Source organism: Stigmatopora nigra, chromosome 11 (genome assembly GCF_051989575.1).
Source record: "Stigmatopora nigra isolate UIUO_SnigA chromosome 11, RoL_Snig_1.1, whole genome shotgun sequence".
NCBI classification, from domain to species: domain Eukaryota; kingdom Metazoa; phylum Chordata; class Actinopteri; order Syngnathiformes; family Syngnathidae; genus Stigmatopora; species Stigmatopora nigra.
This window is the reverse complement of record NC_135518.1, coordinates 4,946,766-5,090,944: the sequence shown is the minus strand read 5'-3', so window position 1 is coordinate 5,090,944 and position 144,179 is coordinate 4,946,766. Positions and strand designations below refer to the sequence as shown.

Here is a 144,179-nt window from a genome sequence, read left to right as displayed (position 1 = left end):
AAATAAAAGGCATATAATCTATAAACAGTCTAAATTAGATTTTTTTTAGGAGAAAGCCCTACAAAAGGTTAATAATATAATGAATTTTATAAATGTGTATATGTGAACACTTACTGAACCATCTGACGCGCTGGCACCAACTTTGTCACCGGTGCTATTCCAACACACTTCAAAGATCCCACCGGTACCTCTGTAGCTATGCACCAAGGCCCCGCTCTGTAACAACATATTACTTGAAAAGAACAGCCAAGAAAGAGGACCATCATGTCCAAGGACAAACGGACGTGGCCAAGACTTACCGTCGTGTTCCAAATGTGCACACACTTGTCAAAGGAGCCACTGGCGAGATGCTTGCCGTCCGGGCTAAAGGCCACGCTGTAGACGGGCTCCTGGTGCTTGGTCAACGTATGGATGCAGACCCCTCGTTCGACGTCCCACAGCCGTACCGTCGAGTCGAATGAAGCGCTACAAAGGTGGGAAAGATACACCCAAGATTAATTAGACCAAAAGTACTTATTTGATACATTTTGTGGGGCTTGTCAATAGCCATAAAATGTTGTTCTCTGAATGAGTCTTGTGTCAGTTAGCCAGATTAGCCTGCCCACTTTTGGTCGTGGTTATTAATATCAGAAGTGGGTAGAAAAGCATTACTTCAAAATTATTACACTTGAGGTAAAGTAGCCCTCCAAAATTTGGAGTGAAGTACAAGCAAAAAAAGTATTCACTGAGAATACTCAAGTAATCAAGTAAATAAAACCAAATGTCCTTTAACATTGAACAATTATAATGTGTCGCAGAGTTTGATGTACACTTATTAAGGTTGTGCATAGTTTAATCTTTTAGGAGAAAATGGTGGACAGAAGTGTGTATTGGGGGGAAAGGTGAAAAGTAAGCACAGATTTAAAAAAAACAACCACCTGCTCACAATGACTGATTATACATATTTTCAAATAATGGAATTGTTTTTTTCCCCAGCATGTCAGCTATATGAACAATTTATGCTATTTTCTTTAACCCTGTGATGTTGTTTTCGCAAAGAAACAGACTGCAATATTTTACTTTTCAGAATGTTTGTGGGTGTGGTCTTCTTTCACACCCTATTTAATGATTTATTTACAAAAAGAAGATTGGAATATTATAGATAAATCTCTTATATGAAAAAAAATCAATCATTTTTTTTCTCTTCATCTTCTTTTCATAAAAGTCCTTTCTCACCTGGCAAGCATGATGTTGGAGTTGGGATTGCTGGTGCCGGGCCCAGTCGGACTCCATTTAATTGTGTAGATTTCTTTACTATGCGCCTGGAGGTCGTGGACGCACGATTCTTGTTTCATACTCCAGATCTGGAACGGCACAGACATAAATTCCCTCGTTGTCTTCAAAACTTGAGGCTTTTCTCACCTTTAAGGTCATGTCGTCCGAGCATGAGGCGAGCAGCATTCCCGAAGGATCCCACTTAATGGCATTAACTTCGTTCTATCAAGCAAGAAAAGAAAAAAACGGGACAGAGTTCATTACAATATGGCTCCCTTAGGAATATTACGAAGCGGTTTATGGCGCGGATGATCTTACCGTGTGACCCTGGAAAGTCTTGAGTGGCCGGTCGCTGCCGAGGCGACACACGTGGATGCACATGTCAGTGCTGCACGAGGCAAATGTGGTGTTGTTCTGCCAGTCCACATCTAGAGCCGGAGCTATTGGAATCAACAAGGTGCTCATTAAAAAGGGCTCCTCGTGTCTTTTAGTACTATTTCACATGGATGATTGAACACAATTTACCTGAGTGGAAGGGGAACTGCTGTTTGGCTTCTCCTGTGTGCGCATCCCAAATGATTGTCGTCTGGGAAAAAAAAAATCACAGACAATCAAGGCAATGCATCATAAATCTATGTAAATATAACTATTTTCATATGTTGTTCTATTGTATTTTAAATGGTTTCAATAGGTCTAAAGTTTAAATAGTCCGAAATGTAAATATAAACGAGTCATTCTACTTTTACTCTCCTATAATGTTAATCTTTAATAGGCAAAGTTGATTAAAATAAATTATGAAATAAAATAAGAAAAAGAACCCCTAGAAGTTCATTCTACAGGGCGAGAAATGTATCAAAGTAACAATGACTTAGAGATCAGTGTCTTTTTGAAGTATATAATATTAAAAACATAAACTGCACTGACACTTTATGGATAATAAAGACACCCTGCATTTTGGAAATGTTACGTTTTCCCTGGTTCTGATTAAGTTCTTGGCCCCGGGGAGGCAGTGTGGCGAGTCATAGAAAAAGGAGAAAAGGAGAGTGGTGAAAGGTTTGTTGCTATATTTTTTTTAGGGGCGGCATAGTAATGGCATAGGCCTGTTTTTGTGGTTTCATTTGTTGTCTTTGAATGATACTGAGATTTTTGTGTGGAAATATTTATAGTTTGGAAAGTTCCCTCTAAATTTATAATAAAAATTTTATTTTCATTGCTGAACACCGACATTCCCCTTAAATTTTGTTAGATCTATGATCTCAATGTAATAATTGCACAAGCCTAATTTAGACTGTCATAAAATGAAAAAGGTGGATGATAAACTAAGTTAAGACACCTTTTAGTCAGAAAACTGTCATATTTTTGTGACATCAGTCAAAAAAAATAGTAAATTCAGGTACATTTTCACCACAATTTCAACTTTCTTTTGAGTAAAGAGTTTCTCAGCTTTAACTGTATTTGCTATTAGGGATAAGTCTTATATACAGTAAGTGTACCTCTTAAGGGAAAAAAACTATGTATCACAGCCATAATTAGTAAATACCTTATCTACACCAGCACTGAGAATGGAGTTCCCCTTCTTGTTCCACTTGAGTGCAAATATTGGCCCCTTGTGCTGTCCCAAGGTGCTTGCCAGATTTCCTAATGTATCAAGGCAATTCCATGAGACTTCATTTCAAACAACAACTCCATTACATTCACTCCTTGGCAGCTATTGGCAGCGATAAGATCAATTTGCCCCGTTCAAAATGGGTCAAACGTACATCGCCTTCAATGGCAGAACCTACCGTCCTTCGTCCATATCCTGGCGAAGCCGTCGTATGACCCCGTTGCTAGGAGCGTCCCATCACTCTGTCAGGTATCGAAAATAAAGAAGTTAATACAAATGTCTGTTTTGAAAGAAAAGGAGAACAAGTGTGTGCAGGGAACTTACATTCCAATCTAATGACGTGACATCTTTGTTGCTGGGGACGTCCTGCCCACCTTCTCGAATACAGTGGCGCAGCACCAGCTGGGTGGAGTTGGAGTTGTTATTCTCGTTGAGGTTCCAGATTCTGGCAGTGGAGTCCCCCGAACTGAACACAGTACAAAGACCAATTTGTGTTTTCAGGGGAAAACAGCCCAGACTCTGAGTTCCACATCATTTGGTGTAAACAGTGTTAGAAAATGGTGCCCAATGAAGCGTTCGCTTATCTGATTTTTACTATTCGGGTCAGTTTGGTCACACACTTTGGCACGCAAGTTTGCAGCTTACCCGGAGGCCAGTAGATCACTGACAGGGTTCCAGGCACAGATGAAGACTTCCGACTCATGACCTCGCAGCACCGTGGCTTTGCTGGCGGGGATCTCCACGTCCACATCCATGTCCATCGACTCGCAATGGTTATCTAAGGGGGAGGAGTATGCATCCACATATGAAATTACAGGCACCTGGCATAGATTTATTTTGAATTCAACACAAGATTTTCATGAAAATATGAAAGACTTAGCCTTTAACCAAGGGGAGTGTTACAGTCAAACCTCATTTCTCTCTCAACTTCCTCTTGCTGACATCTTGAAATTAAATCTCCACAAGTGCATGTTGACACACAAACATCCTCTCTCTGTCTCACAATCCACCTGATCCAAATCTCTCAGGTTTCACAAGCACATCAAGCTGCAAAGCGCAAACTATAGCACATTGTGCAAGGATCGTATTATTCACCACTGTTCTTCCTTTGACGCAGTAAGGCGGAAGATATCAATGCATCTAGGGGTAATTGATTTTTTAAAAAAAAGAAAAACATTTTGCTATTTTTATTTTCATTTTGATGTTTTGATTTGACTAATTCTTTCCCTCCAGCCGCAAATCAATCTTCAATGAAAATTCTTGAATTCCTAATTTCAAACATGCCATGAAAGGACATCATATGATTATAAATTATTACAGTGCATCCTTCATTGCATTATAAGCCAAGTGGGCTGCCCGGCATATCTTGCCCCACATCAAGTTAAAAAAGAGCAACAAAATTCAGCATGCATACTGTATATTCAAACTGTCTTGTGATACATTTTAAAGTGCCCAAACATGCACCATGTCATCGAAACTTGCCTTCTTGTAAGACTCTAATTCAGGTATTGTTAATAAATTGCTTAAAAAAACTGAGAAGTCAGCATTTCAAAGCTCCAGTAAAGTGACCATTTTTCATCCTCATCTATATATTACTATTAAAAATGGTGAGCCACTGATGGCTTTTCTACTACCAGGCTTTGCAGGTTTTCTGGGGGAAACTCTGTTTATATGTTAAGTTTTGTAACTTTTGCCTTTGTTGTACAGAAATCGTATCATAAATATATTTTTGGTCATTGACTAACTGAATCAACCATAGACTCAACCATGTGTAATAAAGTCAATCATTGTACTGGTCTATCTATTATGGGTTTTTTTAATCTGAATGTGTCATAAAAAAAAATATATACAATGTAAATATCTCCTGTTAACTCAGAGATCAATAATCATCCACTCAATCTCGACTGGAGGGGACTGGTCCTGCCAAACCTCAGCCAAATCCAAATGGATTAAATGTCTATTGTTGCAGCCAGTGAGTTAATCTAAAAACTAACAGTAAAGATGTTAGAACAATGGGAAAGTCGATCCCTTTCCTTCATTTGATTGATTTTACTAGTAATATGACAAATTTACATTGTGGTTAGTAGAAAATCTGTAACTATATCCAAAATAAATAAACCCTAAATTTTTCAGGACCTTACACGTACTCAAATTGTGTGTGCCGTTCTCCTCCCCGTTGACTGTGGCGTCTCCGTTCTTTGGCGCGATGGATTGGTTGCCGGAAGTGGAGGCCGCCATGGGGCAGCCGGCCTGCTGCTGGGACAGTTTGTCGCGGAAGGCCTGCTGCCGCGTCTGCACCACATCTGGCATCACGGCGTCGATGAGCGACAGCGACTCGATTGGCCGCCCGTCAAACACCGTTCCATCCTGTGAGTGAGACTCATTCTGTAAATATCTTGTAAAAACGCAGACGGAAGCTATGGCAAATGTCATCTTACTTCATTGATGCTAATCTCTGCCTCAACATATTGGAGCCCTTTCTGCAGGATGGAGATTAGGGCTGCAGGGGGCACTAGTGTTCCATTGATGTTGGATTGGCTGATATGGCTCTCAATGCCAAAGGTGAACGCTGAGTGGGAGAAACCTGAAAACAAGACCATACATTTATTAGCTACATTAGTTTGTGAGACCCAATTACATAAAAATGACACATGCACATCATCAAAACTATGCATATGTCCAAAGTATCTAATAGGTTATTTTAGGCTTTTGTCATTAAGGCTCAAGGGGTTTCTTTCCCCCACATTTATTGGTGTTGGGCTACACCAAACCTGATAAGGATTTGTGTTGCGTGTAATAAAAGTTTTAAAAGGCGCCTCCCACGCGAGATGAACCTTAATTGGCTAGGAGCCAAAGTGCACTGCAGTGAAGTCCTACTAAGACTCTTCTCACTTAACCTTAGTGATTGATAACAGATTTACTTCTTCAATAGGCTTCTCATTTCAGGATTTGAGATTTTATTGTAATAGTGTTTATATAACAGGCAAAACACAGGATAAAAGGGGGTAAGGATTATCCCAAAATATATTGGAAATGACATTTATTGCAATGGTTGAAGCACTCTTCTTATTGAGACACCTGTGTATCAGCCCACTGGGCACTCAAGACAAGCTAGTCGACACTTTGAAGAGTAGACACACCTTCGTTGCAAACGTCAGCCACAGTGAACTGATGTGCCAAACTAAACTAACCTCAGGCCCACATTCTATGCAGGAATGAAATGCATACTGACATTTCAAAACAACCATTTCATAATATGACAGCTTTCAATGAAGTATTGAAGCATTTACTGACATTTGAAATAGTCAATCAAATTCACTCCCGAGTCATTATGTGACCCAACATTCACAATGTAGCATCAAGCTATACAGTGCTCAACATTGACTTTTACGGGTGAGAATGATAGGTTCCAGCACTCCCTGCAACCTTTGTTAGGCTAAGCATTGCGAAAGATGAATGAATGAACTTCTAACATGGTTCTCAATGGTTGAGATGAGATTTTCGCATTTTAAAATTTGATGGTTAACCTCATGAAGTTATCGTTTTGATTCCGTTTACAATTTCTGTATTATCTAATTTTAAGATCAATCATTTGTCTCCATCCAGGTAAACTCAGATTACTACCACTTTCAGTCAAAATTAACTAAATACTTAAATAATAGAGGAAAAAAAAAACTCGTTCCGAATGTCAAACGAGTCATGACAAATTAAGAAACAAAACAGGCATATGGTACATGCATTACAGCTCCCTATGACAACAGAAACACAATTGCACACCTAGCACCCCCCTTTACTATTTCCACCGACCTATAGTCTACCTAAGCCTGCTAAAAACCTCAACAAGCTCTGTGGGAATTTTGACAACTATTATCTGCAAATGGAGAAGTCCATCCCCCACCAAAAAACCCTCCGGGTGAATTCTAACTTTTCTTAACCGCAAATGGTTCATCTTGTCCATGCTACATAGTCATTGTTTGCTTTCTACAATAGTTTCCAGTACAGTAAATTGAAACACAGATGGCTTGAGAATGGCATTGCATTTTAAGTGTTTAGGTCAATTGAACGGGGCAAAGATTAGTGCCATTACCCGATATTGAGGAATAAAATCCTATTTTGGATGCTAGTCAATTCATTAAAAAAATGAAATATTATTTGCCGGTGTGCTTTAATGTTCTTAAGTGCAGTTGTCCCCCACCTGACATATTGAGAAAATAGCCTTGACTTTTTTCCATTTATGTAGCCTTTTTTTTTGTTGACTGCTTATTTATGCCCAAACGTAACCCATGAACAATTTGAAACTGTTACGTTTGAAAAAATGTAACCTGTATTCATGTTACATACATATGTTGTACACTACACGTGTAATATGTTCGTTCACACAATCTAATAGTTTGTTATCCTCTGTATTTTCTGACTGAAAGGCAACATTATGTAGTATAATAATGGAGTATGATTCTTCATGACGAAATGATTATCTGGGAACCAAAAGGGGACAGCATGTGCTCATAAATATTTTGATTTTGATTGTAGTACCATCATTGCCTTACATATTGCTCCTTTGAAATTAGATAATAGGTGATGACAGCCATTCCAATTAAAATAAACTTTAAGATCTGGCATGGACATAATTTTTCATGTTTTGGGTCAAGTAGGCCAGAATAATTGTTAGTTTACTTTAAATGTATCAACTCCAGCTTTTACAGACCAACCTGATTCTTGGAGGTATCTGTAGACCAAGAAGTTCACCTCGTCACTGGTAATACTCATTTTAGCCCAGAGAAACAGCCGAGGTCTTTTGGAAGGCTCGGCTCACTCCTGGAGGCACATACGGAAAAAAAGAAAGACTTAATATTCCATCTCAGTACTCTCATCATTGCAAACAAAGCTTTTTGACTAAAACCAAGAAATGTCAACCGCCTACCAGGTTCTCTATACAGTTGTACCTCAACTTAATAAAAATTCAGGTTATGAAATGTCTCAATGAGGAAAATTCTGTATTCAGATGTGAAACAAATTCAAGTCACAAAATACAACAAAAAATAAAATAAAAATCAGGCATACCCGAAACATACCATATTGGCATGCAAAGGCAGCAGGATCAAAATGTAGTTGAGGTTTATTGACGTAATGTGCAATTTAGCCCAGGCTAAACCGATATTGTTTTGCAAAATGAATACCTAAATACGTTCCTATCTAAACGTGCTCCAACTTTCACGTCAGGTCCTTTCCTCTACTATATTTAAGTGGCGTGCATGTCAGTATGAAATGAAAAAAAACTATCATAATTCAAAATTGCAAGTTTACGTGCGTGTGTACCTGTTTGCACTCGCCCTTCCACTCCAATGAAAAATGTCTTGCATTTTTCATTTTGATTTGCTTTTGAATAAAGAATTCTATTTTTTGTCTCACATATTTGTACAAAATTGGTATTCGTTTATCATTTTTTTTAAGCGTTTAGGGGATATAATTGGGAAGTTAGGAACAGATTTATATGTAAACTGCGGTTCTACTTAAATTAATTCAAGTTAAGAAACCACTTCTAGAATGAATTTTGTAAGTAGAGGTACAACTTTACATTTCTTGCCCGAGCCTGACATGTTCAGTTTCCTGTTCAGAACTAAACCAGACATTGTGGCCTGGTAAATTATACAGCAACATACATGTTGTCTTGTCCACCATGGTTAAAACATTGCTACAAAGTATAAAAAGCATAATGGCAGTTCCACATGTCTAAGCTCTCAGCACTGGACTGCATTGTATTTCTGGCACCAAGCTTTGCATGTTTGGATACAGAAAGATAAGATAACAGGGCTAATTGTCCGAACTTGTACAAAAACGAGTCAGGAGCATTGGTTAGTTTTCTTCTTGAGAAAAGAGAACACAAAGAGGAATCAATGTTGCATCACGTATGAGGCATAAGTTTGGATGTCCAAGTTGAATTGCTAAGAGCATTTGTGGCCACTCCAATTCCCCTTTGGTAACATAGCAACTAGAGCGATGGAGGAAAATACAGACAACAGTGTTGTCCCAATTACCAAAGAGCGCACAGCCGGAGGGCGTGAACAAGTTTCTCAAAAGGAATTATTCACTCTTTCACCTTGCTATAATCTTTGTTAGGGGAATTCACCTTTAATGTACCACAACTGAGGCTCAGTAATTAAACTAACATTCTTAATTTATGCAGGCACAATGTGTTTTGTTCTGCTGACTCCCAGTGGGGCAAAGTGTGCGATTAAAAGGAAGCACCTGATTATAAATGTCCAGAAAATCACAAAAGAAGAAAAGCATAAGAAACTCCAACAGCATTTCGAAGACATTATTACCACACCTTCACTTCCCATAGACTCATATTAACCAAAATTCATTCCAAATGCAAGATGTCTCTCTCTACTCCCCTCTGCATAAAAACAAAAACACTTGTAAGCCTTAGCCACCGTGTCCTGATTTGACCACGCAGCCCCATTAGCTTACACTTGAGGCAGAAAGCTGCATGAAAGCCCAGTCACAACAACGGCGAAAACAACAACAAAACGGAACATTTCATTCCCGGGAAGCCTCGAGAGCTCGAGCCGAGCTAGAGATGGGGGAAGGGCATCAGCATCAATCAGAGGGCTATGATATGTTCCATTGCTACCTGGGCCACCACATCTGACAAAAAGCGTGAAGGTTTATCCACGTTAAACTGATGAGTGGACTATGAAAGGCTCTTTACTTAGCTTGTCAGTACTGATAACATTTGAACTTGAGGGAGGAAAGAACAGGATGGAAACAGTCTATGACGGTGGGGGCGGGGATCGGAGATAAAAATCTGTTTCCACAGGTTTAACCCTTTATATAGTGCCCATTCAACTCATTGGCTTCTATTGATGGCGCTACATGCAAGATGTTGATTGCGAAAGGCTAGCAGCACTGCAAACCTCTCCCAGGCAACATGGATTGAATATCTAGTGCCGTCAGTGGTGATGAAATTTGTGTGTATTCATGCCATGCTTCCTAGTTTCAATTAATCTATATTTGTCCATGGCAAGCAATGTCTTACTGTTATTTTTTTTTTTTTATAAACTTGTGCATATATTCTTTTATTTAGTAATGTTTTTTTAATTTACTAAACCAAATGAAGAAATTAAATCATTTATTATTTTTCATTATATAAATATATTTATATTTAAAACAACCTTAGAGTATAATTGAAGGCCACAGTATATTTCTGTTTTTATTTATTTCAATTATATTTTTAAGTTAGCGTTTTATAATTTATCAACAGCGATTAAAATTTAAAATAACTTGAATTTGGGTGTAGATGGAGGTCTGCTCTCACTGTTCCTCTAAGAGGTTTATTAATATATGATTTATTAATTAATAAAAACATTAATACAAATGATGAAATTTAAAATGTTAAAGAATTACCAAAATTGTGATGTTCATATATGTGGACGCCAAGTCTTTATTCATTTTAAATGGGCCACAATAGTCACTTGTTTTACAAAGGATTAAATGTGATCCTTTCAAGCAATAGTTAGTTAGCAGCTTATAAAATTATCATAAGCACTATGACGGTCCTTTGTGTGCATCTGACACATATGTGCTAAAGAATAAATGATACACAGAAAGCACTGTTGGTGAAACAGTCACCACCTACAACCATCTTTTTTTAAACAAGCAACTCTTCACTCACATACCTTTGAGTGAGTAACCTTGTAGTCATGGGAACACTAATGTCTAGTCTGCCACACTGGACTCAAGTTCAAAGTCACACCAAACACCACTTGTGCTGTGTGTGAAAGAAACATACCATTCTAGCGATAATACTTACCCCTGTTGTGTATGTTTCCACTACAACAGACTGATAAAAAAAAGAATAATAATTAGTGGTACTCCTGCTTACGAATGGCTCTATTTACGAGATATTCAAGTTACGAAAAAGGCTCGGTGGGAAAATTTTGTTTCAAGATATAAAACGCAAAATATTTTTTTTTTTAAAAATCCAACATCCCCCGGATCGTAAAAGCTGTTCCTGTATTTAATTCTGAAATTGGCATGATAGACCTGCTCTCCAGTTGGCTATCTCCCAACACTTCACTGGTCTCCCATTGACTGTCTCCTAACTCTGCCCTCTTACCGACTAGAAGAATAAATAAATATATTATTCTCTACTTGTGTGTTTCCCGTATGTATATTTCGCAGTAGTAGATGGGTCACCAATCGTCTGACTGTTCATTACAAACGGTGACACCATATCTGATGCTAATTATATGGTTGGTTATGCAAAATAGGATTGCAATGTTTTGAATAGTCTAAAATGAACAGCCTAATTATTATTTGAGACTTTCGCAAAAAAAATTCAAAAGTAAGACAATCACACTGTTGTTTTCCAGCGCAGTCATCCAAAATCAACATAAGCGACCACAGACTCCCAAGCAATGTTGAACTCACTTGTGATTGTACATATTGCTCAGAACCAGAATTAAAAGTATAAATCGTGCCATTCCACAGAAATAGCTATGATTGCAAAACTAAAATTACCACACAAAGTAGCATACCTAGCAAAAAATGAAACAACTGGAACAGTAACTGAAGAAATAATTAGCATAAAACATGGACTTTGAAAGGTATTTATAGCTGATGTGCCGCAATGCATGCTAGGAGGCATGAGGCCCAACCACTAAACTTTCTCTTGCCAAATGAATCTTCTTAAAGCAATGAAGCTCTGCAGCCAATTTGTTTGCAAGTGGTTTTAAAGTTTTGCGGTGATTCATTTGCTCTACGGCCCCGTCAAGTGGTCTTGAAACCCAAGAGGTCAGTGTTGAGCAATCTATGGAGATTTCTTCAAGGAAAATATTTTTTCGTGTGGCACTACAGTAGTACCTCGACATACGAGCACCCCGACATAAGAGCATTTCGAGATACGAGTAAAATTTCGAGCAAATTATTATTATTTTTTTAGTGTCTGCATCGTAATCCAAGTTCATTTAAATTTGTTTATGTTATGAAACGAGCGTGCAAAGAACACCACTTGTAAAATGTAATTATTCAGGCTAAGATGAATATCAGCAATACGGGAGGCTATGTGCAAAGGGAACAAAAATATAGCAAAGCAGCAGAGGCACTGCTGTTTGAAGACCAACAAAATAACATCATGGTGAAGACATCTGCAGCCGTTTCAAAATAGGACCAGCTTCCTTTGGGGAATGAGGATAATTTAGTCAAATAATAAAACAGCAATGAATAAAATCACAGCATTGAGTGGGTGAGCACTTTGAATTTTAAGCAAAACTGCTGTTTCCCATCCCCCACACCCCCTGCCTCTACAGTATATTAATTATGTGCAGAACGAAGAGGTGTTAGAATATGGTGCAATGTTAACATTTCGCGAAATTGAGTTGTATGCAAAGACATCTTTGGCATTAAACCCAGTGAGCGCCGGCAGTGCTGCATTTACGTCGGTCTAAAAATAGACACAATAAGCTACTTGGTAGCTTTAAGGCCCATTTATCTTTTGGTGTGCGTACAGTAATGGATTCAAGCATTCATATGTCAGAATGAAGGTTTGTAACTACACGACATTAAGCATCACTTAAAAATCCCAGAAAAGATCATTCAACGGGATAAATAACAGGATGTTGATTTGGCTGTGGAAAACAAAAAGCAGCCATCTCCATCCAGCAAATGCGGGTGTGTGAAAAGAATGCCGCTGAAAAGCAGCCTGGCGGGGACCCCATTTTCTCGTGAACAGTCACCTCCTGACAGATGTGCAAACAAGACCTGGAAACAGCAGCCATTTTCTCTTGAACTGCTCTGCTGAGTAAAACCCGCCTTTGAAGCTTCTGGTTGGGCTGCAGTCTTGAGAGGGGGAGGGGCGGGCTAGGCTGGGAAGTGTGGGGGAGGGGAACCAGAAGCAAGAGAGGAATTGGTGGAATGGGGGTAGGGTGATAAATAATGATCCTAAAACCAGGTAATCACAACAACAATTTGTGCACTTCATGCTGTGTTTTCCCCTCTGACATACAGCAGGAAAACACAGGGGGGAACTGATAACACTGAGGACCACTGGATTTATATCCAAAGACAGGCGGAAAAACACTGCACTATTTCAGGGAAATGACTTTTAAAGGGAAAAAAATAGTTTCCGCCAAAGCTCGCTTTGCCAATTTCTCTGTTGCACGGCTGTCTCTGTCGAAGTCAGTCAGCGGCGGCAATGTAGGTCAGCAAATTACCCGCTGGTTAACATTCCTTTAAGTCATGACGGCTAAGGAAATTACCTGCTGATGAGCAATTGCAAAGCTACAAACGAGAGGGCTTTCTCAGGCACAAAGACGTGAGACAACCCTGACCTAAAGCGACTTAAAGCGGGTTCAGCATGAAACGGGACATTGCGGTTATAAGCCTTAACACGCGATGGTCATCGTTATGACGATGCAAAGCAGTTTTCCCCAAACATAAGCACTGTCTCTTTTGCCGCTGTTGTGTATCTGAATTGTATCTGCTGTGTACATGCTCAAGAAATGGGGGATGGTGACAAACAAGGAGTTGCATAGTTTGCTGACAGGTCTTGCTTGATAAAGTAGTAGCTGCATTGCCATTAGCCCTACCTAGTAACTGACAAAACTGAAATTTTTGTGGTGAAATGGAAATTCCTGAATGTTGCTGAAAAAAAACAACCTAATAGGCCATCCAAAGACATTTTCCATTGGGCTGGTTGGGCATGGAGGAGGCAAACTTTTGGCAGCCAAGTAAACATACACGTAACACTTAAAATGATGTTACGTTTGGTGAAATATTGATCCAACGACATTTGCCTTCAACCACTTTTCATCATTTAAAATGCACAAAACATTTATTGTCGAGCTGAGCGCTGGCAAGACTCGTAAACAGGTTGATAATAAATAGCAAGTTTCTTCTTTTGATTTGCACTGTAGCTTTCTTGGAAAAACGATGCAAAGAGGCAAAGAATGAAGCCCCCCTCAGAAAAACTCAAGAAACAAAGTGTTGGAACGCTATGACTTTGTTGAAAGCACATGAATGGGGAACTCGCCGCCAGCCCGAGCGGTTCCGCCCTAGTCCCGGAAAAAGTACCCAGAAAGGGGGCTTTTAGTTAGAAGGTCATGCCCAAACACTACAGGTGGCCGCCTAAAGCGCACCATTTTCAGCTCGGGCTTCATGGAGACGGAGGTCCTCTGAGGGTATCAATGGTAAGCCAGCATAATTACCCAATGGGAGACCAACTATCCAGGCAATTTAAAGAAATACCAGATGCTACAAAAGGATGTTTGAATTTTCCAGATTTTGCATTTCATAACTTGGAATTTATTTTGTTCCCTAAGACAACATTTTCCCAGTGAGGCCTTTACCCAACCTGAATATTTTTTAGCAGTTTATTGACATAAACAGATGTCCAATCCATTTGAATCATGAAGGTTGGTGTTGCTGCCAGCCTCTCTTTGTTGAAATGGATTGGACATCCAGGAAATAGCAGCCAATGGGTAATCAAGAACTCATCCGAAAGTTAACAGTCTGTGCTTCAAACAACCACTCAGATTCGCAGTGTTTTTTTGCTTATTACACTGCTGGGAAACAAAGTCGCTCATAAGCAATTATTAAGCAGCTACGAACATATAATAGCTTGCTCTAATGAATAATATGCCTTTAGGTGAGGATATAAAATGGCCACAGCAACATTTTTCTTTAAAAAACCAAACCAAAGCGACAGGAAGTTACTGGGCAAATTGAATTCGGAAGGCGGTCTGCAGTGCTGAACACCAGTGCTTCTCCAGATGAGTTTTACATGGTGCAGTGCCATCAAGTAAGAAGTCATTATAGTTGGCTCATTTCAACAGCAGTATTCCAGAGTGCCTGCCTTTAAATTGCCTCCAATCTGACTCGTGTCTATACGGCTGTTTTCCTTTCACAACAATCCTGTGAGATGTACCTTATAAGGTCTTAATACCATAAAGTCAGACAGCTACATCATTTCAGACTCAAAGGGGAGGATGAAACGCATAAAATATGTTTTGACATTGAACAAATGGCCCCAAGGGATTAATCGGCAGCAAGTCGTCATTTATAGTGTTCTAACTCATTACCGACCAAATATAAGTGAGGTACAGAGGTACCTCTAGAAGGTCGAATGCTATACCCATTAATTCTAATAACAAATTAGCATTTATAAAAGACGTGCACGCTTTCTTACACATCTAATTTGAATGATTGTTACACAAGTACAAAATGAAATCAACCAGTAATGCAATTTGGAAGTAAACAAACAAACATGCTACCTGGTTGACAAAGATAGAGAAGCTAAACAATTCAGGGTTTGCTAATGAGAGCTGGCTAACATTTCAAGTGTACATTGCGATGTTTTTTTTCTTAGATTCGAAAAAACTGTGTGACAGACGTCTAATTCATTCAAAGTGGGAGGGTAAAAATGGATTTGGACATGTACTTCTGATAAACTCATAAATTCACTGCATGAAAAGTGCCACACTATTGGATGTCTCTCATGGACAAAAATACTAATAAAAGAGTTGAGTTCCATCACTATTCGGAAAATAAGTTTAACAAAGCTCCAGCTGAGAATTCAAAGCACCTGAAATGAAAATGACTGAAATGCACTGAGGTCATGCAATATGCTTGTTTGATTTCAAAGAGTTTAATAACTCGTTTGGAATATTTTGATTTTCAAGGTATAGTACAAAATGAAGATGAAACTATTTATTTCAGGAGATGCCATGGACGTTCTTCCCGATTCAAAGCTTATCCTATTTTTTGCAAAATAGCCGACTACACATGCTGTTGGGAGCAAGCATAGATAGGCTTTATGTATACAACAGCGTGGGGGTGGGTGGCAAAGAATATATTTTGCGTGTGGAGGAGATTGCGGAACACAGAGAGAGCCTTAGTGCAGCAAACATACAAAACATAAACCGCCAGCCTTAATGGCTCGTAACAATAAAAGTCAGATATCTTTTTCAATATCATAACTGTGATTTCTCCCGGGAATGCACCAAAATGAACATGATTAGCCAAAAAACTAAAACACCAAAAATTGAGTAATTCCTTCATTTTTTGGTGTATTTAATAACCTGTCATTTGTGCACTGTATGAATGTGTTGACATATTATAATCAAGTCATATTTAAAAATAAAATTTAACCACACTTGACTAATAGCAATATACAACCATATAAGCAGAGTTCTATCTACGCTTTTACTCTTTAACACAGATACAAATTTCCAATATCCAAAATGAAAGGAAAACTATTTATTTGATCATCAAATTTTTGTGAGAGCCTAAATTCTGTTTTGGAAATGTCACTGTCATAGAACGAATCTGATCTGATCCATTAGTCGCATATGTTTTCAGTATTATGGTGTTGACCGGCTGCTGTAAATCAAACATGTCCACTTAGTGGGTCTACATTTAGAAACTAATGACAGTAACAGATCATCATATAACAAAGCATTTATTTACTTATATACAAAAAAATTGATTTATCTTTTACTTGTTACATTAAATTGTGCATTATTTTTAATGGTCCAATAAAAGAGAGGCATATGTGGGCCGGAAGTAATAAAAGTAACAGGACATCCGAACTAGTATCCTGTAGGAAAATGCAGTTTTCACATCATGAATAAAGTAGAATTTAGGAAGAAGGGAAAAATACACTTAGGACTGCTGTCAATAGCAGTAAATGTATTAACAAAATGTCCATAGAATGCCAAATCTGCCCAAATTTTTAATTTTAAATAATACTGCAAGCAATGGTGGTTCAGAATCTCAACAAGTCTCGCAGCCATTTACAGAAAATGCTTTAGTATAAATGGGTCTATCGCAAAAACGTTTTCAGTCTATGACAAAACAGTAGTTACTTGCGGCCATGTCTTTTGTCAGTACAGTGCATTTATATTCCCGAGTGCACATCAAAAAGAAAAATCACGTCCTTGAGGTGGCAAGTCATCAACACAAAAGCTTGCTGCCAGCATCATGAGAACTCCACAAATAAGCTGTAAACACAGCGACATGCACAGCAGTGTGGGCAATACAAATGTTGCTATGGCAACCTCAAGATCTAGCTTCTCTGTCAACAGCTGCTCATGCCACCCCGAGCAGCCCCCACACTGTTCGCGCTTCCCTTCCATTCGACTCTGGGGTCAAACCAAAATACTCATCTTCATTCCCAGCCACGGCTTTTCTCGTATTTGTCCAGCATGATGCTAATACTACACCCACATTAGTGTGTGTGACAAATGCAGCAGACCCTTCTAATTCCTGCTTGCAAAAAATATAAAATCTTGTCTTCCGATCAATAATTCCAATGGGATTTATGAGAAAAATGAGTCAATGAAGCACATTTAAAAACCAGTACATTTGTGAAAAACATTCAGGGTAGATTTATGCTTAACATTCATTCATCTTCTGAACCACTTATCCTCACAAGAGTCACAGGGGGTGCTGGAATCTATCCCAGCTAACCACGGGCTACAGTTGGAGGACACCCTAAATCGGTGGGCAGCCAATGGCCTGGCACAAGGAGACCGAGAACCATTCACGTAGAGTATTCAACCAGGCTACATTGCATGTTTGTGGGATGTGGGAGTAAGACAAAGTGCTTAGAGAAAACCCACGCAAGCCCAGGGCAAACATGCAAATTCCACATTGTGAGGACCAACTTGAAATCGAACCTCCGACCCCAGACTTGTAATGCCAATGTGCTAACCACTCGTCTGACGGGCCAGCCTTGTGCTAAATGTCACTTTTAAAAAATGCTAATCACTTCAGGCAAATGACTGTGGCGAAAGAATCAAATATTATATTTAGACAAACAAAAGGAAAAAGGTTTGGCTAGGCTTTGGGAAAACGAAATTCTAACAATATTTATGTTTAGCCTTATAGTTGAAGACACCTGAAGTGTAACAGCCATTGAGCCAGTGTAATGACTGAACTGCCTGATGACAACAACCAGGCTGCCAAGATTGAAGTGTACTCTTGAAAATTGTAAACCTTTTTCAAAATTAAAAAGCATTGTAAATATTTAATTTGGTTGTTGCTCAGGTTGAGCATTTGCATTTTCTCTGCTCACACAACATTCTATCATGATAATACTGCCTGTCTGCTACAGACAGAAATATTGTGATCTTTGTCACAACTGGAACTTCATTTACTTGTCTTTGTCACTTAAATTAAAATAAACGAGAGCAAACAGTAGAAGGCTTAACAAAAAGTGGATTGTTTTCAAAGATTCTTGGTGACAAAGGTCGGTTGAAAATTAAAAGCCAGGTCTTGCTATCAATGCAGTCATGAGTTTGTGTAAGTATTTATCAATAATACAATGAAAATGAATGGAATGCAAATATTAAGTTTGGGTGTTGGTTGTACACTGAGAATTTACAGGTTACAGGCTACCGCAGTGCATCAATAAAAAAAGACGAGTCCTGTTTTGCAAAGCGAAATTATGTGGTTGGGATTATTACACAACACAATGATTAGTTTTGTGTGTTTAACTTTACTTTCAATGTTAGCTGGAAGTGGTAATAAATAGCTTAAAACCTACTAGACCTCAATTTTATCAAATTGTTCATAATCTTGTGCTTTTGTGTAATTCACGGCAAAAATCAGTTTTTCTCCTTATAGAACTTAATTTGATTTTTTTTATACAGTCATGTAGCTTAACTGAGATGCTGCAGTTTAAAAATGTCAAACCCAATTTGGCTTGCATTTCCACAGCGGGGTGGGTAGGACAAGAGTGTGACATCACAGCAGCTAACCGCGCCAACAAATTCAACAAAGAAACTGGGTAAACAAAGGGTAACAATGGAAGACATCCAACATTTTTGGCCATTTCCTTTTGGCGTGAGGCTATTTATAACAACAAGCTGATAAGCTTGGTTAGTCATTATGTTGTTGTTCCATTTCTGTTGTCGATAGGTGACCAATCCATTTTGACTGGAAGAGTTTCCAGTGACCATGCAAGGTCAGCCACACCCAGTCAAAATGGATTTGACATTCATTGTCATTAGTGACACCGACCGATATACTATATATCATATACATATACACACATACATATACATATATTTATACACACACCTTATTTTCTGAACTGCTTTATCCTCACAAAAGTCGCGTGGGGTGTTGGAGCCTATCCCAGCTGAATTCTGACCATTGGCAGGGGACACCCTAAATTGGTGGCCAGCCAATCGCAGGGCACAAGGAGACGAACAACCATCCATGCTCACACTCACCTAGGGAAAACATGCAAACTGCACACAGGTGGACCGACCTGGATTTGAACCCAGGTCTCCCACTGTGAGGCTAACGCGTTAACCACCTCGTCCACTGGGCTGCCCACTACTCTTGTTTTAATAAGCAAATAGAAGTGCGCTAATATTTAACAAAAGGTCACTTATAATAACTAAAAAAACGAATTAAAATTTCATTTATTAAGGTCACAGAATAGATCTATTCTAGGGCGGAAAGCAGGAATATAAATTCAGTTTTTCCCTACGAAACTAGAAAAGCCTGGCGATTGAGAAGCACACCAAGTTTTAGGTAAAAAATATATACATATATATATATATATATAGAAAAACAGGATTTTCTCTCGTATTACCGGACAAAATTAAAATATATGTTCTTTTAGTCTGGCAACTCTGTAGGCTAATAAAACAAGGGAAACCCTAAAATTGATGCACTGAAGTTGTGAGTCAACTCTTACATTCCCTACTCAAATGGTGAGAACGAATGCGAGTGTTCAAGCCATTTTGCAAGGGTGAAAGAAAAGGTAATAAAAAAAAATGCATGATCTCTCTGAGCTTGCATGGGTATTCTCTGGGGGCACTGGTTTCCTCCCACATGGTTGAACACTAAATTGCCCCTACATATGACTGAGCCTGAATGGTTGTCCGCCTCCTTGTGCCCTGCGATTGGCTGGTGTCGCCGACCTGGTGCCCAAAGTCAGCTGGGATATGCTACAGCACCTCCCGCAACCTTTGTGCCATGTTTTGACAGTTCATTGACATTGATAAACCTCCACTCTGTTAGGCATCCAGAGATTGTGATTATTGAGGTCTCCATTAATGGACCTTAGTTCCACTCTATAAAATGAGGGTACGTTTGTTGCATTGCAGAAGCCTTTTAAGCTTCAGAACAGTTGTGGAAAGAAAGAGAAACTGTCTTATTCTCTTTGACATTAAAAAAATCCAAAAGAAAAACAGGAAAACAACCGTCGGAGACTTTTGCCTCATGCAAGGTTATCTGACCTTGGTTCTTTGTTCACAAGGGAAAGTAACAATGGCTACAAAACGCTGTCCATTTTATTAATTACTATGACATTCCATAGAAGATCTTTGAGAATTCAGGGCTGGTTTGTGAATGAGACGCTCTGTTCCAGTTTATTATGGGCCTCTGTTGTAAGCAGTACTATAACCACTGTTACAGCACCAAGTCAAGTCATTCAGTCACTTCACTCATAGTAACATATATGAAGGCCAGTCTCTAATCAGGTCTAAAATGGAATTATTCAACATTAATCCTCCAGGTCTCCTTTACCATTTAAAGCCGACTCCATTCCATTGAAAGGCAGCAGGTGACAAATAATCACACAAGTAATGATCATCTATGATCTGAGAAGTGTCAAATTCCATGCAGAGGTTCTACAGTCATCTGCTGGAAATCATTTGTGCTCTTGGTTCACTTATAGAAGGTGTACATACACCATTTGGATGGAAAAATTGCATCTTAGGAGCAAACAAACATAAGGCACAATTTTCAGTACTGACAATTACCCTAGAGAAATTTAGAGTTCTTTTTAAATAAAGAAGAAAAGAAGGGTTCAAATTGCATAATGATAAAAAAAATACTTTTATGAACTTTTTCATCTCCAGTGCATTCATGGACATCTTTGATCCCAAATCTTGATGCTAAATTAAAACGTTTTAAAATGGATGGCGTCCAATCCATTTGAACTGGGTGGGTAGCAAAGAATGAACGAATGTTCACTTGCTGCCAATGAGTTAGGTAGGAAGATGCAAAAATATCCTCCATTAATACCAAGAGAAGTGGGAACATCAGGCTTAGTCACAAATATGATCAAATTTGTGATACCAGGCTCACAATAAGGATTATTTTACAATATATGGATACAACAATAATGAATATCTTAGTCAGGAAACATTCTACAAATTAAATTGACCACTACCAATAACCAACTGTTAACAAAACAAGCTATTTTCAACGCTCTGCTGTGAATTGAAATCAGTTTGTCACCATTATACGTCCAATTGATTTGAACTGGGAGTGAGGCAGGGAATGGACATTAAATTACTTGCTGCCATCCCTCCCACTTCGAGCATATCGGACGCCTATGGTAATCCACTGAGATAATTTTGGTTATTTCCTGTTGATTTTTGGTCACTTTGTTGATTTTCGGGCAAGCACTGGTCACATATCAAGAGGTGACCCAGGAATTTCCCCAAATAAATACCCAGTGACTGAAAATCAACAGGAAGTGACCTGTATATGATCGCAAATCCAGAAAGACTGCCTTTGACTGGGAGAGGGGGAAAAGAATTGGACATCAATTGCTATTAGTGGCAGTCACTAAGTTAAAGGAGACACTAATGTAGTGAAAATATATTGCAATATCAACATCTTGTCAAAACCTAAATCAAAAATAATGTGAAATCAATTTCACCTCAAGATGGCAATTTTTCTGATGATTTACATACTTTTGACACCCGAGTTTGTAAATACTAGGACTGCATTAAGGACTAGGAATAACTTTTTTCTTAGATAAGAAATTTTACAAATAAATGACAATTTCAGCAGTAACCTAATGCCCTTGAGGAGAAATTCTTATAGGTTAAAATGCAAGGAACCTGGAGCACAGTTTTTTAAATCTAACAAACAAGACAATAATGCAACAGAAATAATTTAATGTGTGGCTGCATATATCAAATAATTAGTTATCATAATTTAATGAAACTTCCATTACAGAAATTCTTCTTTTTTTTTCTTTGCAAAGTTCCTCATAAAAAAATATGCATCTCTCCATCCCACCACAATGGCCAACAAACAAATATGGGCAAATGATGTCAAAACTTTAGACTCTCTATTATAGCATGCCCACCAAATTCAAGCAGAATTTGTTAACAAGAAAAATGGTGCCAACTAGCCTCACAAACCTGTACTCATCAGCATTAACAGCAACTCCTCGGCATTCTAGGACTCCATTTAACTCCTGCATCTCAACACACCAAGAATGCAAATTTTCTTAATATCTTGCATAGCTTTTCATCGCCTAACTGGTTCAATTATCACTTTCTTAATACACATTTTGGCAACTACTTCTGTAGCCATAAATAAACTCTCTAGCACTGAAACCTACACAAACCCTGTCCTTGGGCCACTTCTCTTGGGCACTCTCGTTCTATTGTCGTCAGGTAGTTGTTAAAACCAGCGATATAACCCAAAATGTCTTCGCAGCGGCATTGACAGCATGAGTAAGCTTTGTTTTTTAACAACACACACAAATTTTAAACACAATACTGACTTAGTGATTTGAAAAGACTAGAAGGAAAAAAATAGTTTTAGAAACTGTTGGATGAGTTCACTGCAGTATTTATCGCCAATGATTTCACAGGAACAATCAAAGAGAGAGTCCAGTAACCAAGTGGTGCCCGTCGATTGGCTGGCATTGCCGATCCCGTGCCTGCTGTCCATAGTTAGCTGGCAGAGGCTCCACCATCCCCATGACACTTGTGCGAATAAGCAATATGGAAAATGAAAAAAAATGGGATACGAGAGTTGAAGCTATTATTTTCTTAACTGTGATTTTCACTATGAATGCCACTAAAAGGTGAGGCCTGTTCGAGTAAGTGACAATGATATCAGGGAATGAGTGTGATGATTTTTGGCATTATTGAACTTCCTAACACAGTCACATGATGTTTCATATCAGATCTTGAGTATATTTGAGCACACCAACTAAATTGGGTAGTGTAGACCTGGCGCCCATATTTCATTTTGGGTCATGAATGCCACATTTACCATTACTATTTGGTATACAAGTATCACCTTCATGACTCAAAATATTATATTTTATATATATAAATATATACACTTATACATATATATACATACATACAACTATGGGCAGTAGGCACGAGAACACCAAAATTATTTCCCCAATGTTCACATCGCAGCATATGCTTTACTATTCTAATTAGTGGTCAATGTTCGAAAGACATATCTGTTCCTTCAGTGAGAACTTTAGTCTCTCTCTCTTGCTCTCTCTCTGCCAACAACAACTTCTTAAGGCTGCCTTGCGTGACATAAACAGCAGTGACAGGAGCTCATTAAGTGATACATTGATCTTGGACACGTGTGCCACAATTACATGCTGTCTCAGCTGACTCCCAACTCACCCAATGACTACACTGAGTTTCTTATAAAGGGTTAAAAGGGCTGTCATTAACTGAAATATTAAAGGCATGTTATACTTACCAAAAACAAAAAAACTTTAAAATGCGTCACAAAAGCTAACACCTGTTGCTTGGTCTTGTTCCTAAATTATTTATCAGAGGAGTGAGTGATACACAATAACAAAACTGAAGAGCTGACTGCAGTAAAATGGCAGAAATTAATTTGCCAAAAGTGAGCAAACAGGCTTCTTCTCCAATGAAGCTTTACAAGCATCAAGTTCTAACTTAACAGGCTTTCTGAAATACACTTTTTTATTTTATTTTTTTAAAGAATTGTACCTGAGCATTTGTATTGATTGGTGGAAGATATATCAAACTAACCATATATGGACATTCTAGGATTCCAACCATAATTTACATTATTGACAAAAATACCATCTAAATCTCATTAATGATTGTCAGTTTACATTTGCTGGAATGCAGAAGCCAAATCCAAATTGTTTAGCTATGCACTATAAAGCCAGCATCACATTCTTCCACAACTTCAACCGCTTCTTGCTGCAACTTTTCATTTCCATTTCTTCGACTCTAAGTAATAGAAGAGTCCAAAAGTATAAACAACCAAACTAAGCCCGGAATAAACGTAAATAAATATTCTGGCCTTGATGTGTCCAGTACTTGTAAGGACGTTATTTCTGAGTAACCGCTGAGTCTGACAGTTGGCTAGAAGCCCATGTGGACTGCATGTCCCCGTTGGAGGGAGAGATGAGTAACCCCCCCCCCCCCAATGGCCTATCATAAGTAAATATTACAATAAAAATATTTGTACAGCTTGATACAGACATTGCAGCAGCGAAAGGCTATCTCTGGTTTTCTCTGGGACTTCCTTGCCCTACTTTGACACAGGATATAGAATTGTTTTCAACATGCGGTCCTTTCAAACCAATCAGTGAATTTGCTATTCCCTTGTAGGTGAATAGGCTGAGACCCCTAACAGATTGAAATGGCTTCACCAACAATGAGCGATTATAATCTTAGGGTCTAAAGTTTGTTTTTAGACTAAAGTGTTTCATTCAAATAAGGTAGAAACAAAGGTAGATGACATTTGAATAACTGTATAATGTATAAGTGAGTCTAAAATAAAATAATTGCAATGAATTGTGATTTTGAAGAAATTACACAACAACAAAAACATGACAAACTGAAGGACCCCTCCATGAGGCGCATTAATGACATTCAATGTACACACTATCAAAGTTAGTCAAAGGCAACATTAGAGTAGTTCCAAGCCAGTCGTAAAACGCCATTGTACTTTTAATGGCTGGCACTAAAACCATTCCTTAAAATGACCCCAATTAAGGGTTCATGGCAAATGCTCAACTTTGGTGAGAAAGCTTGCCAACAAGTTGGTAAAGTAGATGACTTTAGATGAGAGTCACACCATTTCTGTTGTTGTTATTTAATAATGGCTTTGATTGGTATTTAGAATGGTTAACATCGGTCAAAGTAGTTCAAATGTTACCTATCCATTAAATTTGAAGTATTTGGCTTAGTCATGATATTGCTTGCTCTTAGAAGGCACTAAGTTAACTAATTCTTCATGTGCTCAATTTTATAACTTTGAAACAAGGATCACGATAAGATCAGTTTTACATTAAATAAGAGGATTTGTATGGCTCCAATGAGACGTACTGGTCCGATTAAGAGTTTATACATAGAAATCCCACATAGCTGTGTTTATTTTGTTTCAACTGCCACCAGTGGTGTTTACACCCCGTCATTTGGGAGTTGTAACCTTAGATGTATTATACAGTAACATGAACACTTTGTTGAAAACTGAGAAGCAACCTATAGTACAGTTGAAAGGCCCTCCCCTCCCCCACTCCAGTGCTTGCCAAATCTGCATGGCAATATAAATATTTATCATATTTCAAAATGAGACAAAACCAGTTTAAAGTAGCAACAGATTAGATTAGTTAATGTTTAAGCTTTGTGCTTTTGCAGCTACAGTACTTTTTGGGATATTGTGGAAACAATTTAAAAACTTAAAACTTGTTTTTGTGGTTAAAGAGGGCATCAGAAGGAAGTGTAAACATCCGCACGTGTAAGTAGTAAGAAGTTTTAAAAAAGCAAATAGGGGAATTAAAGGTGGAAAATTAGGGAAATGAAAGGGAGACAGGGAGGAATTTCAACACACGTGTGGAGTCAGTCGATGGGGGATATGAGCCGGTAACCATACATAAGACATTGAGCGCCATAGGCACTCGTTTCTTCATAACAACAACAATAACAAGAAATATGAACTTGCGTTATTTTTTATTTAGCAACTTGAAAGCGTACCTTTTGAAATTACCAGAGTGAACTCGTGGTGTCCACCGCCGCCGCCTCTTCCTCTTCCAAAAGGAGATTCTCCAACTTCAAGCTAGCGACGACTTTCCTCCCATTTTACTCAGCGTCATATTTCAAATTCCGACCGCCGGTGTCTTTTTTTCTCGGGGCGGGGGTCCGGGGGGTCAATTTGGCTCCGTCTCCGGTGTTGCTGTTGGGGGAGGGGGAGAAAATAATAATAATAAAAGCCGAGTTTGCGCGTCGCCGCAGCGGGCTACTACGGAGGAGTTCGCCGTTCACTGAGGACGGCGGGGAGGCGAAAAGAGACAGCAGCAAGCAGGCGCTCAACGCCAGTGGTTGAGAGACATTCAAATACAACGTGAGAGAGAAAGAGAGAGAGGGGGAGAGAGAGAGTAGGAGCGAGGAGATGGGGGATGGGAACTTGCTTCCAACTGACCTTAAACCTGAATATTCAAAGCTCGTATACGTAGCGAATATGAGTACTCATTCACTACGTCTTCCATTTTGTGTCACGTATCTCACACGGCAGCCATGTTTGTCCATCCTGGGCTTTTATCAAACAAGCCCAAAAAGCTTCCAATGCGGCACCTTACCGAAACCACAAAGACACTCGTGTTTCCGCGGGTGTCGTCATTAAATTCACACTCGGTTGTCCACGGTCGTAAAATAGACTTCTAGTCTAAAATGACAGCGTTTACATTGGTGGAGTCTAATGCTAGAGTGTCACAGTGGAGCATGTTAGCAGCAGGCCTCGAGGCGAAGTTCCCCTCCCCCACTCGCGAGGCTTCTCTTTTTCGCCTGCCTGGTCAACCCGCTGCTTGATTAATTCTCCTTTCGCCTTGCCCAGTCATTCAGATTTGGAAAGTAAATAACAAGTTGACATCATTACGGCTCTACACTAGTGTGACACATTCTTTTCCTCACCGTAATGGTCACAATAAGTGCGCAAAATTTTGCTTTGTATTCCATATCGAGGAGATAAGGCAGACGAATATTTTTGTGGTCGAAAAATAACCGATTATTTATTTTAGATTAGGCAACTCATCTGCTCATACAAAATTCACACACGTTTCAGGTGTAAATTTGTATTGGAATGAAAAATGATTCTAAGATAAACTGGGTCATGAATATCAACTACGTAGTTGTTTGCAAATGGTTGATTTTTTTATTTGAGGATAATTAACAGTTTATATCAAGGGCAACAACATCTGAAAACCTTTACCATTTGTTTTTTAAGGCACATTAAAAATAAAGTTAAAGCAAATGTTTACTCGTTTAACCTTTTAGTTTAACCTTTTCTGATTTTTAAATTCAGTATATTAGTAAATAAGGTTATCTGTACACCCTCCAATGGTCAATCTGACAATGGATCAATTGGTGAATAATTGTTTATTGAAAAATCCTGTTATTTGACGTCACTTGGATATTTTGTGATTATTTTGAATCACAAGTGAACATTTGTAATATGGACACTAAATTGATTATTAATAGCATTTTTCTCCAATTAAATTGTATTAAATATGATGTTTACATGGCCTGATGGGCAATTTAACCTTTTTTCCATCACATTATTAATACTTTTAAAATTTACAAACACATTCTAGTTTGAAATATGATTTCTGATGTTATAATTTTACGTCATTGCACTGTTTTACATATTTACACACATGTATAGCGTTACAACATACTATTAGAATTTTTCTAATTAAAAATTCCTGAATTGAATTTTCACCCTCCGCTGTGCTACGACCATTAGAATTTTTTCCAAAAACTAAATTAATCATTTTCCTGACATTTACTTCACCGCTGCTACCTCATCTTATATCATCATGTTGTTTTGACCCTCGCTTTTCAAACCCATCAACCTTTTTACTCAACCCGCATGCACGACTGCTTAAAATCCACACATTTACCAGAGAACTCACTCGAGTCACACGTCCCCACCCGAGAACATTCACAGTGCGCTTTTATCTGGTGGTTTACGGTAATAGCACTTCCTGCCAGAGTCTGGGCTGACCTCCTAACAAAGAACAGGTTCAATGTGGCTCCCATCCCCCATTGAGGGGGAAGCTGATGAAGGTCACATGACCTCTCTAGACGGCACTGAGGAGCAATGGGGATACATATGACTGGGGGAAGGGCACAGCTAGACAGTTGTGGAGCTATTAGGAAGGCGTGGGGGAAAATCCAGCATGGGGATATCTCTTCCTCATTCAGCCCATTGACATATTGAAATGAGTTGCCTCTATTTCGAGCTCAGGCCTAGTGGAGATTCGGCGTGTGTGTACGCCATTTGTCAGAGAGTGAGCAGAGTGATCTTTGTGTACACAATGTACTACAGCTCCCTTCCCCCCGCTGCTCCCATCTCCAGCGGCTAGACATGGTTTCTGTGGCGCACTGTTATGTCATAAGGCGCGCACACACTCGTTTTTCGACACAAAGCCAAGCCGAGAGTAGGAAAATGGCCAGATTATTTTGCGAAAGGAAACGAAATGGGGAAGTCTGTGGCAAAACAAAAAAAAATGTGTGCGTTATATAACAAGCGATATCGAAGGCAGCTCATTAGCATTGTTTTTGTTCAAGGGTGGGGAAGGTGTGGCGTGGTTCAGTTTAGTACATGGCATGATTCGATGGGAGCCAATGAGTTCAAGGGGTATACAGTAATCCCTCGAATATTGCGGTTAATATAGACCAAAAATGGCCATGATAATCGAAAAATGTCAAAATAGGGTCACCCCTATGATGACAAAAAATAAATTCAGTGCTGAGTTCTAGTAGCAAGAATGGCTTCTGCTTACGAGTTTCAGCCTGGATTTTCACATTTTTATGAATTAAAAAAGAGCACATAATAATAATAATTAATAGCGGGCCGACCCGGCGGATGAGTGATTTTGTGGCGACCTCACAGTGGGAGACCTAGGTCTAAAACCAGGTCGGTTCACCTGTGTGGAGTTTGCATGTTCTCCCCGGGCCTGTGTGGGTTTTCTCTGGGTAATCCGGTTTCCTCCCACATTCTAAAGACATGCAAGGTAGGCTGATTGGACACTCTAAATTGCACCTAGGCATGAGTGTGAGCGTTCTTTGGATATAGGCCAATACAATATTATGTGCACATTTGCCACCAGCTATCTTTCAGATACATCATTATATAATGCAAATCAATTTGGACATTTTGTGGTTGGAACATTTCAGGCATTTGAACAGAATCTCTACTCATTGAACAAGGTTTTGTTTAAAGCAACCCTACTGAAATGTATTAGGATACCATGTTTTTGTAATATCACAGCTCACCAGATATTAGGGTCATGCGTTAAGTCAGAATTTGCACTACTCCTAGTAACACAAATAGAGAATATTTTTGCATATTCCATGTTAATTCATTGGCTGTCTTGGGTGGTGCTATACGTATGTCCAATCCATTTGAAGTGGAGGGCTTGCAGTGAATAAACATTCATTCATTTGAATGTTTATCTTTATTATCTCTAGGCTGATGAATCGTTGAGGGAGCAAGCTGGACTGGCGTAACCTAGTTTTGCATTCATCTTTTAAAATTTTCCTATAAATACAGTATTTACTGTTAGCAAATCGTAACCGATTATCAAATCTCATCTATTTTCAAAGGTGACAACATGAGTATGAAATCCCTTTGCTATTTTAGTGAAATCAGATTCAGGACCTTGATCATAACATTAAACAAACACAAAGGAATCTTCTATGTACTGTATAAATGCCTAGCATGCATTGTGCAAATAGTCACTGGAAGATGGGAAAGCATAAGAACAAATGATATAGTACGTATATATTCATATTTGTATGTGAAATGAATACCCATTTTGCATTTCACATCTGATTCAATTGTATAAGTGTTCCTATTGAAATGTCTAGCGCATTTCAGTGGGCGTATGCACTGCAGCAAAGGGATTAAATGAAAGCACATGATGTTGCCACCATGTGATATTGTATTGTGCTTTCAGCTGCCTGCTTTTATGTTCGCTCAAATAAATACACACACACACTCACATATATATATATATAAAGATATATATATATATATATATATATATATATATATATATATATATATATATATATATATATATATATATATATATATATATATATATATATATATATATATATATATATATATATATATATATATATATATATATATATATATATATATATATATATATATATATATATATATATATATATATATATATATACCATATACATATATACCATATACCATATACCATATACATATATACATGTGTGCATACATATGTGTATATATAAATATACATATGTATGTATATTGTTTTTGGGAATCTGTCTATATTTGAACTACTCTATACACCCCACCTTAAATAATATTAGGCCATTTTTTTAACATTAATGTATAAAGTATGTTTTTGTTACCATGACAACCCTTTTGTTTTAGGATGCCCCATTCTTTCCCCACCGTAATCATATTCCTTTGACAGTGGAAGAAGGGGAGGGGCAGTCTTGGCAAGAAGGCGGGAAATAGCTGACAGATGTCAGAGATTCCAGAGTAGAGGACAGAGGTCAAGGGTTGGTGACCTGGCCATACAAGGGTCTCCCTCCATGCCCTCTGCTCTACAATGGTAACCAATGACTTTACAATGTTTTCTTCTTACAGTCACTTAGAAGCAGCACTGGGTCGGAAATCCCCCTCAGGCGGCTGCTATTTTCATCTCCTAGGAGCCTTGTCTTTATTTACCTTTAAATCTTCATTACGGCCAAAGCTAAACGTTTGAATGAAAGAATATACAGCTTAAAACCAGAAGCAAAGGCAAGAATATAGAGCAAAGAATTGGGAGTTATTTTGTCTGCTAACAAAATACATGATCTGCCATAAATAATTAGTATCATTAAATTATTTACTGCCATTGACGCCAACAGTTGTCCAATTTTTTTTTTTAACTCTAAGATTTTCTTACTGAAATTGCACTTTAGTATAAGGAAATAATATTAATTCATTCATTTTCTGAACAGCTTACACCCTACCCAGTGAGGACCAACCTTAGATTGAGCTCTTGACGGAGAACTGTGAGGCCAAATGTTAACCACTCAACCACCACGCCACCAGGTAATACTACATTCATTAAATTAAAAAGTAAACTATCTGGCAACAACACATTGACAGAGGAAACTGTATTCCAGTTTATTATTATGAACTATGGGAAAAAATACAAAGGTTCAATAATGACTAAAAACAGAAGTATAACATTTAAATTATAACTTCATGTGGAAAATGAATTTCTCCAGCACTTTTATTGACGGTGATAGATGTCTATGTATTTTGAATATGAGTTCTCAATGAAAGTTAAAATAGATTGTATTTCCTTTTTTTGGATGTATAATGAATCCCAATTTAAAAGAATGTTTTCTATCAAGAGGCTCAAAAGAGAGAATTTTTAATTTTTTTAAAGTCAACGTCTCTCAGCATTTGGTTACAGTTGTTGATTCATTTGTTATACCATTAATTGTTCATTTGTTGCTCAATATTTTTTTCATTATTCAAACCAATTAGTTATGATACAAATGCATCGAGGTCAGCCCTAATAATCATGAAAAAAATGTTTGTATAAGTGTGACAAACAACCTAATGAGCTTCATGTCTTCCATAGAGAATTACTGCCATTTAATCGCACATAGTGCAATAGTACAGAACAGCAGCTCTGTGGCTTATTTTAATATGAAATTGCGGGTTATGTGGACTTAAAATTCCCCTTTTAAGAGGACTAATGAACACTGATTACAACTATGTAATCCACATGCCTTCTCCTAAAAAGGTAAAACTGGAAGTCATTCAAAACATTTATTTTTGGGATTTATTCCCAGCTCAAGCCTCTCTCATTTCTCTTCTCGAGGGTCCACGTTACATCGATCATCACAGAGGCGTCTCCATGGAGACCATTGTGTGAGTCATAACCTCGGCAATGCTTCTACGGTGTATTCAGTGAATAATTAAATCCCACGATGACATCTTGATCCATCAAATCACTCTTTTGTCTCATGGTTAATAGAGCTAAGTTCAATCAGTTGTACAGAAATGAGGTTACAGCAATCCAATGTCCCCCTTTTCCCCACATATTGAGATTTAAAGGAAGGCATACTGTTTGATATAGCGAGGAGTGACACTGTAAATAGAGAGGGGGATGGGCATAAGGGCACCATAGTGCTGTGTAATGGGGCTCCGCTTAGCCAGACAACAAGCGTATCATTGTGACACGTCACTCAAACGCAATCGTCCGACACTGACCTCAAGGTTAGCCCGATAAACGGCCGGTATGACTGTAGTCATGGAGGACACAGCTGTACATGTACATGAATTAAAATGTCTCTGGAATGCAAAAAAAACAAGGTTCACAATAATAACTATGACTCATGTTAGCCTTGGGGTAAATTCCTTAAAATACGTGGAAGATTCATCCAATAGTGGAAGACAACTCATTTTCAGGGGTGTCTATATTGTAGATATGGTTTCCTTTCAATGCCTATTGTGTGTAAAAGTCATATTTTTCTTATTGTATTTTTATGTGGGAATTTTTTTATTGTGTTTGATTGCAAAATTCAATTATAAACAACAGGAAAATGAAAAAAATAAGAATCCCTGTTTTATTTTTTTGTGCTTTCTTTGAATTATAAAACAAAATAGAAGAAAAACAGTAATTTTTTATATTTTCTCGCATGTATTTTTTTAGGCTGCCTAAGGGAGGGCTCTCAAGCTAACTCACTTCATTCATTTACATGGTGAGGACAGTATTAAAATGACCAGGCCTCCACGGATCTGAATTAAATTTGGAAAGTAAATTGTAGGGATCTATATGGATTGATCTTTGGACACTATTTTTTTTTTTTGTCTTAGAGTGAACTAATCAATAGCAGACTTATTGTTGCCTAGTGGTTCCAAATTTACTACATTGTTGTGTGTGCTTTTCGTGTATGTGCCAATGTGCATTTAGTTAGAAATATTTTTAGATTAAAATATAATTTTTTTAAAGAGGGCGTGGTATGATTACTGACTGTAGTCTTCACTGAAACCAGATGTATTAATTTAGAAATGAATCAAACTGACAGATTAGCAAACATCTGCTTTTGCCTTAGAATAAAATGATTCATTTATATAGTTACTATGTAACACTCATAGTCCAACTATTTGGTTGTAATTCACATTGTCAAATAAAATATAAACCCAAGACTAATATTACACTAGATATCATGATTTATATATGAATCAATTATTTGAATAACTGCAAAACTAATCTGTGATTCATTTAAATAATCTACTGCATAATGTACTATACAGGGAAAGTGTTTCTCAGATTCTGTACCAATCAAAAATGTTAACCAATTCCCTATCATTAACATTTATGGATATCCAAACTATTTGGATTGGGTAAGCCAACCATTATTATTTGGTGTAAAGCACTCCATCAATTGCAGATAGTGAGTTAACTAAAACCATGAACTATCATGACTTTAGGGGACCTCAAAAAAATTCACATCTCACCCTTGGACATGGAGTTAGACATACGTGCTCTAAATATTCTGAATTGTTTTGAAAAATTCTATGATGAGGTAGAAATGATGTGATTAAGAAAAATGAGTACTAAAACAGAAAAACAGTAAGAAACCTGATGTAAATAATACATGCCTTTTATTTTTCTATAGATGTGTTTTTCTTAAAAAAAAAAAAACAATGCTTCGTTTCTATTGTTGTGTTCTAATGCCGGATTATCCCCTGGTAAACACATTGTGTGCGTGTGTGCGCGTGGAAGTGTGAGAGACTAGTGTATTTTTTCTGTGATCACAGTGTCATCTAGCGGCCACATACTGCACTGCACCTATTTTTTTTTTCAAAAGTCGGAATATAGGTGTAATCCTTTTAAATGGGATTTACTAAATTATATGGGTTCAGTTATAATTTGTCAGTGATTTATTCATTCAAATGGGGGTTGATGGACCCTACCCCAACTGACTCCGAGCCTTATTTTTCTTGATATTTGCATTACTTTAAATTATTTGGGTTATTTTTTTAGTTCTAGGGTTAAAGTTTTTGTTATTTTTTAAAACTAAATAAAGATAACTATTGAAAGAATCTCTAATCAAACTAATTTGTTCGAATTTGGATGACAAAATACACACCAAACCAGAATTAGGATTCAATCTTGAACCTCTGAACCACAAGTCCACTGTACTACTAGAAGCCAAAATGTTTTTCCCCGGTTACTCGGGTTTCCCACCAGATTGCAAAAACACATGTAAGGTTCACTGAAAACTCTAAATTGTCCATAGGTGTAAATGTGAATGTAAACCACTAGGCCACCACCATGCTGCCAAATATATTTCACCTCATATACAATACAGGCCATAACATTTGTCCCTGGGGAACCGTGAACCACAAGTGGAGCGTCACTATGTCAACCCAAGGCCCACTGTAGCTTTCCCACTAAAATGTGGATGTTTTCTTTGTCTTTATAACAAGCTAATGAGCACACCATTTCACAACGTCACATTGTCCATCCATACAGAAAAAAAGGAAAGAACAACAAGTGTATTTTTCCCAGTCTTGTGCACAAGAAAGATGAATAGAAAAAAAAATAGTGAATGGACAAAAGAGCAGCTGTCCGGGAAGAGCCAATATTTGGATACTTTCAGGATACATCCTCCAACTCACGGTTCACTTGAAAGGATAGCAAAACGCAGCTTTCGGAAACACGAAGGAGCGAAAAAAGGAGAGCAAATAGACTAAATCAGCAGTTCTGTGTTTAAAATGGAGCTGTATTCTGCAAGTCTAATGCTTGCTCAATGATGTTATTCTCTTAGTAAAAGCCATGTTGTAAATAATCAGTCTGGTAAATTGATAGCTTCCACATTTGCACCATTTATGGGAGATTCTCAGAGGTTAAACCTGACCTTTTTACAGGAAACAGGCCTGCCTTCATAAAATCTTGATTAAATGTACAGTAGGGTGGCTATGATTATAATCAACATATTTTACTTTACTGTACAGGCCATGTTTTGACAGACTTTTATGGGTTTTCTTTATTTTTGTGACTTTTAGATAGTAGATTCTCAACTATCAAAACTATGAATGAACTTATATTGAATTATGTACTTAGTAAAAAATAGTACTAACTGAAAACATGTTTTGTACTAAATTTCTTGCTTTATTTATGTGGTTGGACCATCATTTTTATGGCTTTTAATGAGATGTGGCGAAATTGTGGACCTGTATATTTTATGGGCGGGTGAATAGTTAGCAGGTTTTGTTATTTATCTATTTAAAAGTTTAGTTTGAATTTGATCTATTCTAAAAAAAGAAAAATATATTTTTTACTTCAAAATTTTATATTTTTCTTTTAATTAAAAGACTCATAATAAGAAAATCACACTACTTTTAATGTATTTTTAATTAATTTATTCTATGTATTTATTCCTTTTTAATTTAAAAAAATGAAACATAAAATGCATTTTCTACTTCACGGGCACAAAAAAAAGAACATTTACTATTGCTTTGTAAGATCTAAGAACTACTTTAGCCTAAGAAAATTGGACAAATAACAAATGATAACAGCCAAAGGCAAAACAGCACTGTAATTATTTTAAACTTTGACAGAAAGGGGAATAACCCATAAATCCACACCCTTGAGAAGAAGTCTCGTGTGTGACTTTGCCTGATTTGGCCTGTGATGAAAGCTCGTAGTTGAAGTTATCATCACTTTCGATGTTATCAGGAACATTAATGTCAGAAATAGATTTTTTCAATTCAATGTCAACATCTTTTCAGCCTCAAGCGTCTTCCTCACAATCACTTTTCCTCAAAAGATAGGAAGCCAAAAACCTCTTTAATGCAATCAAGCGCGTGAAAGTCTTTGAACTCATGCAAGCATCAGCCTGTTCTATTGCTGCAAGTGCATCTTGGGAGATTAGTTACATCAACATGTTTACAGGTAGCCTGCAAGATTGTAAGATTAAGATGGGAAAGAAAATAGTGTGATTTCGGTTATCAACCATAATGCATTTCATCAGCAGAAAGCAAACCGAAAATCCTTCAAAAAGAGTTTGATTTTCAATTTTTTTTAGTCACTCCTGGTAAACTCTTTAAAAAAACATAAATATAAACAAGTAGCACATACTGTGCATCAAAATACAAATACACTATATCACACAGGTGTCAAAGTGGCAGCCCAGGGGCCAAATCTGGCCCGCCGCGTCATTTTGTGTGGCCCGAGAAAGTAAATCATGAGTGCCGACTTTCTGTTTTAGGATCAAATTAAAATGATAGATATAGCTGTATATTATATTTCCTTATGTTGACGTTAATGTGGCCCATTGCCTTATCATAATTGGAACCCCATTAGCTTAATGGTAATGTACAGTAGAAGACGCTGTCAAATTAACTCTTTCATTGCCATAGATATCCAATCAGGCTCTTTTTGATTTGTCTACTTTGATTTTAGATTTAAAAAAGAAACAAGTTTGACACAAATAGACGTCCAATTCATTTGAAATGCAAGGGTGGCATTAAATATGCATTCAATGCCAGCCGTCTAATGCCGTCAATGGCAATCAAAGAATGTCTATTCACACACATTGCCCTGAAAAGAAACCTATTAAACAATGATATATTTAATATGTTCTTTGTATGATGATTCATATAGACAAATTATATCAACAAAGCTATATATGTGTATTGGTGTCTCTATGACTGCTACTATCTGCACTCTTATTTTCTATTAAAGTATGTGAATGTATATTACAAAAATAATCTGGGAAAAAAACAAATTTATTTACTTTGACATGATAGATAATTAAAATGTTCAACTACTCCAAAATTCATTATGTTTAACAAATTACCAATTTTAAAAATCAGGATAAAACAACAACAATCAACCTCGGAAGATATTTAAAAAAAAAAAGTTATTTTCTTGGGGCCAAATTGGCCAACCAGCACCAAGAGGACCGCACACAGACAACGTGCGCCATAAACCCCCCTGAACACACATGGCTGTAATAAGGCAACAAATTAAGCCATTATACTGCTTTTAAGGTACACAGACTTCCGTGTTTAAATGATTTTAAGAGTCGTGAGGGCTTTTCATTCTCCAAAGTTCCACTGTTTGTCTCGGACCACCTTGAAAAAAGACGACTATGTCTCGTATTTTTTATTATTTTTAAATTTCTGCATGAGTGTTCGGAAAAACAGAAGTGTTAATTCACATCAAATCTATTCTGAAACTGAAGGAGTAGCCTTATTTCACTTGGGGGGAAAAAAGCTTACATCTATGTTTTTCTGTTCTTAATCCTAAATGCGCAGGGCATTTATTGAAATACTATAACATTAAAAATACAAAAGCATGATAAGAAAAAAAAAATAAGACCGGTATTCAATGACTTAACTATAGTCCATTTATTTAATTTTTTGTTCATTTTAATTCTGACAAATCAAAAAGAAATCACCAAACAGGCCTGTACTGAAATTAATAAGAAGTCACTTGTAACTGCCTAAAATCAACAAGAAATGATCAGATGGCAAGAGGAAGGGACCTAGAAATGCCCTCAAATCAACAAGAAGTGACCAAAAAATGCACCATAATTAAGAAGTAACATGAAATGCACCAAAAACTACTAGTTTGTGAGGCCATATCATTAAGAAATGACTTAAAATGTCCCCAAATCAATGGAAAGTGACTCAGAAATGCACAAAAACCAACATGAAACTACCCAGAAATTTACCTACAGACGTTAAGCAACAACCTTTAAAGCATTTACACATAATTTCACTATAAACTGGTAATTTCAACGTTTTTTAAGCACAAAAAAGCTAATTTCCCACTGAACATATTATTTAGTTTTAACCAATCTGCTACCGTGTTTACATGAAACATCTCATATGGCTTCGCAAATTGAGCTCAAGTTAAGCATTGCTGCCATCTACTGGCAGTTCTGCGAATGCAAAATTGTTTCCTAAAATTATTTTCTTTTGAATCGGAAGAAGAAATATTACTTCAATCCTTCAATTCTAGTCAACCTTTCTTGTCAAAATGCATTATGCAAACATCTATTGCAGTTAATGCCATATTTAATGATGGTGTTTCCATATAAAAGCTCATTTAGGAAGTTCTTTTCTCGTAAAATTCCAAAATAAAGACTTCTAATAAATTAGTCGGCATTTTTCCGACACGGGCTCTCCAATCCCGAGGCTAGGAATCGGTGCCAGGTGTTGGGAGTCCATCTTGAGGAATTTTAATCGGCGGGGATGATTTTTAATAGTTTTCCATGCGCCATTGGAAAACACATTAAGAGGATGAGGGGGCTTCCCTGTAATGTTGGTAAAGCTGATTGAGGGCATCCATATGTGAGTGAAGGCCTTTATTTTGCTATGTTAATGTCAACAGTAGATGGCAGTAAGGCTCACCTGTTGTGCTTTGTCAAATAATGAATGCATCATAATGGAAAAATGGAAAAATACAGAGTTAGGGTCTCTTAACATTGGATTTTTCAGGGGGAAAATGGGATGAGATTGTCATTTTAATGGGATAATGTCAAAAAATGAGCTGGAGTTGAGAAGTACAATATATTCAGCCAGTTGTATTATGGTCGACTAGTTTATAGTTGAACATAAAAATCTGGATTTTCATTTCTAAGTAATGTCCAAGTTCAGTCTACAGCTTTATTGTCATCATAGATTGGGTTCCCTCGTAACACCATTTACTTGCTATATTATAGATTTCCTCCTTGGATTACAACTATATCCTTGTAAATAGATTGGCTTTATAATTTGGGGTTGTAATATATAGCAATGCTACCTTGTCATAAATGACTGAAGACGTAATATTGCAACTCTTGAATTATGTTTTATTTCTTCACCTGCACTTTTGTAAAAACTAAAAATGAGTGTTACCATCATATGGCGGGGATATAACTATTTCAAACTTCTTAATTATTCACCATATAATAACTTATTTGTCATGTTACTCTAAAAAAAGAAAATATTTTTTGAAAACATTAAAACAGAGGTATTTTACAACCATTTCCACCTGGATCCAATGAGCAACTAATCAGCAAGCTGTCCAGGAGCTTGATCACCATCCTGATTATATGATTCAGGTGTGTTGGTAGAGGGAAACATGGAAAACAGATTGGATGGGAGCTCTTGTGGACTGGAGTTTTTAGTCATTAACAATATTTATTCTCATACTTTTATCGCAGGGCACAAGGAGACAATCAACCATTCACGGTCACAATCAGAATCTAGGGGTGATTTAGAGTGTCCAATCAGTCTACCATGCATGTTTTTGAATATAAGAGGGAACTGGAGTACCCAGAGAAAACCCATGCAGGCCCGGGGAGAACATGGATTTGAACCCAGGACCCCCGAGCTGAGTCCTATGCACTAACCAATCAATCCTTTGTTTTTATGAAAATATAACTTACTGTAAAGATGTCTACATTTTAGCATTTTAGCCCATACAGTATTAAATGACTTCTCCTGCAAGTAAAAAATGGATCCATTAGAAATCCTGCTTCATTGTTTATGTGCCATAAAAATAAAACACTCCTTACCTGCCATTAACAGCGATAAAGGTCTGATCTCTATAGACAAATAGATTGGACGTCTTTGTCCGTCAATGGCATCCTGAATTCCTGTTTTTCCTGAAAGCCAAACAAAAACAAACCAAAACCCGAACTCCAAAACAAAAACACTCGCAACAAGTCGTAGTCCACCTGCTTATCCGACCAATGAGATGACAAGGAGCTGTCTTAGACCCCGCCCCCCTTCCCCATCTCCACTCCTGTTCTTCCTTCCCTCCCCAGCGTGTAAATTGAAGTTTCTCTTTTTAGTTTCCCGGCTGTGCGCTTCACCCCTTCAGTACTGCGCGAATTGCGAGCGCAGCGGAGCAACCATCGGATCGGCAAGCAGCATGTTCCCCGGGAGGATGCGGGCGTGCGCGGCCCTGTGTGTATGGATTACGGCGCTGGCAAGCACGCGGAGCGGCGGCGTGGGCGCCAGGAGGCAGGACGACTCCCTGGCGACGACGGCGGCAGCGGCCACGAGCGTCTACCGAGCCCGGTGCGCCTCGCGATGCCTCAGCCTGCACATCACGCGCATCTCTGCCTTCTTCAAGCACTCGCAGGTACGCAAAGTTGTTTTTCATTCAGATGCCAATCAAGCCGTACAAATGAATTAAAATGTCTTTCCGCAGCAATAGCACTACTTGTAGTATCTCTAGAGAACAAAAGTGACAATATTTGATTATTATTTGGGTACTCCATCCTCATTTGAGTGAAGCTGATTCGGGGGGAATGAAAACACCAACGATTGGTCGCCAGTTTTTCTATTTTTCACAAATTATATTTTGTCATATTTAGATGCACTTTTCTTGGAAATTATTTGGAAGTGAGAATTCTGAGGATAAAGTCAGCACTTTGACTACAAGTTTTTTTTTTCTTTAAAGTTGTGGGAATTCTGGGTATAAAAACCCAGTTTAAAAGTGAGAATCCTGCCCCCCTCTACTTCATTGGCTCAAATACTCTTCAGTAACAATTCTATTAGAACTTATGAAGAAAGTTTTGACACATTTCTAAATAATTTTACATACATTTTGTCCACATTTCTCTGATAAATACTGAATTTACCAAGAACAAAAAAACCCAATATCCATACCTTTTGTATGGGCTTTTTGGCAGTACTTTTTTCAAGTATAATACAACTAACTTCTATTGAAAAATTGAAAATATACTGTTTTTTTTCTCTTTCTGAATACACTTATAAAGGGGCTTCAAGTACTGATTTACATATTTTGCGGTTGGACCTGGTGTCTATTACTAAATATAGACGGAATGATAAAGTGGCGACCATTCTTACTTCAAATTAGGTGTTCTAAACTCATTTACTGCCATTGACAGAAATAAACGTCCAATAAATTTGAATGGGGTAGGGGTGGAGAAAGATCTTTGCAAATGATGCTTACTTGATGAGAAGCAAAATTGGCAACTAATGGCACTAAATATTCAATTCTTTCGGACTGGAAAGGGCGAATGAAGAAGAAACACAAAAATTCCGAGCAGAGTCCTCCCAGTTTAAATGAACTGAACCTCAATAATTGCCAGTATAATGCAGACAATGGGTTTTGTGTATTTGTCAATTGCTCAAGATGTTTAAAGACATTGATGTCCTCTTTTTTTTGCCTTGTTACAGTAACTTTTTTCTTTCATTCTATTTTTCCAAAGGTTTTTGCAGCAATAAAAAAAAATCATTTCCAATTTTCTGTAGTTATTCTGATAAAAAAAGACAGTTAACTCTAATGATTTTTATCGCTCTCAAAAGATGACTATCCCAATGATTACCTCTCCAAATAATCAAATTCAAATATTTACAAATATCTGTATTCACTTTGGAAAACAGTGACACCTAGTTACATACTATTACATAACATTCAAAATATACTAGTTTTCTCATCGTAAAGTTTTTCTATGTATATAAATATACACATATATACATACATATATGCATATGTACATACACATATGCATATGTACATACATATATGCATTCATATATACATACATATATGCATATATATATACACACATACATATATATAGAGAGAGAACAATAAAAGCAAATGAGTCGATGCATCGCAATAATAATCGATGGTTAGTCGACTGTTATAATAATCCTTTGTGGCAGCCCTATTGGCAACTCACAGTGGGAAACTTTCTCTTCAAGCATAATTCAACGGCTGCTTGTCCTACTTTATTTCTATCTACACCAATGATGCTTTTTCTGAAATAACCAAAAACTAATCACATATATTCATAAGGGCGATGCTGTCACTAGCATGCGTCCCCCGCTGTGGGACAGCGCCATTAAGTAGCCACGTTGTGCGCATGAGTCACTGCAAGGTGTCACAAGTTGTTTTTCGCACTCCGGCGGAACCGCCGGACGAAAGAAGCCACTGCTTTTTCTTCGGCTGTCTATGGGCCGGCTCGGCCACATTAGCATTTGCAAAGCCCCCGCCGAAACCCGCCTTTTGTCGAGAAAGCGTCGCCAGACCCGTGCACATTTATAACGAGGTCCGATTAATCAAAAGGTCACTTCTTTTGTTTCGGTGCCACTTTTAAAGAGCTAATTGGTCAAGTCTCAGTACGTCTAAATGCGAGATCATATAGTGCATATTGAGGGATAGTCATTTAAATAATGAGTAGCAAGAACTAAACATCAATCAATAGGACATGTTTTATATTAATGCGAGAATTGGCAAGAAATCGCAAGAATTTCTTAGTAGGATTGTCCAAGTATTTTTACAATGGCTGCTCTGGGTTCACAAAGTTAGAACATTAACTCAGCCACCAGCTGGCTCGACGTTCTAATGGCTGATGGAGAATCTTCCCTCGGTGCACTGCAAATATTCGAAAGTGGAACCTCTCGGGTCGCCTGACGGCTGTTCCAGGATGCTGGGCCGCTTTCAATTTGAAAATGGGGTCAATCTGTTCACATCCTTAAATTGTAACTTATGTGCGAGACCTTGATTTACATGTTTGTTTCAGATGCAAGCTAACTTTCAGGCATTTTTTTTTTCCGCGAGCAGAAACCTGCAACGTTCCAACAAAAGCAAAGGCTTCCTGCAACCACATCAAATTGAAATATGAGTAGCAATTTGTGAATTCGACCAAAACCTATTAAACATAATTGTGAAATGAATTAAGGACCCTCATCTCAGAAAGTTTTATTTCAATATTAGCAATCAAAAGTTTTCTTTGGCTTGCTTTGGGACGCTTGAAGAGACAAATGTGTTTTTCATTCGCTTCATGTTCATTTATCTTAATATACGAGAAATTATTTGACATTGAAATTAGAAATGTTGGAGTGTAGTAACAAAATTGAAGCAGCACTTAACTAGCAATTACATCTGACAGCCTCTAGAGGGATTGTGTGTATTTTACCAAAACTTGTTTAATCAAATATGAGTAAATGCCTACTTCAGAAACTTTCACTTCAAAGATTATCCAAAACATTAGTTTGACTTATTGTACACAGACAAAAAAATAATGAAATAACATAAATTAATACTTAAGTTGCTTGTTTCCGAACTACTTTAACTATTTGTACAAAGCAGTATATTACCTCGATCAGCAGATTTGTGGAGCAACTTTCCATGTATTTTTATTCATTTAATAGGAAAACATTAAATTCCCATTAGTCCCAAAGTTTTTCACGATTCATATCAAAAAGAAAATTAATTCATCTGGCACAAACATCAAATGTAAAAATACAGCCATAGACATCCAACCAGTCAAAATTGGATGTCTATTACCATCAATGACATTGAAACATGACCATTCACTGTCAACACTACCCAGTTCAAACAGATTGGAAATTTATCACCATTAAGCAGCAAATCCCTTCAAGTGAACATATTGTATTTTACACCCAACATGATTTGTGGCACTTGTGGTCCAAACTCAAAGTCCAAGGAATGATAAAATTCTGCGCCATTTAGAATATGCAGATACCATGGGCTCCTCTAAAAATAGAATGAACGCAAGGGTTGATAATATGCAACACCCTCCTTTCATGTGGAAATGTGTCTGTTGCGTGTTGCTGAGGGTCTGGTCAGCTGCAAAAAACACATGGCACTTGCCCCCTTTTGCCCCCAGTAAATAGCAGCAAATGTTGCTCATTGGAGTTCCACCAAAGTCTTTCGAGTGCCTAATTAGCGTTAATCGTGCTAAGCTCTCCGCTTTATCGGATTGAGATATTTAACATGATCTGTTTTTCACTCTCTGAATCATCTTCACTTGGAACATTGAGCACTTGCAGATGTCAGTGAAGACCCCATTTTTTTCCTAGTGTGGTAAACTGAATCTTTGTTTTAAATGTCAGAATCAAGTCTCAAGTATAGTTTGTACATGGCTTGCCAGAGTTGTAGACGCGCGAGTGATGTCATAGCGGTCACAAGAGGCAGATTTATGGATGCGCCTCCCTGAATTAGGGGAGTTTGTCACCCCCCGGAATATTCAGCGGAGAGGCAACACCCAAATGTTCTGTAAATATTAGAGAAGCGTTTGAGAGCAAGCGCTTATGTGGGCTTTCTGAAAATATCAGTCTTGTAGCCAATAATTTATGTGGGGAGTAAAAATTTCAAACAAGGTGGGTCCAAAGTAGCTCTTCAAGTGGCACTCTCAATTAAATGTTTTCTATCTTGAAGGGAAAGAAAGAAAGAACTGTTAGCTCTTGTTTACATAGAATAATATACTAATATACAATTAAGACTAGTTTTGTGTATAACAACAACATTCGTAGACTTTAAAGAACCAATTGGAGAATATGTAACATCAGAGAATTGAAACCAAAGGTAGTTTGATCGATCATCTATTCGATCTGGAATTTGGACCACAGTATTTTTCCAAGTTTGAAAAATAATCAATAAAATGTGAAAGGATCTCAATGACATTTTTTCTTAAGCTACTTTGGTTGGGCCACAGGATGAACTGATTAAATTCAGATCAAGGCTTGGATCTGCATGATGGAAAATGCTTTTAATTTTTTTTTTTTAGAATTGTCATTTCCTCAAACTCATGTATTGTCAGGTCATTTATTTATTTATTTACTTTGTTTTGGTTCAAGAAGAAATTACTGAACTTCTTGTGTTTTGGGCACACAATGTGGATTCTGAGCTTTAAAAGGACAGATGTTGCTCAAAAAGTTGGGATGGAATTTATGTCATTGACAACCATGGGCATCAAATTGATTTAAACTGGGAGAACTGTGATTGGGCATCTTTCAGTCTAAACAATTTTGACTACGTAAGGCGAATGAATGAAAACTGCATTCTGCTACCGAGTCAAAATGGACTGGACTACTTTGCACTTGCCAATATCAGTTTTGTGAGCACTTGTTTAGTTTTTTAAAGAAAATACTTTATTATCTAAGCATTCTTAGAGTTTCAAAAAAGAAAATGATATCAAGGCATAGATTACAGACTCCCAGCTTTGAAATAGCAAAACTCGAAAATAAATTAATCTAATTTATGCGGATTGCATATCGATGGATGAGTTTTCTAATAATATGCTCACATTTCTTGTCATAACAAAGAGATATTGTTCTTATCCTTTTTTCCACTTTAGTTGACTGTACTTTAAAAGCCCTCAAATCTTAAATGTTTGCACCCTTTATTTAGGTGCAGCATATGTGTCCTCAAGTATGTTATTTTGGTGTAGCCTAAGGACCCCTGTAAAGAATACAAAGGGAACCTTGGACCCTTTGAAGTCATTTTCTCCTTCCTGCAAAGAATCTGAAGACCAACACCTTCTAAACCTTAGTCCCCCTATTCAAATAAAGACCTTCCGATGTAAACCGAGCCATTCAATCCATACGGACAGGCCGCAGGGAACAACAAAAGCCAAGGATTTCTCAAAAGACACCCCCTTAAAGAGGTTTTGTCCATGTTCCTCAGTTGTCTAGACAATGCAACACGCCCTTAGCCACCTGTTCTGATGTCTCAGTTGACAAACGCCACCGTTTTCCCGTTTGCACGGAACAAAAGCAGTAGGTTTCACCGTTACCCCGCCTCCTTCTCCTTGACCCCCAAATCACAGCGAAGGATATCTGGAAAACATTCGGGGTCCTTGACAGTCGTAACGGCTGCGTAATGTTCGTACGGCGGAAGAATGTCACGGTGAGTCAGGGCGATGGAGTCCTGACCTATAATTATTCCCCCTCGTTTCCTGACACGGTAGGGTCAGGCTCCGGACAGCTGGGGCAACATCCTGCCGAGCTTCTCCGCTGTCACAGAACCAAATTTGACCCCACAGATGCGACGCCGTCCATGTTTTATGGATGGATGAGGGAAGCCATTAGATAGAAGAAAAAAAAAACAGGATTGATGATTTTGGCAGTGGTGTTGAAGCACGACTGTCTTAATTAATCGCCTCAATGCTGTTTGCCTGCAGTCTCCACGTCAAGTTCTTATTTACGGGTTGCCACCAAAAGAGGATTGAACCCACGTGTATCGATCATTCTTCATAAGTTAGTGACGACCCCAGCGATTTAATCATCTCCTACCATGCGGAATGATGTAGTAGTGAGGAATAATTCACTTTTTAATCAACACTTGGCCAAACGGAATGTTCTATTAGCCACAGCAGGAACAAGGAGCAGCTGAAGCGTGCCCTAGCCAAGCTGGTACTTATTTTTACCCCATGAAAGGGAGATTTTTCATCTCCTCATGGCTTTGACTCATACATTTTTCATTCTTATCAGCAGTTTGGAAAGAAAGAGATTCTCCGGAGACATGCTTGTACAATCGCAAATTCCTTTGAAGCCATTTGACCAGTAGCCTTGACTCTAAAAGCTCAGCGCTTACTGGCACTGGATGTCAAATTAAAACCCTTTAATGATAAGTTCCCTCCAAAGGGCTCATGGGATCTTTTTTTCTTCTTCTGGATTACATTGTGGGAAATGGCTTTGAACTTGACATTGAACTTTAACAGACCTTGTGCCTGCCGACCCTCTCGAGTCTGGCGGAATCCCACAGCCTCAGTGCTACAACCTCCATTTCAGGCTATTAACCAGAATGAAAGTCCTTTATGAGCACAGTTTGCCATTTTTCATTCCGTTTTTTATGGTTTATTCCTGAAGATAAGGCTACTGGGTTTAGAGCAGTTGAATTTTATTTGATCAATAGAACCAATGACCTTGTGTTTGTTACATGGCGAGAGGATGATAGCCTCACTTATCTGGACAAGCTATTGTTCTCAATGCATTGCTTTAGAACAAAATCTACTGTGGCTGCAAAAAAGTTGAATGAGGTGCCATTTGGCGTCAGGTGTTTGATTTACAGTTGTAGCCTTGAGGCACTAATGTTAAAAGAAACATTTTTCTTCAACTATTAGCATGCTCCTCATAAATCTCAGTGCAATCGCTGATAGAAATAATAATAATTTCCTCAGCCCAAACAGGTACTTTTTATACCGACTTCTTGTACCCATTAGACAAGCTGGAGCAAAAACAAATGGTCCGAATCTAGATAGTATGAATCTGTTGTTGCATTTGTCCCCATATCTATACCTCATTTATTGCTTTATTGACTGCTAAACTGACAACAGTGAGATGAATTGTATCAAAAAAACTTGTAAAATGCGTTTCATGCATAGAGCATAATAGACATGAACTCAACACTGGTTAATACTCAATTGACGAGTATTAAGGTTAGGGCTAGGTCTTATTATACTCTAAGTATGAAACACATTTTCCAAGTTCCTTTGATACAATTCATCTCACTGTTGTGAGTATTGTTGTGCTTAAGATCACACAATCCAAGAAAATCACTTCAATTAAGTTGGAATTCTGAAAATATACACTGGTCTCATGACCAAAACCGGTCATTAGAGTTACAAAATTTTAGGGCACTGATTTCTGATTTCAAAATCCAAATTCCGTGTAGAGCGATGCTCATTTTGGTTTTAAGAGATTTATTTATTAAACGCATTAGTCGCTGGCATTAGACGTGCGATCAATTCAGATTGGATGTCTAATGCTCTTAAAAGGCAGAAAGTGAGTTACTGTAAATCTTAGTAGAAATTATCTTTTGTTTTATACTGGCTGGCGGATGCGAAACCTGCAAATTAAAAGAGAGTAAATATCACGAGATGAGAGCGAGGAATCAACATCCCCATGTGTGACCTAAAACCCTGTGTGCTCTCAATCTGCTCCCATCGATTCAATGTATGCATCTACAAATCCTCTTACAGTGCCTGTTTATCATCTAACGAGTTTAAAAACATGTTTTCCATTTCATTATTTTCTTTCTTTCATGTGCTACAGCAGCTGGCCGTTATAGCCTTATTTACAGACGCAATACAAATGCAATTAAGCCTTTGTGGGGCACTCATTTAAATACTATGAATTTAAATAAAACACAATTTACAATGTTATTGGATGCCATAACCAGACTGTATTTTTCAGGGAAATACTCCAAAATCATTAGTTTTGCAGAAATGCACAAAAATGGCAAATAATCAAGAGAAAATGAACTTGGGAATGACAAAAAAATCTATGAAAAGTGACCCAGAAATGCCCCAAAATCAACTAGTGACCCAAAAATTCCCCCTAAAAACCCCAAAACATGAAGTTACCTGGAATTGGGATCCTCAAATTAGAATTTTCTAACATATTTATTATTAATAAAGTATTACTTTAAGTGTTTATGAAAAAGTGTTAAAAAATAAAATGCAGAAAATAAGAATTTTTGATTTCCGTATTTTCTGGACTATAAGTTGCACCAGTCAGAAAATGCATAATTAAGAAGGAAAAAAACATATAAGTCGCACTGGAGTATAAGTTGCATTTTTCGGGGGGGGGGGGAATTTATTTGATGAAATCCAACACCAAAAACACTAAAGTACTCTAACGTTACTTGACTGACATGCTAATGTCAGTAACAACATAACATATTAAGAGTTATTGAGATAACTATAAAGAACATGCTAACAAGTTTACCAAACTATCAGTTTCACTCCAAATCACTAAATCCAATGAAATCTACATCCTCGGTCTCACTTTTAAACAACTCGCCCAACTCGGGCGATAGATAATTTCACATATAAGTCGCACCAGAGTATAAATCGCACCAAATTATGAAGAAAAATAGCGATTTATAATTTGAAAAATAGGGTAATCTTTTTTTTCCCAAGTCTGTTGATTGTCACTTACCACATAAACAGTTAAGCTTAGTGACAGCATCATTCCTCGCAGTGATGGAAGTCAGGAATTGACCCGCCGCCTCACCCTTCAACGCACGGCACAACATGTGGGCCCCCTCCATTGCGAGCATGAGGTGGCCCTCCTAGCGCAATTAGGAAGAAACGGTCGGTATCTGCGGCCCTCGCAGGCACGCTGACATCAGTTCCCGCCTCAATGACCTCGGGGACGTCTGTTGAGAGATCAAACGGCTAGTCAGAAGAGCTGAGTTTGCCACATAGGGCTGAAACTGACCAGAGGCTCACCCTACGGGGGCCTGGATTGCTGACCCCACTTTCCTGGTTGAGTTACACACTTAAAGTGCCTCTTTTGTGTGTGCTGCATGGGAGTCAATCAGAAAAAGCAGGCCATGCCCCTATTTAGATGTCAGAGGGCTTTGTCTTGAGAAAACAAATATCTTTTCTGGTGTAAAAGGGAAATTCTTACCAAAATTGACTTTCTTTATATAAGAAAGTTATCTCTAGGGCTCTAAAAATGAATGGATGTTGGATTCTAGTCTCAAAATACTTGGAAAAAAACAGTGCTTTTCTGATTTATTTTCTAAATATACATATGATAATAAATTACTCAATGCTTCATTTGCATTTTGTATTCAAATATGATTTAATCACAGGAAGGAAATTGCAAATCTATACAACTGTTAGCAATATTTCATTAGTTTCTTTAGCCACTGCTATGAAAGAGGATCATATGTATAACAGGGTGGAATGTGGTTGAATGGGTCTTACTAACAAGATTAACTCATTATTTCATCCCAGATAACCACAGGCAATAGGTGGCGTACACCCTGAATTGGTTGCCAGCCAATTGCAGGGCACAACAAGACTAAAAACCATGCGCACACACAATTATATCTAGGAACAATTTGGAGTGCATGTTTTGGCATGTGGGAGAAAAGCGGTGTGAAAACCCACGTAGGCAAGGGGTAAACATGCAAACTTCACATAGGAAGGCCACCAAGAACTAAAACCTCAATCTCAGAAATAATTACACTGCAAGGCTGATTATTTTATCAAAATATGAATAATGAAAGGAGTTGATATGAACTTTCTCTGGCCAAATTTATTTTAATACTGTCTTATAATTATATATGCAGCCTATGTAATGCAATTCACTGCTTTCTTCTTCTACCATGATAAAAAGTTATGGAAACAGAATTTCATGCATGTGATACACAAATGATAATTCATATTTAAATAACATTATTGGCTGTCTTTCAAGATTGCCAGGATAAAAATCAGTGGATATTTAGGTCAAGGCCCTATTTTAATGTAAAAAATATAAAAAATGATTAATTAAAATATGAAAAATGTGTGTATTTTTAACTCTTTGTTTAAAACAAAAAAAGACAATTAAAAAATGAACACATTTTTACACTTTTCATGCAAATTAACCAAAAATTTGAAGAAGTGAACCATTTTGAGGTCAACAGCATCTCAAAACAATTCACGATCAAAATAATCAAACACTCATTTGACAAACAACTAATAATTAATAAGTCGATTAATCATGGCTGCCCTAGCTGAACTACAATTTGGCCCACCTCCTTGTAAATTGAAGTTATAATATGTCTAGAAACTAAGCATTTTTCGAATGATTGCTGTCAACTCTTCCAGTTCAAACGGATTGGATGTCTAAGGCTGTCAATGGCAGTAAATGAGTATGTATGGGGTCCGTCTTCTTAAAGAATGTGTTAATTATAACCCACCATATTTTGAGTAGATTTTAATCTTTTAATAAGTCCATGCGGTGTGATGACAGGTGCTACTTTTCTCCACAGAACAACGGATCCTTGGTGTGGTGCCAGAATCACAAGCAGTGCTCCAAGGTAATGCAGTTCTACTTCAGTCCTGAACACCACGCGTGCATGCCTCATTATCTTGTAGGATAATACAACATAAAGTGCAGGAGTCACGGCAAGACTAGTTTAATCACGCCCGCAGGAATCACTCCCAGACACTTTGACGCAAAACCATCCAAATCTTCGTCTTTCAGACACCAAATGATTCCGAAGAATTTACGTCGGGTTTTTCGGATTCTTGTTATTGGGAATGTGGATAAGAATGCATTGTACTGACCCTCCCCTCCCCCGCGGGCCATGTTTGTGTTTCTTACCCCGGTCCCTAAGAAGTCTGATATAAAGCTGCTGCTGACAGCTCGTTTGGAAAGATGGCGCTGACAAGCCCGTCTAGATATGTTGACAGGGCCCTCGGAGATGTTTCAAGTGAGAGTATTAGGAGAGCCATGCCAGCTCAGCAGGGTCTAACTTTGCAAATGTGAACAATGCCTATTAGAGCTGTCAGACACACTCATCTTTTCACACAGCGTGAAAGCAGAATTCAATGCTGTTGGGCCAGAGTGGATTCAAAACAAAACAAGTTTGCTGAGAAGCGTTTTGTCTTACTGGACGCTTTGGCTAGGGTATGTGTGTAAAAATATATGCAGTGAAAACATTGGAACAGAACATCTTTTGACATGTTATTACAAAAATGTACATGTCACAAATCAATTTTCTATGCTGCTTATCTTCATTAGGGTGACATGAAAGATGGAACCTAGCTACAAGAAGGCCACATTTAGATGTTTTGACACGTTTTTGTAATAAAATAAGTGAATGAAAATAATAGTTAGGTTCACAGGAATTTAGAAACTATTACTATTGTGGCTCCAGAACCCCCATGACCCTAATGAGGATAAAGCAAGTCAGAAAATGAGATGAGATTTAACTATACTTAAACGTATAGTCTAAAAAGGCAATTCAGTGCAATGGCAGAAAGCTGGGATACATTTTTTACATTTACATATGTTTTGGGGGATTTTGTAACTTGGAACGTGTTTTCATATATTGGAATGGTCATTTGCAAATTATAGTGCTTCGTAACCTGAAAATGTCGTTTTTAGAGGCATTCGTAAGTAGAGGTACCTCTGTATTGACTTTAAGATGTTTCTAATGTATTTGCAACCATATAAGTAGACAGTTAAAATATGTCTACTTTTTATACTTGCTTCTGAAGAACTGTTTTAACTTGGTAGGTGTGGTTGTGGGGTCAATAAAAGCCTAGCAGCCCGCAGGGTTTGTAAAGCACTTGGAGAAACCCTGGAGTTATTGTATGAATTTGAAATAGGAAAAAAATGAAAAACTGTATGGCATTATATGGGAAGAATATATAGTCTGGATACAGCAAAATCAAATTGAAATTGCTTTAATTGTTTTCATTTTATTGATAATTATCATCGCATGTAATAAAAATGCTTCATATTTTCATCCAATATTTTAAAAAATATATGTTATAGAACAATAGTCACATAAATCTAGGACTTTTAAAAGTAATACTATGTTTTTTTAACAGGCTTACCATCCATTTGGTCAAGGCATTTCTTGTATCTTCACACAGTTAATAGAGTCTTTTGATGTGAAAGAATCGCTACATTCCACTGCCTCGTGCTTGAGTGGAACTTTCACAAACACACTCCAAAAAAAGTGCTATTTTTTGTCCATCAAAAATGTTCCCAAAGTCTTATGTTCTTATAAAAAACAACAAAATCACTAGATTGTATTTTTTGGGGTTAAGAAATGATGATAAATTCTTGAACAAATAAACTGATCGTTTTGCGTTGTCACATTATACGCACAGTGTGGTAGACCCGATGTCATAGAGTATATGCCGTATGATTCAATTTTCCTGAAACAAATTTCTCTCAAACCCCAATGGCGTCTCGCCAAAGCGTACATGCTGAGCAACTCAATAAATGACGTTAATTAGCTGCCAATGCAGGAAAAGGCACAGCTGGTGACAGTGTTAATCACTGTCAGTCTGTTGGAGTACTTCCTTGCAAAGAATTACCTGAGTAGGCAAAAGTACTCACTCTTCTAAAGAACTGGAGAAAAAAAACTGTACAGTGGTACCTTGAGATATGAGCTTAATGCGTTTCGGGACTGAGCTCGTATGTCGATTTCCTCGTTACTCAAATTAACGTTTTCCATAGAAATGAACTAACACCAAAAATAGGATATTGGAGTGGAAAAACATTATTTGTTCTAATTTGCCATCTATTAACAAAGTAATAAATAACTACAGGTTTAATGGTACTGAAATGTGTTTAATAGTACTAAAATTAGACAGATTTCGCAGAGGCGAGAGAGAAACTTTTTGCATGGCAACGTGCTCGTAGCATAACATAAACAAATTTAAATTAACTTTGATTACGATACAAACTAGAAGATAAATATTTATATATAAATATACTATTATAAATATAAATATACTCAAGATAAATATTTGCTCGAAACCTTACTCGTATCCCAAATTGCTCGTATGACTGGGCACTCGTATGTCGATGTATTACTGTACTTGCAAGTGTAAATGTTCCCAGCACTGTGACTCCATTGCGCATTACCAAAATGTGTGGGGATGCTGTAGATTTTCACTTATTTCCTATTAATTTTGTTGCATGTTTGGGTCACTTTCTTTCACATCACATCCTCCTAGCTGTAAAGGATCTAAGTGTTTATCTTTGTTGGGCAGGGAATGACTTAAATGTTGATTTCTGGGCCACTTCGAGTTGATTTTGGGTCACCTCCTATTGGTCTTAGGACACTGTGGGGAGTTTAATGTGCCATTGGAAATGAATGGGGCCCTTGAGATTGTATGGGAACATTTTTAGATTGGTGGAATTGTATGTTTTTGTAAAATATGCTTAATGATATTCATATAACTTAACCTGGCAAAACATCCCCACAATAAAGAAAAGTAAGTTGACAGCTTCTTTAACACATATATTGGTCTTTTATGGCTTCAGGTCCTACTGTGACCCTTCGAGTACTTTTAAGCTGACAATGTAGCCAACTGCCGTTCTTTGCTTTCCATTCTGGTGGCCAATATCGACTCTTGGCACTCATTCTTTCGGCAGTTTTCTTTTTGAAAGGACATTATGTTTTTTGTGAGCTGAGATTGTCGAGAACGCCACAACATCGAAATGCTTTTCACGGCTTTGTGCGAAGCTCTTAACCGGCTGCATTCTACAAACGTTTTTTCGGCTTTTTCAGTACCGTTGACGACGATTAATTCTAATAAGGTGGCTCTTTTCATGCTTATGCTGTGGATTGAATTTATCACTAACAGATGACAAAGCCATTTGAATAAGGCAGATTGTTCATTCTCTGCCAGACCCTCACGCCTCAATTGGACATCTATTGCCATCAATGGCAGCCAATCAGTTCATTGTCTTAACCCGTTATGGGACACTCAAAGTTCTGTACAATATGACGATATATGTCGCCAAAATTATGAAAATACTTCATATCGTCAATTCACATTGTCATCACATGTCTATCAGCATGATTCCCATAAATAGACTTGTTCCGGCGATGCAAATTTTGCAAATGGCGCCCGTTTTGTGTGGGTTGTGTTGCTTCATTAATGGGATTCTTTATGCAATAATGCTGCCACCACAAGATGTCCTTATCTCTAGTGAATAGTTAGCCAGTTGGCCCTTCCTCTCACCTATGCATAAGTAATACATACAAAACAATTGAAAATAACAACAGGTACTCCACACAAAACATAGGCAACACTATTTTATATCAATATATATATTTTTAATGATATTATGCTAACTCACATCGATTCAGGGTGTCCACCGCCTCTGGCCCGGAGTCAGCTGAGATAGGCTTCAGAACCCCCTGCGAACATAATGAGGATAAAGCGGTTTAGAAAATGAGATGAGATGCTAACTAAATATACAGCAGTCTTAAAAGTAAAAACAATTAGTCACAGCTTTTAGTAAAATATTTGACTTCTTTCCATTGGCTAATGTATGTATGCTACAGTGCGGCATCTGGATAGTTTTAGGTTGCAGCACTATTAGATATATTCAATAATTGTGTTGTTGAATGTCAATTCAAAAAGGTTAGTGGAGGAAAAAAGCTGTCAGAATATTTAATTATTTACTAAATTTTTAATGTATTTTACTGTATTGTGACATACGGATATTGTGATGTAAAGTGGCTGATATCATCATGGGAGATTTTTTCTGTATTACACTGCACTAGGCACTTAAAGTTGAACAAATGTCACTATTAGAATTCATCCTTTTTCATTAAACCAAATGAAAATGTCGTCCAATGGACCACCACATTGTCTTCCCAGTCCAGACATCTCTAAGAGGTGTCGATACCGGAAATGCGGGCTGACACGGCATGGTGAAAGCAGCGTCTGGCTTTGAGTGGACCAAAAGGTGCTTTGAAGTTCATTTCAACCCCCACTTTATCACACCTTTGCAGCGCGTCGCAAGATATACGAGCTGACCACACAAACGTCTCATAAAATAGAGCTGACACACTTTCCGAGCTGCGAGGGACGCTTTCTTTTTAATCGCTGCTATGTCCCTTAGTTAAGAATAATTGAAGTCTTTGCTCCTCGCAGACTCTCAATGGGGAAGTTCAAGCTATTTATTTTGGCGTGAGAACTCGTGGGGGTTGGGAGGATGGTGGGCTTTGAGAGACCCGTTTTGAATGAGACAGTAGCATTCCTCAGACTGTTGTTCGCTTTTTTAAGCGCTCCCAAAGATGTTCTCACGGCAGTTTGCAGGAAATGCCAAAAAATGCTATACACTACCTCATGAACAAACCTGAAAATGAGTGAACCCCAGGGGTTTTATTGTAGGGATGGTTTGCAATGCTTTTTCATCACACCACTTGACAATCTTCCAGCTCAGACCATTCCAAAGCTCTGAAAAAGGCTGAAAAATGTTAGTTTTTTGTCTTAAATCTTTCTTTACATGAAACCCAAATGTATTTGAAATAAAAGAAAATAAGTAAATTCCCAAAACTATACTTGTACTGCAGTTTTTGGTGCCCAAATTCAAATAATTAAAGGCATACAAACGTTATCAGTCAGATGTACAATGCCGCCAATATTTGTTTTTACTTACCTTTTCTATATATTTACAATCGCCCCATTCATTCAATTTCACCTGCAAAAAATATCCATTGATGGTCATTTTTTTTAATATACATATAAAAACTAACAGGAAGAGTACCCAAAAATCAACAACGTCATACATTAATGCCCCACAAGCAACAGAAAGCGACCCAAAATTAAAATGAAAAGACTGAAAAATGCTCTAAAATGAACCCAAAGTTGTCCAAAACCCTGGAGCTGACACCAGAATGCCCCAAAATGTGCAGGAAGTGACTTCCAAGTACCCTAAAATTACCAAGAAAGTGTAATATAATTGCCTGCTATTGACAAAAATACCTGGATTAGAGTGCTTACCTTTCTGTGCCCTTGATGGTGTATACGTCAAATATTTAGGGACGAATGAACCAATCTCTATTCCAATTGAAATAACAAAGAAATTATCTGAAAATACCCTAAAATTAATAAGAAGTGACAGCAAATCGACATTGAAAAGCAAAGCACTCCCACTCAATTTAACACATAAGTTATACAAATTCAAAAGGAAGGCTTTAAGACATACATAAGGTCTTCCTTTTCATCACCAGCCTTTTGGTAGAAAATGGAACATGTGACAAATAGACAATGTCCTCTGTGGACTATAAACAAAATGCAAAATACCGGCAAGGTAAAGTCATCATCCCACAATCCAAGGTTAGATGTTTTAATTCTCTCCGTAGCGACTCTATAACCCAGAGACGCCAGTCTCGCCGGCAAAACAGCATGTCGCCATATTCTTATGAAAATGTCGAATATATTCTTTATATAAGACAAATACAGCTTTGGCGACCTTGACTTCCTCATGAAAAGAAAAGGAAGCAGAAGCGGAGGTGCACTTATAAAGATATACATGACTTTGGAGCAGAATTCTAATGCTTTTGGCCAAGAGCTTTAAATTAAAAACAGGTAGAATCTGCTCACTATAATGTTTAAATGCCACTGACGACAATAAATATCCCATCCATTTCAACTTGGAACATTCTCTCCTCTTCAGTCCAAATAGATTGGATTTATATCAATAAAACTTGGATATTTTTCTTTTTCCTGTCCACATTTTTGGACCACTGCACACTTTACACACTTTGACAAATTCACACCGTTGCACCTTTAAAACAATAAAAGTCTTAGCAGACAGGCTTTCTTTGGATTTGACACATAACATTCTCAATTATGACAAGAACAGATTGTTCTTCAGACAAAAAAATGACAAAACATTTTCAAATTTCATAATACTACTTTAACAAAGTGTAATTCACACATGAAAACATTCAGAAAATCAAGCCACGCTAAAGTGATCAGCCAGTTTTTGACAATTTGACAAAAAAAAATCCAGATAATTTACAATAGCCCTTTCATTTTCAATAGCATATTCGACTCACAAAAACTTTTGTTTCATTCATTTTCATTTAAGACCTGCGAAAAATTAAAATAATGGTCTTTTTGACGAAGAAAGATTCCTAATGAGTCACAAAAGTGCTAATATTTGTTTAAACAAGGGGTAATGGAGGGTGAGTCATCAGGATTTTGCAAAACGGTGCCGTTTTTTTTTAAATCATAACTAAGTGACTTTCAAAAATATGATTATAGAAAAGTTAGTGGTTGTGTGAAAAAATAGTACCAACACCTGTAAGACTGCCTAAAAGCTTACCAGCAATTAAATCATCTATTTTCCTTTTCATGGGTAACTGGAATAGTCACCAACCAATCACAGTACGCCTACTATAGATAACCAGTCACTCTCACATAAATAAAATACACTTAAAGATCATAAAGAAATGTGGATGATTATGGAGTTTGATATTCAACTTGGTGGCCTGCTGACCTCCATTTTGGTGGTCTCCAAGCAGTTAAGGCTAGACAATAGTGGATAGAAAACATTTTAGCCAAGAGAGTAAATTAGCATGACAAAAGGGGACCCCTTGCTTCGCCCGACGCCACATGTGATGTTGACCGCGATGACTTTTTGAGTCACTCGAGTTTTTAAAAGGCAGATGGAGGAGAGAGGTCACTGTGTCTTTGTTCAAATTATTAGGCAGCTCCTGACTCACATTTGCGCCACTCCTCGGTGGCCGTGGGTGGACAGGCACCCCCTCCCCGGCCCTCCACATACACATACACACATGCAGGCAGGGGAGCTAGTGGCCTTTGTCCCTTCTATTTGACTGGGCGCTCTTCATGAAGTGAAGAGACTAATGAGCAAGTACGTAGCTATTCACGGGGAGCCACTGTACCACATTTGTCAGGATTGTTACTGCACAGTGGCCACTCAAGACCCTTGAGTGTGATAATGTTTGCCAACAAATATTGACTCCAAGCCTTGAATGAAGCTCCAGCTCTCATCTGTGCAATTTAGGTTGCATGTTCAAGTGAGTCAAGCAGACTATTTTCTTTTCAAGTTGCATAATTGCATACGTGGCAAATGCCTGCAGAAATGTAAGTGGACAGAATCAGATATGATAAGTTCAAATTTTGGAGAAAAATGTATTCGACATGAGCTTAGTTATGCATACCCCTAAAAAAATGATATGGTTAAAAGAAAACTGAAACGGGGAGTACAGTCTTCCCTCAATTACCGCGACTTCACTTATCACAAATTCATTACTTCGCAATTTTTTTCTACTGTTAATTATGTTTTAAAATTCACAAAAATGTGAAAATTCACGCTGAAGTGCAAGCCACTCTTGACATTAGGACTCAATACTGAAGAAAAAGGTAGATATAATAGGGGTGACCCTACTTCGCAATGTTTCGATTATCGTGGTCATGTCCGGTCTACGTTAACCGTGTAACCACGATATTTGAGGGATTACTGTATTAACATTTTTAGGCAAATTTACATGCAGCCAACCTTTGGGTTATTTTTGAATGGGCTAATTGCATAATTTCCTTATCTTCCCAACCCTGAACTTTAAGCAAAATCTGGCTAACCCGTTACTTTCTACTCTCAATTAAATAAAATACATAATATTCAACTAACCTTCACTCCCTCAAATCATTCTAATTTGCCATTCACTCGCAACAATGACTCCCTTTACTTTTTTTTTTCTATTCGTATAGTATCTTTCATGGCCAGATATTCATCACTGAGGTATTAAAAAAAAAACCCAAATAGAACATATTCAGGTTTTGAATTTTTTTAAATGGTCTTGCATACATGGAGGTTACTGCCACAGTCATTAATGTAAAAGGCTTATTCACTGTCGTAAAAATGGAACATGGTGCCACAATTTGTGCTAATGGCTCTGCACCATGCGAGACCCCCAAAGCTCACATTATTTTTCTTTAACTTACCAGCTTGTTCAAGATATAGGATCCTGTCTGATATGCTCTGACCTTAGCTATTAAGCAATAAAGGAAGGATCAGTTCCGCTACACTGTTTTAGACAGCAGCAATGTGGCTATCAGATGTATTTTCTTTGGATCAACAAAGCCTGCTCCTTGACCAACTGGCACTGCAGACACAAATTGTGTAATGTTTCCCCATTTCGTATCTCAGCACTGAAAAAACACAATTCATTTGGATAGACATCTTTTCTGCTGAGCTACAAGGCAACGTCGTGATAAGACAGGGGTGTCCATTTTTTTTTTCCTTCCAAGGAGGCTTTTAGAAAAATAAATTGAGGGCCAACCAGCGTACACTGCATTTTTTTGGGATGTGGGAGGAAACCGGAGTACCCGGTGAAAACCCACGAAAGCCCAGGGAAACTCCACACAGGAAAGTCTGGACTTGGAATCAAAACCTCAGAACTTTGAGGCCAACACTCATCCAACGGGCTGCCTATATGTAATTTTATGAATGTAAAACTAAATACAGACATTTTTCCACATCAATTTCAATGTGGAAAAGAATGTAAACTGATTTCTGAAGTTTCTTCTGTGGGCCACAGTCAATAAGAGTTTCACAATTTGCTGTGGGCCAATAAGAAAACAAAACAAAAAAACAGGCAAGGGGACACAATTTAGACACCCTTGTAGAAGATCACTTTTATAAAAATGCATTAGTATAGATTTACTGGCTAAAAAAAGTAGATTTTATCAAAAATATATGCTCATGGGATTACAAGCATAGGAATTAGTAGTATACTAATAATTCATTGAATACTTTATTTGAAAAATCTGGGAAAAAATGCCTGGGTGACAAAAGCGGATAGTCATTATTTCTGAATATGGCTCTGCACTTGTAGTTGGAATCCAGCCTTCCATTCATTTATGTTAGTTTAAGTGTGTGTGTGTGTGTGTGTGTGTGTGTGTGTGTTAGTCCAAGTGTAGGTGGGTGGGCAGAAGAGTGTAAAGTAAGGCTGGTCAGTCTCAGCAGGAAGGAGCTGATCTGGACATGGTTGTTAAGTTTCACTGGCTAAAGGGGGGGTCGCTTCATTGGTTGCTATCTGTGGAGCTCATTATTCACATGGTGGGTGGCAGAAAGTGGAAACCCCCAATGGCAAGAAGAAAAAATGCAAAGATGAGGCCACAGGAGACGAGGTGAAAAGGCTGCAAATCACACATCTAAAAGTGGACCAAAACAACATGCCCAGGGAATTCATCAAGCGTCAGATAACCCTCATATTTTCCATGTCTAAAGGGATTTAATTCTCTTGTGGGATTATTACAACGAAAGCTGTGCTAAAATCCTCTTTTGGACCTGTCGCCTAGACAATCTGCTGTCATCCCAGTGTTTATTCATCATCCGAGGATGAATCCCTACACTCTCAAAACTCATATTCCCCACTCCAGCTTCTCATTTCGCCGTGGCGATTCCTCTTCAATAACAAAAAAAAGATGATCCAGCTGCTGGGTTTGTTCAAAGCAAAGCGGCGACGTGGACGGTCACGTTCGCCGTAGGGAAGATTATTGTAGAGCATAAAGATCTTACGGCTGATGTGCTTAGCAGATGGGGGCTCATCCATTTTAGCCCAGCTGCTGCATCAACGAGTCCAGTGTGTGCGGATGAGATGCTTTCAAGGATCATGGAAAACCACAATATGTGTGTGTGTGTTAACTCATTGGTTGCCATTGTTGGTGTTAGTGGTCAGTCAAGTCCTATAATTTGTCTCATTCCATGTTTGTGATGTGAATCGAAATGGATTTATTACCGTATTTTCACGACTATAAGGTGCACCCTCAATGAATGACATTTTTCCATATATAAGGTGCACTGCACTATAAGGCGCACTGGATTATAAGGTGCACTGTCTATTTTGGAGAAAATTTAAGACTTTTAAGTGCGCCTTATAGTCGTGAAAATACGGTAATTGCTATTGACTTCCAGGTATGAAGCACTCACTACACAGTCACCTCTAGAGCCAGCCATTGTTGATGTTTTGGATTTTTTTGTATGAAATCTTGCAGTGGGGGAGGAGCTATATGATGGAAGATGTTGTAAACTAAGATGGCATCTGCATATTTAACAGTATTGTTTCAGTTAAGGCGTTTGTGTTTTTTAATATCAGACAGTGGTGGTTTTTCGTTTTTGGTTTTCTGTTTTTTCCATATATAAGGCGCACTGGATTATAAGGCGCACTGTCTATTTTGGAGAAAATTTAAGACTTTTAAGTGCGCCTTATAGTCGTGAAAATACGGTACTAGTAGATGTCCAATTAATTTGCAATGAATCCATTTCATGAGTTAAGAACTTAAAAATGGACACCTGTTTTCAGTATTAACTAACAGCCCTTGTTTTTCACTGTTTTAATTTCATAACACTGCTTCAAACCCTTAATTTGCAATCCCAGTTTAAAACCCTAATTTGAAAACGCCTACACTAGTTTGAAAACCTAATTTGGAACCCAAACCAAAGTCTGTGACCCTAATTTGAAACACTAACCATAGTTGGACACCTTGTCAGCCTGTTCTTGTCAAAATGGATTTAAAAGTCTAGCCGCTGTCAACGGCTGTCAATAAATTCATGTTTAAATGTAACAAGGTAAGGTATGATTCAGCAACTCATTTATTTAGGAGTAATTTTACAGAAGATGGAAAAGTTATTTAACATTTTCAGGATGATAGTTTGCGGTAAATTTACAATTTAAGCAATGAACATAGTCAATTACAGACATTTTATGAAGGGCCTCATTGACAGCAAACACTTTAATTAGGCCTAATTATTGCTGTGTGTAGCCGAGCTGAAAATGAAACACTCTCGCCATTTTTAGCCTACAGAACACATTGTGCGCTCCAACAATATGAGCAGCCACTTGTGCCAGGAGGTGTACTAGGGAGGACAAGTAGGATTAGTGGATTCCAAGTGTTTCTTGCGACATGAATAAACAAATGGAGATAGTGATGGAATGTGTCTGCAGCGTGGGATTAGACCAACCCCGACCCTCGTTATTCGTGCGTCTTCTTACGTGCCGCTTCCCAGATTGAAGCCTCGGGCCTCGTTTTGTCTAGGATGATGGAAGGCAGGTTGACAGTTTGTCTATTTCGTCTTATCCCGCTGGGGAACGCCGCAACGGGTCGTGTTTCAAACTGGCATCTGTTTTTACGCATGCCAACATATTGCAATTTATCTGGACTTTGGATTGTCACGGGAGATCTCCTGGGTAATGATGCATTGGCTTGGAAGTGTACCCACTCTATAAACATTTTATAAAATCATATTTCCATCCATCCATCTCTTTGGTATACTGCTTAAAGTATTTAGGGTTGCAGGGAGCTGGAGACTATCCCAGATGGACTGGTCGCCAGTCAATCAAATGAGATATTAAGAGTAGGAACCATACACATCATCAAAACGTGAGAACTATATGTTGAGATTTGTTAGAGAGATTTATGAAACAATATATATATATATATATATATATATATATATATATATATATATATATATATATATATATATATATATATATATATATATATATATATATATATATATATATATATATATATATTGTTTCATAAATCTCTCTAACTCTCTATATCTATATCTATATCTATATCTATATCTATATCTATATCTATATCTATATCTATATCTATATCTATATATATATATATATATATATATATATATATATATATATATATATATATATATATATATATATATCTATATATATCTATATATATATATATATATATATATATATATATATATATATCTATATATATATCTATATATATATCTATATATATATATCTATATATATCTATATATATCTATATATATATCTATATATATATATATCTATATATATATATCTATATATATATCTATATATATATATATATCTATATATATCTATATATATATCTATATATATATCTATATATATATATCTATATATATATCTATATCTATATCTATATCTATATCTATATCTATATCTATATCTATATCTATATCTATATATATATATATATATATATATATATATATATATATATATATATATATATATATATATATATATATATATATATATATATATATATATATATATATATATATATATATATATATATATATATATATATATATATATATATATATATATATATATATATATATATATATATATATTTATATATGTATGTATATATTGCTCATGGCAATTTAATGTTTGTGTTCATTTTTATTATTATTTAATTTAAAATTGGTGGTAAAATTACATCAGGTAAACGACCTCAATGCCCCCCACAGACACACTAATTCTACTTTTTATTGTAGTTTAAGAGATCAATCAATCCATGTGCTGTAATTGACACCTGGGCACAACTTTGAGACCAACGTATCAGGGAATTAGACAGACTGGGGTTGTTAAATGACCTCCTCTTTCCTAATTTGATCATCATTAAAAGGATTTGTTTTGGAAAAAGAAGCTATGGGAGCCTGATTGTCACTAGTTTAAATTTTAATTGCCTTGCCACAGAGGGCATAGACAACAAAGACAACGAGGCAGAAAGTGAGAAGGAGAAGAAGAAAAAGAAGAGTTGGATAATGAATTATATATTCAGCCCGCAATCAGAGATGACTGCTTTATTTATTAGAAAGAAAGCCCACACAGCTCAGTCCAAGGCCAGTTTGTTTGCCACTTAACTCATTGGCTAAGTTTGCTACAAAAACAAAGCTTTTATAAATTGCAACTGAAATGATAATAATTGACGTCTAAATGAAATCCAAATTCCAATGATACCAAGATCATTATTCTCTGGAATTAAAACTGGAAAACTATTCAGACAAGAAGTGTCAGCTTTTCCGTCTCCTAGTGAACACAAATGTAGGGATAAACATTTTCTACTATCAGGTTAAAACAATTATATCTTAGTTTTTTTTCATGGTCTATTGGTGCCAAATAACATTGGAAATTTGGAATCTGCATTTTTCAGTAAAGTTGACTCTAAGTGAAATAGATATTTTGCATGAATTAATTAATAATAAAAAATAAAAATACATTTAAAATAAAAAAATACCTAAAAATAAAAATAATTAAATTACATTAAAAAGAAAATAAATAAATAAAAAATATTTAATCACGCTGGCGTGATTATAGGGTTTGGAGGCTTGAAAAACAAAAACATTAAATAATGAAGATTATTCCTCTGTTTTTGGACAAGAAATCACTTCTGATTTCGAGAACGTAGCCACGCTCACTTGTGCTAGTGAATGAAAATCTACACATACCTAAAATTGGCTGCCATCCAAGGTGTAGATGTCCAATCCCAATGAAGTAGGAGACAGCAACTAAAAACAAATGCACTATTAATACACAAATGCACTATTAACAAATGCACTATTAATACACAAATGCACTATTAACAAATGCACTATTAATAAACCAATTTAAATGTGCCACAAAGTTGGACGTCTATAAATACTTATAAATAAATACTTCCCTACTCTGAAGTTTCACACACTCACCTCCCGGGCGGCTCGCATTACCGCCATCTCACGTTGTTATCATCGGCCGGCCGCCGTAACGAGATCTCTCCTTATCCGCTCGGTCCGAGCTCGGTTTACATTTCGTTGACAATTTGACTCGATGGTCAGATCGTCGATAAGAAGGCCACCGGGGTCTTTGGCGTCGGAACGCCAAAGCGCCCTGTCAGATCTTCCCTCAGCGTGTGATTTATGCTTTCTGTAACACAGCGATGTTGGGTGCATGGGAGAATGAGAGAGAGATAAAAACTATCTCTGAGGACGAGCCATTTGTTGCGACTGTCAAAAGCGGCGGCGATAATGAACTGGCTCCGTCCACACAGAGTACCAAATAAATGCGTCACTGTCATGGCGACCACTGAGGATTGAGCAGATGGCAAACAGGACACACTGAATGGACATAATTGCCATTACGCCTCTAGGAAGTCAACATGGAAGGAAAAGTGAACAGCTTCCTCTTTCATCTCAAGAGTTTTACAAGGTTTTAGAGTAGATTCGGCATAGCCATTCAGGCAGAAGAGTGCTAGATTCAAAGTCTTCAGTACTGGATGATGGCGTCTTTGTTCTAGTCAGAGCAGCAGAGTACAGCAAAGTGGATGCCAACAGCCACACAAAGCAGGTTCACTCATTATATGCCATTGACTGTGAAAGATGTCCAATCCATTTTGATGGATTGGCTGTCTGGAGCGGTCAATGGTACTGAAGCATGAGCATTAGAAGCCAGTCTTCCCAGTTTAAATGAATTGAATGTTAGCCAGGTGGATTGAGTGGTTAACGCGTCAGGGTTCTGGGGTACTGGGCTCAAAACCAGGTCGGTCCACCTGTGTGGAGTTTGCATGTTCTGCGTGGGTTTTTTCCGGGTACTCTGGATTCCTCCCACATTCCAAAAACATGCGTGGTAGACTGGTTGGACAATTGAAATTACCAGTTGGTATGAGTGTGAATTGTTGTTTGTCTCCTCAAGTCCTGTGATTGGCTGGCCACCAATTCAGGGTGTCCCTGCCCCGAGCTGCAGCACCCCCATCGTCCCTAGTGAGGATAAAGCAGTTCAGAAAATGAATGCGAGAAATTATTTGGCAACTATTTCACTGAAAGTCAGTCATTATTTTCATGTAATTAGGTATGTATTCTCCCAATGCTTTTTTTTGCTTTGTTAGATGTTAAGGGCTTAATATTTAGTGAATAAAGTAACAATTTAAGGTCTAAAAAGTACTCTGAGGAAGAATTAATAGTATTTAAAGGCACTCCGGGCCAAGTTTCAAATCCTACTGAGAGCACCACCCAGAAAAACAAGACATTTTGAGGCATGCGACCGTGTTGTGTAAACACCGCAGAGTTATGACGCTGGCAAGATTTACAGCAAACATTCCTCGACTAGCCCAGTATTTCACTCGGCAATTTGGAGTAAATGCTCTTAGTCATCAGGAGGAAATTGGAAATCACCTCAGTGTGAATTATTTTATTAAAAATCCACAAATCTACATCTCGCAGGATATTGCCAAATGATTGGGATCTCTTTTAGTCTCGCATACAATCTGAGCCAACTGACTTTGGTGTGGGCAAGCGTGGGGTCTATTGCCACTCGGTGGCAGCATGATTGTGAGTGCAAATAGTCTATGTGTGGCCTTTGACTGACAAACTGAATCAGCATAAAACATCCAATCTGCCAAATTATTTTGAAAATAGAAGTTATTTTTTGTTTTTAATCGAAAAAATATATAAATAGGAAACAAAGGCAAATAGCCACAGTCAATACAACAATAGTATGATGAAAAGCAAAGAGCCGCATGTGGCTCGAGAGCTATGTGTACAACACCCATGGTTTAATGCATTTGTATGGGAGAGAGTAAGAAAACTGTTCTAATGCATTGGGCATTTACAATTGACAAAATGATTTAAATTCACGGCCAGAAAAAAAATAAGTCACATGTTTGGACGTCCATCATCGTCAATAGTCATAAGTCATGATAATTTTCTGTGAGCCTAGTTCAAATGGATTAATTTTCTATCACCGTCAATAGCCACCAAACTGGTCAAATATCATTTTTCAATTGAGACTGTTCACTGAACGCATAGCTAATAAAATGTCCAGAACTGGGAAAACCATTTTCTCTTTCAAACGAGTAAGCCTTTAGAATATCGTGTTGCAAAGTCACATCTCAAGACAGTTAATCATTTTTCACCGACGTGATACTTTAACAGCAGCCACGCACACGCACACCTGCACCCAGCGGAAAATGCTGCTATCTCGCGGACCTTGAACATCACATAAGGTGGAGGAAGCGCTGTCTAGACGTTCGAAGGCAGCGATAGCGTCTGGCTGATTTAGCCGCTCTGCTATAATACTCCTTTGAAACTTAACAGAAGTCTCGAGAGACATGAAGAAAAACTCCTCCACTTTTTCAGTGAAATCTGACTGCTCGATAACCTTCGGGCTGATCAAGATCGATTTTAAAGGGACAGACAACAGCTACGATAAATGACCATGTGACGGATGTTTCTTCAAAGTATTTAAACAGGATTTCCTCCAGTGCATTAGTAGCTGATAAGCAGTGCAGTGTTATAAAAGAAAGTACAAAAGTAGTGTGTATATATATATATATGTGTATGTATATATTTACACACACAGTGGGGCAAATAAGTATTGAGTCAACCACCAATTTTTCAAGTTATCCTCCTTAAACCTCAACAATGAGAGACAGAATGTGGACCCCCCAGAAAACCACATTGTTTGATTTTTAAATAATTTATTTGCAAATCATGGTGCAGAATAAGTATTTGGTCAATACCAAAAGTTCATCACTTTGTTATATACCCTTTGTTGGCAAAAATGGAGGCCAAACGTTTTCTGTAACTCTTCACAAGCTTTTCACACAGTGTTGCTGGTGTTTTGGCTCACTCCTCCATACAGATCTCCTCTAGAGTAGTGATGTTTAAGGCCTGTCGTTGGGCAACACGGTCTTTCAACTCCCTCCACTGATTTTTTATGGGGTTGAGATCTAGAGAGGGCTCCAGGATAGGAGAAACAGGATTTTCCACTCTAATTTGGAAATAAATTCTTTAAAAATCTAACAATGTGATTCTCAGTTTTTTCCCTCACATTCTGTCTCTGATGGTTGAGGTTTACCCATGTTGACAATTATAGGCCTCTCTAATCTTTTCAAGTAGGAGAACTTGCACAATTGGTGATTGAGTATGGTGACGACTCTTGGAAAGAAACTGTGATTGAGGCTTTTTGTCTTGGCTGTTATGGTGGTGTAGCATCTACAAGAGAGCAGCAGATCGAAGAATTCAAAGCCGGGATGTGTAATGTCAACCTGTGCACCTGAAGCCCAACTTTACCATAAATGTTGTGGAATTGTAACTATGCTAGCGGAGTACAGTGGATTGCGTGAGCCATCAAAATACTGTCACATCCGGACTTCATTCCATATCTGAAAGGGTCTTTGTAAAGCCATCTTTAAAGAAGAGAGTGGCGAGTGTGGCTTCTCTCAGCAAGAAATGGAACAAGTGACTGGCAGGCCGAGATTGCAGCTGAACCGCCAAAACACGACTAATTCCTTCTAATTCATTTTAATATTGTTTCAATCTGCCTGGTGCAAATTGGCTGCACTCTCTCTCAGCTTGGTTATTTTCCTTGTATTGTTAGAACAAAGCTAACATTCATTTATGGAAGAAAAGTGCTAACAAAGGCAGAATATAATGGCAACATAATTGGGAGGACCAAGTGCCAAAACGGTAACTGAACTCTTCAAACTATGTCATCCGTCGCCAAGCTTTTCCATGGAGTGTGAACAACTTCTTTCAGTGAGTGACACCAGAATGTGTGTGTAACATATCCTTCGTGTGACTTGCCATAGGGTCCCAAGAAAAGAGAAAAAAAAAACTGCAGCTGGCTTTGGCCGCGTCAAAAAAATATTTCACAAGATCGAAAATGTGCCCGTGAAAGCAACACGAGCTTGCGGTTGTCAAATGTATCTTTTTCTGGAGAGCTGCTTGGAAACATGAATTTTCTCAACACAAGCTTAATGCAGATGGAAGAATGAAACCGGGGAAGGAATATGAGTTTCAAAACTTGATTTAGGTTGGACGTGGCCTTAGAGTATGGGCGTCAAACTGGGAGCCTGAGAAAATAGAATGGTTTCAATGGCAGCCAAATGAGTTAAATATTTATATAACAGGAAACCGGAACAACAAAGATGAGTTTGACACCGTTAGAGTTTCGGAGGGTTGAGGAGAATGAGGTAACTTGAGGATAAGTGACAGCCAAATAAAAAAGAAATATAGCGAGGAGTGAGTGAAGAGTGAAGAGTCTGCAGGCCAATGACTCCTGGATGGGTCAATAGATGGGAGGAATCATTGTGCGAGAGCGGTGGGGGGTGTGAAAAGTGCAAGGCCAGTGGAAAATAGGCCCAACTCAGTGGGATTAAAGGTGAGATTTACTATTTGTGCCAGCGACACATCCAGAGCGTGAGGTCATCCCGGTTGAGCTTCATACTCAGACGTTAATAGTTAAGATCCGTGACATTGGATTTGATGCTACAATGCTGCTGGGATATCAATTTGGAGAACATTTAGATGCAACATGGCCAGGACTTTTTAAAGCTTATAGTTGTATTTATCTACCTTTACTTTATTTTTAATGGGATTTTTTAAGTGATTTAAATTACACATTATTATTTGATTTAAGGGTATTTAACAAAATTGTTTGTTTGTGTATTTGGGGGTATTTGTCATCGTTTACTTTTTTTATGAGTGATTGATGTTTTCAAATACACAATATACAATAGATTTCTAAATATTAATAGTTTAGGAAACAATGTTTTTTTTTCATTTAAACAAAGTTCAAATGAACTATGACCACCAAGAAGGCAGGCAATACTGACAATTTTTAGAAGCAATTTTGTAATGAATCAATCTGCAATCAATTAGAATCAAATTTCTAGTGAATCACTAAAGTATAGTTCCAATGTAAGTTCTGCTATGACTGACAGAAACAAGTCTAACCTTCCTTAACTGATTTGTATTGACGAGATCCAATAATATGGCAATTTTCCATCCTTCTACTGTGAATTTATCACTTATAGATGCCCAATCCATTTGAAATGGGAAAGTGCAGGTGAATGAACGAATGCTGCCAACCTTCCCACTTCAAATTGATTGGATGTTTATCACACTGAGTTAAGAACGTCAAAATTGACAGCTGTCTTGACCCTTAACTGACAACTCTTGTTTTTCGCTGTCTTAATTCCTGCTGTTCGTAGTTGTGCTTTTAAAAAAATATAATAACCTCTTAAGCGACAAATTACCGTTGCCAAATGTCCCAGTCAAAATGCATCAGACATCTATCGGCGCCAATGACATTGAAACATGATCATTCAATTAGATTCACAAAGTCTTTTAGACGCCTTCCACTTCATAAGTAAGAGATCCATCACGATAATTAGTACCCCCTCCCTTTTCTCTTCCTCCATTGTCCCCTTCCCATCTGTCGTGGGTCGTGGCATCGGTGACCGCTCAGTCTCAGTCTCTCATCAACAACCCCCCCACCCCAGCCCTCTTAACACCACCGCAACATTTTATTACAGCGTGAAATGGGGATTGAAAGAGCACTATGGAAGTTGCTACTTAACCATGCAGAGTGTGTCACTGGTGGGCTAAAGCAGATAAGAGGACAAAAGGGAAATCAGCCACACAACAACATGCATTCACATTTGTGAACTGCTGAAGTCCACAAAAACAACGCTTGTTTACTTCCCAGATGCAATGTTTCTTATTTTTAAGGGGCCAAATTTGTAACCTTGTTGGGTAATTAAACGCATTCCTTGAGGCTATTCACACAGATGGTAGGCGATTTGCTAAAGGCTAGGCCACCCAGTGCCAATATGTACTCCAGTGATTACAAACTACATTTGTGGTGATTCTAACAATATTATCCATATAGGCCAGTCTTTCTCAATTATTTTCAATAAGCCCCCCTCAGAAGAGTATCATTTTTCGCAACTGTGCACTTTTGTCCGTGATTATAATTGGTAGCATTTGTCAATAGAATTTTTAAAAACCATCATGGGGAAAGTGACTATTTTTTTTCTGATTAAAATTCATTAAATGACATAAAAACATGTTAATACAAACTAAATTGACAGGAAATTTTAATTTCTAAAGAAATTTGCTCTGCTAGTTGGATAACACCCATGAGTCATTTAGTCTTGGTTTTGGGGTTTTTACAGGTCAATTCCTGTTAATTTTGTAGCATTAAGAGGTCACTTCCCGTCGACTTTGGTCAATTTACTATTAACTTTGGAGCGGATTTGAAGATGTAGATTGAAGGAATTTTTTTAGATCGATCCCGGTGATCAGCTGTGTTATATTAACAGACAACACGAATATGCAAACTGACGAGTGGCAAATATTAAACATTCATTCATTTTCTGAACCACTTATCGTCATGAAGACCCTGGGGGTGCTGGAGCCCATGCTAGAGGACATTTTACATCAGGCGGTGGACACTGAGTTGCTGGCCAGCCAATCGCAGGGCACGAGATGGACAACCAATCATGCTCAGAACTAAAGTCGTACAATTTGAAGAAAAATCAAGACCTACTTTTCCCAGCTCACCCAGTCTTTAGTGTCAGTCCACTGAAATTAATCATTGTTTATCTACAGTATGCCAGCAATTTATAGTGACAGGTGAATGATGATGGTAAAAATACAATAAATCTGCGGATTCCGCTGTTTGCATTCATAAGTCAAAGCTTTGTGGGCGTAGACCGGTAGACTAATCGAGCCTGTTTTTTTCCATTGAGTAAGTACATTTGTGAGTAAATTGATGCAAAATTACCATTATTTCAGTATTTATAATTTAACTGACATTTCTTTGTAATGGAGTGCCATGAAATTTGAATGTTTCTAATGTGAAATGTGTGCATTGGCTCAACAGAAATTGGGAAATACTGATTCATCATTTACTTTATCCACACCGGTTTTCCGTTGTTTCATAATACTCTTACATGTGATTCATCATAGAAAGTATAAAGTCAGTATACGAAGATCAATCAATTGTTGGTGAGATCGCAAATGCTTTGAAAGGGCGTGAAGCATTGGCGGCGACGCATGTTAAGGCCTCTTTTCCCCAACTTGTTGCCAGCGTTGCCATGGTTTAGATTGCACATTGAACTGAGTAAATAACGATCGGCCCTTGATTGATGACAGCACCTTTAGTAAACGTATTCAGCCTTTTGTATTTGCTTTGGCGGGACATCTGTTGTCGATGATTTAAATGTTGGGCATCTGGGAGGGGCGGGGCAAGAGGGGGTGGAGTGGGATGACAGATATGACAGGTTCGAGCATACCTGAAGGCTAATGTCTCTCTTATACAAAACTTCAAGCTGTCTTCAGATCTTGATTGTTTACATTTAACTTGAAACAGGACTTTCCAAGTCGACCGTAACTCTTTCATTGGCTCTTTTCATCCTTTTGCTGTAAATTTTAATGAGTTCCTCACCTGTTTGTCAGTCGTACATGAGCCAATGAACAACTGTTTATCCGCTGCCACTCTCCCAATTCAAATTAATGAGGTGTCTAGTGCTGTCAGTTGAAGCCAATGAGTTAAGGAGTCAAAGCATGAGTGCTTCGTTGTGTAGAAACCCTCAGCCATTTTCTATAGTGATTGTTTTTATTAGGGTCAAGGACGAGCTAGAGCTTATTTTGCAAGAGGGTCTCATACTTGCAGTCTGTGAGGCCAAGTAGGGCTTGCAAGATAATATTTTGCAGGCCTCTACTTACCATCAAAGTTTAGATTTACTTCAAAAAGATAAAAAAAGATCACTCCCCTTGATGTTGTTGTTGAGGACACCAACTGAAATAACTACTACTTCATTATTTGTGGGCAGTGTGGAATAAATTATATTTTAGGGTTCATTACGCAATCTCTAGGCCTGATTTTTTTTATTTTATCAGGGCTGATTTATTAATTTTGGACTTGTTAGACGTAGCATTGTATATACAGATCAAGAAAGGCGCAAAGCAGACAGACAAGTAAGTAAAAGTGCAAATGCCAAAATGATTTAACGTGAAAAAACTACAGGATAAACCTTCCAAACTAAAAAACTAGTAAAAATAACAAAGAAACAAACCTAAACGGGGAAGCACACAGACAGGGAGACACCAACGAAAGGCAACATAACGACAGATAGAAAGTAGTGATCTCACACCCAGCGGATGAAGACACGGGGTTTAAATACACACTGGTTTGATGACAATCACAAACACCTGGGTCACACAAGGGGAAGGAGATCCAGAAAAGAGACAATCGCACAGACAGGACACACACGTAAAAAACACATTCACCAAACCCCAACAAAACATGCCAGCTTTATAAGCAAGCGATTTCCATTAATGGCATTGACACAACCATTCAAGCCAAACCTTGCGAGACGTTCTCACTAAAAAGCATACTGAACGACAGCATACAGTTCAGTCCTAATTCTAATGAGGCCCTTTTTCTGGTGAGAACTAAGCAGGAAATTTCTTTTAAAAACAACAACAACAAAAAAGCCTTGTGTTGTTATATCCACCGTAGTTCATGCTACTTAGCACACAAGCACGTTGAGGTAATGATCAATCTATTTTCACTTGTATGGTTGTGATTGTGAGGAGCCAGAAAGAGATTCATCCTGCCGGGGGGGAAAAAAAGCCAAAGGAATGCATTCAGCTGGTGCTTACAAGACCTTTCACTAAGTAAAATGAGCCTTATCCTTGGGCTTACGTGCGTGCGTTCAGTGATTTGTTGAAGGGATTTGCTGGGTTTTAGCTAGTGGACGCCTTGCCGGTAGTGTCCTATCTACCTTCTTTGGGAGGTTCCAGCTACTTTTTGATCCGTCAGGGTGCGGCAGAGTGAAGGTACCAAGGGTGGAGAAGAATGACTAATACATCAGTATCACATATGTAGTTTGATTTGGCACTCGTTTCACCTCTCATTGGCTCTTGTGACTCACACTTCAAGTACGACACCATCATAAAAGGGCCGTATATATACACTGTCATGAGGTGTCTGATAAAAACCCTTGGTGGATTGAAAAAGCATCTGTGAAACGCCCACCACTTGGCCCGCAGAGAACATGGTGTTGAGCAGAACAGAGATCTGACAGGCGTGGGCTCGTGTCGAGGTTCTCCTGAAGCTAGATATATAATCGACCTGCACTGTGTAACTTTGTCGAAAACTCGTAAACTTGTCACTGGGAAAATTTGAATAATGCCGAATGAGATTATTAACTCTTTGTAGGGTATGCATTGAATTTATTGACATATGCTGGCCCTCTAGTCCATTTTTAAATGGGTGGGGTGAATAACTGTCCTAGCCAAAATGGATTGGGTGTGCAGTGCTGTCAATGACATTGAAAGATGAGTATTAACAAACTGTTGTCCCAGTTTAAATGAACTGGACGTGTATCGTGGGGAAATTATTTCCAGAAGGGATTTTCCTTTATCTACGACAGATCCTTAGTAATATCTGTCATAATATTTTTTTTTTCCTCACTGCATTGATAACCACAGGTTTTTGGAGGAATTATTTGACTACATCAGAAACTCATATTCATACTTTTTAGGTTTCAATATAGTCAAGTTTTATCAGAGTTTTAATATCTGTCACGTTATTATTTTTATCAGTGCATTAATAAGCAAGTTTCAATTTTCGAGGAATTATTTGACTACATCAGCAAGTCATTTTTAAACTTTTCTGGCTTTCTAATTGCATGACCACAAGGCACGTTTCTTAAGGTAAGACTAGCCAGGAATGTGGTCGTTGTCAGTGCTTACACGATGCAATTCAAACCGAGATTGTTGACTCATTCTGAGGTATTCATAGACGATAATCGGGTGAGGGTTAATACATCTACGCTCGATATGTTGCACGTGAACCATTCCACTAGAGCACATCCCAAACCAACACAGTAAATACTAAAATGCCCAAGTTTTCTCTAACAAAGCCAACACGTTTCCAGCCCGTGCAAAACGATCGCCGTGTCATGCATCAAGAATGTGTGCAGCTATGTCCTAGTGTCGCATCGCTGAAGTTCTAAGATGAGGCATGTGCACATTGAGCGGCTTTGGCTGTGGTCGCTGTGGTTTGGGCCGCTCCGGGCGCTTTGCAGATGCAGTCTGGCATCGCTTTCGTAATTTCACCAGAGACCCCGAATGCCCCGCCTCCATCTATCTCAGTCACACGTGAAATCCCTCCGCTCTGGCTGCATCTGCCACATTCTATTGGGTACAATCACTCTCATCGAACGTGATTCACTCGGAATGAGTCGATGTAATAAACCCTTTGCAACCAAATTTGAAATTCTATCACCCTCCCATTATGTTTGACAAAATGGCTCTCCGCCACACCGATTTGATCCTGCACCTGCGTCAAATGTTTGGTCAATGCGTTCCATCTGGGAATCCCAAGAACTTGAAGGCAAATTGTGTTGTTTATGAAGCCAATGGTAAAGAGGAAGAATTTGCTACTGGTGCCAGATGGACAAAATCAGGCCTGGACATGAAAATGAGGAGCAGGTGAAGTGGCAGAGTGAGGTGTAGACAGTTGGGTGGGGTGGGGGGCTCATGCTGTTTAGGCATGAAGGTGGAATCTGTCAGGGGCTACATCAATAGGAACCCAAACAGTACTAGATTACAAGAGACAGGGTGTGTCTGTCTGTGCATAATGGACCTACCTTGGTCATGTTTGCTTTATGATTGAGATTATTTATGTCTGTTCAAGGTATGCGGGGCATCTGTAGGAAAGGGAGGTGTGTGTGTGTGTGTGGCCTGCGGGAATCAAACATCTTTTGATGTCGCTGACACCTGTTCTCTTGCTATTTTTTTTTTTTACAGTGCCTAGAGCCCTGCAAGGAATCATGGGACCTGAAAGAAAACCAGTGCCAGGATCTATGTGAGGTATGTTTTTGTTGCCTTATTGGGTCCATCTAAAAGTAGGGCTGGCAAAGTCATCTTTGTTGTAGGCTACATGGCAGTTATGGGTTTTTTTTGGAGGTTCATTATTCAGCCTCAGGCAACATATCGTTTGAACATTGCCATTGTAATATGTGCATGTGTGTTTTTTCAGTTTTATTTACAGCAGTTGTCATCATACAATGTGGCCATGGTTAATCAACCTAAGTAATCCCAAATATTCTCTGATTTCCACCATCATCTAAATAGTCTAAGATTATTTGACGTCCTTAAATTTATCATTTAAAAATATCTATCTTAGTTTTTTCGAAATCGGGAGGGCAAATATTCCGTGAGGTCAGTACTCCTCAATCACTTTTTTGTTTTAGAGAGAGAATATTAAAACTAAATAGAAAGAATATTCAACTACTTCACCCCTTCAATCTCCCATTGACTACTAATGGGATTGTATTTGAATCAAACTTTAGTAAAACACATCATCATTGCACACAATTCCAAAACATGATGTAGCCCCAAATGGACTTAACTCATTGGCTGCCAAAGATGGCGGTAAAGGTTCAAATGAATTTTGGAAAGATTTCTCCATTAATGGCAGTGAATGAGTTAGTTTGACCAACGACACTTCATCAAAATAAAAGTGTTCACTCACCCTCCAATGTGATTGAAAGCACCGTTTTGTCCTCTTATTTGGCAGCCCCTTTTTCCCAAGAAGCACTACGAATGCCTTACAAGCTGCGAGTTCCTCAAGTCCATCGAGGGCGTGAAGCAGGGCGACTGCCCCGCCCCAGAGAAGGCCAGCGGCTTCGCGGCGGCCTGCGTGGAGAGCTGCGAGGAGGACGGAGAGTGCTCGGCCGTCAAGAAATGCTGCTCCAATGGTTGCGGACACACCTGCCAGGTCCCCAAGAACCTGTACAAAGGTAAGAAGTAATAATATTAAGTAATACATCCTATTAGTCATGCTAACTAAATAGTTTAAGTAGACTAATTCAAAGTAGCATAACCCTCAATTCACTTGTTGTTTAGCCTATTAAATGTAAGTTCACGCTCGACTCGTTTTTTTCCATCGACTGCCTCCCACGTCCGTTAGTAAAAATGCAGGTTATGTTTAATAATGACTTAATTGCCCGTAGGTGTAAAGGTGAATGTGAATGTAAATGTTTGTTTGTTTACAAATACCTCGCGGCTGAAAACTACCTTTGGGTTTATCTTGCCTCTGGTCCATCGTCAGTAGGCAAAGGCTCGAATCAGAAATATTTATCAGCTTCAAAACCAATTAAATGGTGTGCTTCCCCAACATAATCTGGAAGAAGTACTGGAAAAAAATGTTCTATACCTAATTGGATACTACGTGAAGAAAAAAGATGATTTGGAAGTGTTGTGTGTGTTGCAAGTAGTGAATTGAGCTCCTGTTGCTCTTTCAAAGCATTTTTTGCCCACAGAACTGTCACCGACTGAATGTTTTCACTTTTTTGGACAATTCTTTGCAAACTTTAGAGATGGTTATTCGTTACAATCACAGTAAATTGACAGTCTCTGCAATTCTTAGACCACCATGTCTGGAACCATCAACTGTAAACACTTTCAAAGTCACTTAGTTCATGCGTTTTACCATTCAGGTCCTTGGTTTGAAAAGCAGAAGCCATACCTAACCATGGCTACATGCCTGAATGCATTTAGTTTCTGCCATGTGATTAAGAAAGAGATCATGTTATCACGGCCGCTTTGTGGTGTAGAGGTTCACTCGCCCGACTTTGGGGTGGGAAGGCTCAGGCTCAATTCCCGCTGGTGGCGGTTCCAGAGCTGCCAACCTCCGTCGACCCCATTTCATGTGTACATTTGTCCCACTTCCGGATCAATGAGACAAATCATTCGTCAGAACATGTAACTCGGATGATTCACAATGCACTTGTGCTATCGAATTACTCCAGTTTAATGGTGCAGGTGAATCAAGATGGCAGAAGTCGTAGCATTGACGTGCAGTTCAAGGCATTTAAATTGGAAATTTGGTACTTTTCCGAAATGGTTACTTCAAAAAAAAAGCTAAGTGACAATTTTCAGGGAATTCCAGAGTTTAAGGAGGTTTTCCGAAGTTTGCTTTGCATTCCCGGGTAAACTCCTGAAATTCCAGTGTAGTTTGCAGCTCTGCGGTATGATTGGGGGTGTGTATGGTTGTTTATGTCTACGGCTGACCTGTTTTATAAAGTGACCAGTGAGTCTACATGTACAATTTATGATTTCAGTTGAATTTTAGAGTCATTTCTTTTAAACTAGGGGTTATTTTAATCATATGGTAATTTCTCATTCTGAAAATGACTGGATCATCTTGTTATTCTAGTCCAGCATATTGGTACAACTGAGTTGTTATTGGGCTGACCAAGTGAACTGTTATGCTGTGAGGTGTAAACTAAAACACCATCCCACAGCACGTTGCTGTTGTCCATTGCTCAAGGCCAACATAGCACAGCGGACAAAGAGTCCGCATCGATCTTGGAACAGCGGTTGCCATGGCCTGTTTTTCATCACACTGCGACAACAGTACACACGCGCACACAGTCGTAACAACCGGCAAGTGCACGCAATCTGGAATATGGAATCTCTCAAGAGACTGAGAACCTCTATTTGTGGATGTTTTGGCCTAAAAGGTGAACAGAAAGTTAATGTGGAAAGATGAAAAGCGAACTAACCTCGTACCATTTTAGTGACCCGGTCGATGAAAACCATCCATGGTATTTCAGGGACCTTCGCCTATGCAGTCATCGGTTCTGCATGACAGCTCGCTGTCGCCTCGGCATTTACACAGTCCTACGCCAACATTTTACCCTGGCGTTCCAGAGAAATTGCTCTTGTGGCCTCTCCGTGTCAAAGGTCTAATTAGTCGCTCATAGTTTAAAGGGTATAATTGTTTCTATGTGTGTACAAGCGGGTGCGTGTATGCGTACTCAGTCCTTGCCGTGATGATCTGTGATGCTGGAAGCTATTAGCAAACACAAGCAGAGTGAAATGGAGCATTTCCCTGGTGAGATCACTCTCAGATGTGTCCAAATGGGCTTTAGTATAGTTTAGGACGCCCAATGAGATTGGGGTTGGCAATAATTCCCATTTTGAGGCAGATAACTCAAGACCTCAGTCAAATTTAAGTGTAAATGCATGTTTTATGTTCATTGATATCATTTTTACCCCCACAAGTTGGGGTAACCCCATAATTTAGTTCTTCCTATCAGACCGGTGTTAAAAAAAATGAACCCAAACATTTACTCTATCTATATTCAGACCAGGTGGCCCGGCGGATGAGGGTTAAGCGCGTTGGCCTGGGTTCAAATCCAGGTCAGTCCTCCTGTTTGGAGTTGGCGTGTTCTCTTTGGGCCTGTGTGGGTTTTCTCTGGGTATTCCAGTTTCCTCCTATATTCCAAAAGCATGCATGGTAGGCTGGTTGGACATTCTAAAATTGCGGTATCCCCTGCCTCTGGCCCGGAGACTGCTGGGATTGGCTCCAGCACCCCCGCAACCATTGTGCAGATTAGTGGTCCAGCAAATGATTGAATGAATATGTTCAGACCTTCAACACTCACTCTTTCCCTGATTGAGATTTTCTGTATTTCTTAATGGCAGCCCGCCACAGTAATTGATTGAAGACTCAAAAACAAATGCTTTGTTTTCCCAGTCCATAGTGCAGTATAGGGTGTGGCTCTCATGAGGAAAAGTGATTTAGAAAATGGATGGCTGGATCATTAACAAACCGCTATTACGTTCCCTATTTTTGGATCGTGCACAATACATTGTTTAAAAATCGGCGGTCTACACTGATGCAACCCGAATGATCGTGTCTCATGGTAATATGACGGGGGAAAATAGAGCGTAAAATGTAAATGTCAAAATGATTAAATTGAATGATTGTAATGAAGGTTAATTAGCCTATTCACTATCCCTTCGCCTACATTGTGTTTTTCTTCCACTCATCATGATTAGTGCAGTCTTAATGACAGCTTGCGTGTTAACAGTGGAAATAATTATCGAGATGAAGACATGAATGGACGCTGTCCCCTCAATCTACCCCCCAAAATGGCGCCCTGACAGCAGGGTTACGTCACGGTGCCTGGAGTAAGCACGCAGGACCATCGAAAGACGAACGCTGTGTGATTCTTGGGCAGGAGCCCGACTCGAAAGTTATCTTTGGGAGGCGTAAAGCATCGAAAAAGTGCATTCGATACCCACCCACGTTTTGCTAGAGAAGCCAGGACGTGAGCGCAGATGTGCGCTGGTGCAGTTTCGTGTGTCTGCACCAAAACTTGGGTGACTTTGTGGGAAGATGAGCTCAGGCACAGGGGAAGGGAGGAATGCTGCGGTTAGCCAGGCGCACGTCGTGGCGAAGGAAATGTGACACGTCGGTCCGCTGGCGCACACAAACACACACAAGCCGCCGAGCTGTGAAACCGCAGTGCAATGACCCCCAGCTGTACGCATGTATGACGCTGTTATCGCAGGGGTGAAACAAAAGACTCCACATGCCGCTCTGGGGGCCCTTTCTTCATCTGCCAGCGTATTCATCCAATCCCCTTTTATGAGTTGCAATTAGATGAAATGCTGCGAGGTCAAAACTGGGTGTTGATCATGCTACCCCCCCAACAAGCCCTGCGGTAGCCTCGAGCGTGCTTTGGACGGCAGAAGTACAATATTAATGTTCAAAAGGACTTGACAGTTTATTGACGGCGTGGCCCAATCCCTATCTCATTATCGCCAAAGCCGCTTCCATCTTTGAGTTAATGGTGGCAATTCGGTATTGGATGAGCATCAGGCGAACCTTCTGCATTTAATAAAGCTCGCATTTACTGTGCACAGGCTTTGCAAGGCTGACTGCAAAGTGCAGTGATGCAAGAGAACGTCACTATGAGTGGCTAACAGACATGCTGCTAAAATATCTCAATCTTAAAGTGTAGTAATGCAAAGAATAAGTAAGTGACCTCAATATGGTGTTTTTTTGGGTGCTTGGACTGATCCCAGGTGAGAGGGAAGGTTCACAATGCAGCAAAGGTTAGCGACTTCTTCTAAACTCGGCACTACTGAGAGCTCATTTTGGTCACTGGTGGGAAAAAGTAACACCCTATTTAGCAAAATGGTGAATAAAACATGTGCATGGAGACTCGTGGTGGGGTCTTGCGACCACAACTAACGTATCATGTTGGGATCTTATTGCAGTATAATATCCAGTTTTTGCTTTCCCTTGAATGAAATCTGAAATGACACAAATAAATACATCTGTTAGCACAGTGCTTTAGATCTGGATCCTGCCTTATTATTACTCCAGAGTTTCCAAATTGCTGCAACTGCCCATTTTCCTGTCTTATGCACTGTCCCTAAGAATGAAATATAAAATGACCAAAATAAATACATAGGCTATCATAAACTGTTGCATTTTCTTAGCTTTGGGTAATTCTCACCATTATTACATCCAATCTTTGGCCCTAAGTCTCTTCTTGGATATGATGAGTATCTACTGTGACCAAAAAAAATCCAGAACCCCATATTAATATTTACATTTCTGACTCGTGCTCAATTTGGCGTGATTTTGGCGCTTTCCAATATAACATCCAAATGCCACTGACATCTTATTGACGACAATCCTTTGCTCATTATGTCTCAAGCTGTTGCTCACATCGTTTACCTAATAACGGCCAATAAGTGCTGGATAAGAATTAGGACTCCTGCTTGTAATAAAGCTAACTTTTACTGCACATGGCCTGAATACAACGATGCAACTGAACAGCTGTTAAAACACACCACCAAGCCAGTAAAATCTCAATACGTCATTGACTATATAGTTTCTACCAGGTACTTCCTACTCAACTCAGCATGTCTCTACTTCAGGGGTATCAAACTCATTTTAGTGAGAGGGTCAAATACAAGTTTGGTCTTATTTCAGAGGGACATAATGTCTGCAAATCTTGGCAGGCATGAATAATCCAATAATCCACAACTATTTTGCTAGTTGAAGAATCATTTGGGGCAGGGTGCCAAATTTATTTTTGTTGCGGGCGCATTGCATATTTGAAAGAAACATGATGTCAACAAATTTATGCAAGTCAGAAAAAATGATGTGGGAGATGAGCTATTTCCCACGAGCCTTGCCTACTTGATAACAAAAATATCTAAATATCTAGACCTATATCTATCTATATATATGTCAGTACTATAATTTACAGTCTCCACTTTGCCCGTTTGGCCCCAAGTTCAGGTCACAACTGTAACCAACATGCAGGGAAGTAAATACAGGAAACTATCATTCTCCTCAGTTGTCTGTTAATCGTTCAGACTGAAGTATTCAATACGATGTCATTATTGCAGTTGGCAGTGTAACGTTGGAAAGCTCTTGACAGCATATTGACTAACTACTCCAATCACTAGCTCATTATCACTGATCCCATCTTCGACTCCAGAGGCAGTAAATCCAGTATTGGATGAGCTTTGGTCTGATCTTCATCACTTAATGAAGCTCACACGGGAAATCCGCGGTTTCACCTCAGAGGCCGATTGCAAAGTGCAGTGACGCGAGTGAACTTTGACGTTCCCAGCTACTAAAACACAGCACTTTGGCCAAAAGTGTCACCTCACGTCTCAGTCAAGAGAAGATGCTATTGACCCGCAGTGTGAATCCAACCTATTGCAGTGAGATCATGTCTCGTTCTCAAAAGTCTGTGCTGCATTTTATGTATTTTTGAAGAGTGCTTTGCGCAAATGAATAAAACGCGACGTTAACTTGCCAACCGCTGTCTTCCGCAGGAGTCCCGCTGAAGCCCAGGAAGGAGCTGGTGTTTACTGAGCTGCTCTCGGGTCAGCTGGAGATACGCTGGTCCTCCAAGTTCAACATTTCTGTAGAACCTGTCCTCTACGTGGTGCAGCGGCGATGGAACTTTGGCATTCATCCCAGTGAAGATGACGCAACCGAGTGGGAGACCATTGCACAGGTGGGTAACTTAACAATAATACCCAAACCAACTGATACAACAAAACATCCTAGGGAGTCTCTGCTGTTGTTGTGTTACCACACTAAAATAATCCAAAATATCTACCATAAGTCATTCTCCTTTTCACTACACCCTTAAACCTTTACAAAGCATTGGCTGCCATTGACCGTGCTAGATATCCAATCCATTTTAAGGATCGCTGCCACCTCTCACAGACGAAACAGAGTGGATGTCTAATGACGCCAATGGAAGCCAAGAGTTACAATTGGCCCTGATTGTTGTACTTAAACAAGACATTATCCATTGGGGTGGTATTCGCTGAAAAATATTTTCAAAGCACCAGAGTAGGTTGCGATTTTGTATCGCTGGAAAACATTGTTCTATCTTGATTTCCAGTAGGTGTAAACCGTAAGGTGTCTCACTACTGTAGCTCACATGTACACCGAAGAGTTCAAACGATGCAGCTGTGAAAGTTCTGGGCTACGCTGACAGACGCCTCTACACAGTTGCCCATTCTTCAAAGTCACGGTGCCTTTTGAAAGTTTCCATAAGGAGAAACGCACGGATGACTGATGTGGCAGCAAACCTACACAGGGGCTCTGACCCGGCCCGAACCCTGACCCCTGCTGTTCTCCTTCTCCCCATCTGTCCCTCAGATTGCCGAGGAACGGGTCCAACTGGCCGACATCAGAGCCAGCAGATGGTACCAGTTCAGAGTGGCGGCAGTCAATGTGCACGGGACCCGCGGTTTCACTGCGCCAAGCAAACACTTCCGCTCCTCGAGAGGTGCGTATGTACATGTGCCTGCTTTTGTGTGTGTGTGGCCTGACACATTAAAGTGTCAGTTCCTGTTTGACACCAGCTGATCTCCTTTTGTGGGGCTTCAGACCCTGCAGCAGGTGCAGATTCTGGTCACACATACTATTGGTATACAAAGTTTTGCAAGTCCTTCTTTCATAAGTGTTTATTCATGTGTATATGGTATGATGAACTAAAACTATATGTGAGTGATGGTCCCTAAACTTGGCATGGAACATTTTTTTTAAATTGAGATGGGTTGACTGTCAAAGTCAAAGTTTTGTGACATTCTTCTCTCATAGACGCCAAGGTCTCCTCTATTTGGGCTTGGCCTGCAGGAAGGTTCACTGACCAATACTGGTTCTCAGGTGAACTCAGCCAAAAGTAATCAAATCACACCAACAGCCTTTCGTTGTATTTATGGCCATTTTGGGGGGAAATAAATAATCTTGAGACTACCAGCAGCTATTTCCTGCTTTCGAGGGGGCCGTATTTTGGGTTTAAATCCCATGAGGGTTTGGTGTCAAATCCTGTTTCTCAAGCAAATCTAATTTTTGGAGCCAAAAATGCCTAAAAAAGGAGCCTTTTGAGTCAGATTGACTGGCACAAAATAAAACTGTTAATTAAGTTTCCCTCTTGTCAATTAAGAAAAGAATATTTACACCAAACGCTGCCGACTCCATCTTAAACTGGTGGTTGGGTTGGACTTGTAAACAGTAAAAAATGACCATCGCTCATAAAAGTGGACCCAAAATCAAACATTAGAATATTAATTTCTCTGTTGACAATTGTGAAATAACATTTTGAGAACTGTAAAGGCATTCCCCAAATCACAGTTGAATGCCTGAAATGCTGAAGTCTGAGATATGACTCATGGATCGGAACCTTTGAATGAAACTGGCATCGGAATTTAATATAGAAACATGAATGGATTGGCTCAATCTCAATCCAAAATACATGTTTTAATTTGATAAAAATGGGATTTGGTTAGACCATTCTAAAAAATTCTGCCATGAGTCAGTGTAGCTAAATTACAGGCGGGGTTTCCCCACGCTGCTTCTTTACAGTCATGCATAAATGTAATACATCTAAATTAGAAGTGATACTTCAGCTCCCAAATGAACTTAAGTGTAGTTTTGGCTCCCTAAGAGAGTGACGTAACGTTGTGCTAGCTGTAGATCTTAGCTACAGATTAACGTCATGTCGCTGCCTAGTTGCATGAGACTAAAAGAGTTTGTTTGACATGTTGGCAAGCCTGCGCAATGAAACATTCTTAGCCCCAGATATTTCATTTAGATTAGCGTATTGGACGGCGAGTTATGATCTGATTTCTAAGGCTAAAATTTAGGAAGAATAGAATGTGACATAGGCAACTTACAATTTTTTTTCGTGACCAACAGACCTTCGAAAACATTCATTCATTAATTTTCTGAACCACTTATCATCACAAGGGTGGTGGGGTGGTGGTGGAGCCTATCCCAGGTAATTACGGGCACCAGGCAGGGGATACTGGTGGCCAGCCAATCCCAGGGCAACAAAGATGGACAACCATTCTAGCTCACACTCATATCTATGGGCAAATTTAGTGTTCAACCAGTCAACCATGCATGTTTTAGGGATGTGGGAGTACTCTGAAAAAACCCACACAAGCCCAGGGAGAAGATGCAAAGTCCACACAGGATCAAAACCTCAATCCCAGAACTGCAAGACCCACGCACTAACCCTAATTCACCCACCGCCTCCTTTGAAAACAATAATTCTATAAGTATGAACACGAGGCCAGAAAATTGCAATTTTGCATCATTTGAGTATCCTTGAGTTAGCATTGTGAAGTGATGTATTCAAAGCCTCTGTGTTGAAATCTTGACTTCCTCCAAAGACAAAGTACATATGTGTCTGCTATTACATACTGGCTGTGTATGTGTGTATATGTTGACCCCCACTGTCAATCCTTCATCATGCCTAGGTTCCCCCCAGAGTCTTGCAAATGTCTGAACACGGAACCAGGTGGGGGAAAAAAGGGAATCCTCTTGGGGGAATTGGAAGAGATCCCCAATCAGGCCAATCAGTGGTAGGACATTGATAGATTGATGGGAGCTGTCACGACTCTGATGAGTTCCCGGACATTCGGTCACAGCGTTGCTATTTACATAGCCTGCCCTGTATCATCTGATTGCAATTTTGCCTCTGCTCCACTTTTTGTTAGGGCAATTTGTACGGACGGGAGGCTTATTTGTCTTACCCCGCCAACGTTAGCTGCTATGCCGAGCCCATGTGTACGTCGAGGTTTTTAAATGCGTTTCAGGTGGGGTAGAAAAAGTCATTTTCTTACTATCCTTTGTTTTTGTGCCTGTCAAATGGCCCTTTGCTCTCTTTGATATCAGAATCAAGGAAAACTCATTCACTGCTCTCACCGCCAATGGCTGGGAATAAGTGAAATATGGTCACAAATTATTTGTAGTATTTTCCCTGTACATCAGCACCCCTGACTACTCGCGCCACCGCGATATGACACCTGTCATAACATGTCATTGCATTGTCAACGTAGGGCTAATTACTCTACACCGTGTCATAGCCGTCACCCCACAGCGTTCTGTCTACAAACGTACCCCACCTTAAATTAGACTCGCCCGAAAGAACTTCAACGGCTTAAATGTCTGCAGATGTGTTAATTTTGTCATCCCCGTGACAGCGTTTGTTGCTTCGTCCCGCAGACCCGTCAGCCCCACCGCGCCCCGCCAGCTTGCGTGTCACCAACGTAACACAGGGAGATGAAGGCCTGGTGACGGTTCGTCTGAACTGGAGTGTGCCAGAGGAACCAGACATCCCCATACATCACTACAAAGTCTTCTGGAGCTGGACCGTTCCCACTAAATCGACAATTCCGTCTAAGAAGAGGAGGAGAAAGACCACCAACGGGGTAAACACTCCCTCTTACTTTTCCGACATTATCTCACTCAGGGTCCCCTCCTTAGTATTCTCCAATGTTGCGCGCGAAACTATCAATCATGAGCAGATTGAACGATTTTGTTTGTTGTGACTCTTTCCTCAGACTGATTGAAGAACCCGTCAACCCAATTTTGCTTTGAAGAAGCAGACAGTAATTTCGATTCATACAATATTTCCACCGAAGAAACATTATTGGGTCGTTATTTACTGTACTTACGACACAGAGGCTACCAGGATACTAAAAATTACTGGAGCTGATTTATTTGTATTGGCAGCGCTTTGCGTCTGCTTCTTCTGCTTTATTACATGTAAGCATTTTAGTCACACTTACAAGTGAGGACAAATTATAAGCAGATATTTTTAGATTTTGTGAGAGGCGCATTGAGTTAAGGCTACATCGACACCAGGAACTACGATTTTGCAACGCTATGGTTCGATGAATGATGTCATTGATAAGTTTACAGTTCATTATTAAGTCAAGATAAAAATTCCATTTTCTTAGACATTCGCCCATAAAAAAACCTAACGTTCAAGCCTTTAACTAAAATAATGAAGTCATGACTTTTTATAAGCCCGAGTGTGTTTTTTGGTCCTCCTTGTACTCCACAGATGTCAAACTCTAGGGGCATGGCAAAATCTGGACTGCTGTATTATTTTGTATGCCTTCAGAATTAGGGATGTCCCAATGCAGGTTTTATGACATCCGATACAGTTTTTACGAGATATATTAATGCCAAACACAATGGCACTAGTGAATGACTAATCATATTTTTGTTTTAAATAAGGCTTATACATTGATGGTAGCTTTTTCTTACAAATATTACATACCATTCTGTTTTATGGTTAGTTTGTGAAGAGAAGTAGTCCTACTCAACAAAGGCTGCCTAGTGGTTTTATTTACCAAAACCTCAAAGCACCACAGTACTGAAAACGCACGTGATTAACCAGATCAAATACTCCAAAAACAGCCATTAAGGCCACCAATACTGAGTACAGGACATCACTATTAAAAACTAGTGTGTGGAATTAATAGATAAGTTTAGAACTTTTTTTAAAAATCTCAGGTCACTGGCTTGCTCCTAAATAGGAGCATTTTACCATTAAATGTTAACACAATACATGCTAAGTTTTAATTTACTCAACATGAGTTCAATTTACATTTTTGACAATCAACCGTATTCTTGATTGTTTTTTGTTATTGTTGCCCACAATCATGTGCTCTACACTTAAACCCGTTAACCAATTCTATTTACCAACTGGTATAGCATGTGTTTTTCATACAGTATAAATACCATAATGCAGACTCTCTACTACATTTGTGAAAGTGAGTTGGAAACTAGTGACTTTCCAGCTTTGGTATAAAGCAAATAACATCCATTCTAAATAGTGGACTTCCTATCTAACCCGCGTGTCTTCATTGATTAGGTCTTTTAAAGATCAGTTGAACATCCCCCAAATTAAAAACATCCTTCTGACATTCTTCTATTTATTGTGTTTATCACTGCAGAGGTTTTGTGCAATTTTGCCAGGCCGCATAGTTTACAGCTTTGATACTGTATTGAAGAAGAAATCGGTCTAGTAAATGAGAAGTATAAATCATGGCAATGTGCAGTATTATAGTTATTTTCTTTGACATTTATACAGCTTGCGAGATATTCACTACATTTCTGGCAAAAGCCATTTTGCTTCATTTTTTCTGGAATTCTTGCTTGCGGCTAACAAATGGACTGTGACAAACCACTTCATGAAATGTTTGCACACAATGACTCCTAACACAGTAATTTGACTTGTAATGGAAGTCTGTATTATTATAATACATTTTTAGAAATACAGCGGCAAACTACTAAAGTCATTCAATTGGAGTAAATTTATGCAAGGATCAACTTGTCTTTTCTTTGGCTTTTTTGGTTGTTTTTGTAATGCCAACCTAGAAGTGGTACCAGTGACAGCGTACAAAAAAGTGTGATGATAAGCAGAGACAAGTAAGTCAACATAAGAAAGTATTTGGCTGCTAAGTGCCATATAATTAAATAGCAGTTACAAACTACAAGTAGACCTCAGTTTATGACAGAGTTCCACTACTAGTGAATTTGTACATACAGTATATCTGTCTATAATGAACAAATTAATGTAAAAGAAGTGATAAAGTCAAAATATTTTCAATTACTACAACTTGGATGACGAAATTGGATTTTTTTTCCATTCAAATTTGCCTGGTATGTTTACAACAGTCTTAACTTTCACCCAATCCAACAATCTATTCGTCTTTACTTTACAATTTGGACCATCTTGTTACTGAAATTTTTCCGACATCCTTTTTCAGGGGTGCTGGAGTCTAACCCAGCTGGCATTTGCTGAAAGGCAGACTAAACCATAAACTGGTCGCCACCGACCATTCTTTTTAACACAGCAGCTCAATCAGACAATCAATATTTGCTGTTTCGAACTATTTGGATTCAAACCAGTTCCATTAATTGTAAGACCCACCCTCACTCACCTAAGTCCTATTCAGTGAACCATTTGAACTCATTGGCTGCCAATGACAGCCAATCAATCCTAAGGAAAAAGATGGAAAGAGCCATCTTCGTTCATTGGCCCCACCCAGTCAAAATGGATTGAATTTCAATGGCAGCCGTAGTGTTCCTGTACCCTATAAAAAAGAGAGAAAACTGGAAACTAGGATTCCAAATCAGTTTAATGGGAAACTCATAACCTTACATACAGTAGCTTGTCTCTCACTCGGGTTGATACCAACTCCTCAAGGGCTTTGGCATCATCTTAGGGAGTTTCAAAAAGAGCACAAAACCACAAATAGCTGTGGATCGGTTCCACAAGGCGCAAAATCAAATTCACATTGCGAAGCGTGAACTGTGGTTACTGTATTCGCACCAATGACGACGTTATACTTCTTTTGCATCATTCATCCTTCTGCACACGTGTTGAATTCCATTAAGGACACAAGCAGAAAAAGGTTGTATAGTCTAGACAGCGCGCACGCACCTGCGGAGAGACTTCTTCTGAATTAGTTTTTCAAAATGAAGAGCAGATGCGGCACCGAGAGCTGAGATACCAGACACCTATTGACACATGTACTACTGGTTTCCACTTTGGCACCCAGGGGCTCCGAAAGCACCCCGCTGGTCCCGGGAATGTCAAAACACGCACACGCTCAATAATAAGAGCTCGTCAAGAGGCTGGCGGAATGCAAAATGGAAACCCTGGGAGGCCGTGACAACACGGCTCCCTCACGGGGCCCCGAAGGCTATCTCTTCACCACGAGGAGGCCTTCATCAGCTTCACATGTGTTCTTCATAAGAAGGGCTATCCCGCAAGCTTCGGTTTTGCCACAACGGTGCTTAAATGCCAACTCTATCGTCACAGGCTCAGAACTGGGTGGAGTTGGAGGCGCTACAAGGCAACAGCAGCTACACGGTGGAGGTGCAGGCCGTGACGTATTGGGGACAGGTGCGACTGAAGAGTTCTAAGGCCATGCTGCAATTCAGCACCACCCAGAATACAGAAGCAGGTAAACACAACTAGACTTGGATAATATTTACTTGCTCGTTCAGCTGTCGGACTTGTACCACTCTTTGCCAGGTGTCACTGTGATGATTTTGTTTGTCCAAGAAAGTGGATCAACAACAATTCCACAACTTGTTATAATTTATTTTATGTGTATGTTAACACATTGCTTGCCATTGAAAGCAATAAAAACAACATTTTGCAGCAGATGGCCTCCAGTCAAAATTGATTGGACATCAATCACCGTCAACTTTCAATTTTGCTATTAACTAATAACTACCATACATCTATAATATTATTTAAAGCATACAATAACTATTGGCATATAATATATGAAACTTTTTTTAAAATTGGCAAAATTTTAGACAGATTTCAAACAACTCGTAAACATTCTTAAGTGCCAGTATGTCATAAAAATTTGGAATCATTTGGATATTCATTTCAAGCATTGACAAAACATCCATGAAATCATATCTTTGTATAAAAATATCTTCTGGTTATAGTACAATGACAATTTACTCAATAATAATGTGTCTTGTTGTTGGTCTACAGGTACAGAGTTTAAAAGTCTTTAATTACTAATCTTGATCGTGTCTTAAAAAAACATTAAACCTTCTCAGGTATGTCTTATATTAGAAATTACGATGTATTGCCTGAAATTGTCAAACATTTTCAAGGCTTGGTCGTACACAATTTGACTCAGAATTGGTGTTGAATTTGCTTTAAAAGGTCTTTAAAAGTCTTGAATTTCACTTGTAATGTAAAGGAACACTGTGGCGGGATTAGATCTACATTCGCTTGTTCACTAGGAAAAAAATAAGCAAAGTGAAAAATTGAAACAAAACAGAGGTGTCATACATCAGGGAGGGTGATTGCTACTTGAATGGAATGGCATGAAATATAACGTAACTCGAAATTTACTGCTATAAAACCAAACTGAATTGGCTTAGTATCTAAAGAATAAGCCATGCACTGTGTGATATCTCCGACCCGTTACTAAAGTCAATTTTCCTTGAGTTTGTTTGCATTCCGCAAGCTCCAAGTTCTCCTTATGAACTATTAGCAGACAGACTAAGCCTCAGTGCTACACGCATACATTTTTTAAGGTATAAAACTTGGCTGGAATTGGGAATCGAGCTTGTTGGTACCCGTCCAGCTCCGGCACACTCGTGCATAAAGAACATGTTGTAGCTGCTCGGGTTTGACAAGAAAACAGTTGTCACGCCGCGGCCATGATGACAGAGTCAATGTTGTGTTTAAACTGCAATGCAAACATGGCTCGTTTCTCTCCTCAGTCAAATCAGTGCACAAGTCGAAGAAAGAAGAGATATCCTTTGCTGGACCAACCTTGTCCAAGGCAAAGCGACCTTCTGGCCCTCTAGAGGTGGGCACGCCCTTCTACCAAGATGGTCAGCTGCAAGTTCGTGTCTACTGGAAGAACCGCGGAGGTATGAACAAAATCTATCTTGATTAATAGCTTTAATAAAATCACATTAGCACCCTGTTACAGCCACGGATGATGAATGCTATATAATAATGTGTTATGCTTGGCTCTCGTCAGCCAAACAATAGAACAATCTCTTCATAGATCTGTTAGCTGATTGTGTCGATGGACTAAATGAATCAATGTGTCTTTGTGTGAGGGCTGAAAGAGGGAAGATGGTGTCAGACCTGCACACAGGCTGGCAGAGCGAAGCCACTGTTTAGTAAAGAACAATAAACACGCTGAGCGGGAGCCGCGCCGTGGGAATTATTGACAGCTGCCTTTAATAGATCCGTGCTCGGGCGGTGAAGCGGTCCTTGTTGTTTTGTAAGAACCGATGTCACACGGCTCAGGAAGGTGCACGCACACGTTTCCCCAAGTTTTCGGCTCATGCCAGAGGTGAAATATGGAAGCCTTGAAAGTAACGCTCTCAGGGTAACCTGTCAGATCCCATCGGCCACTCTATGCTCTGTTATTAATCTATATCGGGGGCCAAGCCAAACTCCACATCCCCAAGTCAAGAATGCAAAGCCTGGCTTGAAGAGGAAAGCCTGGTGAGACAGCAACTGCTGAATCAGAAGAGCGAAGCGAGGAGATGCACTTGGCTTAAAACTGTTTGCAAAGGTTGGCTTGGACTGTTGCGAACTGCGATCAATCACGGCTGGGGAATCACGGTGTTAAAGAACATTGTAAATCGTCTTCCAGGCTCCTCGTTTCTGCAGCGTACAGTGCAAGCCGCTGCCATTCATTAGACGCGAGGGAGGAATTCCGGCTCCGACGAGCCGGGTTCGACTACTGTAAACACAATGATGGCCCTTGGAATCTTAGTCTGAGGACATCTGGTTTGTGTGACGGACAAAATGAAAGGACAGGTTAACTGGACCGTGATTAAACCCTCATTCATCGTGATCCAAAGCAGCTCAGGCCTCTGAATTCTCACCACAATGCCAAAGTCTAGCGCCCCGTATACTTGATCAGATAATATATCGCTGTCTGGCCAGAGCAGACAAAAGACTGCAGCGACTGCAAGACTAGCGACATCTTTGGCTGTTACTCCCTGTCCATCCATTTTCTACAGCACTTTAATTACTCAGGGTCATGGGTGAGCTGGATTATTGCCAATTGACTTCAGGCCTCGGTCAATTACAAGCCGTATGACCAGCAACAGATAACCATTTACGATCACCTTCAAAGAGGCCACAGTCGGACTACAGTCTGCAGGACGACGGGAAAACTGGTAGTAACGATTCTTATCGGACTACACATCTGACCTGTTTAAAGTTGCAGGAAAGTCTAGCTAAAGGTAGAGAACTTTGTGCTCACCCGTGAACTGGTTACTAAAAATGTTGTAAAGATACAAAATTCCCAACTCAATATTGATACTCAGCACAATATTGTATGTCATATTCGACACAAGGTAGATAAAAAAGTCCAAATATGCTAATAATATATTTAGAATATCACTACTTTGATACTATTGACAACCTTAGTCACTTGGCAGTCACTGAAAGGAATCTTCACATGCCAAAATTCCAGTTTCCACTCTGTGTACTTTATTAGATATACAGAATATCATGGTCTGTCAAACATCCAGACAAAAAGCCTTAAGACAGTGGTGTGGTTGCGCTAACTCTGACTGATTCCATCCATCCATCTGTTTTCTATACAATGCTTTCTCAACCTCATCTTCTGAGCACCTTATCCTCACGAGGGCCGTGGGGGTGCTCGAGCCTATCCCAGTTAACATTAGTAGACGGTACACCCTAAATCGGCACAGTTTAATCTATGCAGTAACATTTTGTGGGAAAACTTTTTATGCTGTTTAAGCAAACTGGTCTTCAGTTAAGTAAAGGAAAGTCATCAGGATTCATGTTAAGGCTGAGTTTAAACAATTTATGTTGTAGTTCAATTTCTTCAGCTTTTTAACTCAGTCACTGCTATTGACAACAATAAACATCAAATCCATATGAGCTCGGATGGCGCTTTTAGGGATCATTTTTACCTGCTATTGATGTTGCTAGACGTCTAATCCAATTTGACTTGGAGTTAGTCAGTGATCCTAGGATAAACTGCCAATGAGCTCTATCTTACGACATGTATCAACCACTGCCCTTTTTTCAATTTTCCACTTCTTCTCATGCATGCCACCTTCTCTTTTTGCCAGACAAACACAGCATATCTTTTTTTTTTGTATTTTTTTTCCCTCCCCTCTACTTCGTGGTACCCTGTAATTCCTCTCTTCTGCTTCCAACGAGCTCTGGGGCTCCGGGTGCCAACGCTGAGTCTAACTCTTCAAAGGGCCCTTTTTATCTCGCCGCCACAACCTCGGCCCCTGCTGCAGGCGAACAGAGCGCCGCTCAATTATTAATCGGACGCATTTTTTGCACACATTGAAACGGCACGGTTGAATGAATAATGAATTCGGTAACATAAGAGGAGGGTGATGCTGATGATGAGCTCATGAGAGTGCATTTACGAGGGCTAATGTGTCCAATTACGGCCATTCCGGCTGCAGTGAGGATTACTCTCTCACTTTTCAGGCGCTCGGGGTCCAAACAGACATTTTACTGACTTGATAGCAAACAGCTGCATCGCCGTCTTCAGCACGGACTTTGCATCTGTCCACTATTTACACGCTGTTAGCTCTGCTTTAAGTTTCTACAAAGTCCCTGAGGAAGTATCTGGAACGATTTTTAGCTGTTAAACGTTCACTAGCTAGCTGCTTACTGCATGTGCTTGCTGCCAAACGTGCAAAGTGGCTTTTTAGAGTCAAGTCCCAAAATGCAGCTGCAGAAAAAAAAAACATGTGGAGAAACAGCTTGAGTATTAAAAAAAAAATACAGTAATACCTTGACATATGAGTGCCCCGACATATGAGGAATTTGAGATACGAATAAAATTCCAAACACATTTACCTTGAGATATGAGCATGCAAGGCAGCCATCATCTAGTGTATTTCATCAAATAGGCTACAGTCAGTGTTATTTCTGAAACCGAGGGTGCGGAATTAATGCAAAGTTATAGTTATTGCCTAACCGCTTAAGCATTTACTCTATTAAAAATGTAGATGGTAAAAGAAAATCTTTATGAGAGGCAAATTACTTTTTATTTTTGTAGCTTTTGTTGCTTTAAAACGGCATTTTCTTCTTTTCTTTTTACAAATAGTAAAGCCACTATGGTTTTGATTACCCTAACACTGCAAAACACTTCAAACAACACTATTATGTGATTCTCAGTGTTTTAAAAAGGTACAATGCAATTTTTTTTTTTTTTTTTAAACAGTTTCACTTTTATCTGTTCCAGAGCCTGGAATGAACCGCTACCACGTCCAGTGGATGCCAGAATATTGCCACCACAATGAGACGCGGGGACCAGAAAAATCTGCCACACAGGTTAGTTTCCAGTAACACTTTTTTTTAAAACTAGATTTGGTAATGCAGACGTGAAAAAAATAAACCGGTGACATAATGACTGTATCAACTTATCGTCCGATAGCAAAACAGTTTTCATTTCATCGACCTCTTGACCTATATACACTGTTCAAAATGGCGAACGGTTATTTTTTTTCAGGGCGCAACAGATAACATTTTATCAACATTCATACATGCTGCCTTTTACTATTCTTCTATAAGCCAACAAGCTCTCGGCTGAAATCACAACTTACACAACAACATAAAGAGAATGTGGAGAATCATAGTGTCCAGTACTGCATAATATGATATCGATCCAAATGACTACAGGGTCTGTATTGCCGATACAAATCCAATTTTATGTGAACTCGTTGGCTGCCTTGATGACAAAACCACATAAAACGTTGTTTCGACAATTTAAGTCTAGCGTTTTTATCGCCACAGTAAGATTAATGGGATTCCATAAGCCAATGGTGTACCACTAATAGGCCTTGCGATGTCCCTATTGCCACCCAGTAGTTCCCAAATTGTGAGTAATCTATGCAAGACGATGGAAAACAACAACAAATATAACCTTTATAGAACAGACAACACAGTTCCTTTCAATACCAATATTCATTAATTTAGTGTTAATGCTATTATCCTAACCTAATACAAAGCAATCACACTAGTTATAAGTGTTTGTAGATCTTAGATAGCTTTAAAATTGAGCAAAAATAGGTATACAACTGTGCTACTCCTGTTTACACTGGATAGTTTTAAGTTGCAGCCCGATTTGATACATTTAAGATTTGTGGCAGGTCAGTTTAATGTCACAGAGTGAAAGCTGTTATAATTATTATATAGTTTTTCAACAATCAATTCAAAATTATATTATATTTTATGGTAGCTCATTAATATCGCTATAGAAAATGGCGCAAATTGTGACAGGACATTTTGTCCAAATCGCACAGACAATGAGTTAAAGAAATGCTAGTAACATTAGTTTTACTCTACTGCCTGTCATCTCCAATCCTTTCCCTTATATGATGGTCCTAATGTAGGATATTTTAAACATATTTAATGGTTTTGTTAGTTATGCGTGGTCTGACGAATATCCAAAAAATTGTACCACTCGAAAGCCAAAAATTCCATTTGTATCAATCCAGCCATTTGCAGGATTCCCCCCCTAAACGTGATCTTTTCAGTTTAAGTAGACACGCAATGTTTTGCCAAAGAGCTTTTTTAGTTCATTTTTCGGTCTCGGAAAAAAGAATCAAGATTCTAAATTTGGTCTCCAGTTGAAAAAGTTTGGCCTGTGCAAAGAAAGCACCTCATCAGCAGCTCTGTGCTATTCAAAGCACGCGCCCCTTCTTTTTGTTTAACACTTTAGCCCAGCAAATCCTCCGCTCGGTGAACCGAAGCCCAGTGGCACTCGGCAAATCAATGGCCGTTGTTGTGAGCGCTGATTCAGTCTTGTGGTCGGGCCAATGGGGTGATGGCCAATAAAAGGCATTTAATAAAGCAAATGTTCCCGGAATGGAGGACAGCAGTGACTGAGCTTACATACTGGGTAAAGGGAGTAAAGGGAGGAGGGTTGTTTGGGCTCAGCCTGATACAGGATGGCAGAGACCTGGCCAATCAACACATTCTTTGAGGAGCCCAACTGCGGTTGCTAGGAAATATACATCCTGCCTTCTATAGATGGCCGGGAAGGATTCCAGACTTGTGCTTTCATGTGAAAGCAGTACCGCATTCACTTTTAATCAAAGCTGTTTGCTATCAGCGAGAATGTACACGGCGGCTCTCCAGGGAACGCCTGTTAATATCCAAACACCATTAATTCCAGGGAGAAATTGAAATTCTCATGTCAGCAAGATTTTCTTGACAAAGAAACAAATGCTTTTCTTTTGGGCGGTGGGTGTTTAAATGATTTCATCCTCTTACAGTACGTAGATTTTAAACATCTGACTTGAAGTTTGCCAGTGAATTAAAATGACAGCTGTACTGGACAACATTGGGCCAATTGTTTGTCCTTGTTTTAGCATTTATAAAATCAAATGAACACATTTTTAACGTTAATGCTTCACAAATGAACGCTCTAGTCATGCGAGCAATGTGGTTCTAATACAATGTATGGCTCATCGAGAGTGCCCATTACGTATTGGATGAGTGAGAACTAAACTCTTTCATTACGCTGACGCTTTAATAGTGTGAGAAACCCAATTTCTTTCCTCTTGACTCAAAACCTGGTCTGATCTTGTTTACTTCAGTGACTATTGATATACTTAAAAGTATTGCTGAAATGCTTGAAAAGGAGAAAATTCTTTAAAAGAAATCTTTTTAAAAAGCATCCTGCTTTTTGGAGAATTTAATTTCTTTGGTCATTAAAATTTCAATTAAATTGACTGAAGATTGAAGAGAAAAAGGTCCAGGTCAATTAGATTTTGTCGTAGCTCATGTTTAGGCCGATAAGATTGACACTAAAGATTACCATGCGATTGGATATCGAGCCTGATCACGTTATCTTCAGGGTTTGGAATTGGATAAAATAAATTGGGTTTTTGAAATGTTTTTATTTATTTGTATATATTAATTCACTTGGCATTTAAACCATCACTTTTGACTGGAAGTCCCCAGTCTAAATGGATTAGACTTTTGTAGCGATAAATGTCAGTGAAACATGATCAATTGAGTGGTTAGTGGGTGGGTCTCAAAGCTCTGGGGTCAAGGATTCGATCCCAGGTTGGTCCTCGCTATGTTGGTGTTTGCATGTTCTCCCCCAGCTTGCGTGGGTTTTTCCCAGGTACTTTGGTTCCTCCCACAACCACAAAAACATGCAGAGTAGGCTGGTTGAACACTTTACATTGCCACTAAGTATGAGTGCGAGCGTGAGCGGTTTGTCTGACCACCAATTCAGGGTGGTCCTTGCTTGGTTAGCTGGGATAGACTCCAGCACCCCCTAAAACCCTTATGAATATTATTAAGTGGTTTGGAAAACGAATGAAAAATGAACATTTGGATGTGCTATTTTTCCTTTTTTAATATATTTTCAAGGTATCCGATCGAGACTGATACACAAAATCCGGCGACTTGACTCAAACGCAAAAACACACAATCGGACCGTACCCACAAAAGATCAGGCAAACCTCAAGAATTCCCACTTTGACAGTGATGTACATGTTATTTTGTTTGGGAACACAGGTTTGGTCTCTGACTTATCAGAGAATAAATGTGAGGCTGCTCTCCGAGCCCATGCGGCAACGCGATCCGCCTTGGCGCCGCGCTTTTAATTATCTCGAAGGCTCGGCGGGACACGGCCCTCGGTGTCATGTCAAAGTCATCAATGCTGTGTTTCTTGGCTCAGGAGAACTACATCAACCTCCCAGGCCTGTTGTTCTCTTGCAAGTACAAAGTCACGGTTCACATGCTCAAATCCAAGAGACGCTCCAAGGAGGAGAGCACCACCTTCCTCACGCCGTCATGCGCCACCATACAAAGCAAGACCCCCAAACACATCCCCTGCCCGGGAGAACCAGGCGAGTATTTAGACATTTCTCTAAACCATCTGATTATACTCTCCCTATTGCAAATAAACACTGTAAGTGTATTTCATCTTCATAAAATGAGTTCCACTAACTATCTAAACAATTTTTCACCATAACGAGATTCTCACCACCCCAAAAAAATCTGATTGGGCCAAGAAATAGTCTGGCACAAGTGTGCTACCTCCTGCAAGGCCACATGTACAGTATTCTAGCGATGATTAATGGCAGTTTTACTCAATGGCGTCATAATACGCATGAAAAAGCATCGTCCTTGGCGCCGCTTTGTAGATAACATATACGGGTATCAATTTTGACTGAATCCTTGGCGAGAAAGAAAAGAACCGCTCTGTTTTTTTCCTAACAGCTGCAGCACTTCCTAAAGTTTTGGCCAAGCCCGAAAACCTGACAGCTACGTTTTCCATCATCGGAGGAAATATCAGCGGCAGCTTCCTGTGGCGCGTTTCTCGAGTGGCGGCCCACCAACGCATTACCGGCTTTCAAGTCACCTGGGCTGAAATCACTACCGAGAGTCGACAAAACAGCCTGCCCAACAGCATCATCTCTCAGTCCCAAATTCTGCCTCCAGTAAGAAAAATTTGCCACTTACTGAGCTGAAATGTGGTTACCAGGGAAACACAATCCCGCTGTTTTCTTCACTTATTGTGTGTGCTTCAATTGCGACACTTGAAAGAGAGATATTAGGCTCACCTTTTCTTAACAAAGCAATTGATTTTGATGTTGCTATCCTGCCTTTGCCTGTCTGCTGATTATGTCCTCCTCCAAATCCAAATTTTGCTTGCAGAGAGAAAATCAAATGTGAGTCGTATTCAAAGATTTTTTTTTTTAAATCACAATTGTTCACTTACGATTTCATACCTGGAATCAGGATATCTTAAGACGTTAGTACTATTCCTGCCCACAATATGATTATAGAGTCTGCCACAATTTAATTAGATACAATTTTAACAATCAGTCACATTTCACGGCAATAAATAATAATAGAAAAACGTCTACGTTTTTGACATGTTTTTGCTTAAACATTTCACACATCGGAATACAAAAAATGTAATAAGTGAGGGATGTTTTAAAAGATGCGTTCACACCAATTTAAATGGATTACTTAGCCAATAGAAACACGATTAGGTGGGTGTTGAAAAGCACCTCAAAATCAAGCATGATGACATACATTAAAATGACTTCTATTACTCCTATAAAAATACATAGACATTGATGTATACCTATAAATAAATGTTAAAGTGAGAATTAATAACTTCCTACCATATTATAATTGTTAACTGAGCTAAAATAATCAAAGTAAAGATGAAAAAATGGGTTTTAGGAACAAGCATTCATTGATTAGAATAGAAATTCATATTGAAATAAACACATAATGACCTCACAATAATTTGTAGTACTGTAACTACATTTCTGTTACATCTAGTGATACGTGAAAACAAACATTAAAATTTAAATTCGGAATATGACAATACGCATAATCTAAACACAAACACTTGCAGTACTGTTCAAATAATGTACAAAAATAGCAACTACACCATAAAATCCTCATGGAATACAATTAATCAAGAGCTGGTGTCGTTGTCGACATGTTTGTTTTTAAACTCCTATAAGAGAAATATGATGAATAGAGCTAAAGGTCACTTGTGTTTGGCCGAAATAAAAGCTCCATCATCTCTTGTGTTCTATTTCTCTATGCTGAGACTGGTTTGAGTTTTAACACCCCGTGGCCTCCCCGGCATCAATCTGCAGCGCAGACAGGCACACGGGAAAAGCTCCGAGACGTTCTCACACACTGGTATCGTTTCATCTGCCTTTGCGTCTTTTTCCTTTTCATCGTTTGCGAAAAAAAATGGAAAGAAAGCTTCTTTTTGACATCATCTGCTCCATCAACAACACGGTGCGCCTATCTGCACCTCCCAGCCTCTGGAGCTCGTCTATAAATAACGCCACCCACCAAACGTTTTATCAAGCCGAGGCCAAGGCGAATTACGAACGTCATCATTTGTTTTGTCTGAGTTCGAGTCTCGGACTTAAAGGATTTCATCTGATTGCGTGTCTATGTCGTCACTCAGGATCACAATCTCCTCGTGGTGTCCAATCTTCGACCATCCACTTACTACAGACTGGAAGTGCAAGTCATAACCAGCGGAGGGGAAGGCCCCGCCACTGTCAAGACCTTTCAGACTCCCAACATATTACCAGTTAATCAACACAGTAAGTATGAGGTCACTGGTATAATCACAACCTCATCTTTTCAAAATATCAACTCATCCACTGATATTGATGATAGTAGACATCCAATCGTCCTTCTGCTTTGATTTTAAATGAGTTTGTCACTCGTAGACGTCCAGTTCATTTGAACATTTGTTCATTGGCTCCCATTCCTCCCAGTGTAGAGTGATTATGTTTGAGTTGGGCTTTGCATCCATTTTTTTTGGACTGGAAAAGCCCCATTGCGTACTTTGAGACGGGCTTTAGGCTTTGTTATTTTCCTCCCATCAATCTATGCACAAATTATTTATATATACACACTACAGTGGTTCCTCGTATGTCGATTTACTCATAACTCAAATGAATGTTTCCCATAGAAATGAACTAAAAACTAATTAATTTGTCCCAAACCTCTGAAAAAACACCTGAAACAGGCTATTGGATTGGAAAAACATGTATTTCTTCTAATTTGCCATCTATTAACAAAGTAACAAATAACTAGTGGTTTAATAGTACTAAAATTAAATAGATTTCGAGAGGGGAAGGGCGGGACTTTTTGCATGGCAGCGCGCTTGTAACATTACATAAATAAATTTAAATGAACTTGGATTCCAATGCGGACACTAAAAAATAAGTTTAATCGAACCTTACACTAAACTAAATTGTAATTTTGTTTGACATTTTTATACCTTTCTTCTCACAGCTGGCTTGGCTCTAGTTGCCCCGCCTCCACCCTGACTTTCAGATGCAACCTATCAAGGGGTGTTTGTTTTTGTCTTCCCTTCAAAATATTCCCAAACTAATGCACACAGATGTCCTCACAATAGGATAACACACGACCACTTGCCTACAAGAAGTGGTGTATATACTCCTCTTGTATTAGCGAACAAGCTCCGCCATTCGCACAGACTAACGCGGGAAAAAATACACTGAAAACAATGCAACACTCGTTGGGACATTAGACGAGGGAGTTGCAATGGGAAAGACAGTGCCCATGATGTTCTTATGGGCAGCCTCTCGTGTCTGCTGTATGCTCGTATAAGTTTTACTCCCATCTCAAATTGCTATTATATTGGGGCACTCCTATGTCGAGGTATTACTGTATACAGTAACCTCGATTATCATTGTTAATGCGTCCCAAGACCTGCTACAATAGGTGAATAACCACAAATGTAAGGATAGTGTTTTGATGGTGTCTATTTAATATTATCTGAACATTTAAAACCGTCTTTGCACTATTATTCAACTCCCAAAGGTATACACTGGCCCCTAATGGCCAATGAAACACTCCATTTCATGTTTGTATTATTGTTCCTACATATACTATATTTGTTGGCAAACTCTCACTGGAGTATAAGTCGCTTCTTTGGTGGCAATTAGTTTAATCAGAGACAGAAAAGTAGAAACAGAAAATAATTGAGAAGTACTACATTAAAATAATAATAACAGGCTCATTAGGTGTCTGTTAACATAACATTAACATTAATCCTGAGCCTCGAGCACCTTTTTCGTCGAAAAATAAGCTGTGGCATAAAAATCAAACGGCGGCATGAGGCCAAAAGTGACAAGCCGGCTCTTTAAAATATAGACGAGCGTCATGGGTATTTCTGAAACATTGTGACTAAAGCGTTTTATTGTCAGATTTTGTACATCAGCCGGGAGCATCACATGTCTCCTTCGATATGTAATTTGTGATAAAAACCTTTTTTTTAACCGTCATTTTATGAGAAAAAGTTAAGTTGTCATGGCAACAATGGAGTACCTGCTACAGCAAGCTGTAACCTACTAAATGATTATGTTTCAGTGCTATTTATAATGACAGTCCAAATACTAAATTTACTTTACTTGCAAATGTGCATAATCCAAATTTTCTACGTATGTACAAAACCCCGTTTATCCATCTGAAGTCATTCATGGAACAAAACAAACCCGGATTTTAAAATAAGTCAATTTAAATGAAAGCTGGATTAATATCAGCATTATTTTAGTATCTTTAGCTCTTTGGGAATCCTTTAATATGAAAAATGTGCCTTGGGTTAATGACAATTGTTGACAATTTTCAACAATCACCAATTACGACAATATGATACAATAATCAAATCTTTCTATTTGTCGATGATTGATTTATCATTATATTATGTTAACATGTCATATGATCAGCTACATTTCACCTAACACAATAAATTTTTTTCCTCCAAAAATCGGTTGCTATAACACTTCAGAAATGTATATGTAAAACTATTCTTGCATTTTGATTCATTTAATTGAATCACTGCTTAAATCTTTATAAGAATGGATGAACATTTGTGTAGTCAGTCCTCCCGGCTTAAATGAATCACTGCCAATGCCAGTTTAGCCAAAACTAGACCCTTAACCTATAACGGTTCAACCAATAGATGTATCAACCACATTATATCATTAGACCTACTTTACTAAATAAGTTCCTCTCATATTGTGCGGTTTTAATGGTATTCAACGACTTCATGGAGGGTAAAACTAATAACGCCACAAGGTCAGACCTGGCTAAGAATGCCTTTTTTTTATATGGTTCCCTTAAAAAAATGTAAAAAAAACTACACAGTAGGTGCCATAACAGTTTGCTCTGATGTCCTTCAACAATATATATAAAAAAATGCTCTTATCTGAACTTTCAACATTCCGTTTATGGCACTGCAGCAATTTTTTTTTGTGTGTGTATCATTTTTTAGGGCCCCGACTCCGGCAGCACCATTCCCATCACCAGAAACCGTCAGTGGAAAGACACTGAGTCGCAAAGTGAGGAAAAATCGAATTACTCTTCCCTCCTATCTGTCAGAGACTATCAGGGAAGAAAGTGTGGAATGGTGAACTGTTCCCAAAACTGATGCTCCAACCATCACCCTCCTTCCATTTGTCAAATAATGGTTCCTGACGGGCGTGTACAGGTTTGATTACACAGCTTGCTGTCGGTTAATACACAGTTGATACAAACGTCTAAAATCTATTAACGTAAAACCGACCACAGACAAAAAAACTATTTATTTTGACCGATATCACGGTTGTCTTACCCCAAATATGTCATGTAGTTCCATTGCATGTACTGTAGTCCATTTGAATTGTTTTTTTTTTTATTAAGTAGGTGCTTCAATTGGAAATCTCGCCGTGGTTTTGCATGCTGTTCGCATTCTGTTGGCATGAAAAAAAACAAAAACAAATTTTCAATGGTCTGTTTTCAATATGTTAGTGATATTCCATTAACGGATTAACAAAGAACTATACTGGGAATACTATGTCATGTTTATTAATGAAATTATAACGTGTGGAAATGATGCATTGTACATCTTGGCTGTAGAAATGTTTGTCGTGGAACAGTCAGTGAATGTCTATATTTATTTATGTGTGTATTCCAGTTTGATTTGGCTGTGTGTGAATGTGGATGTTATGTGTGTTGTTTTGCTATCATATTTCTTCAATTTCGTTAAATTTTTCTTTCTGGGAAACAACACAAATATTGTAAAGACACTTTGTAAAAATTGAATTGTAAATACGGTCTTATGTTACGTTATTTTTCCATGCTAGAAACTGTACAAACTGCGAAGTAATAAAACAATCCTTAACCTGTTCAAATGTGTGTTTTTGTTTTTTGTAAGTCAACAAGGGTGAGCAGGAAATAAACTATTTTGCTTATATTAGCTCGCAAACACGTTTCGGAGGATGGCCAGACATAAACAGCTTGACTTTAGCCATGTATAAGATAAATGGTGAATCAGTCTGGTTTTCGGGCTGAATATAAAATGGCTAACAAGCACAGACAGAATCTGAAAAAAAAGTACACGAACAGAAGCAAGAAATGTCACATAAAACGCAATGTGAGTCACGCTGTTGGTAGTCGACTATTCCTTCTTCATAAACAATTTTGGCAATAGCTGCAGTTTCTGTGGAGCTAAAAAGAAATTGAAGATTATACGGTGTATTGGCGAGTACAAAACCCGCTTTTGAAAAGTGAATGAACCCTATCGTGCAAAAAATTGTCTGCCTTGGACTCGGACTGACAGCAAGTATGCGTAAAATTTGTTTTCCTTTTGTCTCGTCCTTCAAACGATACTACGTAATACCAGCAATAGCACGATTTTGGAAAAAAACATGTCATCAAGTTCATCAAAAAGACAATAATGCATAACACTTTCCAAAACTTCCAGATGTGTTAAAAAAATGGCTTTTGTTCCTCTTAAAGAGAATTCACAACATCCCATCTCATCAACTGTGATTTGTTAGTCCAGACTGACCCAGAGTGGAAATCTGGAATCACAGATGAGTAGACTGACTTGGAATTGCTTAAGTCAGACTGGCTTGGCAGGATAGGGTCATGTGCCTTGTTAGTCCATATAAAAAGGTTGCTCAGTTTGGCCGGTTGAGTGCAGTTGGCGTCAAATTGGTAAAAAAACTGACAAGAAATGTGTTTGAAAAGCTCTAAATCTTGTACCTCCTACGCTCAGCAACTTTTTGCCCTCAAAACCTGGCAAATTTAAAATGTTTAGGAGAAAGGGGCTGTGTATTATTGGATTATTAAAAACAGTACTAACAATGGTAGATGGAACTTTCATAACATTAATCTAATAAAAGTCTAATGACAAGTAATAATTGAATCTCCTAGTCTACCAAAATTTGTTACTGGAAGTTTTGAATCAATTTTGTTGATTTTCTTTTTTTTTCGCACCAAAACATATATGGGCGCCCCGGGGGCTGAGTGGTTAGCACGGTTCAAGGGTCAAGGGTTCTATCCCAAGCCTCTCCTCACTGGGTGGAGATTGCATTTCTCCACAGGCTTGTGTGGGTTTTCTATGGGTACTCCAGTTTACCCCCATATCCTGGATTGAACACACTCAATTGCCCTTATTGCCACTGATTCGGGATGCCCCACCACGTGGTCCCCATAGTTAGCTGAGATTGGCTCCAGCACCCCCACGACCATTACTGGTTCAGAAAATGAATGAATAAAAAAACATATCTGAACATTTGATTTTGCAATTGAAAAAAGTTTTTAAATGCAAAAACAGAGCTTGAATATTTTAGGGTGGTAACCCGTTCATCTGGAATGTCTAAGATTGGATGTCTAAACTTGAGATCAAAAAGCCAAGAAGTTGAGTAGACACAACCATAGTGACGGCACGCTCACATCCGGCAATTCATCTCACTCCTGACACCGTCTCGAGAGTCCACTGGCGTTAAAATTTTCCGACAACTATGACACATGGGAACCAGATAACCATAGCGATAGCACACACACCTTTTTTTTCACAATTTACATGAGGGATTAATATACATAAATTACCTCATCTTGATAGTGTCTCTAATTTCTGGAAAAATTTGAGCGGCAAGAAAATGTTATTTTGAGCGGAAAAGGGCGGACAGAAGATTTTGTGTCAAAACCAACATTTAACTTGATTTTGAGGTGAAACGCTTGTTTTAGAAAATAAATATTTTTGGACCCTAAAGCTATCAATGAACAAGATTATTTTTCCAACTTTCAGTGCATTGGATTGTTTTATTAATGGACTCATTGTTAGTTTTTTTTAAAATAATCTCCTTAAATGTAACTTTGCAAGTTTAAAACTTGACTACTAATTACTACAAATCGACTCTTGATGCCTAAACACAAATGTACATCAAAAAGCATTGGGAGACTTTGTAAGTACATAAAAATAATGAATATTAAATTCACAAAAGATCTAATGTAAATGAATAAAATCTAAAATTCAATATTTTAAAAAATAAATCGGAAAAAACTAAAATTACTTAACAGTATTTTAGCATTCTTGGAAAGCATTAAAAATAAAGAATAAACCTCTGGCCACCACAATAACAAAACTAAAGTGTAGTTTTTGTACTTTTTTGGTTTATTTCACAAAGAAAACGAATGAGTTGTGGCTCGGCATTTTCCAATCAGTAAAGTACCCCTGCGTGAGAATGGACCTTTAGACAACTTTTAAAAGTCTTAAATGTTATGAAACCGACAGGAAGCCTGCATCATTATTTATATATATCTTCATATAAACTCATTGGCTGTGAATTCAAGCCCAAACCAGTTAACCTGGATGCTCCCCTTCCCTCAATTTTTTCGATTTAGGGCTCGCAAAAACAATTTCAAACGCAGTCTTTCTACGCCAAAGCACACTTTTCCATTTTGAGTCAGAGGATGTGAGATGAACTCCGACTCATAGAGACGTCAACGGCGTTTGTGGATGCAGATGATTTATGGCCTCCGCCATGGATGGCAACGAATTCACTTAAATTTGGACATGCCGCAACAAACCTTTTTTTTTTTTTTTTACTGACATCATTTTTCCAAGGTGCTCCTGAGCCCGAGCGGTAATAACCCGAGTATACATTAATGAGTAGTTTTATTATGGTACTGCCTGACGAATAACAGCCGAACTTTTGTTGTTTTCAGCGCTTACTTGGATCTTTTGATATGTCAAATTCCTCCAACTCTTGGGTTATTAAATACATAAAACCCTAATAAACACATTGCTTTCAAAAGCATGGCATGCATACTTAACTCTTAATCTCACCTGTCAAAAATGCAAAGTTTTGCCATTTGGTGACCTTGTTGCTATGGTAGCCATTTAACAAACAAACTGTCAAGGCAAGATACAGGAAGGCATTATAACAGCACATTACCTCACAGTTAGGATTCAACCTAGCCAAAAAGTTTACTACACAAATGATCGTGTAACCAAAATCTTACATGCGAGATGAATGTTATAAATGACCACAACTCAACAGGCTTCCTAACACACGCTTCATCAATGAAGCAACAAGTCAGTTCTCAAAGAAATTGAGATTGGTGACTTTCGCTCTCACTAGCAGCCAATGAGTTCGTAAAAATAAAAGTAGACAATAAGAATGTCGTGGGAATGCGACATTTGGTAGTATAATAGTTGCTATGTTCTCCTTGTCATTTGGCCACAATTCGATGCAGGAAACTCTTTCAAAAACGGTTATATTTACAGGTTCAAAATCATGTTGCAATTTATAGAACCTTATTTTTAAAAGCAAATATATGGCCATTCAAAGTCATTTTAACCCTAACCCTAAACCACTTCTGCGTATTCTCCAGTCTGACTTTGATTTATTTAACAAAGGGACAATACATATTAATGTGGACATAGTACATGAAGATATCTAAGGTAATAACCAAAAGGTAATTTCCATCATTAATCTCTTGGCCATGTTGATATTAAAAACACAAGATAAAATCAATGAGGCAATAGTAGGAAGGGAGAAAAAAAACAAAGAGCTGTCAAAAGTTAAAACCTAGATTGCAATCTAGATTTTTTTTAGTAAAGGGAGTATTAATTGTTGTTTTGTCTTAATGCTATGCAAATCACTTGTAGCAATTTATCCATCATTTATTAGTATTCGAAAATTCGAATTATTCAAGTCAAACACAACACAATTTATTTATACATGTATCTATTTATGTCCAAAATGTATTTTCCCGTGTCTGTATTCTGACCCTCTTGCTACTGTGACAGTAAAATTTCCTGAATATGGGATGAATAAAGTTATCTAATCTAAAAAAAAATATCATATATTCTTCATTATTATTGGTTTCTCCTTCAAGTCTTTTGTTGGCAATAGAAAGTACTGTGACAGCAACATTTAGCAAAACTTTGGAAGTTCGTGGGGTTGCGTAGAATGCAGAAATGGCGGCTTCTCTGTGAGAAATGAATATGAATTGATTTATAACCCTGTACAAAATGGACATGTAAACGGACAATTACAAATGCCTCCAAAAAAGTTGACTATTAACCCAAATAACATAAGTTGAATATTGGCTGCATGAAAATGTGATTATTGGCAATGAAAGAGTTAATGAGTCACTGTACTGAATGGAACAGCAATGCTTGTTTAAGCCACCTGCCATTTTGTGGAAATGAAAAGTATTACTATTTTTCTCATTTTTTTTGGCAGTCAAAGAACTGGAGTTTTGTCTGTTCTTTTTATTTTTGCTCTAGTAAGGAAGTAATTATCACTCATATGCTTCATGGAGCACTAGCTCATAGTTGACTGTGACCCGTTTGGTTGTATTCTCCAGTAGCAAGAACGATCATCTGGAGACCACATTGAAAGTTTTTAGTCTTGTTTAAGTCTCAAAAGTTTTTGTTCTAAGGTTTAGGCTGGTTGGCAAAGTGGACTCGCAATTCATTCTCGGAATTTGAAGGAAATTACCTTGGTAAAATAACTACCGTATTTTCACGACTATAAGGCGCACTTAAGTCTTAAATTTTCTCCAAAATAGACAGTGTGCCTTATAATCCAGTGTGCCTTATATATGGAAAAAAGAGAGAACCAAAAACGAAAAACCACCACTGTCGGATATTTAAAAAACACAAATGCCTGAACTGAAACAATACTGTTAAATATGCAGATGCCATCTTAGTTTACAAAATCTTCTATCATATAGCTCCTCCCCCACTGCAAGATTTCATACAAAAAAATCCAAAACATCCACAATGGCTGGCTCTAGAGGTGACTGTGTAGTGAGTGCTTCATACCTGGAAGTCAATAACAATTACCGAATTTTCATGACTGTAGGGGGGAACTTACGTCTTAAAATTTCTACAAAATAGACAGTGCGCCTTATAATACAGTGCGTCTTATATATGAAAAAATATGTCATTCATTAAGGGTGCGCCTTATAATGCGGTGCGCCTTATAGTCGTGAAAATATGGTACCTTTAATTATTATCTTCCCACCATCCCACCAATGGATGTAAACCTCAACAACATCAGGAGAAAACATTCGTATATTTTAAAATGAAATTTTAGAGTCTGGGCCTGGTCTCATATTGACTCCCCAAAGTATTGGTCATGTCTCAAGTCTTGCTCTTGTTTAGTGTGGTCTCAAGCAAAAGAAACTATATCTCAGATCGAGGTGGCTGTATTCCAACTACAAGCTAGTTGTTTTCAACTATTATCGCTGACTTGAGTTCTCCCCAAGTACGTTCTCAGTGTTGGTTCATATCGAGTCACATCTACATTCTCTTATGAACATACGCTGAAATACAGAAAGCACTAATGAAAAGAGACGTCAACAAGAGGCCTTTCACACATACACAAATTAAAAAGAAAGAAAAAAAACACCCCAGGCTGTTTTGTACATGTGGAAACCTCTACGGGCCGCATGACCTGCAATGTGTGGGAATACAAGATTCTGCCAGTGGAGTAAAAGTCATCGGTTAGGAAATGTAAAGAACATTGGAATTGAAAGCTCAATAGAGGAAATTCCAACTTTAGCATTTGGATACTTTCAACATGATTGCGAGGAATTGTGTCTAACGTCATTTTAGCGCTCTGTTGTTCTCCGAGGCTTCGTTTGGCTGCGTTCGATATCCTCCTCGGTTCAGGTTTTGGCGCAACCATTGTGATGTTTGGCCGAGTCTCTAATCGTTGTCACTCGCATCGATCCCCAATGGCTTCTTCGTATCGAAATATTCTCACATACGGCAAAGAATAACAAAAACTTGCCATGACCCGAAATCAGGTGCTGTGGGTTGAGCCGCCTATTGGCCAATTAAAGCTCTTTTGGGCAATTTCTAAATTATTTCATTATGCTCAATGATGTTTCCATGGAGGATAAATACAAAGCTTGTGGAGGAACATTGTAAAATGAAAGCAGATTACATTACGTGTTGTATAAACACAATTACCGAAAGGTCAGGACACGACATGATCAATTGAGGACAAATAGATTGCTTAACCTGACTGTTTTGGAATTGCTTTTTAATGTCTATTAAATTGTGTTTTACTTAAGCGCATTTATTCCTATAACTGCGATCTACATCAAACACAGACGAACTAGAATGTCTATAAATTAGTGATCACCGATCAATGAGTTAACGGTGCAACCGAGGGTTATCATCCTCAGTTGAAAGAACACATTTTTATTTTGTAACTCTGCGTTTTGGAACTACAAACAATATAGAATTTGACTGGTTGTTATCGTATTTGATAGCGCTCACAATTTAATCTTATTTGGGAACAAAATTCATAGCCAACCTCTCTCTAAAAAAAGAAAACACAAATCTGTAAAACTCGAGTCAAATATTGCTCAGATAAAATTTAATGCACAATTTAAAACCCGGTCATCCGGGAGGTACTCGGAGTAGAGTAACTGCTCCTATGGCTCGAGAGGAGTCGGATCGGGCATCTGATTAGGATGCCCCCTGGAGACCACCCTGGTGAGATGTTCTGACTCTAGGATTACTGGAAAGCGTCTGAAAATATATATACACCCCAATTTTCTCAGCTACTATAGCTTTTAGTGGCGTTCTTTGCCCCTCTTTTAATGAGAAATTTCAATATAAACTGACAGATCTACCAGATCCGCTTTGCATCTGGTTGTCTCTGGGAACCGTAGAACTGATTGGACGACTTACGGTGGTCAAAATGGTACTACAGGAAGGAGCGTCTTGTTTGCAAGAAAAGATCACTTCAGGTCGGCAAAATTATTTGTAAAAGAGGAGAAAAAAACAAGGGTCAGACAGTCCTCTGATGAATAGTTTAGGGCCGTACCATTTGTTGGTCTTGGATCTTGTTTATGTACACTTCCATTATGTCACAGTGGATTAGTTCTAGTCAGTCGTCGCTAGGCCAATATTAGCCAAGACTCCTATTTTCCTCTAACGGTGCGAACCAGCTCTGCTTAATTCTCTTTTCAGCACTGTCAAGTCACCCCCTTTCCCCTTAACCAACAGCAAATACTGTGAAAAGTTCCAAACAAAAAAGGCCTCTAGCCTGCTTTGAGGTATGTTTGCAAGACGTCCAAATCACAGTGTTTAAAAAATAAATAAATAAAAAGAAAAAGCCGCTGCTGAGAAATTCAACAACTCCATAATAGGTCAGTGAACGCAATGGCTTTGTGTGCGATGTTAGCAGGTCTTATTGGATGCGGATTATTTGTTTGGCTCGTCGCACTCCCATCCATTCTGCTTGATTTAGAAAGAATGCAGAGGCAGCCAGTTCTTTCAGCAGCGTTTAACAAAGGTACGCTGTTTCTCACACATGCAGCAACCCCCGGGACCGCCTCACCCCAGCCGCTATTCCTGCAGATTAGCATTGCAATGAGCTGCACATTGCCGTGAGGCAAACACGAGCCACCCTATAGCGCACTGCCACTGTTGCGTTAGTACTCAAAAGGAACTTGAAATCTCTTCAGCTCACGTTTTTGCAAATATTTCAGGATATTTGGAATTTATGTCACTCATATTTATATTGAGGGATTATCTATTGTACAAGTCACAAATAAGCTTGATTATTTTATTGTTGTTGTTGTTGCTGTGGTTGTTTATCACTATGTATTGAATGCAGACTCCATATTTTTCTTCCTTATTGTTGCGATGCTTTCCAAAGCATCACTGGTAATTTCCACACACAGATATAACCTTCAATTCCAACGATGACTATCTCTTAATTCCGAAAATGTCTTTCAAGACATTTTGGCTGTGCCAATACCCAACAATTCTAATGACAGTTATATTCGTCATCTCCAAAAACGGTTATAGTCGTCAAATCCAATGATGAAAATCTCAGAATTCCAGGGACAGATTTTGAAAATACATCCATCGTAATGACAAATATATACGTCAAATCCTTCAATTCCAATGAAGGATACATTTGTCAAGTGTGATTGGAGTTAAGGAAAAATGATCAACCAACAGAAAGTGCATCCTACACACAATTTCTGTGGAAATTACATTTTCTAATATACCCATAAATATTCCATATTTTGGCACACAACATTAGAAGTGCTCTGAGGACTTGAACTGAATGGAATCGCAATTCTTCATCTTTCTCTGCCTCAGGTCTACCAGTAATTTTATGTAAAGTCGCAGAGTACCCCTGCATGACATAGTGGAGAGAATTTTAAATAATCCAAAAGTATTGACACTGCACGGAAGGGGAAATTATTTGGTGTCGGTTTTGTTATTTTTTTTTTTACATTAAATCACAAAAAAACCAAGATCTGACTAGCCATCATGAATATCAATCAAAGCCCAAATTTTTCTGAACTGGTTTATATAATGTAAATGCCAATTTATAATCAAAATACAAATCGCAGGGCACGAGGAGACGGACAACCATTCACACTCAGACTCATACCACGGAGCAATTTAGAGTGTCCAACCCGCTTACCATACATGGTTTTGCAATGTGGGGAAAAACAGAGTACCCAGGGAAAATCCACGCAGGCCTGGGAAGAATGTGAGAACTCCACACGGGAGGCCTGACCTAGATTCAAACCCAGAACTGTGAGGTTTTTAACCACTCATCCACATGGGCACCCAATCAGCCAACATTTTTTCAAAATTAAGTTTCGATTGACTGGAGAAAGGGTGTGAAACCCATGGCAAATGTAGTCAAGTAAGGTATCACTACCATTGATAGCACTAGCTTGCTAATCATTCCGACTGGGGAACATCACTGCAGGCCTGTCACAGTCAGAATGGATTGGACATCTAGCCCGGTCAATGGCTCTAATTTGCATAGCTAGACCAACTTCAACAAACGGGACAAAACTAGCGCAAATCCAAATTAAATTTGTTTAGCCTTGATGGAAGCCTTCTTTTATTTTTCTTGACACTCATCGTAACCCGACTGATTTGGAACGGCAATGTGACTTTCAGGTCATAAAGCAAAGCCAGACATTCTCTGCAGATTACAACCACATGGAATCCATCCATTCACCATCCACTCCGGGTGTGATGAGATGGAATATATTGTCTGTGAGATTGATGAAAAATAACCGCAATGTTTTCCCCTCCTCCTCCTTAGCTGCCACCATTAGGCAAAGCAATGTACCTTTAATGCTGTGGTCGGGTGAGAAATCTGACCTCGCCCGGGGCGGCGGCGTGTTTCTGCTTAGGCTCCACTGAGTGGGACCAGGCGGGGGTACGACATGAAAGGGGCTCTGTGTCGGGCCGCAAAGATGTGCGGCGCAAGTCTAATCGAGACCAGCGAGAGTGTGGATGGACATGAGAACGAGCTTGACACGTCATTATCGTCAAAAAGATTAGTGCTCTGTTTTCTTTCTTCAAGCGGGACTCAGTGGTCAGAATGAAATAACATTATCTCAAGGATCCACTACCACGCATAGAAATACTGTAGACTTATACTATGTTTTCAAGCTTTGTAGTAACACAACATACAGTGGCAATTAAACGCAAGGTTATGTCAAGTACAGAAAGGTCATTGTTAAAAGATCACTTAAAAACAATGGCATGTAAGCAACAACAGAGTAAAACTTGGTTCTCTTATTTGAATCACAATTTAAAAGGGATTTATGTAAAATGTAATATTAGTGGTTAGCATGTCAGCCTCACAATGGGGGGGGGGGGGGGGGGCTGGGTTCAAATCCAGGTTTGCATGTTCTCCCTGGAACTGCGTGGGTTTTCTCCGGGTACTCCGGTTTCCTTCCACATTCTAAAGACATGCATGGTAGGCTGATTGGACACTGAATCGAGCCTAGATATGTGTGAGCGTGAATGGTGACCAATTCAGGGTGTCACCTGCCTCTGGCCCAAAGACATCTGCGTTAGGCTCCAGCACCCCCCGCGATCCAAGTGAGGATAAAGCAATTCAGAATATGAGATAATATAATGCAGCATGAAATGCCATTAAAAAAGAAACAAACATTCATCTTTCATACCGCCCATCCTCGGGTCTTCGGGCGAAAGGCTGACTACATCCTAGACTGGTCGCCAATCAGCCGTAGGGCACACAGAGAGACAAATGACTAACTCCACCCCCAATCATACTGCCACCAGCGGGAATTGAGCCTGCGCCTGCCCACCCCGAGGTCAGGCAAGTAAACCTCTAGACCACAAGGCGTCTAAACTACCATGATGCTATGTAAAGTAACATTTACGGTAACATATCACAGATAAATGTATTCCATCAAAATTAAATTGAATTTAACATAACTTCTTTGCACATACCCAATGTACTGCAATCCAACCAATTCAAAAGCTAAAGATTCAAACCACAAACATGTGCGACTTTAGCACACCTTTTCACACCTCATATGATATAGCATCAATGTTTCAACGCTGTCTGTTTTTAGCAACGAAAATGTCAGTTATCACATCCAATCAAAGCAAATGCTTTCCAGGATGAACTGTACTCAACATTTAAGGTGCCATTTTATGATCACTGTAGCAGAGAAAAAAAAACACCTTTTCTATGAAGATTTTAGGCTGTCAAACCCATGCTGTTATAACAGAGGTCTATAACATACTACACGTAAAAACTATGACAACTAGGTAGAGTATTTGGGAAGAAAAAAAAAATCAGCACCACAATACCGATGCTTCTAAATATCAAACTTAAAAAGGACCCAAAACAGATAGTATACAATGGCGTTATTCTTTATGAAAGGCAAAAACAAAAAGTAAACAGTATTACATGCTCATGTTTCTATTAAATTGGTTAGTGATGTAACCAAACGCAGGATTTTTCCAGCACAAGTGTTCTTTTCCAGAGACAGCTTGTTGGAGGTGTTGATTCTTGGCAGAAGAGGATAAAATTGGACGCCGAAGAGGGGAAAAGAGGCGTTTTTTTTCTATTTTTTTTTTTTTTTATGTGGGAGGCACAATATCACAACATCACGCTTCTCCTGTGCGAGAATTCGACTGCTGAAAATGTGTGGAAAATATTCAAAAATGCTTTTAACATTTTAATACTCGATCTTTAGTGACAAGTCGAGTCAAACAGTGTTAAGATTGTCAAATTTTCACTGAATAATATTTTATTTTTAGAAACTCTACATCTTCAGAGCACTCTATGAAATCCATTGATGGCGCTAGATGTCCAATCATTCATTTCACGGCAAAACGACACTGAAAGACTTTAACTTCATTTTTTATTATTATTTATAAATGTATTTACTCAATGAAAATATAAAGAATAATATTTAAAAATCTATCATAGTTAATAATAATAAGATAACCCAATCATAACTTAGTTTGTTAATATTAATGTCCACAAAATGGGATGGCAGATGGAAGCAAGTTCTATAAAATGAGGTTGATTCCTTTTTTTAATGGCAAAAAAGTCACTCTCTATATAAAGGGTTATTCACAATCATTATGCTACATTTATTATTTAATATTTGGAATAAATTAGACCTTAGACAATGTTTGAATTATCACTGAATTACTTTCCTCTGACAAGCTGATGAGTAAGTAATATAAATTAAATTTTTGAACATTTTATGTATTCTTTAAATCATATTTTCTTTCTAATAATCCTTCAGGGATTAAAATTGCAATTGCAAAAACCACAGCCTTGACAAAGTGTCGCATAAAATATGTTCCACAAATCTGTGGTGCAAGAGACAACCACACAATTTATCATTGGGGATTGTGAGTTGGAAAGCAGTGACCCCAGGGCCACGGAGCTTCGGAACCAGCATGCCGACCAATTTTCTAACGAAATAAAACACCCAAGAAAAGGCTTAAAACCTTGAACCTACAATTACTCAGAGTAAACAAATTCATTTGATCATATGGCCCTCTGAGGACTTTTCCAAAACTCAAGGAAAAAGTTCCTCACTTGTGGTTTAAGATCTCGGGTCAAAGGTAAGCAAGAGGTCCACCGTGTTTGTGTTTACAAAGAAAACGACACAAGAGGATCCGTTATCCAAATCCCCGATTCCAAAGCAAACATCCCTCACCACAGGCGTACAAAGTGATCTGATCCGCCAGGAAAGCACCATCCATCTGGTTGATGACTGTTTACAATCCCCTCGGATTAGTCTTAATCCATTTAATGCGCCTTTCCTGAGAAAAAAAACACTCTTTGACCCATGTGACCTGCCCCTAATTAATGGATTTTGGACCTTTTTGTTATCTTTTAGCTGTCAAGAATTGTATCAATTGTTCCAACAAGTGTCCCATAAATAAAAAAGGTGCTCAAATCTATGGCTCTTTCACCATTCACCTGTAGAAAACTTTGACTGAAAAGTTGTACAAGTTTAACAGTGGTTGTCAAAATATGCTATCCAGTTTACCTCTATCGGAGCCACATCACAGATATAGTTTGATATGGGGTGGCAGTAACTTTTCATTCATTCCTTTTCTGAACTGCTTTATCCTGAATGGGGTCATTGGGAGTGCTGGAGCCTATCCCATCTGACTCTGGGCCAGAAGCGGGGTCACCCTGAATTGGTAACCAGACCATCGAAGGGCACAAGGAGACCGGCATCTATGCACACTCATACCCATACCTAGGGGCAATTTAGAGTGTCCAATGCATGCCTACCATGCATGTTTTTGGAATGTAGGAGGAAACCGGAGTACCTGGAGGAAACCCATGCAGGCCTGGGGAGAACATGCAAACTCCACACAGGTGGACTGACGTGGATTTGAATCCAAATGAAGCGATTTTGATTGACTGATTGATTGGACACCAAACAAGCTTCTCCTACTCACAAAAGCCGCAAACTATGGACACCCTGAATTGGTGGCCAGTCAATCGCAGGGGACAAGGAAACGGATAGCCATTCAGACAAATATGTAGAGGCCTAACCCTAACCCTAACCCACTCCACACAATGAGGACCAACCTAGGACTAAACTCTCGACCCCAGAACTGTGAAAACTACACACTAACCACTCCCACAGGACAGAATCCGATTGAGCAAAAAAGTATCACTTATAAATTGTTCATAAATATTTTAAAAAATAAATTTAATGTTTAAATGGTACTTAAGATTTAAATGTGTTTTTCCGTAGTCGAGTTGAATACAACTGAACTGTACTTGTATTAAATGCTAGCCCTAATCTGAAAACTGCAACAAAGGCTCAAATTAAGTTGAAGTGCTTTCGAAAGCTTGGAAAGCAAAGTTCAAAGTTCACCCTGCAGCTCAAGCCTGAGGGACGATAGAAAGGTCATGGGTGCGAGGTCACCCGGAATCCACAGTAGACGTTTTCATCATCTGCATTTCCTGCCAGTTCAAGGGACAGTGAACACATCTGCATGTGTGAACGTTCATAAAAAGCGCACCTGCTATCCAAAGGGGCTGTTAAAAACAGCAAGTTTAGATTATTTGGTGCCTATTATGTGTTAATATCTCGCCTTCCGGTGGAGTTTCGAAGAAACTTGCTTAACAGTAAAAGGGATCCCTGTAGGACTCTTGAGAAGTTGACTGATTACAAAAAAAAAAGTCCAAGCATGCATTCTTAAATTTCCACTCAACAACAAGACTTTAGATTTCACCTTACTTGTCCTACCTTGCAGAGATTTAAGGAATACAGTGGCATATTTTTAGTCTGACACTATAACAATAATCCAAAACCATCTTTTTTAGGGCATATTTCAACCCGGAAAGTCCATAGGTTGCTTTCTTTGGTTCGAGCCTTAATAAAATGCATCTTGCTGGGTTTTATATGGTTCCTATTCAGATTGCAATTGGTTGGCAATCGTCCCAGGATTTCACAACAAACCCACAGATATAAAAATGTTTTTTTAACTAAGAACACAGAAAAAATGATTTAAAAAATGGCAATTATTGATTTAAAAGGGGGAAAATCAGGAAATTTAATATACATCTAAACTCTTCATTTTAATTTGTTCCTAAAACAGAAAGTCGGCACTCATGATTTACTTTCCCGGGCCACACAAAATGATGCGGCGGACCAGATTTGGCCCCCGTGCCGCCACTTTGACACAAGAATTAGAGGATGCCGCTCAAAGAGGTTTTACGGTAATACATATACACATACATACATAAAAACTCTTCATCTGTCATTGAGGGCCATAAACGTCCAATCCATTTGAATGGGGAGAGAAACGAATGGGCGCTCGTTCATTCCCAGTTCAACGGATTAATATGGGGAATGGTTGAACGTTAATTTGTTGCCAACCTCTCTCAGGTGAAGTGGTTTGGACACTTATTGCCGTCATTGGTACTAAAACAAGATCCAATGGTGCAGGTGTTCCTAATCTTGTGGCTAGTGCATACATATTAGATAATGAGTCATATATATGTGTGCTGTCGAAATCTAAGCGCTCATTTCCAGGCCTCATTGATTGTAACAGCGACGAGCGGGCCGTTCCGCCCATGGCATTCCGAGGCGTCTGGACATGTTTAAAGCGCTAACTTTCATGTGTGCGTTTTTTTTTAATGCTGGTATGAAGATGAATGCCGATGGAGTGGGCATGTGGTTCTCATTAAAAACAAACATGATGTCAAACACAGTGAAAGTGTGGACGTTTCTGGTGTTTGCCAGCGACAGCTCGCTCGCACTCCATCATTTAGGAAGATTTCAGCAAAAAGAAAAGTCTCAAAAAATAAAAAGCATGTGAGTCATTCAACAGTTAAATTTTGCGCACTTAACCCCCAAGACCATAAATAGTAATCTTTTTGTGAGTCATGCCGCTGTAAACTTGTTATTCGCATCCAAAAATGGATGTGAGCAAGTGATTGGAGTCCCCGCAAAGTGACTGCAAAGGATTCAGTTTCTTGTTAGAACCACACTTTCCAATCTTTAAACATTATTCGGATTTGTCAAAGCAAGGGCTTCATTTGCTTTGAATGATTTTGACAGTGCATGTGTTCAAAGGAGCTGGAATCAAAGTTCTATTTACACAACGTGCTTTTTCCAGACATCATTTTAATAATGATCACATTTCAAAGCAAAAATTCATTATAAGGGAGCTGTACCGGATGGATTGCCCCCTGTTAACTACTCATTCACTGCCAATGACGGCGATAGACGCCCAAAACAGTTGAACAGGGAGATTTCACAGCGAATGAACGATTCCTGGTTTGAATGGATTGGATTTCAATTACTATTAATGGTAACTAATGAGTAACCATGCTGCCTGAAATAATTTTTATCATGCTTATGCAGTTTCTGTTTAGATTTCAACTTCACACTACATAATAAATAAAGTAATCCAGTTGCACATTTTCATCTTTGCCAAAATAACATCAATAACTACTAAACCCAAGAGCGAAAAAGAATATTCATACTGTGATGCTCTTCATATTAATGTACAGCAACCCAATCCTCTTCAGTGTCAATACAAAAAAAAATATTCACACTTCCTTGTTATGTCAATTTCATTTTATAAACTGCATATCCTCACAAGGGTCGCAGGGGGTGCTGGAGCCTATCTTAGCTGACTTTCAGGCATGAGACTGGACACCCTGATTGCAGGGCACAAGGGGACAGACAACTACACTCGCCTACACTCATATCTAGGGACAGTTTAGAGATTTCAATCAGTCTACCCTGCATATTTTTGGAATGTGGGAGGAAACCAGAGCACACGGAGAAAACCCACGCAACCCCAAATGTGAGACCGATGCGCTAACCACACGGAAGCCACGTTCTGTCAACGCAGCGCAAACACTTGACGAGGTGCAATATGATTAGTTATTTTTATCATTGTCCTGTCACAGGTACTATTTATTGGATGACGTTCATTAAAATTGCCTTTAAAATGGGAAAAATAACAATAAAAGGGTAGAATGGCAGTCTACCAAATCAGCGCCCAATCATTTCACTGAATTCATACCTATGGATTCTTTAACCAAGTGTCCTTAAACTTCATACGGATAAAAATTGTCGATTTAAAAACTGCTGCACAAAATGAATGGCTAGATTAAAGGTGAGGTTTCGGAAACCAAAAGTCCCAAATCCTTAAGTTAAATACAACTGAACTGTACTTGCTAACTACACTCTAGTGGATATGACAAACATTGCTTGAACATTTTAGTCATCATGCTACCACCACATTGATAACCACCAGTGTAAGCATTCTCTACTATAAATTCAAAATGTGTTCATAAGGTTAATTGATTGGATTGGGAGTAAATGGATGTCTATTGCGGTCAATGGCAGTTAGTGAGTTAAAAATAATACCCTTTGCATGTATAACAGTAGCTTGGAGGACCCTAACCCTGATCTATGTCTTTAACTAGATTCATGTGTGCCTTTAAACTATGAGCCACGTTTATGTCACACATGATGAAAAGCAGATTCTCCAAAAGTATCAGATAATTAGTTGATAATGTCATTCATCCTAACGACTGTGTGGTGCAAGGGGCCTCCGGCTCTCAAAATTTGGCTCCAAGATATGGTCTTGTTTTGCACCTCCCGTGTGTCATATAGTGAGTTACGGGGTATGCATGGTCACAGTGGCCCACTCGGAATTGCCAAGGCCTTCCCTTAGCTCACCTAAATCTCAGAAACACTCAACACCTCCATGCAAACGGAACCGTTTATGTTTATAAAAGTGGATGAAAATGGTGTAACGGAATTTATGATGGGATGTTCTCCTCGCTTGGCTTTCTGTTTGTGTGTTCACGCTGTGCAGGTGGAACGCTAAATGGATTGACATGTGTTCCGACTCATTCATGGGGAACATAAAAATAACCCCATCGTCCCAGGAAGCGTCACTGCTTGAATTTGGAGATTTATCTCCCTTCTCCGCTTGATTGCTTCATAAGTATGAACATATCACATTATTGATGCATTAAATCAAATGTAGATCCTAAAAAAATGTAGAGCTGGAAAATGGATAAGAAAACAGATTTGATGTCCGATTGTAGTGGAATAATACTAGGAAATAACAAATTGGCTGCCGTTTACGGCAGAGGACTTTAAATCCATTTTGACTGGGAGTCAATAGTCAAGCACAATCCAATTCCATTGGACATCCATCGCCATCAATGTCAGTGAAAATGTCATTTCTATGATTGTCAATAGACATGAATGATTTAAGGGCACCAAGCAACCAAGATATTCAAAGCCAAACAAATACACAATACGTACTACTGAGACAAAAAGGAAATATCTACAGACCACTAGAAAATTCAAGAAAATGAGAACAAGTACAACTTGTAGTACTTGCTTTAAAATGTATTACAGGCACTCTCTCAATTTCTACAGCCTTCAAAATTAAAGTATGAAAAATATGTTAAAACCTGTTTCTGACATTGAAGGTGTTTTAATGAAATAGATGTTAAGAGTTCAAGTAGCATTGCGTAGTTGCCATGGAAGAGCCTACTAAAAAGCAATTTTGACACTAAACACAAACTTACAAAGTCAAAGATCGCAAAACCAATACAACTCTAAATAAAGATTACAATCAAACAGCATGTTTTTAAAGCACAAATTCCATTTTTTTGCCTTATCGGATTCCTTTGTGTAGACGTTCAGACCTCCGTTATCATATTCTGTACATAACGGCTGCCGAAGTGAATCGCGGACGTAGAAGAAGAAAAAAAGATGTTCCAAACAGCCTAAACATGCTGGGTAGATTGCCAGCCAACATGAGATAGTCTAAGCATAGATAAAACTTTTACAATGGTCTCTTCATGAAATTACTGCCTTATAATGAAGTTTTCTCCATGATTAGACATCTCATCTTCTAATCACCCGAGCTGGTCATCCTCACGAGGGTCGCAAGGGTGCTGTAGACTATTGCCAATAACTACGGGCAGATGGCATGGAAAACCCTGAATCGGCTAACAGCCAATCATAGGGCCCGTTGAAAGACTCAACCATTGATTCATTTACTAATCGATTACATCACATTCAACAACAAAAACGCCCCAGTGTAATTAACCAAGTCCAACTAGCCTACCATGCAAGTTTTTGGAATGTGGGAGGAAATCAAAGTACCCAGAAAAAACCCACAAAGGACCAGGGAGAACTTGCAAGCTCTTCACAACCTGGGTTCGATCCTAAGACCTCAAAACTGTAAGACTGACACGCTAACCACTCATCCCCCAGGCCACCCACAGACAACGTTTTGTTTTAAAATGATTTGTGTGATGGTATTTGTCTAAAAAAACAAATGTGCAAATTTCTTTCATTATGGCATGTAGCTAAATGCGGCCCCCAATTTTATTTCACTAATAAACATCAAATCTATTTGCCCACCTGCCTCTGTCTCTCTCTGTCTGTCCATCCAAAAGCCACCGATTCATCCCTCCAGTCTCCAGAAATCTGAAAAGGCACACATAATCTGTCAATTTTGTGTACAATTTACTAGACATTTAATCCATTTATTATACGTTTGTCATCTACCGTATTTTCTCGCATAATAGCCGCTTTCACGTATAAGCCGTCCCCTTAAAATGGCCCAAGAATCTTTGAATTTTACAATTTCTCCCTTCCAAAACGCACCCTGATTCACAATTTTCATCTCCATATTTACAATCATTTTTTTGGACATCTATTGACGTCAATGGCAATCCCGATGTACCAACACTGACCGCCTTTGTCAACAGGGCGTTTGGTCTTGTTGATTGACGTTTGATGGCTCCACACCAGAGAATTTGAGCACAAGTGCAATCATTTCTGTGAAACCGCACCATTCCTTTCGCATACACGTAGCTCATGTAGGGGAAATGACTGCTTAATTAATTTAATTAGCGCTGAACTACACGCGTTTCCTCTCTAATGACTTGACTTGCCAATTTCCCCCACCTCCTCTCCACCGCAACGCATCCGAGCGCCTCGTTCGCAGTAAATATAGCGACGGTACGAAGACAATGAGATTAAAAGCAGTCCTGGTTGGGTGGGAAGAAGCCATCGCTCAGATTTATGTCATTCCATTTTTTAAAATAGATCTCAGTAATTTGATTAAAAGGGATTGACGGCCTGGTGAGTTACTGTCAGCGTGCCAGAGGCCAAAGAGTGGTTTTGATTTCTCCCGAGAAGAATCCTTCACCTCCCTGGCAGTTCTTTCAATACGAGGCCAACGTCTTTCATCCCAGCCTCCGAGCCAGCTTTAATGCTTTGCAGATTCCTTTGCAGCTCCGACGATATTTTACCGTCATCGTTTTAGTGGCTCGCCGGATTGACTTTCAAATGCTTTTACGTGGTGATTTATGTCTTTGGACTGCACAAAATCCATGTAAGCGAGCGCAACAGGATGACCGGCTACGTGGGAAAACTGAGCCTCATTAACGCGTATAATGTTACTCAAGTTTGCAGGTGCATGACTATCTAGATAAGAGTGTGCCAAATATAGTTATTTATGATGACAAAGAGATGAAAATGTCAAGAAATATGAAAAATGCCTTGTTTTAGGAAAAAAGTGACTAACCACATGTACAGTACAGTTCATACCATAAATGTGGGACTTTTTTTTTGTTATTTTATTGCCCTGATCTGCTCATTTAACTCATTGGCTGCCATTGACAGTATTCTAAAAGTGCTATAAAATGAATAGTTTCTACATTGACCACATTAACATTAATAACACAAATAGTCCACAGCATTCTTACAATGTTAATGTTTTTTATATATATAAATTAACATTGCTGCCAATGACGAGGATAGCCGTCCATTTGGAGTTGGCTGATAGCTTTCTATCACTGTCTAAGGATCCATAGTACTGTCAATCACTGTGATTAGAGATTTTGGGGGGCTTGGTCACTTTTGGGTGATTTGGGGGGCACTCCTGGGTCACTTTGTTGATTTTGGCTCAATTCCACCTCACTTTCTATGGATTTTTGGGGCATTTTCTGTTGATTTGCAATCATTTCTTAAGTGACTTGCTGTCCATTCTGGATCACGTCCTGTGGATAACAGGTCAGTTCCTGTTGATTTTGGGGCATTTCAGCATCACTTCCTGTAGATATTCCATCTTTTTACCCTAATTTTGGGGTATTTTTTACATCAGTTCCATAATAAAGAACAAAAAATTCCCACGAATGATAAAATAAACCACTTCTTCTGCGCCGTAGTAAATGGATAGCGTTTCGATTGCTGTCAGCACTCAAAAGAAGGATTGCATGTATCGCCATCAATCGCAGCCAATGAGTAAATAGCTAATAAACTTAATGACTTTGAGACAAACCACTTAACGTCACAGGTTTTGATCATTGCGCCAAGTGGTACATGAATTTTTGATCACTGTCATCAAGAGACATATGACGCACTGAGCCTAAGCAGATGTGTAGCACCATAAAAAAAATTTATAGCTTCACTCAATAATTTTGCTTTACCACAACTGAGAAAACCAAATGAACACGTATCTGTTAGCAGATAATTTATCAGAATTGAAAGGACGTAAAATACATTCATTGACAGCCTCTCACTGATTTGTTTATCCAGTTCTTGAACAGGCCTGTTCCCAAACAGGATATCCTTGTTTCATTTCTGGATTTGAATTGGGTCAAAAAGAGTAAATTCAGCTTAAGTGACTTTTATCTTGCACCTATATGAAACAACAATTTTCATCAGAAAGGGAACCATGAATTGGCCATCCATAATTCAAGAAGCAATCAGTGTGGTGACGAAAAACTGCTGCATGATTTGTTCCCTGGCGCTGACCCGCATCAACCGCTAAGAATAGCACCGATGTCTGATGTGTCTGGTTAATGTTGATGGCAGATAGGTCAACATCAAACACACTCTCCACTTCCTGATTCTGTGGGCATGGGTGTCAAATTCAAGGTTGGGGGCCAGGTTAAACCCGGCACATCCTTTTGTGTAGCCAGCAAAAATGAAGAAAACCTGCATCCAATTGATGTTTCCTGCTAAAATAAAATTCTAATGGATTTTTTTTTGTTCTCAATGATATTGAAGATAGCAAAAATCATGTACTTTTAATTCTTTCCATTATACGCCAAATCATGTGGCTCTATTCACTATTCGGTTGTGAATTTAAATGAGTTTAATGTTAGTAAATGTCCAATCCATTTGTTCCTTTGTTGATTTGCCATCAACTCTTATTTTTAAAAATGCAAAACAAATGTAAATTGAATATTTGCTCTTCATCCTCCTTTGTTTAGGGTATAAATGTTATTTAAAAAAGAAAAGAAAAAATAGGAGTAATTCCAAAACCTTTAGGTCAACGTCTCCAAACACGAACTATAATACTAGTTGCTACTGTATTTATTAATATTTTAGTTGTTAATAATTGTGGCTAAGGAAGCCATATCTGTGATATGGTGTGGTGTTGTGGTTTAAAAGATGAAAAATGAGGGCATAGGCTATCCCATTCTACATATTTTGTTGTTTTGGCCTAAAGGCTTTCTGCTGGTGTAAAACAATGGTGGCTAAGAGTTGCTCTGTCTGCTTCTGATTAAAGTAAGCATACCCTGGTAGCAAGCGTGCTTCTGCATTCCTAGCTCCACCTCACCGACTGTGCTTGGCTTGTAAGGACACGTTTACATGCATGGAACAAAAAGACATATTTCCCATCGAATCGCTCTTTTTGTGAATAAACCCCTTACTGACAAGAATGTGGAAGCATAACTATTTCCTATGGATTTTAACTCAATATAATGCCGCTTTGGCTCTACGTCTCTTTGTCTTTGTTCCAATACCTCTTGAAGTGTCAATCATAGCAGGATCGTCAATTTCCGCATTTTCTGAAATATAAAGCTATATTTATCTGGATGAATATAGCTTTATTTTCACAGCGTTGTGGGAAAGTTGGAATCTATCCCAACTAATATTGGTGAAGGAATTACATTCATTTCTTTCAATTACAGAAATGACACAAGAGCATCCAAATAGGCACATTAGAAATGCAACAGAACTTTTGGAAAACCCAAATCTGATTGTGTTCCAGACCAAATACCTTTGAAGAAACCGACATATTAAAACGTGGATTCAGATCAGAGACGTAGAAATAGAGCCATCATTTACTTGCTCGTTCTTTACAGACAGTGCTAAAGAAGAATGTCAGTGTCTGGTGGGAAGTTATGAAATACGTACTTGTGCAAACTTGGATAGCAACAATTTCATCGCAGCGGGTGAAAAGGATGAGTGTCAGGTGTTAAACTTCAGACTTCACCACAATCTTGCCTCTGTTTCATCACCGATACAATCTGGAAAATTGGAAAAGTCATCAGTCAAATTTAATCCGATGATGTGTAAATGTAACTTGCAAAAGAGGCTTCAAGTAATTAAGAGGAGATTTGTCTCATTTCCAAAGTTAGTGTATCCCTAGACTTTAGAGGATCACCGTCAGATATTAGAAATGAGAATTGAAATACATTTCTGGAAATATGATAGGCCTGGGTCATGTCTAAGAATCAACCATCCTGTTTTGGGTTGCAGGAACCTGGAGCCTATCCCAGCTGACTTGGCCCAAATTGCAACTGCACAGTCGACTGGTAGCCAGACAATCACAAGGTATTTACTGAACTTGGGATTTTCACATTTGCGTCATGGGAGGAAGCGCTAGAAAGTGGATTCAGACCAGGAAAGTCCATACAGTTGGACCTCAACTTTTGAAATTAATTGGTTCCAGCATTTGTTTCAGAGCGGTATTTTATATGTAAATTCTTTAATATTTGTTCCACAATCCAGAAAAAAAACTAACTAAACCCTTTTAAAATGATCAAAATGTTGAATGAAAAATGTAAGAAACAACCAAAAATGAGGAAAAAAATAAGAACATTATTAAGTCATTAAAAATCCACCAGAACCCCAAAACAAAAACAAGTCCAACTCTTCAACACCATCACTCTATCTCTCTCTCTTTCATGTAACTCACACAGGGCAACAAAATTATATAAATAACACCTCAACATGAGAACCCAAATGTTTACAATATGCAAACAAATAATACATCTAACAACACAGCTACCCCAATAACAAACCCACAATTTCAAATCATGTTAGCCACACTAAGACATACTCAAGAAACAACTATGTGAAGAATCAGGAACTCACCAGCAGAGAGACAAGGAAGGTCATATATTGAATCACAAATTACTATTTGGTCACTTTAACACATAAAGCAAACTTTCTAGGTTTGATCTGGATCATACATGAATATGCCTTTAGATTCTACCTAAACAAAGCTGAATGAGTTCATTCAAACCCAACCAAACAACACACTCACCAATCTGGTGTCTTCCAAGTGTAATCAGTTGATTGCAGTCAGCTGAAATGAGAGTACAACCAGAGTAAACCAATCAGATTTGCAGGCCTTCTCTGTATACTTTCAGTTAGAACCAAATTGGCAGGATCAATGTTCAGTTACCCTAATATCTGGAACAAATTCTCAGAAAACATCATGTTCATGTTATTTTAAGTTTGGGTTAAGACACACTTAATCACTGCTGCCTTTGACTAAAAAGTATAATTTTCCAAAAGTTCTAAATTTGAATTGAAGAATGTAAAAAATTGCCTGCACGGGATACCCAATAAGTCATAATTGTGATGTGCACAGACATGCTGGATTTGCATCACTTACATTGGATAAGCTTACAAAATAAATGAAATACACACTAAGTATATAGTATGCCACACCCAACAAATGTGTTCATATACAATTGGATTGGATTCGGGAAATTTCATTGTCACAGTGGCAAAGGGGTGACAATGCAGGTACAGGAAAGACATTTTATACATGAATAGATAGGCAATGCATTTATATACATACACAAATGAATTTTAGGATCAACCGTATGTATACATGTAGATGTACAATCTAAATTGTACATGTACATGTACATATAAATTGTACATGTACATGTACATCTAAATTGTACATGTACAATCTAAATTGTACATGTATGTACATGCACATGCATATGCACATGCACATGCACATGCACACATGCACATGCACATACACATATACATATACATATACATACATACATACACATACATACATACACATACACACATACACATACATACACACATACACATACATACACATACATATACATACATATACATACATACACATAGATGTACATATATGCATAAGGTTGGTCCTAAAATTCATGTTAAAGAGCCTGATAGCTGATGGGAGGAAGCAAACTATATTAAAACTTGCAGCGTTCAAAGCAAGATACACAAGTAGCAGCTAGTTAATATCCCATAAAATGTGGTCGTTGAATTGGGCATCCAGGCCTATAGTTAAAATTCAGGTACTGTTTTCTTCTTTTTACGTTCATTTTTAAAATTCTAAAGATTTTTATGGCTTAGATCTCTGTGTGGTGCACATCCATCTTGATAGAAACATTATGGTTTCAAGCGGGGATAATCCACCGAATTGGGTGCTTGGTTTCAGGGCATTTGAAGCGTTCCTATTACTGCATGAAAAGTATGAATTTAAATCTTAACATGAACAATGTGAATGGCACGAACTTGAGTGAAATTGAATTTCCTCTTCAGGATACGTCTGAGACAAGTAGTTGCATTGAATACATTATAAAAGATGGACCCTCACCTCAATGTTAAATGGATATTTCTTTTCACATTTTAGTTGGTTTAAAGCAGGTCATTGCTTCAAATTAAGTTGTGAGTGTGAATAACCACCAGAGACTTATTGCATTGTTGGAAACCAAACTCGGCGTCCTTTCCAGCTAAACAACACCGACGCATTTTGGGATGCAGCCCACGGTGGGAAAATAAAGGTCCATGAATTGTCTGCTCAAGTGAGCTTTCCTGCTGGGGATATCTCATCTTTCTTTCCACAAACACTTACTGAATGATAGATATCACCTAGCACGTGTGCGTGTGTGTGTTTGTCAGTGGAGTCCTGGAGACGGCACAATAATCAAATAAAAACTTTGGCGAGTTCGCAGTCCCATCGTTGGACTTTTTTTTTTTTGGATTTGTCATGTTTTAACTCATGAGGTTTATAGCCGTCACGCCAAGACATTCCTCCACCAATCCTTACAAGAGAGGATGATGGATGAAGGCCCAAAATACACTGAAAATAAATGTTTGGCTTCGCTTGTTGCAATGCCTATGTAAAATGTACAGATATTGGTTTCGATGCATTACAGTCCTTTACAGTGTGTGGTTATGAAAATGTGTCTGCTTGTTGATTTATTCCATTTTAAGCTTGATATTGTCTTTAAGTTTGATCCCTTTCACATCTAAGTTTGCCAGAATCATTTTTTTAAAAACGTCTTGGAATACCTTCACTCATTTATCCAACCATATCAACAGAACTATAAAATGCCGTTAAAATATATCTACTTTTTATGCTTTTTATAGCACTGTTTTATCATTATTTTGACAGTTCAAAATTTCTGAGTGAATCAACAGCGCCTCTACTGATTGCGGTTAGACAGTTCCTCCCATTTTCCCTCAAGTACTTCAAGACAGTTCATCCAAAATCCATCCAACACAAGCAACTGACATCTTAATGACCAATTAATGGATTTCTACGCCCATTGGTTCTTACAGCCAGAAACCAATTGATTTTGAACGGCAGCCATTGCGAGATATTTGTGGTCGTCGAGTCGAAAAGCCACAATGGGCCAATGTTTTCAATCTCAATGATAACTGGAATGACTTAATAGAAATTTGTCGAGTCACTGGACGACTGTCAAGTTCCTCGCATGCTTTTATTTTTATTTTTTTGTTTCAGACCATTTCTCTCTGTGGCTGTAAGCATCGGAAACATCCTTTGCAAAGACGCTCGGTCATTAGCGTACTTTATGACCAGGCTGGATGTGTTACAATAGATACACAACTAAGATAAGACTCGAGAGAGGGAACTGGATTTGAGACTTGAATCATACGTCTGATTTTTAATGAAAACCTGCGTCTTGGATCGTTTCTTTTTTTTCCCAAAGGATATGACCACAAAATAGAAAATAAAACTATTTCTCATGATTGACCTCATAAATCTTTTGAAAAATTCTTTCCCCAAAAGCCCACGCTTTGTACCGCTAATAGTATCTGCGCAAAAATGTCTTGATTTATTAGATCCTCGACGTTTCACAATCGGAGAAAAAATTGGCCTGCTGAAAAATGCACGAACACAGCGAAAAAGCTCCCATGTTGGATGGAAACGCATTCCTGATGTTACAACACGAGGGAAACTACAGGCACGAACGGCAATGTCACAGAGGACCCCGGACGCTAGTCATGGGTGGGTGGACATCGTTTTTTTTTTCAGGAACGGCTGTAGGCGTTAGGCAGGGGAGGATGCTTCAAGGTGATGGCTCACAATATCAAGAGACTATGAGACAGAACAGCGTGTCATGCTTACAAAAAAAAAATGCATCTTGGGAAGTAATCATTCCCTTCTGGGTACTTTTATGAGGGCGGAGGACGCCTGTGCAATATAAAGAGAAAGAATCTTAAATACCAACGTACCCAAAGTGACATCTTCGTCATCGCATGACAAGTTGTTGGCGAAATGTCTTTGGTCAGATTTTCTTTCAAATGGCAGACTTATCTTCTTCTGTACTGGTTTACCAAAAGTACCTCAAATAAACTGAAAGACAAAACAAGATGGAAAAACTGTTAGACATCTAATATATATGATCTTTATGTGGAAGATGGTTCCTTAAGTCTTTCTAAGGCAAGTGACTATTTTGGATTGTTTGATAAACACTTGTGGTGGCACAGTGGGGGGAGGTGGTTAGTACTTCTGCTGTCAAGGGTTCAATACTGGCCTTTGTATGTTCTCACTGTGCCTGCGTGGGTTTTCTCAAGGTACTCCGGTTTCCTCCCACACCCTAAAATAATGTGTGGTCGGCTGAATAACCATTTTAAAATGTCTCTCACAATGAATGTGTGTAATTGGTTGTTGGTCTGCACGTGCCCTGCTGTTGTCTGTGAAACAAATCAGGCTGTAGCTCACCTACTGCACATAGTGAGCTGGGATAGGCTCCAGCAACCACAGAACACACATGAGGATAACCTGGAATGAATAAATAGTAAAAAAATATATATATATTGTCCATATATGTGAAGATTACATTTTGGGTGAAGTTGGCCACAATATTTACATTTAGTTGACAAATGTGGCCTGTGTGAACTAAAAATGTGATATGCACATATATGAATGCCAGGTCCCAATTCATTTTCTGAACCGCTTTATCCACACTAGGTTCAGGAATCTACCCCAACTTACTTCTGGCACGAGGCGGGGGACAACACCCTGAATTGATGGCCAGCTAATGGCAGGGCACGAGGAGACAAACAACCATTTACGCTCACACTCAATGGGCAATTTAGATTGTCCAACTAGCCTACCATGCATGTTTTTGGAATGTGGGCGGAAACTGGAGTACCCAGAAAAAAAACCCACGAACACCCAGGAAGAACATGCAAACTCCACACAGGTGGATCGACCTGGATTTAAACCCAGGACCCCAGATCTGTGAGGCCAACGGGCTAACTACTCAGTCACCGGGCTGCCCAAATATAAAATATAGTTATAATTTTAATCAATTATGAATAAACAAAATGTCTAATGTTAATTTCCATTTAAAAAGATACACTATTCAAATGATTTTTTTTCTTAACTCTTGTTATGGCCTCTATAACACTAAAGTGTTTGTTGTTGGTTTTAAACTGTATTCTTTGTATTGCCTGACATTGACGATTCATTTTGATTCATACTGCGTCATCAATGGCAGCCAATATGATTAACAAGACTTTTTCCACAAAGGATCCATATGATAATGGTGGTGTTGTCCTTTTTAAGGTTGTAATTGGCATTCAACAAGTGCAGGCAAAGAAAAATAATCCAATGCCATTTTCAGATTATAGAAGATTTTTCTAAAGTCGTTAACAAGACAGGGTCACTCGAGAGTTAGACTGTTTACAATTTATCACAGGATTAGAATGAGGTCGGATTTATGTCCTGTGCAGAGAGTTAAGTAACTCCACATCCAAAAACTGGGATCGGTGTATTTCCTGCACCCATTCCAAGCTTGTAGATGGAGACTGAGCACATGACACACTCAAATTTGTTATTCTCTTTCATGAAAGCTGAAGTATTGTCTCCGTCGGAGCTATGCGAGGCTCCAAGGACGTCTGAGGAAGCCAGCCATGTGTTTGTTTGTCTGATGTCCATTTATAATGGATCTGGATTTCCAAACAAATAGAACACATCAAAGCACAGATCGCCGATCGTTACATGGACGAATTACGGAATCACGTTACACGTAGGAAATGAGCTAAACGGCATGAAAGGATGGCGGGTTTAACAATAAGACAGATGGATACAAATGAGTGTGGATTCATGGTTGGTCTCCTTAGACTCTTTTGTGTTTTATTGCATTCTGAGGGAGAGCACAGTTGAAACGATCTTCGGTTAAATTATGTCTCTGAATGCTTGTTAAAAAGAAAGCAGTGCAAACAAAAATGGATTTTAGTGAATAGCAGCAATCCAATTTTATACATCTATTATCGGATGTCTACCTTTTTCTCAAGAGACTTTTTGTCAGGAGTGATTTTCTAACATACTCATATTATAATTATGGACTACATGGGAACTTTTCAAACCATGGAATAAATTGTAATCTTTATTTCTTCGATGTTCAAGCATGCAAAAATCAGGTTAATTTGATAGGTTTTGTGGCATAAAGTATACTATTCGTGAGTCTGAAAGCCTCCAATTTGGGTTTACCGGGAGATTTCAAAGTTGTTGGCAAACTTGTTGTTGGCCAATTTGGATTAGATGGCTATTAGGGTATAACAATTAGTGGATCATAATTGGTTAGCACTGTCAAATCAAAACGTGAAACATTGAAATGTCTCATCGACAAACTAGATAAAATATATTAAAATTGCTATGTACTTTTTAGAGCTTTAGGTGAAATGTAATTGATAGTGTTAAATGTGTACACAAATCCTGAATGAAATTGAATGCATTTTTGTAGACTGCAACATTGGCGAATGTCATGTAAATGTGGCAATCTATACGTGGTAGATATTTTCCTTATATATTTTCTTTTGGTCCTTGACATGTTTACTCTCTGTATACACAAACTGCTTGTCTTGCTGCCCTACCTGTTGCGTCATTTCAAATCTTTTATGTTGTTGAATTCAACATGCCAAAGGGACTAAAGCTGGAGATAACCCATTTGTTATAATCTTGCATATTTACACATGCTCAATAAATAACAAATACATCATCCAAAATGATAAAATTCTAAATTGTGCAGCCTCAAACCTTACTTTCCATTCAAGAGCTACAGTAACGGTCGATGTGAGTACAAATTATTCACAGCAAAGTATAACCAAGCCTAATTGAAGGTGGCAAACACTGCTTTCCGATTAGCTATGCTTCAAGTGACAGCAGGTTATGACCTATTTTTGCCAGGACTCACGTCTCGAAGACTTCCTGCATTGACATTTACTAGCCTCGTGATGAATGCGGACGTCCGCCACGGATTTTATCTCCTCTCGGTGTCAGTCCTGTCCAGCGTCTCGTACCCCACCCCCAAAGCGTCAGCAACAAGAAAGCCATCTGGACCTTGAGTTTGAGTGGCCTTGTAGCGCCACAGGACTATTTCCCCCTATCATTTTCCCCATTTATCAGTCACACTACCAACACCCACCATTGATGTGCAATGATCCTGAAGCCAAGGCCCTTCTTTTGATATGGAAACAACGCAATCCATCAGCGGCTCCCCTTGAGCTCAAAGCCCACCAAATGACATTGAATGTAATTGTTTGCCATGTGAGTGCGCTCTGTCCAGTCGCTCCCGCTTTGAGTGTAATTTGACATTAAAGGTGTGCTCAGAAACAGACAAATGAATGGGGCCAAACATTACACGTCTCCGTGATTCTTCTGGAAATCATTTGGCTCAATGCGAGGACCTCGCCGGGAGATAACGCAAGAGACGGCGCGACTAACGTAGCGGCGGCTAACTGGAAGTAGATCTATTACTCAGCCAGGCTGTCCGCTTTCCATCCCTCCGACGAGAGCTTAACCCTGAGGGCGAGGCGGCGCTCCACATGTGCAAGTAATTTGTATAGAATAAATAACGGTATGATCTTATGATTGTCAGCTGCTCCGGGCTTCGCTGTTGGCTCGGACAAGCTGTCGGGGTAACCGCGCCAAGCTCTTAGGCCTCAAATGGGAGGTCCTCGAGCGGCACATTAGGAGTCGTGCTTGATCTTAACTTATTCGGGAGTGATCATTAACGCCTGCTAGCCATCAGGTGAAATAATTCGAACTCGCCAAGGAATTTGCATTAAGTCCAAATGTAGCGAGAAAATGTACAGAAAAACATGAAAACATTTTCATGCATCATTTCTTATTTCACGTGCTGGCATGGATTGGATGTCTTGTCAATGCCAGTGAATATGTGAAGAATATATTTAACATTAATTCAGTATTGATTCTTATTCGCATATATTACAAAATCTTCCATTATTCGATTCAGTTCAGGAGCCAGTGAATCATTTAATATGATGTACACATTCAAGACAATCAGTTACGTTCCACCCCCCAAAACTTTTATTTCTATAAGACTTCTCAGTCTTTCATAAGGACAGCAAAAAAAATGTATTTAAATTTTACTTTAGCAAACAACATAAAGTTCGTTTGAGTGTTTTAAACTTAAACTACACCAATTTATTCATTCATTCTCAACACCCCTTTCCTAGTCATGGTCACAAGATGCTGGCGCCTATCTCAGCTGACTTCAGGAGAAAGACGGACTAGATACCTTAGACCAGGGGTGCTCACACTTGAGGTCGACAGGAAGGTAGCTCAGATGCATTTGATTACCAACAAACGGCACTGAAATGAAGCTGTTCAATATCAAAGGAAAGCCTTAACAAGTAGCTGTGACAGATTGTAATTATTAGCTGAGGCTATCAGCACCACATTTAGATCCTGATGAGACCTTAACGATTGTTACTTGAGTCTGATATGCATGTTCAAATGAAGTGTGAGTATTGCATTGGGCACAGCCAGGATATCACCCAAACTAATCAATCCCACGCTTGCCTGCACCAAAATCAGGCAAGTGAACCACTACACCATTGGGTGACTACACAAATTTAGAAATTTCTTGTAAATCACCCAATATAACATCCACAATAAAAGTCTTTACTCCACCGTTGCTGCATGGACAAATAGCATGATCGCCTAGGAGTCCAGAATAAACTGAGATGACGAAATGGAAAAACATTATGACAATCTCATAGATAAATTAATTCCAGAACATTCATAAAATGGGATACGGAGAGTGTTGGGTGACTTTAAGGTGCAACAAAACAGATAAGACCTTGGCAATGCAACCTCCTGTCACCATGGAGACATTAGAGGGAAGACAAAATAGGTTCTTTTTGCAGGCGCTCCTGATACATAGCGACAAGGACAGGGATGAACGAATAGCGAGCACAAGACAAAAAGTGACGCTCACATATTGTGAGCACATGTGCTGGCGGTACCACAAGCAGAGTTCGATTAAGGGAGATACATTTGTGAGAGAAGAAAAAAAAGTCTCTGCTTCATTCCCAGAAAGCTTGCAGATGACATTAAACAAAGCCTTGTTTTCGTCACAGACACCTTACAAAGAGCCGATGTGGGGACGCTAACGAGGCTACAGAGCGGATGAATACTTGTCAGGTGGTGACAAGGGCGCAAAAAGTGTGTTAACAATCAGGTCAGGATAGAACTAAAGGACAGCGTGGTTTAAGAATGGATTTAGAAGGATTTGCAAAGCACAGTGTTGAATCTTATTTGAATAATTTATTATATGTGTGTTTATGTATACATATACATAAACATAAACTAATACTAAAATTGGGTGTTGAATAGAAGGCACCAAGAAATGTCCTCTATTGGTCCCTTGGCCAATAGTTTGAGACCCATTCCCCAATATGAATGAACTAAGGAATAAAATCATGAATTTCTCTATGAAAGTGTTCATTTAAAAACATAACAAAAGTATTTCACAAGACAAAAGGGAAATACAAATGAAGAAATAAAAAAATGCAATTAATAAGCTGAAAAGAGGGTTTGAACAATATTTACGTCCACGACTTATCATCATTCAAAGAGATGTACATAGTTTTCATAATCAATTCATCAATAAATCAGGGCCACAATAAGTTGCTGACAATAAGTTGTCAAACCTCCAAGTGAAAATAGTGTTTCTCTTTTTGTCAACTCACTGAATAACCGCTGCCAACCCTCCTAGTTAAAATGGAAGGAACATCATTGGCACTGAAATGCGATAATTCTTTGGTGTTTTTTCAGTTTAGTCACGAGACTAAGAAATCCACCGCCTAAAAACCAGTTGTTTCACACACACACGAGTGAATCTGTGTCATTCCTGGGAGTCGTTTTGGTCACAGTGATCGCATATCAAACTTTCTTTTGTGTTACCTTAGTCCATTCGCTTCGCTCCGTGTTCAATTTGCAAGTGTTGAAAACCTGGGCGGCTCATAGCCCGGCTAATACGAACCACAAACGCGTTTTGTTTTGCATATCGGGAGCCCGGCCTGATCGCTGCCATGTGCCTCTGAAACTGCTGCCTAAAAGTTATTATTAAGCTGAAAAGCCTACGGCAAGTCTTCCACTTTCCATATTGATGAAGAAAGAGCAACACATGACCTCATTTCTATCTCCTCGCTTGTACTACATGTAATTTATCATCACTCTAACAGCCGTCATGTAACTCGATTACTCGGTGCTATTATTTTACAATACCGTGTCCTCAAAGTGTCCGCTAACCAACCCCTAACACACACATGCATGTACTTACGTACATATCATCGGAATATGGAAAATTCTTTTCGGCATTGACAATGCACATCTTTCAACACTGCGGGCATCACAAATGTAGCATTTTCCTAACGTGGTTTTACAATGGAAGAAAGAAGACTTTGTTCTTCGCTGTGACAAATTGGCGAGGATGCTAGCAAGTGCCTTGACAACCCAAATGCAGGAAAGAAAAAAAAAAGCTTGAGCAGAAGGAATTAATTACGTCTACGTTTAGATTTAGTCGGTTTAAGTGTTCTTTCAGGGGCTCGAAACATTCAGAGCAGCTCTAATTAATTAGTTTTCATCAAGAAAATTGGCAATCAAATCCCAGTTTTTCAGGGAATACGGCCTATGTCCCTTTCAGGCCTTGTTTTTTTTCTTCTAATTTTGGAAAGGAAAAAAGGGAACTGAGCTTATTTCAGTTTTTCATCTAATGTGTCAAAAATAAATCAACCAATCAATGATTGATACATTTTCTTGATTGAAAAATGGGGAACAAGCCCCAATGTAGCTGCAAAATAAGAAGCAGCAGAAGAACTTCTAGGTCACTTGAAGAAAGCCAAGACAAAATAGGGCATTTTTGTTATGAATTGTGTTAAATAAACTCATAATGAAACAACTTAAAAGCCTTGGTTTACTTTTTTCCATTAGCCATGGATCGGGGAAACTAATTCTGAGGATGGATGGGTTGTTATCATTATTAAACCTTTTCTGTCTTTTTAAATTATGGCCAGCCATTTTTAAAGCCCAATTTCTGGAGTATTTGATAGCATTTTGAAGATCCAAAATCATGTTTGTTGACATTTGGAGATGTTAAGGTTTGCAATGACCTGACCCTGATGACATTCATCCATTTCTTAATTTCCCCAACCTGAACTTTGACAACTCAGATGAAATAATCTTGGTTTTTCCAAATACATTTTGCGAATATTTTTTACTATACTCCATTACTGAACATCCATGTACACTGTTATCTGGTTCAGGGCCTAACTTCACTGAGTTTTAGGGAAAAGAAGCTAACAATCTGGACTGATTAGCCAATTAGGGGGCAACCCTGATCCAATTTATTACCCCAAATATAAATAGAAACGATCATAAGTGACATTGTGTGGTAACATCAGTCTCAGTCTGAAGAAGGCCCCCACTTTGTGGACTTCTTGTGTGTTGCTCCAGTTTCTTACCTAGGTCTACAATGTCTTGTGTGTCTTGTGTCTCTCTTCCTACTGCAACCACGAAATTTCCCGAAAACAGGATGAAATAAAGATCTAATCTAATAAATATGGTAGGATTACATGAGCACGGTGGGTTGGTTGATCGGTCAGTTGAACTATTCCCTTACCCTGAGGACAGATGATTAATCTAACCATAGCTCTTGTCATCCATATCTTATTTCCAGACTATTCAGCCATCAATGCACTTTCTACATCACATATCCTCTTCAAGGTTCCAGACAGCCAAAGCTGATCTAAATTGAATAGCGGACTGTATCCAAGACTGTCTAACAAACAACCTGAATGCATTAGGAATGAAAAACCACAATACTAAAAAGTTCGAAGACACGCTCAGACAATCCGCACGCAGAAACATAACATGATATTTTTGTTTTTGCTATGCATTCTGGCTTTTTATCCAAACACAAATTGAATTTTAGTTCCTTGAATGGATTTATTGGATAACTCCAAAAGGAATAAAGACTTTAGTATTTGTTTGGATTAAGGATGGTGTGTTTTCTACCGTGTCTCCTGAAATTATGTTTTGTTATGTTTAAGGCTCTTTTATAAAAGGGCGTACTCACATTGAACCAGTTCTGTTATACTCATCTGTGATTCAGCAAGTTTACATTGACATGACATAAGTGGTATGCTTAGGAGAAATTCCACCATTAGGTTTCCATTTTGTTGTTTAGTATTAGCATTTATGTGGTTTTTTTCAATAAATGTGTCTGGGAATGCCCGACCTTGATACCCTGTGAATGTTTTTGTAGTTTTTAAACCCGAAGTGGAAATAGGCCACTTATACAACCTACAGACAAATATGAGTGCATCAAGGCACATTACATAATGTTAGCAAGGCAAAGTAAACAAGGCCATTAATGCGACAAAGTCACGCGTGGGTGGTCAAAAACTAAGACAGTCCGCTTGCTCATGTCTGAAAACGTTATAAATCTAATATAATTACTTAAACACTCTTTAAAAAATAATGGGTGGAGATGTTTGTATTTTATTTCAGGGATAATGCAGACAAGTTTCCGATCTCAGAGAAGAGTCCAGTTTTGGATTTCAAAATAGCCATGCTGTTAAAAACGAGTTAGGAGCTATTTAGGTGAGGGTGTATGAGCGACGTCTCATAAACGTTAACGTTTTTAGGAGTGTTCCCCCGCTTTTTGAGATCCTCGATGAATCATCACATTGACACTTGTTAGAGAGTACACGTAGCAGCTTTAACCTGTGGTGTGAGTGGCACAACGACCAGGGTTATGCGTGGAGATTTTGCAATGCCTGAGTCATTAGTTTTTGCTCCCATGTAGCAAGCGGAATGCTTGAGACCGGACGGCAATACGGCTATGCTTTAGCGAGGCTGCTGGACTCTGTGTTAATGAGACAGCTCTGCGGGGATGAGGGGGAACACACACAGAGCGACTCGGGAGATGTCTGCTGGCCTCCCGAAGGTAATTCCGCGGAATGAAAAACAGACTGCGCAATAGTTATTTTTGCATCAAGTGGCTGAGTATGAATGGTAGCAGGGTTGGATTTCTGCTCACCTTTTGGTTCTCTTATTATGGTGCGGAATTGAGTAGAGGGGCAGGTTCCTTGTTCAGATGCTCCCTGCTGATGTGCCCTCTTCTCCAATTATCCTGAAAGGGAATGACTCGTGGTCTTATCAAGGCCTTTATCATTTTTTTTAATAAGATTACTTTGTCTAGGTAAACCTACATCTGGGAAATATTTAAAAACTTGAAAACTCTCCTTTGCTCACTTGGTTCTTTAAGTTTGAATCATTTTAATTGATTTGTTTAAACCTTTTTAGGGCAACTGACTATTTTTAGTCAGTTTAAAAAAATATTAAACGCCTAAAGGCCTAATGGAAAACGACATGGACTTGATTGCCTCTATTGTCATTATACAAATACAATTGGATTTAAAGTTTCACCATAACGTACATATGTAAATAAGGTCGGTCTGTCCTTATAAAATGATTTAGATACAATAAAAAGGAAGTGAGGTATAAAAAAGAGACTAAAATGGTTAGCAGCACGCAATAGAGGTTGTTTTAGTGCAAGTAAGAAAATGCAAGATAAAAATTGGCTTCACTTCGACCAGCCTGGTGTTGCTGATGGTCTTTTGACATGACATTTTGGGTTATGGAGACCACAATATTAACATTTTAAGTTTCACCAGTGCCTTGTCAGCCCTGTGTGGGACAAGCGTGGGCTTAATTACCGCTAGTGGCGTTATGATTGTGAGTGCAGATGGTCTTTTGTTTCTCTGTATGTCCTACAACGTACTGGGGACCGGTCTAGGGTGTAGTCTGTTTTTTTGACCCACGTCTGCTAGGATAGGCTCCGGCAACCACCATAACACTTGCAATTGTTAAAATGTTAACATTAACATGTGCCTATTTTGTCTGTTGTTTTGCTTTTACTTTAACGTATAAGGGTTGTTTTATGTTTCTGTAAAATTAAAATACTGCCCACTAGGAATACATATTATACTCCAGTGCAACTTATATATTTTTTTCCCTTTCATATTGCATTCTTTGGCTAGTGCAGCTTTTCCTGAGGTGTGATTTGTACCCTGAAAAGTATTATACTCTTTTGTACCCACAAAAATCGGACAGTGATAGGTATAGTTGTTGGTGAGATACAAATTAACTACTACAACTGATAGCACGAGTTCCAATGTGTTTATGTCACATCGGTGCTCCTGTGATTAGTTATTCATGATTCAGTCTTTCCCTGTTAACCCCACCTCTAGCACCAGTTTTGAAATCTAGCCCAAACCACAGAAGAACATACTGGTTTGCTCTGTAACTTGTACATGGCCACAAAGTCTTTCCAGGCTATAAACCTGTGGCCAACATGACGAACAAGTGATTTCAACATTTTTGGACGCCAGGCCTAATTTTTAATAGTATTTTTGTAATTATTATTATCATTCATTATTATTGTATATTTTAAATACATGCACAAAATAATATTACTAAAATCAAAACATAATAAAGTAAAAAAACTCAAGCTGTGGCCCACAATAACATTCTAAAGTAGACTATAATACTTATATCAAAATATATATGCTATTTATAGAGTATTTAAAAGTATTTCACTCATTGGCTGCCATTGACGTCCACCTCGCTTAATTTTAGAGAACTGGCTGTGAATGTTCATACTTCGACACCACTTACATCACTAGACATCTAATCTATTTGGACTGGGAGGGGCAAATGAAGAAATGTTGATTCATCCCTCCCAGTCCAAATGGTTTGGACTTGTAACGCCATCAATAGCAGCTGAAGCGTTAAATTAGCGCCAAAATTGCCCAACGTTTGCTATCAAACTAGTCCATTTTGGAACTAATAGGCTTTCCAGATGTTCCTCTACGTGTTTGATTGAATCCAACACCTTTTTCAGGCCACTGTCCAGCCGAAAATCACACCCCATGATCTGCGAGAAGAGAACGAAGCCGGACGCATTGGTTAAATGCTTGATTCATGAGATCACAGCGATTATATTGAAGCCTCAGACGCAACAATTAGCTGTTACCCAAACCCGAAGGCCACAGTTCTCTTAAAGGGGTTTGAAGTATTCCCTTTAAAAGAGTTGAAGCCCCAACACAAGCTCCGGGGACAGCAGATTTTAATTTGAATGATTTTGTTTTATGTGGTATTTTTGGATGACAGTCACTGTACAGTGTTAGAAACAGTTCATGGCTTTATTTGGTCGTGCAAACAGAGCACAGTTCCAACCGTCCAACAGATGTTCTGATAAAATGCTGTCATCCATCGAGTGTGAATGTACTGTGTGACCAAGGTTGTTAATGTTTTTACATCAGCCAATGGCCTCTGTCCAATTGCCAAAGCAGAATCAGCTCTCCCAAAGAACGCATCGTGTTTTCTGTAACAGTGGCTTAGCACGCATGTGTCAAACTAGCGGCCCGAAGACCAGATCTAGCACGCCATATTTCCCGTGGTCCACACATTGCAAAACACTGCATCGCTATGCCTGAACCTGAGCAGTGACATTGGTACATAACAATAATTGCATGCTATGTATAAAATATATATATATATTTATATAGAGTGAGTTCACCCTTTTGATTACAGTAATACCTCGACATATGAGTGCCCCGAAAAATGAGTAATTTGAGATTCGAGTAAAATTTCGGGCAAATATTTATCTTGAGATACGAGACAAATTTTGATATACAGCGGAAGCGAGAGGCTGCTCATAAGAACATCATGGGCACTGTCTTTCTGGTCGAAACTCCCTCGTGTAATGTCTCGATGAGCACTGGGCGGAGCGTTGCATTTTTTTCAGTGTTTTTTCCCCCTTAGTCAGTGCAGAATGGCAGAGCTTGATCGCTAAAACAAGAGGAGCATATACTACTTCTCGTTGGCAAGTGGTCATGTGTTATCCTATTGTGAGGAGATTTGTGTACATTTTCAGAATATTTTGAAGGGAAGACAAAAGCAATCAACCCTTGCTAGGATGCATCTGAAAGTCATTCCTAGCTGTGTTTCTCAATTGGTATTTTTTAATTAATACAAATATTATGGACTGATGTAGTCCTCCAATACCTTCTCTTTATGTAAATGAACGGGGTTAAAGCCTCTTCTGCCTAGTTGCAAATTCACAAACACCTATTAAGAACTACAAGAGGGTAAAATGGAAACTCTATACATTTTGGCTAACTGTATAATTTAATTCCTTTATTTTCTTCCCTTCAACACTTCTCCTCACGCGGGGCGTACCATTTCATTTGAAACATAATTTGTCAGCAACCATGAGTTTCTGTGATGCAAGCTCATGGGTGTGGTTCAAGGGGGAGGAGCGGTCAATGTGTCACCCATCAGGAGCTGTCAGAAGACACGATCCAGACCGTTGGCCGGGGGAGGCCGGCCAGCCAGCTGTCACCTCTCTGACACATGGCTGAGACCATCCATCTGGCTACGAGGGGCCCACCAAGGGTGGAAAGCCAGATCCTAAAGTACATGCAGACACTAATGTTCTAATACGGGCATAATTGTACAGAAACGTCTGAAAGCATCTAAAATCTCACCTAGGCTTTTTACTCAAACGATGAGCCAATCGGTGTTGTTGTTATCAATTATCATTCCCACGCCACCAAAGCGGGGAAGCAGAAGCGACAATGCCGTCAAGAGCCAGACGGTAACCATTTGGCTATGTCGTTTTCATTCTGGAACTTGTATGTTCACAGGACACCCTTTTCAACTTGTTAAAACAATGTTGATTTTGGACCCCACAGATGAAGGCTCCTAGCACACATTTTTTTAAATTAATTACTACTTGGCTGCCATTGATGACAATAGATGTCCGATCCATTTGAACTCAAAGAGGGCGGATGAACATTCGTAGTTTGAACTCAATGTTTTGAACTCAACGGACTTTAATTTAAGGAAATAATAAAAAGCAAGTCACAACTATGGTAGTAGAATATACAGCCAACTGAGTGAAACACCCTGGCTGACCATCTCTCGATTTTAGAACTGATCGGCAGACACTGTTAACCACTCTATCACCAGGCCAATTAAAACTAAATATTCCAAAGAATCAAATTTGTTTGAAACCTTATTTTGCACTGGACACCTTGTTTACAAAAAAGTAAAAGTAAAGCCCATGCTGTCCCAGTAGCGCTTTTAATTGGCTTCATTGGGATGGCTTTGTCCAAATTGCATGTGAATGTATTACATTTTAGAGGGATTCTCAAAATCCGGCAACATGGACTCACATGCACAAATATGTGACTGCAACATCCCGAGTTAGAAATAATTGGTCATACACTACAATATTTCGTTGGATCGCCTTTGGCTATTATCATGGCATGCATTCCTTGTGGAATTGTTTTGATAAGCTTCTGCAATGTCACAAGATTTAATTTCCATACCGTGTTACAACGGTTTGACGATGATAGATTTAGAATGCTGCACAAAGCCTTTTTCCAGCACATCCCAAAGATCCTCTACAGGTTTAAGGGCCGGACTCATTGGTGGTCAATCCATGTGTAAAATGATGTTTTATAATCCCCAAAAGGAGACTTTTACAATTTGAGTCTGATGAATCCTGGCATTATCGTATTGGAGTATGCCCGTATCAACAGGGAAGAAAACATTCATTGATGGAATTACCTTTTCATTCACTAAGTCAACTGACCTGAGTTTTTGACCACATACCGTTTCAAAACCTCGACTTAAGCAACTGCAGCAACCCCAGATCATAACAGTACTTCTATATTCTTGTATAGTAGGCACATGATGGGTGCATCAATTCACCCGGCTTTCTTCTAACCCTAATGTGCTCATCACTCGGGAATAGGGTGAATCTGGATCATCAGACCACATGACCTTCTTATATTGCTCCACAGTCCAATCTGTATCTTCA

The 144,179-nt window shown here is 38.7% G+C and overlaps 2 protein-coding genes and 2 long non-coding RNA genes across 6 annotated transcripts in view; 1 reads left to right on the top strand and 3 right to left on the bottom strand.

Annotated features, from left to right (window-relative positions):
* The window catches only part of tbl1x (transducin beta like 1 X-linked), a 28,410-nt gene extending 1,926 nt beyond the window's left edge, over positions 1 to 26,484 (bottom strand). The window contains exons 1-15 of the mRNA XM_077728251.1: positions 26,063 to 26,484; positions 25,618 to 25,816; positions 7,570 to 7,675; positions 5,299 to 5,444; positions 5,008 to 5,227; positions 3,506 to 3,638; positions 3,185 to 3,326; positions 3,039 to 3,102; positions 2,795 to 2,892; positions 1,780 to 1,840; positions 1,573 to 1,694; positions 1,402 to 1,476; positions 1,216 to 1,343; positions 300 to 465; positions 115 to 216 (exon numbers count right to left, since the gene is read on the bottom strand). Coding sequence (XP_077584377.1) covers positions 115 to 216; positions 300 to 465; positions 1,216 to 1,343; positions 1,402 to 1,476; positions 1,573 to 1,694; positions 1,780 to 1,840; positions 2,795 to 2,892; positions 3,039 to 3,102; positions 3,185 to 3,326; positions 3,506 to 3,638; positions 5,008 to 5,227; positions 5,299 to 5,444; positions 7,570 to 7,627 — 1,515 coding nt within the window. The 5' untranslated portion in view covers positions 7,628 to 7,675; positions 25,618 to 25,816; positions 26,063 to 26,484. The remainder of the gene's footprint in view (positions 1 to 114; positions 217 to 299; positions 466 to 1,215; positions 1,344 to 1,401; positions 1,477 to 1,572; positions 1,695 to 1,779; positions 1,841 to 2,794; positions 2,893 to 3,038; positions 3,103 to 3,184; positions 3,327 to 3,505; positions 3,639 to 5,007; positions 5,228 to 5,298; positions 5,445 to 7,569; positions 7,676 to 25,617; positions 25,817 to 26,062) is intronic.
* A 12,992-nt stretch (positions 26,485 to 39,476) lies between these two features.
* anos1 (anosmin 1) lies at positions 39,477 to 103,700 on the top strand. Its single transcript, XM_077728279.1, has 14 exons — positions 39,477 to 39,800; positions 50,211 to 50,258; positions 75,146 to 75,208; positions 75,918 to 76,140; positions 81,998 to 82,182; positions 82,839 to 82,968; positions 85,695 to 85,900; positions 89,311 to 89,455; positions 90,747 to 90,899; positions 94,238 to 94,326; positions 97,691 to 97,862; positions 98,236 to 98,456; positions 99,962 to 100,103; positions 102,809 to 103,700. Exons 1-14 carry the CDS (start codon positions 39,588 to 39,590, stop codon positions 102,865 to 102,867), a joined length of 2,049 nt encoding a protein of 682 aa, XP_077584405.1. The 5' UTR covers positions 39,477 to 39,587; the 3' UTR covers positions 102,868 to 103,700.
* On the bottom strand, positions 42,746 to 54,115 carry LOC144204346 (uncharacterized). 2 transcript variants are annotated; one of them, XR_013327873.1, is made up of 3 exons: positions 54,053 to 54,115; positions 48,383 to 48,602; positions 42,746 to 43,870 (listed from the first exon to the last, which is right to left on the bottom strand). It is a non-coding gene; the product is annotated as an uncharacterized LOC144204346 (long non-coding RNA). The 2 variants fall into 2 exon arrangements; XR_013327874.1 differs by lacking the exon at positions 42,746 to 43,870 and adding an exon at positions 44,792 to 45,454.
* Positions 63,225 to 127,067, bottom strand: LOC144204345 (uncharacterized). Of its 2 annotated transcripts, XR_013327872.1 has the most exons (8): positions 126,971 to 127,067; positions 125,836 to 125,948; positions 122,041 to 122,106; positions 103,148 to 103,265; positions 88,427 to 88,579; positions 75,873 to 76,130; positions 64,250 to 64,466; positions 63,225 to 64,072 (listed from the first exon to the last, which is right to left on the bottom strand). It is a non-coding gene; the product is annotated as an uncharacterized LOC144204345 (long non-coding RNA). The 2 variants fall into 2 exon arrangements; XR_013327871.1 differs by lacking the exon at positions 88,427 to 88,579.
* Between the last annotated feature and the right edge of the window lie 17,112 nt (positions 127,068 to 144,179).

Coding starts and splice junctions, on each gene's coding strand:
- anos1 (XM_077728279.1), top strand. CDS start 39,588: ATGTTCCCCGGGAGGATGCGGGCGTGCGCGGCCCTGTGTGTATGGATT. Junction 82,183..82,838: donor AGTGGGAGACCATTGCACAG/GTGGGTAACTTA, acceptor TCTGTCCCTCAG/ATTGCCGAGGAACGGGTCCA. Junction 89,456..90,746: donor CACCCAGAATACAGAAGCAG/GTAAACACAACT, acceptor TTCTCTCCTCAG/TCAAATCAGTGCACAAGTCG.